Raw genomic sequence first — 109,841 nt, 5'->3', positions numbered from 1 at the left:
TCGAATTATGGCGAATCCAAGTTTTTTTAATTTCGTAATATTGCGCAATTTGATGTATTATTGTAGCTGATTAGAAATTATAATGGACAAGATCTAAATAGCTCAGTTAGTAAAGAGTTAGACAGATAATTACAAGGTTTTGAGTTCGATTCCTATCGCCGCCTTTTTTTATTGAGAATGCAGTTGTTCTTAAATCTGAACTGGTGAGATCTCGAGTGGCCATAGAGATTGAGGACCCACGAAGATTGACGGGCAACTGAGTGCTGCCAAATATTCTCAAAACATTTCTCGGTTTTAGGACTCTTCCATCTATTCATGACTTACAGTAATATCGAACAACAATGACCTGTCTGTCCTGTTGATTCGCCAAAGGCTCATGAGTCGAAGACGAATTCAGGATTGATGGTCGTGCCGATGATTCTCCTCGATAGACACATACCTATAAACGGTATAAGCTGTCGTGAAAGAGGAGATGCTGTAAGAATAGATCGGATTGTAGTCGGAATGAAAACGGGGAATGTTTTGCACATATTTTTATTAATTCTGTAAATATTCTGAATCCAAGAATTATGAAGGCATAGTCGAATATTGGGGTGTTGAAAACAAATATTTCCATGCCATGACAACGTTTACGTTCACGTCTTTGTTAAAATTACCAACGCTTGATCAACGTTAAACGTTGTCGTATACGTGTGATATTTTTTGATAATTAAGACACAAACCGAACATGTTTACGATAACATTAAAGTTTTAATAGCGATCTCAGATATTTTAGTAGACTTCGAACAATTAGGTGTATCTTTTTTATGTGCGTATAATAGTTGAATACAGTTGGGGTATGCAAAATGTATTTGCTAATAATTTTTAAGACCTTTGCCATGCGCCAATTGGCTTGGTCCAGAAATGAAAAGCTATTTTGAGGTGTGTGAAATCTAGAGATTTGACAATGGTTTTAGAGCAGTTTTGAGGTAATTTTAATTGATTTTTGCATGCGCCAATTGGCTTGGTCCAGAAATGAAGAGCTATTTTTGGGATGTCTAAAATTAAGGCATTTTCTAAGTTTTTTAGATCTTTTTCGGATGGTTACTTTTGGGAAAACACTAAATTTGTAGGATTCTACCCTGTTTTTCGTGTGCCCAATTTTTGGTGGTCTACAGATATTTGGGAACTTTTGGGGTGGATAAAAATTAATGACTTTTGAGAGGTTTTAGGCCCTATTTGGTTGTTTGCTTTTGGACAAACAGCTAAATTTGTAACATTCTATACTCTACTGTAATTAGGAGTTGCGCAATTTTAGGGGGCCCCGCCCAAATTGCCGGCGTCCAAGCCTCCCTTATCCGCAATAACAGTGACGGGACGTTCAGTTTGGACGAACTCAGAGACAGAATCCGGAAAAATCCGGACTGTCATGAGCCCTACACCACTCTAGTCATTATTGAAAACACCCACAACATGTGTGGCGGAAAAGTAAAGTTAATCATAATAAAAAACCCACCGTTAGATTGGATCGAAAAAGTGAAAAACATTTCAAAAGAGTACAACATTCCGGTCCATATGGACGGGGCTCGCGTCATAAACGCCGCCGTCTACCTCAAAGTACCTGTCGAACGCGTCGTCCGGGACGTGGACACCGTTTGCTTCTGCCTGAGTAAGGGGCTAGGCGCCCCCATTGGGTCGATTCTCGCCGGCAGCAAGACTTTTGTCGACAAGTAAAACCAGCGATGTCTAACGCGGAGGACGAGGAAGGTCCTGGGGGGCGGCTGGCGGCAGGCTGGGATTATCGCAGCCGCGGGGCTCGTGGCCCTTGACAAGATGATCGACCGGTTGCAGGAGGACCACGACCACATCTTACAAATTGCCAGAGGTAAATAGTTTGGTTTTTATGGCAGGCGGAAATTGAGCGTTGTTACAGCTATCGATAGCTTGAGATCGGACATCTTCAAAGTTGACTTGCCCTCAATTCACACAAATATTTTGATCGGAGCAAAGTGGCCGTCAAAGAAGTCATCTATCGGTTGGCCAAAGTGAAAGTTAGTGTTAGGGCTTCCTCCATTCGGCCCGATTGTGTCAGGTTTGTGACGTACTGGCAGATCACCGATGATGATATCAGAGATACGATCGACAGAGTTACGTTTGTTTTGAAAGGATTCGATGACCAATTCAAGTCGATCAAAGCTTAAATAGGTATTAAGTGTTTATTATTATGATGATTATATTTTTTGATTGTTTTTACACGCTTTTGGAATTTACACGATATGACCTGAATACAAATAAGATAATATTTAAGCGAGAACGCATTTATAACTAATAAATATATTTTTATGGTGTATGGCTTTCCTTTGATCACAACTCTCCCGTTTACTCTCATTCCCAAGGGGTTATACATGTATTACAGTTACACAAACAAACAAATAAAAAAATAAAAAGATGAAGATTTAAATCTCCTGGTGTACGTAACACATTTTTTTTTCTCAAAATGACAGAGCTACTGTTTGTAAAATAATTGAGTTGTAAAAAATGAACGCAGTATTCAGTCAAAAAATCGCTGTACAAGGTGAGTCTGCTGAAAGTATTTTTTACTACATCTCAAAAACTAAATGTCGCACGCAGAAATGAGCGTTTGCTATTAAAGAAAAATACTTTGTATTAAAAAAATTAAAAATATGATGATGAATTTTTAATTTTTGCAAATTATTTACCTGCACACGTCACAGCTGCAGTAAAAAAACTACAGCTCATGATTAGAGAAATTGACAACAGACATAATTAAATCGTATTGCATAAGCCGTAACGTGAAGTATTCCTTAATTGAAGTATTATATTGTTCGTAACAATAAACGAAATTACTTTTTGTGGCTATTTATTTGAATTTGAAAACCCCGCTTTCGAAACAACCCAGTGAAGTGTGCATGAACAGAAATCCCGTAAGGGTGAAGTGAATTTTGCTAAGATTCGTTCATTAATCAATATTTATTACTTAAATAATAATCTCATCATATGCTGCAACGAAAAAATAGAACCTTATTGATAAATAAAATTGATCAGACAGACGTCAAGTTTAGGTTATGTTTACTCTTCCCTGATGTCAGAGATTTGTGTATAAATAATGCCTAAAACATTATTCTAAGAAGGAATAATCTATTCGAAATGACGAGTATGTTTAAACGATAGATGCAACTCCGGTTACGAGTGAGGAACAAGTTTTGTTTTGCCACTTGTGAAACCACAAGAAACCTACTGGCGGGAACACTGCACAATTCTAGGGCAATTGAAAATGAAACTACAAAGCACAGTGATTTTGGCCCAAGTTCAAGTCAGTCGCGAGAATTGGACAGACTAGGGGAGAGGAGACGAAGTCCAGAGAGGCAGTATTCACGTCACAAAAGTCGAAATTGGAACACACCCAGCTTTTGTCACACACGTCGCTATTAATTTCTTTATTGTTGTGAAAGAATTATTTTTTATTTTTATTGAATCCGAAATAATGTTTGTTTTTGCGAATATTTCAATTAGTAAATAAACTCGCATTTTGAACCTGCCGCCTTCATCATTGTCGAAAAGTTTAGCACCGTCAACCTGTGGTCACAAACAAATCCCCTAAACGGAGGACCAAAAACTGTCCAATTTGTTGATAAATCACACTATTATTAGGTGATAAGTCTTCAGCTCTTACAAATATTCAATCAAGTAACGATTACTACAGACTGATGTAATTTAAAGTGAATTATAATTAAACGAATGCGAGTTTCGCCATTTTATTGTTTTCATGTTGGCAGAGCTTAGTCTAATTTTTGCGGCGTCATAAGTTTGTGATTAGAATTAACTTCCCTCGCTTACATAAGCACGAAATAACAATGGAAAAAGAAGAATCCCAACAAGCTGAAGTCCAGACTGCTGTTCTAACACTTTTCTAGGCCAGGATTCGTGTGAAAGCCACCCCTACAAGCACCTTCTCAATTTTGAGCCCACCGTTGAGCAGTTGTCTCGCGTTGAGAACATAGAGGCCCCCAAAACGCTCAAGGAAACCCCTCTGTGTGACATCGACACGAAAACCAGTCTCGAGAAATTAATAACCGATTTGAAAGCCTGGAAGGAGTTAGGGGTTGACGTTGAATACTCGGATCATGGCTACAAAGCTTTGACTTGTCTCGTCCAGATATCGACCCCTGACAAAGACTACATCATCGATGCGATTGCCTTAAAAGACGAGTTGCACGCCTTGAATGAAGTTTTCACCAAGAAATGACCTGAAGTGTTTGTCGTCAACTTGTTTGACACTCAAATCGCGATGAAAGCGCTGGGGTACAAAAAGTTGGGACTGGACGCACTTTTGCAGGACTATCACGTCGCAAAGGATAAGACAATGCAACGTCAGGATTTTCGCAGAAGGCCCCTGCCTCCCAAATTTAAAGACTACGCCCGTGTGGACTCCCATTACTTAATCGGGTTTTACCACAAACTCAAAAATGAGTTGATTGAAGCGAACCTTTTGCGGGCTGTGCTCGATGATTGTAATAACTGTTGCAAGATTCTCTATCCTAAAGTTGAAGATGAAGCGTATTTGTCGGTTCGTAGAAATGTCGAAGAAATACACAAACGCCAGTTGTTAGTTTTGGAAAAACTGAACAGCTGGAGGCACCAAATTGCCCAATATTTGGACAAAAACGTGGGCTGTGTCTTATCTAAGAGTAATAAATTAGTAAAATAAATAGTAAATTTTTTATTGTTGAATTGGTGGTCAAAAGGGCATTGTGTGACAAAACCGATTTCGGGGTGAAATGGAGCGAAAACTGCAATAGTGCATTTGCGGAGCTATAAATATTGAAATTAGGTGAAAAAGTGGGAAAAATTAAGAAGCAATTTGTGGTAAATAATTGAGTTTTTCGCTATTAGCAAAGTGACTTTCTTAAAATGTCATTTTTAAGAGGGTGTTTAGTGTTTTTTCGGATTTTTATTTTATTAAACGGTTTCAAAGCTGACAACCAAACATACATCTACGCAAATTGAAACGTATTTTGCTAGTGTGAAACTGGCTTCATGTTCGGGTTTCTTCGGAATTTCGAGGAGCTGGTTTGGGGAGCTGTCTTCACACAAATCAAACCCAAGCATGTCAACAACAAAGTGAATTTAAACCAAATATAAACAATACGATAATATGGTTTCAACTCGAGGTATCAAATTAAAGTTCTGTGAAAACGAGCGCGTGTTGTGTTATGAGCCTGACCCGACCAAAGCCAAAGTCTTGTACGACTCCAAAGTGAGAACCTAACCTCAAAATCGTTTTAATCGATACAAATTTGTGATTTTTCCAGGTGTTGGACGTAGTAGTGGCCAAGGACCAACGTGGACGCAAAACCGTCGAGTACCTCATTCATTTTCAGGTGATTGTGGCTTTGTTTCGACCTCAGTTGATTAAAATGTTCCAGGGCTGGAATTCCTCATGGGACAGATACGTCAGTGAGGAGTACGTTTTGAAAGACACTCCCGAAAACAGGCAATTGCAGAAAGACTTGGCCGAAAAATCCCAACTGCAATTGTAAGACTTCCGGTTTTTTGTGTTTTCATTTTTTAATTTGGGCTTCCAGGGGGGCGTATTTGTACAGACGGGACCGGAAAAAGAGTCGCAAGACTAGCACAACAGCCCCCTCTTCTGATGACTGCAGTTCCGGGAGCCCCACGAGGATGGACACGGATGATGGGCAAGGCGTGACAAGCAGTTCTGAAGATGATTCTTCAATTGAGGAAGAAACGGTGCCGATTGAGCTAACGCCCGAATTACGGGCGTGTCTCGAGCAGGACTATTGTCTTATCAATACGAAAAATAAATTAGTTAAATTACCGGCCGAACCAAATGTTGTAACAATTTTGGAAAATTATTGGAGGCATTATGCCAATGGCCAGATTAGTGATTTGAACGAAAAGACCAGTCAGAGGCACAGGTATCCGTTCAATAACACGCAAAGGAGGCGGCCTGAAGATGTACAAAGAAAGTAAGAAACGTGGCGTTTTTTTTCTGTTTTTTTTAACACTAGGGTATTTTTTGCAGTTTAAATATTTGTAGCGAGGTTCTGGACGGCATCCGTCTGTATTTTGATTACACGGTCAATGATTTGTTGCTGTATAAGTGTGAACAGGGGCAAATTGAGACGAAGCAGGCTGTGTATACTTCTATCCATTTGGACAAAGAAGTCTCGAGGTCAGTCTATTATATTCCTAGGAAACAACACCAAATTTATCGCTAAGAATGGTTTAAATCAGTTTTTTCATTCAATTTTCGTTTCAAATTTCGTCAAAAAAATAACTGAAAGTGTTATTTCGTTTTTTTTTTGAGAAGTTTCGCTATATAACGTTTTTATAGTTCAAAAAATGAGGTTAGTTATATGGATTACATAACGTATCCAAACAATCATGATGATTACCAAAATGGCAATAGGCAAGCCATGCAAAGGAAGCGAAGTCTGAGATCAAACAAAAGCACTGACGCTGTTTCCAATGGTAATAGTCAGGATAGCGCTAAAGCAAAAGCTAGTTCAAGGTGAGAAAAACTAATCGAAAAACTATATATGTTAAGCACTCGCTTCGCTCGTAGCGTTGATAATAACGACAGTTGTGGCTCACGCCCACTTTCGCTCCGCCTGTTACCTGAACATGTGTACAATCAACAACCCCCTCCCCCATGTCTTGTGTACGGTGCCATTCATTTGACGCGACTTTTTGTCAAATTGCCCGAATTGTTGAACGCAGCCACCATTGATGAGAAAAAATGGACAACTTTATTGAACCACACGGACACTTTTATTGAGTAATTTCACGGAATTTGGCGATTTGTCGTGATTTGTTTTCGTTTTAGTTACTTAAACGAGCATCGGGAGTGGTTTGGGGAAAAGTTCTACATCGACAGGCAATAAAACAAGGCGTTTTTAATAGAAGATGTATTACCTACAAGTAAATATTTGGTAACAAATAAATATGTCATTATTAGTGATTAGTTCATTAAGTATCATAATCATAAAAAAATATATAATAAATTATCGCTACCAAGCTCTCAAGTGGTCGGTACCTAAAAGGTGAGTTAGGTTAGTCTTTTATTTTATGATTGTCGTAATACTGTATGAAGAAATGAGACTGTCAAAGTTTGTAGGAATAAAAGATTTAGTTCGTAATAATAATCCTTGACTAGTGAAAAAATGAGTGATTACTTCGTTCTAAAGGCCCCGTTCTTGGGCACTGTGTGCACTTTAGTGGCGCTAGAAGTCGTAGGTTTCATGAAAGACATGGCCAGGGGTCGTGGGGGTCTCGTCCCGGCGGTGCCCCCAGTCGAGGGCGTTCTCTTGACCGGTTTAGGGGGCGGGGCTTTGCCAACACCCGCCTTAACCGGCATTTTCTTAACCGTGCAAGCGGACGCCGAACTATTGAGCGAACTTTTCGAACTGACAATACTATTTCTCGAACTCGACCTTTGCACATTCGTCGAGATGTCAGTCTTGCGCAGACCTCCCCGACCTGCGCGGAATCACGCTCTTTTTGGGCGTGTCCTGCACCGTGCGCCTGACTCCGCCCCGCTCCAGGCCCCGCCCCTTGGCCGGCTTCTCCACCGGCGGCTCGCTCTTCATCGGTTTGGCGTACACGACTAGGGCGGAGTCCTCCGGCTCGTAGTTGCCGCCAGAGGACGCCCCCTGACTCGGCGACTCCGACATCAAACTCTGGCTCTCCTCGAAGCCTTCGTCTTCGTTTTTCTTGTCAGTTTTAGTCAAGGCTAACTTGACGTCGTCTTGGTTGATTCCGGTTTGGTGGCGGTGGCGCCTACCGGGGTTCTGTAGCTTGTCTTGCCACGCCTTGAGGCGGGTCTCGGGCTCGTCTTTGGGTTCGTCGGGGTCGGTGTCGGTGCGTTTGTACCGTCGTGTGCGCCTTGCGGCGGAAAACCGGTCGAATTGGCCGTCGCCGAGCGTCGGGTTGGGTTCGGGCTCGTCCGTGTCGCGTGGGCGGCCCATGAGGCGGCGACAGGGGCTGGGCTGCGTCGGCTCGCGCTTCTCGGTGGGCGTGGGGATGAAGATTTTGCGCGTGGCTGGGGGCGTTTCTATGTTGTCTTGGTCGATTTCGACCTTGTTGCTGATGGGTGGGTCGTCCAGGCTGGGGGGCGAGGCTTGATAATGTAGAGAGTGAGTTTATCGGTGGGGGAGCGCTCCCCGAGAGAGCTAATCAGGGTTTTGCGGTCGTTCTCCACCACTGGTAGGCGGTTAAGACGCATTGAATCGTCTTTGGTTTCTTCCGTGCTGTTGGCCACGTTCAGGGTGGATTTGCGCCACGCCGACTTGTCCTTGATTTGGGGCTGCACTTCCTCGACGGCTTCCATGGCGCTGACCACGTCCGTGTTGTCGATCGTCTTCGAGGGCTCCCAGGCCGGGTAGGCCTTGCGGTAGGTGGATTGGCTGCCGCTGTAGACTTGCTTGCCTTCGGGCAGCGTGTCCAGAGTGCTGCTGCGTTCACTCTCCGAGTCCATTTCGAAGGAGCGCCGGTTCGTGATGCGGCGAGTCTGCCGTCGGGTTTCCTCGGTTTGGTCGCTTTCGCTGGCCTGCAGCCAGGATTCGATTTTTTGTCTCAGTTCTTTCGGTTTGTTGGTTTCTTCTTCGGGGGTTGAAACGATCGGTTTGGACTCGCTCAGAGGTGAGGGCGAGGAGGGGCGTTCTCGGTCCGAGGTGAAGTCAGCGCCTAATAAAGCCGGGCGTTTTCGCTGGCTCCCACCTCTAGCTTTGCGGGCCCATGACCGGTCCAGACTCCCCCAAGAGCGGCGCTCGCGGTTGTTGTCCGAAGCCCGGAGGAAGTCCATCAAGTTGCCTTCGTCCTCCTCCGACAAGACTCGGCTTCGCCGCCGCCGCAGGCTCCCATTAGGGGTGATGTCGGGGGATTTCTCCGGGTCGCCGTTAAATGAGCCCAGCCGGCGCCGGGAGAGAGAGGGGGAGCCGGTGACTGAGGAAAGCTCGTCTTCGGATGTCCCGTTGGTGGTTTTCCATCCCTTTATTCGGAAATAAAATTAACTAGACGCCCTCTGGTGATGACTTTTGAACTATGTCGAAAACAGTAACGAAATTTTCGTAATTGACATTTTTTATTTTTATATTTATTGACACTTTAAAAGTACGTGGTGGTAAATACTAGCGTTCACTTTGGTTCTGTGGTTTTTCGGGGTATAAAGTGTTTATTGTTGGAATTTGAAAGTGGATAAAAAGTGAAAAAGATTTAAATTTTCATTACAAAGTGTTATCAAACAGTTGTATAATTAAAGACTATAAGTAATGAATCACAGCGAACATAAAGTTGGGCTCAAGGAACCAATAAATTAGTGAAGTTTATGAATTTTAGGTTAGAATTTTTCCACTGATAAAATCATGAAATACTTCGATAAATCAACAAAACTACAATTAAGATTAACAACTGCTAATACACTTAAACGTAAATTATGCCAAAAGGTAGGCTTTTCAATGTCTTTGTAATAATTTTCCAATAAAGAAAGTGAACCAAACAGTCAAAAATTTTCCCGCCATTTATGGTTACTGTTTTCGACCTAGCTCAGTGGCGCCCCCAACGGTAACTTTACTTCCGAATTACAATTGTACTAAAAATTTTCCTAAAACTTTAAAAACTGACCTTTTTCATCGGAAAACCATGCCTGCTGTCGTAGATTTGCAAGTCGATGAACGGCACGTCCGAATCGGGGGTTCCCCCCAAGTTCTCCACTGAAACAACACTGCCAGAAATTGCCTAAAAGTGGAAACCCTTACTTTGCCGCCTCTTGGAAGCGAGCAACTCCTCGCGTTGCCGGCGCCGCGCATTCGCCTGCTCCTCCTGGATCCTCCTGCGCTCGTTATCGCCAACTGCTTGCTTGAACTTGCAGTAAAACCCGTGGAAAATCCGGAAGCACTCCTCAAGTTTGAACGAATTCGTGTCCTCGCAGAAAAATTCAGCCAGTTGCACACGCACCTTCTCCAACTCCTCCATGTTCTGTTGCAAGTTGGAGACTTCACGTTCGGCCATCTGGAAGCAAGGATTAGTTGGGTGTTGGCGATGGGTCCTGGAGTTACCAACTTGCAAAAATTCGGTCATTTGCTCTTTGATTTCGGGCTCGGTGGTTGCCAGTTCGATTTGTTTCTTGATTTTTTTTATCCGGACGTCGAGCACGTTGATCTCGTTCTGGAGCTGCTCCACTGTCGTCCTTAAAAATCAATTAAAACGTGGAATAGTAGGGGAAAGTGCTTACTTGGCTGCGTCCTCCAGCACGCTTATGTTGTCGGTGAAGGTCAGCAGTTTGGGGTTTTTCTTCTCAGCTTGCTGGGAAAAATAGTCAATAGAAAAGACTTAAAATAGAGATCTACTTACCAACGCCACAAAATGTATTAAATTCATATTTGGTTTATTCGCTCTAATGTCTGTGATTTTTTGCAACGAACTCAATTTAACACCGGCCGCGTTCCCGGCATAACCACCCTAAAAAAAACGCCAAAAAATAAAGATAAAAAAATCGTAAAAATCGTACCGCATTTAGGAAATTGCCAGCGACCAAAATCATATACAAGACTTCTTGAAGCGGTTTGTTCGTCATCAAGTCTAAAAATTGGACAAAAAGCCAGTCAGTGCGACAAAATCATTGTTACCAACCTTGAGCTGCCATAATCATTGATTTAATGCTAGGCTCCAAGTAGCTCATATTTGAGGCAAACTCTTCTTTCAGAAGCATGCTTTCTATTCGTAGTTTATAACTGAAAAAAAATGAAATAATTACGAAAAAACTGGCGGTTGGACTAACTTGGATAAGTTGGTCAGTTGTATTAAAAATTTTTCGGCGTTTCCTAATTTAGTGAAATCGCCATCAAACGACTTGAGCATGTCTAGTTCATCAACTTCTGGTAGTATTTTAAGGAGTCCTTTGAGTTTTTCTGCCCCGATATCGTCATGTTCCCCTTCCCGGATCAAGTGTATGATGTCCTCATTAGAGCTCCGAAACTGTTTTAAAAAAATATTAACATTGAGACTCCTTTTCCCGTCCAGAAGCGTAATCTCGCAATTTTCCTTGCGTATCCTCCTATCCAAAGTCTCTGAATTCGTATTTTCGCGCCTGAAACTCGCCGCCGCATTGGCTGGGGGCGCTTGTTGGCAGAACAGCCCCTCCATCTCCAGCCAATCCAAATCAGCCATCGGCGAATGCTGGTGACTGTACGCCACTTGCGTCCAAATATTATTCTTCCCAATCACCTTATTATTCGGTATTTTGTTCCAATTGAAAGTCTTCATTTTAATCTTCGGCGCCGGGATCTCCTGCTGGGGTAACTTCTCTATCACAGAATCGCATTCGGGGGGCGGGAGCGGCGCGGCGGGCTTGAGGGGCGGCGCGGGGACGGGGGGCGGGACGGCGGGGATGTTGGGGGGCGGGGGCGGCGGCGGCGGCAGCGCGGGCGTGGGGCTCTGGGGCGTGTTGAGGGAGGGGCGGCGGGTGGGACTAGACTCGGAGCGGAGGTGACAGTGGCAGAAGAACTTTGATTGGGCGCTGGGGGCGCGCAGCAGGCGGGCGGCGTCTTCGCGGTTCTCCAGGAGGGTGGCGCGGTGCACGAGACGCTCGGCCGTGTCCCAGATGATGTCGCTGACGGCGTCTTTGGCGTCGATGCGCAGCAGGTGCTGCAGGATGCTCAGGAAGGGGATTTCCTGCGGCGTTTCCGCAACTTGCTTGAGGATGGCGTAGAAGACGTCCAAGGGCGAGTTGAGGTCCACGCCGTGGGGGCCCTGCAGGCTCTGGGAGTCGTCGCTGTCGCGCTGCTCGTCGAACACGTCGAGCTGGACGGCGAGCTCGGGCTCCGCCTCGGCGCATTTTCTAAAAATTGATATTAAAAATATTAACACGTTTTTCAAAAATGCGTTCGAGTTCGTTGTGCCTGTTAAACATCCACATACCTTAAGTTGTTGAGCACCGGAAGCAGATGACATCCTGGAAAAAACATACACTTGAATACAAATATTTGACGAAAGTCACTTACTATGCATCGAATTTCCAAGAACTACGTTACAATAGTGACGCAAATTAAAATCGTGTATTTTATTTGATTTAAGTGTCTTGCGGGCACATTTGCATAAAAATTAAATAGATTATCTGAATCAGGCAAGCCTGTGCCGACAGATTGTATCTCAAAAGTCGTCCAAGCCTATCCTGGAAATCTCACATTACAAATTTGAAATGAATATTAATGGAGCGCGATTATTAAATTAATATGCTAACAGTGTTATTAGCTAATGTTTTTGTGTGAAATTAATCACGCTGTGTTCAATGATATTTCAGAGATTAATTTTTCTTCTCCGGCGGCCACAGATTGGAATCGTATTAGGAAATTTAGACTGTTTTATTGGCGCTCATATTTCTAATTCGGTGACACGTGGAAGTTGAACAATTTTTATTACACAAGAAAAAGATTGGCGGAAAGTTCAAAGGCATTATAAATCAAACCACCTCTCAAAGTGTTACTTTTAACGACTTGAAACATCATGAAAATATTTCAGAATGACTGAAAATACTTCTTCCTATTTGAAATGCGTAATTTGAGCAAAAACAACAAATTTGGATGAAGTTTGTTACGATTATTTAATGCCGTGACCTAAGCGTAGGTTGCTGTGCATATTTATTTCGTTTTGAAATTTGAAACAAAAGTTGTAACCTTGTTTCCAAAAATATGTATTCAAATTTTATTAGAGACACCTGTGATTCAGCCGTTTTTTTAATGTATCTCTAGCTCGTGCCATTTCTGCCCACTTTTGTGATCTTACACAATGTTTTTCTGAATGAAATAGTCGAGCTTTTTTTTAATTATTTTTTTTTATTATTTTAATTTTAATTTTTTTATTTAATTTGAGATTTTAATTTTTAAAATCTTATACCGTTTAAAAAACCTATGCGAACGTAGTGAGTGCGAAAATTTTATATTTGGATTACTTTATTTTCTCAAAATATGTTGATATTTCTATGTAACCATTTTCTTAATTTTGTAGAAAAAAGAGCTTTTGAAAAGAGCCTTCAATTTTAAAAAAATGATGAACCGTCACTTCTTATTTTTTTTTCTTCTTCAAATACATACCTTCTAATGTCTTGACCACACAATTTAATTTACTGTTTTTATTTTAATAACAAAGTAAAAATTTGTAAGATTGCATTATTTGCACTGAATCTAGAGTTGTTTTTCAACTAAAATTGCAAAAATACGATCTCGAAATGCGTTAGAAATTTAGTGATTTTCTCTCAAATAAAATAGAAAGTTCCAAAATTCTATTCAAAATGCTTTAATTTCTGTGGATGTGGAAAAATTTTGACTTATGTTTTTGGAAATGTCACAAAATTTCTAAATAATTTACAAAAACTTTTTTTTGGAAAAATATTAAAAAATTCATATCTTCCTTATTATAAAAGATACACATTTGAAACAAAGACATTATACAGGCACTTTTTTACAGAGAATTCAATAATATTATCAACCTTTTTTTTTGAATCATTCGTTTAGCTGTAATAACATAAAGATTTATTTTTTTTTAATGAAAATCATAGTTGGCTATGACATTTTCGAAAAGCTTATTTTTTTCTGAACTCAAAACAATATAAATATAGTTTGATATTTTTATGTATTTTTGGTAAAAAATATTTTTAAAACATTTGAAAGTAGTTGGCCATGGAAAAATTATTTCACATAAAAGGTGTGAATAATCTAGAAATTTTGTGAACGGTTATTAAAGTAAAAAATGTGAAATTATAAAAATAAGTTAAAGTTATTTTCAATTGAACAAATATACGAGCGTCGCAGATTTTAATTACATAAAAAATGTGCAGAAAATTGCAAACGATGTGTCACTACCACTTGATGCCACTTTTTTATGATTTAGTGCAATGGAGGTGACGTTGATAATGTTGTGTATTTTTTTACCGCAGATGGAATTTGATTTTGGTGTTTGGATTGACATTTTTTTGTAAAATAAAATTTTATTGATACGCAATCATACAATTAATAAGATTTTTCTTCTTCCGGCATTTCATGTTTAAAATTGGAAAATAGAATGACAACTTGAGCTTGCCATTTTAAATATAAAAACAAATAATTTTTATTAATTGCAAAAATTTGATCTTATAAAAATTTATTATGCTGTTTTTGAATTAATTAGGGTTTAAAAAATCATTAAATTATAAATACTTGTTGGGTAATACAATTTTCATAGTTTTAATTAAAAATCCAAAATTTTTTCATGGCCTACTATAAAGAAAAAGCGAAATGTTTTGTTTTTTCTTAAATATTTAAAATTAACGTATTACACAAATAGACATATTGTTAGGGTTCGTGGAACGATGGAAGATATATAAAGTGATTTAAGCAAAAACGGATTTATTCAACTTAAAACTACTTGCTTCTTGTACACGCCATTTTCTTACTTACATTATTACCAACTTAACAAAAAGTCACTAACTCTAACCGTATAATTGGTTGTATAGCGTGCTGAATTGTATCTTAACACTCCCCTTCAATTCAAGCACACTTTACGGTAATAAAACAATATCAGTGAAACAAGAAAATTCTAATTTACATTAACATTTGTCAAACCTAGTTTCAATGACAACTTATTAAACTGAGATTTATCAAGAGACTTGGTCAAAATATCTGCAATTTGTTCAGTTGTACATACATATTCAATTTTAATAGTTTTATTTTGAACAAGTTCTCGTATGAAGTTATATTTAACATCAATATGTTTCAGTCTTTTGTGTTCTGAATGATCTGCAAGTCTAATACATGACTGATTATCTTCAAAAATTTTGAAAGCGGTATCATCAAAACCAAAATCTTTTATCAGGTGTAGCAACCAAAGTCCTTCACGAGCTGCCTCAGCAAGAGCTATATATTCCGCTTCAGTAGAAGAAATTGCTACAACGGACTGTTTTCTGGTACACCAGGACACTGTTGCACCACACACTTTGAATAGAAAACCTGTTGTAGATTTTCTGTCATCAATGCCGCCCGCCCAATCCGCATCAGCATAGCCCACAAGTTGCTCGCATTCTTGCTTTGGATAAAACAGTTCATAGTCTATCGTGCCTTTGATGTATCTTAAAATACGTTTTAGGGCTTGCCACAGCTCTTCTGTCGGTGTACTTTGATAACGACTACACATGTTAACGGAGACACTTAAATCTGGTCTGCTTGCCAACATGACATACATTAGACACCCAACTAATTCTCGTATAGGTTTATTTTTCAAATTTTCTTCATCAATTTTGTCCTTTGTTAATAGTGATCCCTTTTTCATTGGAGTCCCTGTACCTTTACAGTTTTCCATCCCAAAACGTTTTAGCAATCCTTGTAAGTAATTTTTTTGACTCAGATACATTCCTTCCTTTTCAGATCGGATTTTTATACCTAGAAAATAGTGCAAAGACCCTAAATCTTGCATTTCGAACACATTTATTAGCTTCTCCTTGAGGTTCCGAATTTCTTCCAAGTTGTTACTAGCAATAATAATATCATCGACGTAAATTAATAAGTATAATTCCGTTTCATCAGTTTTTTTGCAGTACAAACAAAGATCGTTCTTTGATCTTATCAAATTATTTTCTTCTGCAAAGTCATTAAACCTATTATTCCAACAAAATGAAGCTTGTTTAAGACCATAAAGTGCTTTGTTCAATTTACACACAACATTGTCTTCTGCTTCTAGACCTTCAGGAACTGACATGAAGATATCTTCCTTAACTTTTCCGTGTAAAAATGCTGATTTTACATCCATTTGTTGTGCATGCAGATTTTTGTGGTTTATTATCGATATCAAAGTTCTGACAGTAGTGAGCTTAGCCACAGGAGCATAAGTTTCTTCATAGTCGAATCCTTCCCTCTGCATAAAGCCCTTAGCAACAAGTCTAGCTTTGTGTCTAACAATATCTCCATTCTGATTCCTTTTTAATCTAAAAACCCATTTATTTCCTATTAGTTTAGCATTTTTTGGTTTCTCAACCAAAGTCCATGTTCCGTTACGATTAAGTGCATTTAATTCTTCAGCAATAGCCTTCTCCCAATCATGATAATCAGTTCTGGATCTTGCTTCTTCATAACTTTCAGGAACTTCATCAATAAATGATTCTACACTTAATGCAAAGTGTTCCAGTTCGTAGTCAGAAAAATGAGCCGGACGTTTTTTCTTTCTGTTACTTTTTCTTAGTCCTTCGGTTTGAGTTTCGTCTGGTTCCTTGTCTTCGTCACTTTCTTCATCTTCATTAATTTTGTGTTCTTCATCTTCTGCAATTGCTTTATTTTCTTCAACATTTCCTTCACTTTCGTTTTGAAGTTCTGTGTACGTCATAATCTCTTTATCTGTCTCTGAAACATGGCGTTCATTTTTGCTGTTTACAGAAGTAATTGTTTTATTCTCATCAAAAATGACGTTCCTGGCACAAATAACTTTTCTAGTTTCCGGTATCCATAATCTGTATCCATTATGTGTATACCCAATCATTATGCAGACATCACATTTTCTATCAAATTTGCCTTTCATTTTCTGTTTCGGTATGTGACTGTATGCCACGGATCCGAATACTCTTAAATTATTCAAATTTGGTTTCCTTCCATAGAACATTTCAGACGGAGTAACGTTTTCCAAACAAGATGTGGGACACCTATTTGTTACATAAGCAGCACATAATATGGCTTCACCCCATAAGTCCTTCGAGAGTTCAGATTCCAGTATCATAGCTCTAGCTTTTTCAAGCAATGTTCTATTTAATCTTTCGGCTTTCCCGTTTTGCTCTGGCGTATATGGTATTGTGGTCTTAATTATGATACCCTTTCCTTTGCAAAAACTTACCAGATCATTCGGAAGATATTCCCTACCATTATCACATTTCAAAGTAGCTATTTTTGTACCGAACATGGCTGAAACCATTGATTCAAAACATTTAAAATATTCAAAAACTTCACTTTTACTTTTTAATAGATACACAACACAAAAATGAGTATAATCATCAAGAAAGGTTAGAAAATAACGTTTACCATCATGTGTTTCTGGAGTTATAGGTCCGCACAAGTCTGAATGAATTAATTCCAAAACACGTGTCGTTTTGTTGTCAGACCTTTTACCAAAGGGCAATTTCGTAATTTTACTTTTAACACAAACTTCACAAATTTGACTTTCATTACAATTACTGTTTCTTATATTTAAGCCAGAAACCATGTTGTTTTTACTTAAGGTTACGAGATTTTTATTACTTAAATGACCTAACCTTCTATGCCATAACTTTAAAGAGGCACTAACTTCACATACATTTGAGCAAACCACCTTACATTTATTTTCAACCTCAAAACAAATTTCGTACAAGTTATCTATTCTTTTACCTTCTGCAAGTACTTTCGAATTCCTTTTAATTACAACCTTTCCATGTTCAAATGACACGTTCAAACTTGCTAACTCTATCTTTTGGACAGACAGTAAATTGTGCTTTAAATTTTTAACATACAAAACATTTTTAATAGTAGCCCTAGTCACCGTATTATTCACACGTAAGACCGCATTAACATCACCAATTTCAGTAGCCAAAAGTTTTACATTGTCTTTTGCCACACAAATTTTTACTGGACTTTCTAACTTACGCACGTTCGTCAGATGTTCCTTGCTGTTTACCATGTGATCAGTCGCTCCAGAGTCCACGTACCACTTCATTTTTTTACACACGGTTTCGTCTTGTGCATTTCCTGAATACGAAACGAAGGCGACATGTTCCGACGAGGTTTGATTTGCTTGCTTTAATAAATGGCAGTCAGCTCTTTTATGGCCTTTCTTCCCACAATTGTGACACGTAAACGGAAACACTTTTTTGTTCCAAACAGACTGTTGCTTGTTGAACTTCCTGCTGTTGAATGCAGATGAACTTGGCACTTCAATTTCACTACACTGATTTTTCCGTTTTAACTCACAATCCAGCAATTTTCCTTTGACAAAGTCTAGTGTCAATTTAGAAGGCTCCATTGTTTCCAGCGCTGTTACAAGAGGGTCAAAACTCTTGGGTAAGGTCAGTAATAGATGACACACCACATCCATTTCTTCCAATTTTGCACCAACCGACTTGAGTTCCCTAATCGTTTCTTCGAATTTTAAGAAATGCTTCTCCATGGTGTCATTTGACGATAATTTCATTGTCAGCAACTTCTTTCGTAGAAATAGTTGGCTCGTGATGCCCTTTCGTTGAAACCCAGCCTCCAGACTTATCCACATTTGGTAGGCCGTTGTCTTATCTTTTACATACTGCAGATGCGAATTTGCAATACATTGGATTATTAACGATTTACACTTCTTGTCCATCTTTAGGAAGGCGTCATCAGGAGTTGCGTTTTCTTCTTCAATACACCGTTTCACATCATGATGATCAAGAATAATTTCCATCCTGAATTTCCAGTGATCGTAATCCTTTCCATTGAACTGGGTGATTCCTAACTTTTCGATTGTTGTATTTTCCATTGTTCTTCCGTTTGTCGTTACACGTGCACCGAACGTTTTTAGTAACACTTTTTAACAAACCGAACAATACGACCAAATTCCTTTATATACACATTCCAGCATAACCTGGGCCCATAACCTGTTAGGGTTCGTGGAACGATGGAAGATATATAAAGTGATTTAAGCAAAAACGGATTTATTCAACTTAAAACTACTTGCTTCTTGTACACGCCATTTTCTTACTTACATTATTACCAACTTAACAAAAAGTCACTAACTCTAACCGTATAATTGGTTGTATAGCGTGCTGAATTGTATCTTAACACATATCAAATCAGAAAAAAGTAAGCTTTTCGAAAATGTCATAGCCAACTATGACTCCTATTTGGTTGAGAAAAATCGCTGATAACATTATTAGATTCTCTGAAAAAAAGTGTCATTTCATGTTTAATTTTTTTATAATTCATCCATGTCGCGTTATTTGTCGCAGCTGCAAAACTGGCATCTTATTAATAAAAATTTCAAATTAATCTTGTCATAAATATGTAATGTGTCGGTTTAGTATAAGGAAACAACATGGTTAAAGTTTAATGGAAGTGACAAGAACCGGTCGAAATCTATTAAAATCGGTAACTCGGCCTCTTAACGAATTAATTAGATGAAAAACTCTCCGTCTTTGATGAAATTTAAAAGGCGCCTGACAGATGCAGTTCTTACGTAATCCCAACGTTTGTTCTCTAGAAGGAAGTAATCTGTGCCTATTTATGGTAAAGAGCGTCACTGTAAATAATATTTAACTATGTTTACCCGCTCTAATCACGAATGTCTTTTCGCTCCGAGCGCAAAAATTCTTGAATTTAGAGGAGAAACTCACCAATGAATTCGTTGCGTCTCCTGATCCTGTCGGTGAGCCTGGGCGTGGAGATGATCAGACAGTTGATAAAGGCCACAAGGGCCGTCTGGTAGTCCACAGCCGTGGCCCTGCTCAGCTCCTGGACGATCACATTCAGTCTATATCTCTCACCTTTCAATTTCTGGAAAAAAAATGGGATTTTGAGGCAGATGTTGGGGCAATTATCGTGAGTCATTTGTAAACCTTGTAGTGCTCCAAAGTGTCAAGGGCGCGCGCGTGACCCTCTTCGTTGTGCACACACAACGCGGACAGAAGCTCAAAGACTTGCTTATAATAACTGCATTTCTGTCTGTAAAACGTGCCAAAACAATAAAAAAAACGCAAAAACAATGTACCTACTAGTATGGACAAAAGTATTTTTTTATATTATTATTATTATGTTATAGCAAAATCTCGCAAAAACACTGTAATAATAGTTCAAAAACGTGCTAAAAACGCTCAAAAAAAAATAAAAAAAACATAACTTTGTATTTTCGGCTTATTCTTGACGCAAATTGGCTCAGAACAAGCCAAATTGAACAAAATAGTCATAATTTAGCCCAAATTTTGCGGTTTAAGTAATTTTTCAGCTAATTTTAAAAAAATTTCAAAAAAAACATAATTTTGTGTCTATTACAGCAATTTCCAAAAAAATACTCAAAAAAAATTTAAACTATACTATTTTCGAGCAAATTTTGTGTTTTTTGTCTGTTTTTTGGCAAAAGTTTATTCAAAAACAAGCTAAATCAAGCTCAAATTTAGTCTAATTTGGTATTTTTTCAGCCTAGCTGTTTAAAGAAAGGTTTAAAAAAAACACCAAAATTTTTTACACAATTTAGTGCATTTCCAAGTTGTTTTTACCAAAATTTTGCATTTCTGTTTGTAAAACGTGCCAAAACAATCGAAAAAACACAAAAATAATGCCATTTTCAATCTAATCTAGTATTTCCAGCCAGTGAAAAACAAGTTACTAACACTCCGCCATTAAAGTAGTACCGGACCAAAATTTAGTTTTTCGGGTAAAACGGTTTAGTTAATTAATTAATTATAATTAATTAAAAATTTGTTTGAATTTCCCAATTAGGAGTATGATTAGGGCTTAAGGGTTGATCAATTTGTTTTATTTGAGAACCAATCCGTGATTATCGATCCCTGTAAATTCAAAATCGAAAAATAGCCGCGCAAACTCTTGCCTGCGATTGGCCCACCCCTGTGTCTCACCTGTCGCCACCTGTGAGCCGCGCCCTAAACTCCCCAGCTCATCGGCGGGCGGTCCGGAGTCAACCCAGCACGCACCCGCAGCCATTACGATTGCGCCGTTGCATTCCTGCCCGGTCTGTCAAGTGTCACTCCGAAGTACACATTCCAAGTGCTGGGTCGCCTCCTCCGGACACTGTGCCGTGGTGAGTCGCCGTTAAGTGAGTACTTTTCCCGCAATTTTCCTCCCACAAAACCCACCATCGCCGATAGAAAAACCCAAAACCATAGAATATAGTAGTTATAGAAAATCAAGTAACACGTAATTCACTCGTCGTCAAAATTTCGATAATAGCGCCATATCTTGGTAGTATGAGGAACTAAAATTGGCGGCAAATTTAAATATTTTATTATTTACACAATTAATTTAATTTTTTTATTTTTTTACAATTTAAACACACATAACCGATTTTATTGAAAATCGGTTAAATGTGTTTAATTGCAAAATTTTGTTAGTATTATAAATATAAAGAAAAAATAAATACAATGAATGAAAATAATTTATTAATGAATTAACGTTTCACAAATTATGAAAACATCAATTATAAGAAATAAATGTCGTGTTTGGCTTCCACATATTAATTTGGCGACTTCCTCAACCTCAAAAACCGGTTATTTAACATTATTTTGAAACTTGGGAAAAAATTAAAGAACTAAATAAGTAAATACGGACTCTAATAAGGTACCATTGGAGTTTTAGGCATGTGCCCAATTCAATTTTCACAGAAAAGTAGTGCTTTTAATAGTTTGTTCAAACATTTCTTGTATGTTTTTGTGTTGGTTGTAAACTCACGTAGATGACTTTACAACAAATTTACTTATATGAACTTATTATGAGTAAGAGGTAAGGACTCCACTTTGGTGGATTCACCAGTCTTGAAACTTAACGGTAAAAAGGAGGGAGTTCAAGATACGTTTTTGTGGCTTTTGTACAAATGAATGAATGAACGTGTGTATTAAATAAAAGACACTATGTGCAAGGTAGAAGTCTTAAACGTTGTCCATCATAGATGTCCACTCAAAAAAAGAAATTTGGTTTAAATTCTCGAAGTTATTTTTGGTGCCCAAGTCGATTTGTTTCTGGATAGCTCGCACAAGTAAAGAGATGCACTGTTTCCAGAATCATGTGTTTCAGCCAGCCAGAAGTTGTTTAATAAACGTTGTAGGTTGCCTTTTAAGTGTATAATAGGTCCACAACAGAGCTGGAGATATGTATTACATAGTATTTTTGGTGGCAAAAAAATCCCGACTTACCAAATTTTAGCCTTCGAAAGTTCAAAACTTAAATGTTTTTGAGATTACTTTAGGAGTAGATAACACCAACAAACGGATTCAAATAAGAATAAAAAGAGAAAACCACGAACACAACACGTAGCAGAATAATTCAAATTGGAAATTGAAACATTTAAAATTGAAGAAACTATTTGACACCGTTGAATGTAGTGACATTGCGCGCCAAAGCTTGCTTAATATTTTGGATTTTTGGATAAATTCGTGGATTTAATTTGAAATCACACTACCAAAAGATGGCATAAGTAGTTTCTATTAACTACCGTGCCACGTACCCCAAATTTACAGAAATCTGCATAGATAACGCACGTGGCGCCGCATGTCGATAGTATGATTTAATAAACCGTTTCTCCTATGCCGCTTGACTAACCCTGCCCAAAACCCAACTCAAGCCCCTTCACTGCACCGCTTGCTGTGACTATTTTGCTCTTTTGTTTCGTACTTGCCGGGCAACGGCGACTTGATCGCCCCTAATACCGACATCTTGCGCCATTATTGCCTCCAAGTGTCACTTCAGCCCGGATTTTCATTATTGTTCCGGGATTTTCGGTGCACGAGCGGGATTCTGGGGCGGACGAGCAAATCGAGGCCGCTGGTCATACGTTTCTCATATGATTTGCGCGAATTCGGCCCGAGTTGCTGTTACGTAACCCGTGCACCTAGGCTGGGGCTACCTGTGATTTGCTCACAACTAACGGACTTGCCCTTGTTTCAGGTTGTTAAGTGTATTCCAACCGACTAAATTTAATTAAATAAAATGTTCGCCTGCGCTATATTGATCGCCCCCGCCGCCAGGAGCGCCGTAAGTACCACCCTTTTTATTTCTACTAACAATTTGCAAATTTTTCCCAAAACTAGCTGGGATTTGTTCTAATCTGCACCAACGTCACGCATTTTTATTCCAATTTTTTAAACTTTGTGTATCAAGTCCAGTAAACTTTGAACAACATATTTTTAACCGAGTTTCATCATTTGATCGATGCTTTACTGGTTCATGGAAATTTTTATCGCATTTCGTTCATACAGTGTGTCCCAAAATCATTCTATAACCTTTAACCCAAAATGCACACAAGTGTGTTACATAACACCTGACATTTCAAATGCCCAGCCAACTAATTTTGACCACTCGTGTTTTTAATTATTTTTTACAGTGTTATCAGTTGAGGATTTCAGCAGCAGTTTAATTGCTCAATTGTTTTACACATTGCTATGGCAACCACTTTTGGGGTGTTTAAATTTCAGCTTTAGTTACATTTTTTAATTTGTGACATAATAGATTAGATAAATTAAAATCAAAGGGCACACTGGGTGTGTCACCATCACTATGAAATAGTGATAATATTGTGTGCGATTTTTCCTAAATAATGTTAGCTGTTAGGTGACCTTGTCACTTGTCATTTTTGTCCATGGCAATGTTGATTTTTCAATTGGCGATAAAAAAATTGGGACACTTGATTGTTTTATTTCAAATTCTGCAATTATCGTGTTTTGTTTATGATAATAAATTATTAATTTCATCTGTAAAAATAGTTGGCCGTGACATTAGCATCTAATGTAATAATAATTGATAATATTGTTTAAAAACTGTCACCATTTATCACGAAATAATCCAAATTTTTTTGATAAGTGGGTATGTACAGTCATAAGCACAAGTAGTGTTCACTGCGGTGTTGAAATACGACGTGACTGTAACTCTGTGGGTCACTGTACCTTAACTATTTGTTCATCTTGTATTGACAATTTCGTAATTTATCTTCAGGGAAAACGAAAACGACGAAAAAGAAGTTAGTCATTGAAGACTAACATAAATACATAATTGAAAATTAATAATTTTTTATACAAATTCGTAGATATACCGGGTGATTTAAAAATTGAAGCAAAATAATTTTTTGGCAACCTGGATTAAAAATAAACCGAAAAATTTTTGAATTTTCTTGTAAATGTTGCCTTTTTTCGTTTTTTTTTTTTATTAAAAATGGATTTCTTCACGTTCTTGAGCCGAAAACTCAGCTCGAGCTTGAAATTTTGTTGAAACTGTACTGAAAAATCGTAGATTAATAAATTCTCCGTTTATTTAACTATCAGAAATGACCTAATTTTAGTTATTTAGGTAAAAAAAGCAAAAGTTTATTTTTAGCGAAATATTAAATTATAGCTCTTCTGGCTGTTGGATGTACTAAAAGGTTCAAAAAAGAAAAAAAATACGTATTTTTTTAGCATAATGTGGTCATTTTTCAGTTTCTTTTAGTCAAAATGCCACAAAATACCAAAAATTTAGTTGAAAAATAAGCTTAAAACTTTGAAAAACGTGAAATAACATAACTTTTGATTAAATTCTTTTTAAAAACTAGTTAAATCGAGTGAAACAATCAATTTTAGCAAATTTTTTCGAAAAAAAAAATGTAGATTTTACTTCTGAGTCTGACTAACCGTATACTTACAAGACATTTAAATTTAACGTTTTAAACACATTTTTAAATAAAATTTTGAAAAATTATTGCGTTTTTGAAATAAACCGTTGTTTTTTTATTTTTTTTTAACGGATTTCTTTACGTTCTTGGGCTGAAAACTCAGCTCGAACTTGAAATTTTGTTGAAACTTCACTGAAAAATCGTAGATTAAGTCGAATTTTTTTTTAGCACTTTAAGTAAAGTGTTAAGCTATAAGTTAAGTTTTTTCGTGAAATTTCACTAAACTGGGTCAGTAATTGAATCGGAAATGGCTTTATTTTGCCTCAAGATAAAAAAAATTTTTTTGGGCTTCTGGTAATAAATTTTTAGATACTTTTAATGTGTACTGTTGGAAACTTTAAATAAAATGTTAAAGTATACAAAGTGATTTCGGCTTTTTCTCTGCTAAATCTATAAGAATTTTTTATTTTATTTTTTTTCTCATTTTACGATTATTTCTTTCTAAAGATTGAACTTTCTTCCTTGAATTTGTGAAAGTCCTGCTGATAGTTTTTTGTATTCAATTTTAAAAAAGGGCATGTCTTCAATAAAGTAAACAGAAGTTTATAAAAAATAATTTATTTTCATAATTATTACACCACATTTGTGTATATTTTAAGTTAAAAAAAGGAGTGTTTATTTAATATTTAATATGATGATAATATACGTTCACTGACCACCGTGACGAACGTAACTTCCTTGGATGTCTGAAGTGGCCAAGGCTTGTGATTAACGTTTGATTGGTGCGTTAATTTTCAGCTTATTTCAAACTCTAAAGTATACTTAAGGCCATTGAGCACCGCCCTCAGCCAAAACCCATCATTAGTCCAGAGTCCTGTCGTTCAGCAACACAAACAAGCCACACTTCTCCCAGCAGTGAGGAGTTTCCAGACCACCCCAGTGTCCAGGGACATCGATTCAGCTGCTAAATTTATTGGTGCAGGCGCTGCCACAGTAGGAGTAGCTGGATCAGGTTTGTTGCGATTGTTTTTCTTTTAAGATTGTTTGGTGTTTTGTGGCACTAATAGATTCCGAGCGGTTTGTTTTGTGTTATGTTTGATGAAAATCATTTTTTTTCCACTCTGTAGAATATCATTAATATATTCAAGGAATCAAATTTATTATATCCTCTTGGAGAAACATCCGTTTTTATAAGCAGACTCGTATAATTTCTTTGATTTTAAGAATCTTCAGAATCACTCATATCAAAATGGTTGCTTTTCGTGACTGATTCGTAAAAAATACTAGTATGCAATACGTTGCAAAATGCCTTTGTTTTTTGCAGTTTATTGCATAAAGAGCTTAGAGCTATTACAAATTCTATTTTGAATTTTGTCATTAATCCATTGACTTACAATGTCCGTAAAAGGTGCATATTGTACATACTCAAACTTACGTAATTATTGCATAAATTATAAGTTAAAGGGTTAATTCAAAATTCAACGTTTGTTAAACTCACTCAAGGTTTGTCTATCATGCTTCCCATTTCTTTGTAGTATTTTTCGATTTATTGTGCAAACATTAATTCGTGGTTTTCATTCATTGTTACAGACAGTTTAACATTTTCCCTTTCACCGGTTTTTGAAAAAGTCTTGAAATCCGATACTTTTGTTGATAAAAGTGGGTTGATGTTAGCAGTTTTTGAAACGGACGATCAACCTATGGTATTGTGTACCGCACCGCGCCGATTTGGCAAAACTGTAAACTTATCTATGATGCAACGATTCTTGGAGTTGGAAGTTGATGAAAATGGAGAGGAGAAAACAACGGTTTTGGAAGAAAAAGACAATTACAAACTGTTCAGTTCAGCAAAGTTCAAGTTAAAAGTGATGGAGAATAAGAAGTTTGTAGAAACTCATTTCGGACAATATCCGATAATCAATATAAATTTTTTCTGTTCTGCTAACGTGAAAAGCAAATCTGATGCAGTGAATGTGTGTAGAACAGCTATATCGCGGGCTTTTAGGCAACACAGTTACCTTTACAAATCCAAATTGTCACCGTTGGAAGACTATGAAAAAAAGGATTGCGAACAATGGTGTGACAAATTTGCCTGCAAAGGAATTCCAGATGACGAAGTAATCGTGGGGTTGGGATGCTTGGCAGTTTATCTGAACAAGTTTCATAAAAGAAAGGTTTTTCTACTCGTTGACGAGTACGACTCGATCACTTCAAAAGCGTTGTATAAAGTGAAGAACGCTGATCCAGAGACTGAGCTTGAAGAGCTAGAGGAAGCTGCCTCATTCCCAATTGAAGTAATTGGAGATGCTCTAAAAACATTTCCTGAGATCATTAAAGGAGCGTTTATTACCGGAATTTTGGATGTGGGTGGTGTATCGATTTCCACCCAATTGGGTAATGTATTGCGACTGCAATTCGGAAGCAAAGATATGTACCAAGATTTCTGTGGATTCACTGAAGATGAAGTTTCTACTCTATTTAATCGGTTTGCAGTAAAGGCGGAATTGGGAAAAAAAGCGAAGGATAACTATAATGGGTATTTCAATGGCTCGAAACAATGCCTATATAATCCTCAATCGATTGTGCAGTTTTTGAGAAATTCATCTCTGGGAGAAGGTGCTTTAAAAAATTATTGGCAACAATCTGGTTACATTCACAATATGTCTAAACTATTTGAAGAGGGTAGCGTGAGAAGGTTGTTGTATGAACTTCTACAAGGTGTTAAAGAAGATTTTCAATTCACGTTAGAACCGTTACAATTAAGTGATCTGAAATCTTTGCATAACATATTAGTTAATCAAAATTTGACTTGTGACGAAGAAATAGTTGTTCGATTTCTTGTATCTCTAGGATACTTAACATATTCATCTGAGGATCACAAACTCCAAATACCTAACGCTGAGCTAATTGATGAAATTATGAAGCGGCTACGAGCTTATTTTTTTGAAAGATTTGGTATTAACAGAGAATTGGCTGAAGATTGTTCAGCATCATTTTCTCAGCTAACCAAACTCTGTGATGAAGGTGAATCATTAGCACAGTTCAAAGAAGAATTAGCAAATTTTCAAAATAGTATAACCTGTCTACTTCAACGTTCAACACTTACCGATCCATTGAAGGAGGCAACTTTACAGAGTATAATTACATTGACATGTAGTCGAGCAGGATTTCTCTTCGGAAACGAAATAATAATTCCAACTCATAGAACCAAAGTTGATTTAGTACTGTTTAATGATAAATCTGGGATAATAATGGAATTAAAATGTGGTTCAAATACTGTACAAGACGCATTTAAACAAATCTTTCAAAATCGGTACTACAATGTTTTCACAAATAAGAAGTATTTTGATGAACGTAAGAAATCTCCTTCTCTTTCTTTTATTATGGCAATGCATGTGGATTCTGACAAGAAAGCATCTGTGATGTGCCTGCGACGCGAGGATGTTATTCACGTTCTGGATGATCTGCAACTTGACGCTAGAAAGTCATCGCTAGAAGATCGCATTGAGATAGCTGTTAATTCTATGGGTGAACGTTTCATTAACAGTTGTCGCGAAAAAGCAATTTTTGTCTCTTAACATACCAGAGAAACCGGTTCAGTTTTTGTTTGAATTTAAAGTAGCTATTTTTAAGTTCAACGCGGCATGTTAATTTCAGTTTCGATCAACTAAATCTGTTCCATTTCATATTTCACATTTATATGTAGTTATAATAAAACATGAATTACAAAGTTTATATTGTTTTAGTAGAAATGCAAAGACTTCTTTTTGATATTGGACTTTAATAATTGGAAGCCGGTCTGATGGGTTTTAACGGTTCAGTTACCCAAACCAGCTTGATCAGGAAATGAAATCCACAATATTTCGGGGTATTCAGGATTGATGGTCGTGCCGATGATTCTCCTCGAAGCTGTCGTGAAAGAGGAGATGCTGTAAGAATAGATCGGATTGTAGTCGGGGAATGTTTTTCGTACGACTGTCCGATTGTTTCTAGAGTGACAGTGTCGGGGTAGTCTTTAGCCAGTTGGGCCAAATAAGCATTAATCTTTAAAACAATAACTAAAAACGGGAGTTATTTTTTCCAAGTGTTACCTCAGCGTGGCGTAAATATTGGTCAAAAGTAATTTTTCCCAAACCTAAAGCTTGTCTCGATTTGTGGTAGTGTTTTTCAGCCTGAATGGCGGTTCCAACATTTTCGATTTCAATGCTAAACTCAAGATTGTTGAGCCCTCGTATTTGGCACTAGACAAGCCCACGAGGGCTAGTACTATCAGTACTGGCACTTTCATTGCGATATCTACTGAGGTATCGAGAGCAGAATCTCTTTTATAAACGTGGTGGATAAACAACAGTCTAATCTGCTGATTCTTCGATAAAATTGAATTGAATTTGTCCTAATTCTCTTTTAATCCAGTGTTTTAACGGATTACGTCTTCAAATATTTGTTTAGTGGTTAAAAATCCAGCTTCAATAGTTTAATCCCGTGATATTTCATCCTTGAGTGATACAAGACTTTTGTCTATTATTATTAGTTGTGACAAAAGTGAAAACGAATAAAAAATTAATCCTCGATAAAAATTAGTTTCATCAATAATTTTTTTAGAAATGTGTAAAAAGTGCCATAAATTGCGACTTCATAATTAATTACCCGATTTTAACAAATTACTGAATAAAAAATTTCTCAATTATTTTATATCGTACATATTTTTGAATTAATGGTCCGACTAATGCCATTCAAATACTTTCGTGTTAATTATTATTTATTACTTCTTGTTAGTGTGATTATTTAATATAACGTTTGGGGCCCGTTTATAAAATGGTTTGTTAAAATTTAATTCGTTGTTAAAAGTTAACAACGCAAATCAAATCAAATTTGCTAATTTGTTAGTTGCAAATTAACTTAATATATATATTTCTGGGTCCATTAGTTATAACTATAACTTACTATAACTATAAAGTCTACTTTTGTGCCCTATTTCAATAAAAAAAATGCAAATCCGCTGTTGCTATTTTCATTAAAAAGGTAGATCTTTAAATTTAAACAGTCAGTATACAGCGTGCTCAAAAACTGGCGCACCAACTCATTGGTGTGTGGTAGAGAACTGGTTACATATAAAGGTAAAAATAGTAAAAAAATTCTTTGAATTAAAGTTATTGATAAATAACTAATTTTAGATAAATGATATGTGGCAACGTTGTCTAACAGTCATGATCGCAATAGAATTTGATCAACAATAAAAATAAATTATTTTTGAAACGGTTTCCTAGGAAATAATTCCCAGTGTTGGCACATCTACACATTGTGATTTTTTGGATGAATTTTAATTTTTTTTAATTAAAAAAACTGCTAAAATCTGATAGTAAATTTAAAAATAATTATTCATCGTTTTGTTACGGAACGATTACCTGGTATGAAACATAGAAATATAAAAAAATAATGATAACTAAAGAAGTTAACAAAATAAGTTTGTAGCTCCAGATTTTTTAAAATATGACTTTAGGAATTTTTTTAACATTTTTCCCGTGATCTACACGTGCTTCTCAACAACGTACCACTGGTTGGTGCGCCAGTTTTTGAGCAGCCTGTAGATAAATCTAGATAATTCTTTTGTTCTACACACATTCACTGAAACTTGGTTAGATAATAACTTGATAATATAATTACATACAAGTATATTATTCTCTAATTAAATTCAAAGTACCTAAATATAACAGAATCGATGATAATAATAAGTATGGATATTATGGAGTTATTTTAACAATTATTTTACTTATTTTTGGTAACAGTTCAGGTGGCAAAGACAACATTTCGAAAGCTAACAAAATTTTATTAGTTCGATAATTATAAGTGTTAAATCATAAAAGGCTTTTTTTAATATTAAATTTGACCCTTTTTGCCATTAAAAAAAATCATGTTAGCCTTGTTTTTCCAAAACAAATGAAGACAGAAATTTGATAAACGTCTGAGACGATAGAATTTAAATCATTTAACGCATATACCAAATTCCAATACGTTTTGATGAATAGTTTTTATAATATTTAACTGAATTCATATTTTTTAGTACATACTTATTCTCAAATAAAATAATGCTGACTCACACAAATTTGGAAAAGGAAATCACCAATTATCCAAGTAAATAATTTTACTTAATTTAACAATTTCCCACTGAAATAGGTTGTTAATTGTCTGTGTCCAATCAATTAACTCAAGTTGCAGTGGCAGTTATTTGAAATATTTAAACCATTGTAATTGTATAACAGCAAGTGAAAGCTCACTTTTCAACATTGTAATTAAGAATAAAATTAATTTACTACCTAAGAAATTTTACTGTCAGTTATCATAAATAACACGAGATTTCTATTTTCAGATAACATTTTTATCACTTTTATCCGACTTTTATCGAGACTAACTACAAAAGAATTTGAACTCAAGGCATTTTATTTCATTTACAAAGGATAGGGTTTAATAATTGCAATTTTACTCGTTTATTATTAAAATAGATAGATAGATAGATTTTTTTGTATCAATACGTTGCAGGGGAGACCCGGACAAAGCCGACCTCTTCGGCAACACGGTCCTGCACTTGGCCGCGGCGCAGGGCCACAAACACATCGTCACATTCCTCGACTGATATCGACGGCCGCACCGCCCAAGAACTCGCCGGAATGAACAACCGCGACGACATCCTGCGGTTCTTGGACGGCGTCCACGCCAAACTGGAGGCCGGCGACAAAAAGAAAGCCAAAGCACGGCCCCGTCGTTTCACTTTCAACAAACGCCAAGTCAAAAAAGAGCAAGTTCAAGAGAAGCTGGAGAAACGGATGAACAAAGGTCACCACAGGCCGTCGATGATAGAGACGCTCAAAACCAGAATTAAAAGTGGGTCCATCTGGGGCCGGCCCCTCCGAGGTTCAGCACCATCGTGGGATGCGGAATTTGGGGTCGGTGCAGAGGCGGGTGCTCGACGACGACTTCAAGGTGCTCCCGAGAGTAAATAAGCATTTATTGAAGACGGCAAACGCTCAGTCAGATCACTGAGGTACTTTACACGGGGACCATCGACGGCAGGAGAGGCCGTCTGGAATCACCACCGTCCAGCAACGGCCTCACAAGGTCCATCTCCCAGCCTGACTTCATGCACGAATTGGAAACAAACGGCGACACTAAACTCCAACAAGAGCCAGCGAGTATTTTCGTGCGCCCAGGAATTGGAAGCATAGCGTTTTTTATTTAGAAAGAGCATAACCAACACATTCCAAGGCTTCTACTCCAGCGAAGGCCCCAACGAGGAGAGTTCAATCGGCCCCAGAACCAACACTCAATCGAAGACGAGCTATCAGACCCCGAGTCCAGCGACGACGATAACCCGAACGCCCCCCTGGGGGCTAGGAGAGTACCTTCCCCGCTTCGAGGAGCAGAAAATCGACCTGGAAACGCTGGAGAATCCCGGCGAAGTCACAGACAGCATGTTGTAAATATAGAGTCAAAATGTGTTATTTATTCATTGTCGTGGACATGATAACGGTATTACTTGTATTTTATGGGCACTTTTTGTACAGACAGATGTGTGCCAGGCATAATATTTACAAATTCGTATTTAAATTTATTATAAATAAATGTGTGTTATGCAAATGCGAGCTTATTAAACCCACTCCTTATCAATGTTCTCTTTGCTTCAAAGAGAAATCTGATGTCATTGTCCATACGCAATAATAGGGGACGTAAAATATACTACGAAAAAGTGGAGTTACGTGTAGAAGAATTTGAATTTAATACAAATTTTTGCGCTGTTGCGTTCTTTGTGATGGCAATGAGTTTTTATGCAAAATAAAGTTAGTGAGACACCAAAATAGAAAAAAATAATGCCTTATTGCCATTAGAGCTTATTTTCTTGCTGTTTTTCCAAGTTAAATATTAGTTATTAACAATGCAATAAATCAATTAGGTTGTAATGGAAAAATTTTAATTTAAAATTAATTGGAGACCCAAGAGTGAAGGATTTTTAACAGGATTCCATTATTATTTAGCATCGCCAACTTACATCAAATGTCGCTGCGGATCAGGGTGACAATTTTTTTCTGAAAAAAAGTGTAGAAAAGGTAAGTGAAACAACACGTAAACAAAAATTAGAGAATTAAATTGAAAAAAAAGTGGATGAAAATGTTTTCTCAAGCGCAGCGACATTTGATGTAAATTGGCCATGTTATTTTGATTTCAAAAGCGCCGAATTTCAAAAACTGTCGATTGTCAGAATCTGCGCGCGCACATTTCTTTTTGCCAAGTGTTGTGCACAACTCGCGGTTTCTGCTTCAACATATTGAATTGAACACTTCTTAACTTCTGAAAGCAAGTCAAATGACTATGACCGATGGGCAATCAACGGGTGAGGTCCCCAAATTCGTGGCCCCCGTAATCCAGGACAACCCGACTGGATGGGGGCCCTGCGAGCTGCCCGACCAGTTCAAAGACATCAGCGACTGGACGGGGGCCGCCTTCCAAGACAAGAAATATGCCAGTTAGTCTGACATTGACACATGTCAAATTTGAGGTTAAGTGACTTATTTTTCGCAATTTTAGACAAGTATGCGTCCCAGTTCGGTTCTGGCAGTCAATACGCGTATTATCATGACGAAGACGAGAGCACTTTTCATTTGGTGGACACAACACGCGTCCAGAAGCCCCCCTATCAACGGGGGCGCTTGCGCGGCCGTGGCGGCCGTGCTGGGGTGCAAGGCAGCGGCATGCAGTCCCTCGGCAAGGGGGTTAAAGCCAGGGACACGTATAAGAGGAGCCAGGTTAAGAAATGGGGACAAGGACGGGTAAGATCTCGCTTGAGTTTTACCGCAATATAGTTGGCGGTTTTAGCCCCAGATTAAGATCAGGGACGCTTCGGTTACGGTCAAACCGGATTGGGTCACCATTGAGGAAATGGATTTCCCTCGGTTGGGAAAATTGTCGCTCCCTAACGTCAAAGACGGTTGGTTTAATTAAGCAATGCGAATTTTTCTATTTTGGTTTTTAGGCGAGGATATTACTTGTTGTGGCGAGTTGGAGTACTATGACAAGTCGTACGATCATGTCAACGTGAAGAATGAGAAGCCGCTGCAAAGCGTCAATCGTATCTTCCATACAGTGGGTTATTTTTAATATCATTGATGGCAAAAAATTAAAATTAATTATCCTCAGGTTACAACAACTGATGATCCGATTATCCGTAAGTTGAGTAAAACGGAGGGCAATGTGTACGCCACTGATGCGATCCTTGCGACCATCATGTGCTGCACTCGCTCGAATTGAAAAAATTGGTACTGTGCCCTTACAAGTGTAACAAAACTCAAACAAAATTTTTCAGGCGATAAACTCTGACAATACGGAGTTTGATCTTTTAACCGTCAACGAAACGTCCGTGGAGCCCCCACAAGACTCCCCTCGAAACCTGGCCTTGGAAGCCACTTTCATTAACCACAATTTCAGTCAACAGGTATTAAGAACAGGTCCCGGGGAGCCCCGCTTCAAGTTCGACAACCCAAACCCTTTTATCTCCGAGGAGGAGGAAGGGGAGGTCGCCAGTGTGGCCTACAGATACCGCAAATATGACCTAGGGAGCGGAATAGTAATTTTTTCGTTTTGTTTCTGTCCACGTTTAATTTGTGTAGTTTTTGGTTGTCCGTTGCGAACACGATGCCGTGGTCCAGTCCCCGAACGGCGAGCTCCAATTCCTGTCAATCAAGGCCTTGAACGAATGGGATTCCAAATTGGCCAATGGGGTGAAGTGGCGCCAGAAACTGGACACCCAGAGAGGCGCCGTTTTGGCCAATGAGCTGCGTAATAACGCCTGCAAGCTGGCCAAATGGACCGTTCAGGCGTTGCTGGCTGGCAGCGACCAAATTAAATTCGGTTATGTATAACAGCAAACATGTTATTCTGGGTACACAGCAGTCAGTATAAGCCGCACGAGTTTGCCACTCAGATTAATCTGAATATGGATAATGCGTGGGGGATTCTGCGGTGTATTATTGACATTGTTATGAAACAGAAGGATGGGAAGTATTTGATTATGAAAGATCCGAGTAAGCCGATGATCCGGTTGTACGATATTCCGGATAATACGTTCGAATCGGACGGGGAGTCGGAGTGGGAGGATGAGGTGCCCCCTGATTCCGTGACTTTCCAGACCCTAGATTTTGTATTTTTATCATATATTAGCGAAAGGCCGAAATAAAATGATCAATAAATAATAATTTGCAGTTAATTCTCGTGCATAGTATTAACCAACAAGTGAAAAAAATAAATAAAACGGACTCTTGTCGTGTAGCAGCAGCAAGGTGCATTTGCTCACGCATTTTTTAATTTTTTTCAACAAACAAAGTAAAGCTGTCGTATTCACAACAAAAGAAAAATAAAGGTAAGTGCATTATTCTATTTTGTTGCGGATTTACTTTATTAGGTTTAGGATTTACTTATTCAAGATTATCAGCACATTTTTATGACGTAAGATGTCATATTATCGTATGATTCATTCTTTTTTTCTTCATTCTTTGTTAATACGTTCCAACATTCAATAACTAAATCAAATTAACAGTTTTATTTTTACTCGAACTCGCACAATTTGAGATGTTGAAAAGTGATAATCGTTTGAGTGCAACATTTTACAACAGATTAACTACTTTATAAGATTTTCAAACAAATTTGATGACATATTGAGTTTATGATGCCGTAAAGTGTATTTTTTTCAATTGCTCATCTCCAAGTGGGATTGAATATGTGATACAATTAACATATTGTAAGTGAAATGTGGAATGGTAGGTATAATAATGACATAATATTAACTTGGTTTTTATTTATTTGTAATACCTTATTGCTACATATTGTAGCGGAAGTAGATGCCATGAAGATAAGTGCACTTTAATAATTTTTTTCATTTTACAAAACATCAGCTTTTTAAACTATTTTTCCCTCGAAACTAATTTGTTATTCTTCCACGAATGAAATAATGGAGGGGGGAAAGGTTTGTTACTTTATTTTTTTTTTGAATGAACTATATAATTTATTAAGTTTATTGCCGCACTTATACAATATGTTTGTTATTGTCTTTTCCAATATCTTAAATGTTTTAGTAGTTTTGTTTTTATCAACCTCAGGAGCCCTATACCCACAGTAGTTTTCGAAATATTTCACTTATGAATTCACATTGTGGAGTTAAGCGAAATATCTTTCTAATTTTTTCAAACACATTAAGCTGTATTTTGTGAAGCAGCGTTTCCATAAAGACGCATTTGTACCCAAATGAAAAAAATAAAAGTGGTCCAAACCACTCATAAAAAACATAATTAACTGAATAAAATTGAAACTTACCAAAAAGAATTAATCCAAAAAAAAAATTTTGTGGTCTAGTTATACTTGTGAAAACGTTTGGCCGCTTGCTTGTTCCAGAAGGGCTTCCTGTCCCTTTGGGGCAAAGTGTTCCTCAAGTCAAACATGTTTTGCACATTTTTGCCAATTTGATTATTCCATTTTTTCTTATTACTTCCAGACGGTTCATTTCTACCAAACCCAGTTTGGTTAAATTTACGTTTATTTCTAGAAAATTCATTAAACCGGACGGGATTTCCCTCCGACAATATTTGCATAATTTCGTCCAAATGTTCCTTCACGTGTGATGACTGCGAAATTTGCAAAACCAAGGTCTCCATATTACTCTTAGATAAGACACAGCCCACGTTTTTGTCCAAATATTGGGCAATTTGGTGCCTCCAGCTGTTCAGTTTTTCCAAAACTAACAACTGGCGTTTGTGTATTTCTTCGACATTTCTACGAACCGACAAATACGCTTCATCTTCAACTTTAGGATAGAGAATCTTGCAACAGTTATTACATATCCATATCCATATCCATATCCAGGGGATTTTGATGCAGGTCGGTAACAGTTAGCCAACGGGGATCAGGAAATACGGAGCGGGTTCAGCATTGAAAGTAACGGGGGAGAAGCTAAAATTATTTTTGTCAAATAACCGTCGATTAGTTTAATAGGAGAATTTCGGGTAGTAAATTAGATGTAGGTCCGAAAATCATTTATTTTAGGCAGTTAGAAACGCGATCAACTGTGAGTGTCAAACTCGACGTGAGCTGGTTTGCTTCATTAAATCACGTGTTGATTACCAGGACTTATCGCGGGCAACTTGCTTGTTTAATCACTATCTTTCCGTCTCCCTCTGGAACTTACCATCACACTAGGGAAAAAGACCTCGGCAGTCCCAGTGAGTGCAATGGCCCAACTACAAAACATGCCAAATTAAAAAAGAGAGCCTAGCTTTTACCTCGAGGCTTGGGGAGAGATGTATACCCAAGGTTAGGGAATGGAGAGCACGCGGTGGTCGGAACCTCTGGGAGTCCCTCTTGCAACCGTCTTTTTAAATTTCCCGGGGCGGGTCCGCGTAATCAATTTGTTTAAATTCTCACACCCCAGCTTACATCCGTTTGATGCCGGGGATAGATAGTAGAGATACCTATGCGTAGTACGGGTCCTCTACTCACTTGACTGTTAAATGAGTTGCCTACCTGCAGATGATGTGTGTAGTATGTTGAATAAATAATTCTCATGAAGTCCGTAGAGTTCATAGAGTTTCTTTTCCCCAGACACACTGTACTTGAAATAACGAATTTTGAACTACAAAGTAGTGTCCCCCAAACAATCTCTAGACGATCACCTCAAAACTAAATATTTTGACAAGGCCAGACCCCCGAATGGCTACAGAACGAATCTTAGCAAAATTCACTTCACCCTTACGGGATTTCGGTTTATGCACACTTCACTGGGTTGTTTCGAAAGCGGGGTTTTCAAATTCAAATAAATAGCCACAAAAAGTAATTTCGTTTATTGTTACGAACAATAAAATACTTCAATTAAGGAATACTTCACGTTACGGCTTATGGTCAAAAGGGCATTGTGTGACAAAACCGATTTCGGGGTGAAATGGGGCGAAAACTGCAATACTGCATTTGCGGAGCTATAAATATTGAAATTAAGTGAAAAAGTGGGAAAAATTAAGAAGCAATTTGTGGTAAATAATTGAGTTTTTCGCTATTAGCAAAGTGACTTTCTTAAAATGTCATTTTTAAGAGGGTGTTTAGTGTTTTTTTGGATTTTTATTTTATTAAACGGTTTCAAAGCTGACAACCAAACATACATCTACGCAAATTGAAACGTATTTTGCTAGTGTGAAACTGGCTTCATGTTCGGGTTTCTTCGGAATTTCGAGGAGCTGGTTTGGGGAGCTGTCTTCACACAAATCACCACCTAACCTTAAACTAACTGTCACACAAGAATGGCCAGTTTTCTCAAAAGTATCAACATTTTCCACAATATTCAGCGTTTCTATACCAGAACGCGGCGCTACAATTGGGCCGAAGAAGGGGTTCAGTACCCAGGCTTTAAATACTACCCCAGGTGAGTTTGGAGAAATTGAGGTTATGTGGTGATTGTCTTGTCAGGTACCCCGACTTTAAGGACCCCTCGTACGAGCCATCGAAAGTGTTCCGGGTCCAGCGCATCAAAGCGCTCAAAGGTGTGCCCCACTACGAGAAAAAAATCCTGGCCGAGTTTCACTTAACGGGGAAACAGAGCGACGTTGTCATTGTTAAAAATATCCCCGAAAACAACCAGAGACTATGGAAGGTTAAGCACTTGGTGCAGATTAAACCAGTCACGTTCCCGGACGGCTTCCCCTCCAGCCCTAAGGGGGCTGTCCTGAAAGAAAACGGCGAATTGCGAGTCATGAAGACCTTGGAGCCGTCAGAAGAGCGCTTACAACTGGCGGAGAATTTCAAGACAAAGGCTGAGCGCATGGATGGGGACACCCTCCGTAGAGACTCCCGGAGGAAATGGTTAGATGCCTGGGACACGACTTTGTAAATCCTACCATTTATTATTAATAGCTAAGTCATACAACTTTAACTTGAGTTAAAAACAAATATTTGAAACTTATTTAGCCATGTGTTTGGTCATCTTCGACGAAATCCCTGGCCACTTCCCTCGTCACGCACTCCACATGACTCACTTTATTCCTGAACTTAACCCCGTAAAACTTGTGGGCATGTTCCAACAATTCGGGCCTGAACGTTGTAGTGATAAACTGGGCTTCGCTCGACAATTCGTGGATCATATTCGCCACAGCTTTCCTATGCTGGGCGTCTAAAGCTTGATCAATTTCGTCAAATAGGTAGAACGGGGCAGGGTCACACTTTTGGATGGCGAAGATCAGGCCTAGGGCCACTAGCGACTTTTGCCCCCCTGACAACTGGTTCATTTCCTTCATCTCGGCGTCGGATTCCGTAAACGAGACCTTAATCCCGATCCCACTGAACTGATCCGAGTTTGTGTCTTCCGGGCCCACATCCTTGCCCTCCTCATTATCGACTGTCTTCAGCACCAGCTTAGCCTTACCGGCAGGCACCAGTTTTTTGAAAACTTCCGAAAAGTACTTCGAGACTTGCTTGAAAGTGAACTGGATGGCCTCTAATTTGCGCTGTTCCAACATTGCGATCAGTTCTTTGATTTTTTCGCCACTAAAACATGTATAATTCGGAAATAAAATTAACTAGACGCCCTCTGGTGATGACTTTTGAACTATGTCGAAAACAGTAAAAAAAATTTCGTAATGCCATATTTAACTGACATTTAATGAATTGTTCAACAATTTTGCGTGTATAGTGTTAATTACTTACAATGGAAAGAATTACTTTTAAAGTACGTGGTGGTAAATACTAGCGTTGACTAAATTCTAACAATTATAAACATTTCATTATTTTCCAAAATCATTTAAAGTCCATCGCTTTTTTTCAAAATGTTAATTTTAAAGATTCTGCTAAAAAACTGCTAACAAATATGAAGCTTAATTGGGTTTTGGTTAATTTATTCGTTTTTTACTCGGTTTTAATTAATGCTTATTTTTTATTTATTTCTATTACCTGTTTCAAAACTATAAAAACGCCAATTAATTAATAATATTTGAAAATCACGTAAAAATTACTGAAATAAAAAGAGTTGAAATCTCCTCTTTTCGTCAGGTTCGAAAATTTTAAAACAGTTATTTTTTGTAGGTTTTTAAGATATTTTATTTACTTATTTTTCAGTTTTAAATTTTATAGATTTGCATTATTTGCAAATTTCTTTTGAAGTTAAAAAAAACGAAATTAAAACGAAAATATCAAATTTAATTTTGGGGTTTTAAAAAAAATCAATTCATAATTAATTTTTCTCTATACGAGTGAATTTTTTTCAGAATGTTTCTACACTTTCTCATAATAATATAGTGTTCTAAGCAACGAGTATTTAAGGCAAGAATATAAAAATTACGAGTATCTTGAGAGCAATTGAATGCGAACTACATACACTATTTTTTCTACGATCGAATTGTTCATAATAAAATTATTATAAATATTTTCAAAATGTTAGACAACTGTTATAGGCTAATAATTACTGTCTTGTTGCGTTTCCATTGGTCACAAGTTGTCCCGTGGTTAAATGATACTGCATTCTGATTGGTTACAAAATTAATATTCATCAGGACACAGACATTTAACGAATCAGTAGAATAAGAGTAGAAAAAGTTAAATAATATTAAGTCACAGCAAAAAATATTATTTCTTATGTCACTCTGAAACGATGTTTAAATAATAATAATAATAAATGGCCTTTATTAAATAATAATTAAAAAACAAACAGATGAGAAGGCCATTAATAAATAAATTATAGTTAATTATGAAAAATATAATTTTTTTTTCTATTTGAACTACTGAAATGATTCTCTACAATTCTCTGAACAAGGAAGTCGCCAATTTTGAGACAATAAAAATATTTAAGCTGGTTATTTAACAACAAAAAAACATTGTCAGTGTTTTAAAAACAAAAAAATTTAAAAGGAAAAAAAATCTTTTGCATTCAATTTAATTAAACAAAGCATAACCTTATTTTTTTAATGTTTTCAAATGTTTTAATGTTTTTAGACCTTATTCAACACGTATTTAGTCATAATACTATCAAAAGAGCACAGTTTGTATTTTTTATTAATTTTTAAAACTAAAGGTATAAAAGTGATTATTTTTTTGTTTTTATTATTTTCCTAATAATAGCATGCCGTTAAAAAAATGTTATTACCTATGACATATTTTTTGGGATACTCTGTATAATTAAAAATAAAGTATAAATAAAATCTCCAAAAAAAACATCACGAATGAAATTATTAATTTTTTCAATTTTTATAAAAAAGCGTCGGCCAATAAGTTAAATAACATGTTAATCGAAAATAAATAATTTCTAGTGTTATTTTTAAACAACTATGCTTGAATGATTTTTTCGGGCAAAAAAAATCGAAATAAATAATTATTTTAATTTGGGGGCTAGCGACTTGTTAACGAATTTTTATCACAAAACCACACTTAAGCATCGCTTAACAATTAATTAATTTCAATTATAAGGAGTTGTAGAAAAATTCTGAAAAAAATACAGGATTGCTTTTACAATATCGCTAGTTTTACCTTGCTTAACTTTAAATTGCCAAAGTTGTTGCACTAGAGGGCGCAATTCGATTTAGTTTCAAGTGCACCTTTTCATGACCCAGCTTTCACTGATAATTCGTTTACGATTGCAAGCGCCTGTGTCACCGATAACTCAATAAAGAATTGTTTCAGAACTACATGAAACAATTATGCGAAGGCCTTTCCTATTTACACACCCAGCGCATCCTTCACCGTGATATCAAGCCCCAAAACTTGCTAGTCGATAAAGAAGGCCACATCAAAATCGCCGACTTTGGCCTCTCTCGCTGTTTTTCCATACCAACAAAACCGTACACCCACGAAGTGGTGACAATGTGGTACAGAGCGCCTGAACTGCTCCTAGGTTCCAAGCTGTACACCAATGGGATCGACGTGTGGAGTCTTGGGTGTGTTATGGTAGAAATGGTACAAACGCATTTGTTATAAGTGTTGTGAATTTATAGACAGTGTTTCAGTTGTTAAAACGTGCCCTTTTCCCCGGTGACTCAGAAATCGACCAAATGTTCAAAATTTTCAAAACTCTGGGAACGCCAAATGAGGAAATGTGGCCGGGGGTGTCGTCACTGCCGGCCTATGAGGTCTGGTTCCCGCAGTGGAAGCCATGCGAGCTTAACACTCAAATTAAATTCAACGATTCGGAGGAAGAAGAGTTTCTTAAATTGTTGTTGGTTTATGATCCGTTTGTGCGAAAGTCGGCCAAAGATTTGCTAAGTCTGCCCTATATCAAGAGAGCCAAGCTCACGACGCCTGATATGAAGCCGTTTCCTGACGAAGAGGAGGACTCTGAACGTACAAATTAAATTGTTGCAATTTATGCAATGTTCCCATAATGTGACATTATTTTTTTTTATTAAAATTGTTCGGTTACGTTTGAGTTTTTATACAAAATCACACTCGACACCGGCTCGTGACACTAACTTTTAATCATACGCACTGTTGGGTACAGTCCCCAAAATCTTCGAAAAAACGTAAATTGGTAAGTAATAGAAACTTCTATGTTTCCACAATAATGTTTTTTTTTCTTGACTAATAAATTATGACAATTATAAACATTTCATCATTTTCCAATTTCATTTAAAGTCTATCGTTTTTTTTTCAAAATTCCAATACAGCGTCATTTTTTATTTGTTGACTGTAATAAATTATAACAATTGTTTTATAAAACTTCTACATTTTTCACATTTATTTAGAGTCTATTCTGTTCTTTCTCAAAATTCCACTATAGCGTCATTTTTTATTTTGTTGACTGTAATAAATTATAACAATTATAAACATTTCATTATTTTCCAAAATCATTTAAAGTCTATCGTTTTTTTTCAAAATTCCAATACAGCATCATTTTTTATTTTATTGACTGTAATGAATTATAACAATTATTTTATAAAACTTCTACATTTTTCACATTTATTTAAAGTCTATTCTGTTCTTTTTCAAAATTCCACCATAGCGTCATTTTTTATTTTGTTGACTGTTCATTATTTTCCAAAATCATTTAAAGTCTATAGTTTTTTTTTCAAAATTCCAATACAGCATCATTTTTTATTTTATTGACTGTAATGAATTATAATAATTATTTTATAAAACTTCTACATTTTTCACATTTATTTAAAGTCTATTCTGTTCTTTTTCAAAATTCCACTATAGCGTCATTTTTTATTTTGTTGACTGTAATAAATTATAACAATTATAAACTTTTCATTATTTTCCAAAATCATTTAAAGTCTATCGTTTTTTTTTTCAAAATTCCAATACAGCATCATTTTTTATTTTATTGGCTGTAATGAATTATAACAATTATTTTATAAAACTTCTACATTTTTCACATTTATTTAAAGTCTATTCTGTTCTTTTTCAAAATTCCACTATAGCGTCATTTTTTGTTTTGTTGACTGTAATAAATTATAACAATTATAAACATTTCATTATTTTTCAAAATCATTTAAAGTCTATCGTTTTTTTTTTCAAAACTCCAATACAGCATCATTTTTTATTTTATTGACTGTAATGAATTATAACAATTATTTTATAAAACTTCTACATTTTTCACATTTATTTAAAGTCTATTCTGTTCTTTTTCAAAATTCCACTATAGCGTCATTTTTTATTTTGTTGACTGTTCATTATTTTCCAAAATCATTTAAAGTCTATAGTTTTTTTTTCAAAATACGTAAAGGCGCTAAATTGTAAACGTAAGAGCACATACAAATAAAGGGAAAATACATTTTGTTTTGAGAGAAAAAGAGATGAACGTAAAGGTGAAACATAACTTCAAACTTTAGCGTTGAATCCTTAGATGACTTACTTCTTAAATTAAAAAAAAATTAAACGATTATATTTAATTTATCTCAAAAATTTTTTAGTTAACTGAGTGTGTCTAGTAAAGTCTCGAAAAACATTGTTAATAAAAATCATGGCCACTGCGAATCCAGTAAGATTTGTGTACGTCCACTATTTTTGACTAGAAAATACACAAATTTGGTGATTTTTAGAGAAATTATGTCCATTTTCGGTCAAAAACGTGCTGAAAGTCACAAAATAGGTAAAAACAATTTTAAAATTGTAGAATCAACTTATACGCCCGGTATCTTTTGATGAAATCTGGTGAAAAATTAGAGAATTAAATTGAAAAAAAGTGGAAGAAAATGTTTTCTTAAGCTAGTTCGTCAACTTTTGAACTGAAAGTATTTTCGTTTTAGGTGAATTATTGCAATTATATAGTTTGTAATGTTGATTTATTTAAAAAGTTTGTGTTAAAATATCTGCAAACTCTACACAACTTGATTGCGCCACTACATAATGGGTTGCATACCCAATATGTCAATATTTTGACAGTTTTAAAATGTGAGGTTCTATCAACAAGTCAAAGTGTTTTTGGTGTTTTGCCTTCAATGGAATGTTTTATTAGCTCCAAAAACGTGGTCAAGTTGTGCCGTATTTGCCTCACATCTTCAAACAACCTACTATCATTGGACTCTCCAGTCACTGGAAACAACAACGATTTCGCAAACTCCATACACCACCTCATTGAAACCGTAACTTTGGAAAAAGTACGTAAGAAAAAGGCACTTTTACACTCTTTCATTATATGTTCAGGTCATAGATGACACACTACTACCATCGAAAATTTGCCCAATATGTCTCAGCTACTTGAAAATAGCGTTCGAATTTCAAACACAGTTCAAAAAGTCGCAGGAAATTTTGCACAAAACGCTAAAAATTGAGGTACCACCTAGAAATAACAACACGTCGGTGGTGCAACAACCTGTGTCCACACCCACTGTTGAATTAATCTGTGGTGAGAGTAAATTCGATTTGAACGATATTATCATAATTGAGGAGAATCAAGCCGACCGGACGTCTTTCCAAGGCTTTTTGAGTAACTTAGGTACGGAAATATCGGCCTCATTCCTTGGCGAAAGCCACAAAAATGTTCAAATTCCCGAACCAGTTGAAAACGACGTAGTTATATTACCAATAAAACACGAACAAAAAATAGCAGACGTGGAACAAGATGTGCTTGATATCAGTCGCTTGAGCGTAACAAAAGTGGCCGAAGAGAGCAAAGTTATAATAAAAAACAATAACAAAGTCGTAAAAACACTGTACGAGTGTCAGACGTGTAAAAAAATTCTTCCAAATCGGCAACAATTAAACTTTCACTTTTCAACCCATGCAAAGCGAACGTGTTACGTTTGTGACAAATGTGGACACATTGCCAAGACACGGTCTGCCTTCCGCCACCATTTAGCCAAACACAGTGGGGTTGTGTTCAAGTGCGAGTATTGCGGGAAGTGCTTTGACGGTAAATCGCACTTTAAAATCCACGTGGAAGCGCACAAAAACAACCGGCCGTTTTTGTGCAACGTCTGTGGGAAAACCTTCAATTACAACACGTCGCTCATCTACCACATGAGGATCCACACAGGGGAGAAGAAGTACGTTTGCAGCTTCTGTGGCTTGAGATACCGTATGGGGACGACGTTGAAAAGGCATGTGAGGACGCATACGAAAGAGCGACCGTTTGGGTGTCAATACTGTGTTAAGAGGTTTTCCTCGAAGAATGAATTAGTTAATCATGAGATGGTGCATCTTGGGATACGACCGTATCAGTGTAAATATTGTGAGAGGTGTTTTACTAAATCGGTTAATTTGGATACGCATTATTTGACACATTCGGGGCCGCATGAGTGTCAGTATTGTGTTAAGACGTTTCTTGAAATTCGGTTTTTGAAGATGCATCTGAAGAGGGTGCATAAGGAGTTGGAAGTTATGACTGACGAAGTGGAAAATTAAGTCTTGTACGCATAAAATGTTTTTTTAATTTTTCCGTTGTTTATTTTAATCCCTTCCTATGGAAAATGATCCGGGGAATCGATTGGCGTCGAGAAAATCGCCAAATTCCCAATAGTTTTTTAGTTACGAATTTTTTTAAATTTTACCAATTTTTGCATTTATCTGCAATTTGCTCAAAAACTATTAGTCGGAGAACAATAATTTTTTTTGGAAAAAATAGATAATTCAAAGAGCTTTCCAACGATAATAAACTTCATGGGGTTATCTCTGATAGTTCCGGAGCTATTGCTCAACAAATGTTCCGGGTACCCAAAATCGACAAAAATTGCGACGAAAATTGAAAAAATCAAACATCAAAAAATCGAACATATGGACTTTTTTTGGACTTTTAACAACTCTAGAGAGTTGTAAAGGCATATATAAATACGAAAAAGTATGATAAAACGAATTTAAAAAATTTTTTTATTTTTTTATTTTCTGAAGGTATGTGTATTACTCAGGAAATTTTAGCAAAAAAAAATAAATTTTTTAAATCTCATGAAAAGTTCGTATAATACGGAAAATGAGCCGCTGAATTCAATGGAACAAACCGCATTGCTCTACGACTTTTAGTTTTTGAGTTATGAATTTTTTTGTTGGATAAAATTTTCCACTATAACAAATGGCTACCCTAAATTTAGGCAAAAAAATTTAAATTTTTAATTCTTGTGAAAAATCGATATAATACGTAAAATGAGCCGTAGAATTCAATCGAACAAACCGCAATGCTCTACGACTTTTAGTTTTTTTTTTATGATTTTTTTTTGTGTAAAACTTTGATCGCCTCTGTAGCCGGAACCGTTGCCCGGAGCGGCTCCGGGTTTGGACGAAAAAATAGAGAAAAATAAGCGCTATCAGATGGTTTTTTGTTCGTTGCTCTAAGTCTTACAGTTTCCGAGAAAAACGCAAAAAAAGGTTTCCATTTTCACTTTTTTTCAATTTTCGATCGCCAATTACGGCGAAACTATTAAAGATATCGAGCAACGGAAAAATGGAGGATAACCGGAATAAAAAACTCTACAAAATGGCATAAGACTCAAGGCGATATCTCGCAAAAAATTTTCAATTTTCAAACGCCGATTACGGCCAAACTAAAAGAGCTAGGAGAAAACGCTTTTTTAGATCGGAAAGAGCACATCAAAATCTATAAGATAGTATTGGTTTTATTTGATTTTGAGACACTTTAAAAATTGAACGATTTCAAAGGGGGGGTGTTAACTTTTTTATTTTTTTTTTATTTTCTCATTTACGGCTAAACGATTCTAAAAATTGGAACTATTTTGATTCACACCAATGCAAAATGATCCGGGGAATCGATTGGCATCAAGAAAATTGCCAAATTCCCAATAGTTTTTTAGTTATGAATTTTTTAAAATTTTATCAATTTTTGCATTTATCAGCAATTTGCTCGAAAACTATTAGCCGGAGAACAATAATTTTTTTTGAAAACAATAGATAATTTAAAGAGATTTCCAACGATAATACACTTCGTGGGGTTATCTCTAACAGTTCCGGAGCTATTGCTCGATAAATGTTCGGCGTGCCCGAAATCGACCAAAATCGCGACAAAAATTGACAAAATCAAACATCAAAAAATCGGACATATGGACTTTTTGTGGACTTTTAACAACTTTAGTGGGTTGTTAAGGCATATAGAAGTCCATAAAAATATATTAAAATGCGTTTAAAAAAAATAATAAAAAAAATTGCTTAATGAAAACTTCGTTGAAATATGTTTCAACTTGAAAATTTCTTCTTGAGTTTTAATTTTCGAGCTGTTTTATTTATTTTAACTTTTATAACTCATAATTGAAATTTTCTTGAAAAACGTGATTTTTGTTCAAGTTCTAATTAAAGAAAACATTTTTTTTAGATTTTTTGTACTGTTTAATTTGTTTTAACTCCAATCAAAGTTCAATCTGTGTGTGTGAATCTCTGGCCAAGCCCGTATTTCTTAAGAGTATTGTCAATGTGTAAAGAAATTGCTTGAATTTTTGCTTTGGTTGTTTCACGTAATGGAAGATTAGGAATTGGTGTCCACACCCTATTTTCGTTGAGTAAAACTGGTTGAGAGACGCAAATACCTCTAGGGAATCCAAAAGTGCCTAGAATTTTCTGCGTTAAATATTTTTTTTATATAGGTATTTTTACCTTTGGAATAGATCCCCAACGAAATTATATCATCATTTATCTCTTTGGCGTACCATCTTTTCAACAAACTCCCCAGAGCTCTAACTTTCGGCAAAATCGGTTCTCTCCCAAGCAACTTTTTTTCCTTTTCCTTCCTATTTTCAATCTCTTCGTAAAGATCATCTTCAGTCTTGATCAAATGTTCCAAAAACCTAATCTCAGGTTGTATTACACCTTTAGGTAATTTGGAAGTAGCTTTAGCTTTGAGTGCCCTTTTGAACGGTCTATAAACGTTAGTTTTGATACATGTAGCTTGTATGGGAATGTAGGACATGAGTCCACAAAAACCCCAAACTGGTGGACACCAGAAATTCTCCACATATTCATTTACTTTTTCAGCCATTTGGCTAATAATACTAATAGCTTCATCCGTTGTTACTGCAACAATGTTTGTTAGTCTTATGGTAGTGCAATATTCCATAAGAACTGAAGCGTTAAAGCAAACAGGACCGTGGTGATTTAGGACGATTCTCAGGCTACGTTTCGCGAAATGGTTCACATCGTCAGCGAGCAGGACCATGCTTTTGCGGCAGCGGTCCAGCCACAAGTCTATATCTTCTCCAGACTTTCTACAAACATTTAGATAGGTAATAGCTAAGAGAAAAAAGAGAAGAGCTAAAGAAGAAAATAGCTAGAGAAGAGAAGAATTAGTTAAAAAATGGGGAGCTAGAGAAAATAAGAGGTGGAGGAAAGAGGAGCTAGAGAAGAGAAAAGCTAGAAAAAGAGGAGCTCGTGAAGTGTAGAGCTTGAGAAGAGAAGAATTAGAAAAAGAAAATATCTACAGAACAGCTGTAGAAGAGAAAGCTATAAAAAAAGAGAAGCACTAGGAAAGAGAAGGTAAGAGCTAGAGAAGAAAATAGAGTAAAAGGAGTAAAATTAAAGAAAAAAAAAGAGTTAGAGAAAACTTCTGACAGAGAAGAGCCAGAAAAAGAAAAGAACTAGAGAAGAGTTAAAGAAAGATAAGAGTTGAGCTAGATAATAGCTTGAGAAAGAGAAGAGAAGAAAAAAGCTAGAGAAGATAAGAAAAGAGCTAGGAAAGAGGAGAGAAGAGCTATAGAAATAGAAGAGAAGAACCGGAGAATGATAAAAGCTACAAAAAAAGAAGAGCTTTTGGAAGAGCTATAGAAGAGAAGAAAAAATCTGTAGAACAAAAAATCTAGAGAAGAAGATAAAGAAGAGAATCTTATTAAGAAAATTTCTGATTTTTTCGATTTCTTTGCAACAAAATTTTTCTGAGTTATATTTTTTCAATTTTTCACGTATTTTTCTAACCTGCTGTAATCTTGTACAATGATAAGCAAATCGCAGTTGCTGATGGCTTCCTCTTGGCTCAGAACAATGTGTAAGTTTTGAGGAACGCATTTAAGTGTATCTCTAATTTCGTCAATCACCTCCAACATTACATCTTCCTCATCCGGATCGTCCAATCGCTGATCGTACAGTTTTATTTCAAGTAAAGTCTCTTGACCTTCATCGAAACATTGTTGTAACTCGTAGATATGTGGTTGCAGAACTGAACTGTTACTACAACCAATAATGCTAATAGTATGAACTTGACATTCTTGTTTCAACGATGCCTAAATTTACAGTAACGTTAAATCATAATTTTAAGCGAAATGTTACAATAAGTAAATTATCAGCCATGATTTTCTTCAAATCGTCTTTACTCATCCGTGACTGGAATCCGTAATAGTCGTACAAGTACTCCCAAAATTCTCCAAGTCCTCCAATGAGGTACTTTTTCCCTCCCATTCTACTGATTTCCTTCCAAATGACGGGGCTTTTTGTCTGGTGCCAGTTGTTTTCACTGTTTAGTTGGTCCAAGTAGATCTGCAAAGGCATGGTTGAGGTTTTTGGGTTTGGGTTTTCATTTTGAGACCATCCATTCGTTTTCTGTTTTTATCACAGAGTGGTACACAAAATGGGGGAGATTTCGGGTCAAGTAATCAGCTACGTGGAGGGCGTGGGTGGTATTAGGGCAGTCGTTTTTGCCCGTGATGACAAAGTACGACATTTTGACAATCTTGGGACAGCTTTCAAAATTTTCAGCTGAAAGCTCGGCCAAAATATATTTTTCGATATTTTTCTCAGAGTCACCCTGTATAAAAAACGGCCAACGAAAGGTTTATTTTGACTTTTTTTTTCAAAATTTAATTGGGAGAGGGAAGAATAAATTAAAAAAAAAACAAGACTTTGTTCTTTTATTATTTAATATATTACAATTTACACCTAATCTAATAATAATTCGGTACTGCATTCCAGAAAACATTGAAAATTGTACGTAAATCTGTAAATCCAATAAAGTCGAGTTCAAGATTTTTTAAGTGATGGGAAAGAAATTTTTTGTTAGATTTACCGACTTTGACAATGTTCACTATTTTCAATGGACCACAAAACCCATAAAACTTTTGTGTTTTAATTAAAACTACAACAGCAACAGAAATCTATTTACAAAAACATTTTTTAAATGAATCACATTAATTACGTTTGCATTGCTGGTAAATTGTCAATTTACTTGGTTCAATTTTTTGTTCATTTAAAATAAAATATACGTATATATCAACACAGTTCTGCACAGCCTAATAAATTAAAACGTCAACCCTTGAATGAAATTAATATGTACAAAAAAAAATTCATTAACCGCCCGGTATTTTAATACTTTAGTATCACACTGTAGTTTCATTTCTCCATCTCAAAAGCTGGATTATTAAGGCCAGCTTTCCTGATACCGTTCAGGACCGGACTTCCGATTTGTGCCTCTTTGGGGGCCGTCGACGAGATGACATCCTGCAGAATGGAGTCCACAGGCCCGGATTCGGCCGAATTGGCCCGTTTGGCGTCCTTTTTGTGCTGGACGTACATCCAACTAGGGGAAATAAATAATTTTTTAATTGTCAGACAATTGTGGGATTGTAGAAAAAATAGCGTATGTAACACGAGTACAAAATATTTACCCGAAAATAAGTACTGCAGGTACTGTAAGTATGCCGCCAAGTATGAAAAATGCCCCCGGCATTACATTGATGGTGGCGGCGTATGTGGCACTGTACATTGGGCCGTAGACCAGGGGCATTAAAGCCTCGCAAGCTCCAAACAAGGAATTGACTTTTCCTGAAACGAATCAAGTTATTGTGGACTTATTTGCACTTTATTTAGTTACCAAGTTCATCAGGTGGTACTAATTTGGACGCGATCGACCTCATGGCAATAAAAGACGTTCCATTGAGTATTTCGACAATTGCGCCTGCAACAAATATTAATTGGATGTTAAGTGACCTTTACTAAATGAACAGGAAGCACCAGGAGTCATTAATAGCACCTATCAGTGGTGTAATTGACGTTTGAAGGTTTTTCAGCAATTATTTACTTACCCAAATAGAAAACCAAGGATGTTTTCGCAAAACCGTAAACGAAGCTTGATAAGATTTTGCTCATTGAGGAGTAAATGCCAATGATGGCATCGTCGATTTTTAGAACGTGGCTGAAAACGCCCACGGAAATTGAAGTTCCTGGAGGAACACAGGGATTATTCTTGGGGAAAAATGGGTTAAAAAAATTTTTACCAATTAAGTTCGTCACCATGCTGTAGGTTGAGAAAATGCTAAAGTCCACTTCGTCCCAATTGAAGCGGTATCTTGTGAATAGATAGGTCACGTTCATCTCACCTGGAAGATATTGTTGATGATATTTATTTCTTAAGGTCATTGTTTACGGAAATGAACCAACGAACGTGTTAATAACTGCACTTTACTGTTAGATTGTTCAAACATTTTGTAATTTTCTAAAAAAAACACGACAAAAGTGTGTTTTTTTCTGAACCAGAAGTACCCAACACACAAAACCCATATTTTTGTAATACATATATTTTTTTAAATCCTGAAACAGGTTGATTTTATTTTTTTAAATGCTACATTTTGACGTCATAGTTACATTTATATTGTCATTCGTTTTTTGGTTGTGACGTCATTCTTATTTTTTATGACAATCGACATTTCTTCCTTGATTTTCCTAGTTAAATAACTACGTATTATTATTATTTTTATTATTATTTATTTATCTATATATTATTATTATTATTTTTATTATTATTGTTATCTTTGGCTTTCTGGTATATGAAAAAAAATTAAATATAAATTACAAAGTCAAAAAATATTGGCAATTAAACGCAAGCTATGAATTAGCGTTACTTTTGGATCAGTCTCTACAATATTGCAACTTTTGAATGGAAGTCCGTGACCCGTTTAGAGGAACACTGCAAAGTTACATAAATTCGATTATTGCCATTTTCATTTTCTCTAATAGAATTACAAATGAGTGTCCGATTAATGATATGTTACGTAACGATCCGACATATCTGACAAGAATTAATCGTTAATCATAATCACACCGTAGCAATTTGCATACTTTTACATTAATTTACGGTTCAACTAAGAATTTTAAATATGCTAATGAACTTACGGTTTCGGCAATTAACAATGCAATAAGGAACGAAACTACATAAAAAACATACACTGAAATAATCATTATGGAATTTTGCAACTGCATATAACAGGAAATTTTTTCTCAATATCAGCAAGATTCAATTTTTTTGCATAATTTTCGTAATTTATTTTCCTTTTTTTTTCTAATAATAAATATATGTTATTTTGAAAAGTGAAGGTTGCGTTTGGCACGATAGATTATTATTGCAGAAACGGTTTCCTTGAGCCTCATATCAAGCTTCTTGTTTCAGTGAAGGCTTCCTGCCCAGCCTTTCTTTCTTTCTCAGTACTTTAAAGCAGTTTAAAAACTAAACTTTGGCTGGGAACAAGCTGTAGTTTACACAGTTTATTTTTCAGTCCAAAAACACCGTTTAGGGAATCCCCGGTTTTTTTTCATAAAAACATTATTTGGCAATTTTGCGATTTTCAAGGTTCAGGGTTTTGACATTTTATTTATAGTTACATTATTATTTATCATCAAATATTGCTTACACATGCAAATAAAATTTTCTCTGTTCTTCTGTTTAGTTTTGATTTACCTTGTACCTACTTTTTATTTATAAATAAATAAAAAATGAAACATCCTCAGATTACTAGTTGTTAGTAAATACCTACAATTGGGTTAAAAATTATAATTTTATTTACAAAAATGTCACAGCGTTGGTTTAAATTTGAGTGAACATCGATGTCAATGTTACGTGTCAACGTAATTAAATCTTTGCAAAGAAAAAAGAAATGAATGCGAAGGTTAATGAAACAAAAAGTGGGTACTTATTTACATTAAAACCCACAAAACAACACATTTTTAACCAATTGTTAGCGAATGTGGAAAATTGCGGTGATTTAACCTTTGTAACAAATCCGCATTGATGCTAAATAAAAATACAGTGTGTTGCAATATCTTTTTCATCATTTGCGTTTTGAATTTTTTCACATAAACAACGATTAATGAGACACTCGGTATCAGTGAATTTTTGTTTAATTCACCCTGTACTGTTTTGGCCCTATTTCCTAATTTATTTAACTCAAGTCATAATGGTTCAGGAAGTTAATTAGTTTTTTGAAAAAAAAAATTTAATTAATTAATATTTTAATATATTTAATTAATTACTAAAGGAAATTTCAGAAAATTTTTGGGAAAGTTTACTTAGAAAAAAAAACATAATATTTATTAATTGCTCATTTTTCTATGGTTATTATTTTTTGAGATACAGTAAAAAATCCCGGCATTTAAGGAGACTTAAAATAAGATGAATGACTTAAATTTAAAATTAAAAAAAATTTTTGAACATTTTGTAGAAAAAATTCGTATTGAACTCGTTTCAATTGTGTAGTTGCTCATTTTTCTATGGTTATTATTTTTTGAGATACAGTAAAAAATCCCGACATTTAAGGAGACTTAAAATAAGATGAATGACTTAAATTTAAAATTAAAAAAAATTTTTGAACATTTTGTAGAAAAAATTCGTATTGAACTCGTTTCAATTGTGTAGTTGCTCATTTTTCTATGGTTATTATTTTTTGAGATACAGTAAAAAATCCCGGCATTTAAGGAGACTTAAAATAAGATGAATGACTTAAATTTAAAATTAAAAAAAAATTTTGAACATTTTGTAGAAAAAATTCGTATTGAACTCGTTTCAATTGTGTAGTTGCTCATTTTTCTATGGTTATTATTTTTTGAGATACAGTAAAAAATCCCGGCATTTAAGGAGACTTAAAATAAAATGAATGACCTAAATTTAAAAATAAAAAAATTTTTTGAACATTTTGTAGAAAAAATTCGTATTGAACTCGTTTCAATTGTGTAGTTGTTCATTTTTCTATGGTCATTATTTTTTGAGATACAGTAAAAAATCCCGGCATTTAAGGAGACTTAAAATAAGATGAATGACTTAAATTTAAAATAAAAAAAAATTTTTGAACATTTTGTAGAAAAAATTCGTATTGAACTCGTTTCAATTGTGTAGTTGCTCATTTTTCTATGGTTATTATTTTTTGAGATACAGTAAAAAATCCTGGCATTTAAGGAGACTTAAAATAAGATGAATGACTTAAATTTAAAATTAAAAAAAATTTTTGAACATTTTGTAGAAAAAATTCGTATTGAACTCGTTTCAATTGTGTAGTTGCTCATTTTTCTATGGTTATTATTTTTTGAGATTCAGTAAAAAATCCCGGCATTTAAGGAGACTTAAAATAAGATGAATGACTTAAATTTAAAATTAAAAAAAAAATTTTGAACATTTTGTAGAAAAAATTCGTATTGAACTCGTTTCAATTGTGTAGTTGCTCATTTTTCTATGGTTATTATTTTTTGAGATACAGTAAAAAATCCCGGCATTTAAGGAGACTTAAAATAAGATGAATGACTTAAATTTAAAATAAAAAAAAATTTTTGAACATTTTGTAGAAAAAATTCGTATTGAACTCGTTTCAATTGTGTAGTTGCTCATTTTTCTATGGTTATTATTTTTTGAGATACAGTAAAAAATCCCGGCATTTAAGGAGACTTAAAATAAGATGAATGACTTAAATTTAAAATTAAAAAAAAAATTTGAACATTTTGTAGAAAAAATTCGTATTGAACTCGTTTCAATTGTGTAGTTGCTCATTTTTCTATGGTTATTATTTTTTGAGATACAGTAAAAAATCCCGGCATTTAAGGAGACTTAAAATAAGATGAATGACTTAAATTTAAAATAAAAAAAAATTTTTGAACATTTTGTAGAAAAAATTCGTATTGAACTCGTTTCAATTGTGTAGTTGCTCATTTTTCTATGGTTATTATTTTTTGAGATACAGTAAAAAATCCCGGCATTTAAGGAGACTTAAAATAAGATGAATGACTTAAATTTAAAATTAAAAAAAAAATTTGAACATTTTGTAGAAAAAATTCGTATTGAACTCGTTTCAATTGTGTAGTTGCTCATTTTTCTATGGTTATTATTTTTTGAGATACAGTAAAAAATCCCGGCATTTAAGGAGACTTAAAATAAGATGAATGACTTAAATTTAAAATAAAAAAAAATTTTTGAACATTTTGTAGAAAAAATTCGTATTGAACTCGTTTCAATTGTGTAGTTGCTCATTTTTCTATGGTTATTATTTTTTGAGATACAGTAAAAAATCCAGGCATTTAAGGAGGCTTAAAATAAGATGAATGACTTAAATTTAAAATTAAAAATTTTTTTGAACATTTTGTAGAAAAAATTCGTATTGAACTCGTTTCAATTGTGTAGTTGCTTATTTTTCTATGGTTATTATTTTTTGAGATACAGTAAAAAATCCCGGCATTTAAGGAGACTTAAAATAAGATGAATGACTTAAATTTAAAATTAAAAAAAAATTTGAACATTTTGTAGAAAAAATTCGTATTGAACTCGTTTCAATTGTGTAGTTGCTCATTTTTCTATGGTTATTATTTTTTGAGATACAGTAAAAAATCCCGGCATTTAAGGAGACTTAAAATAAGATGAATGACTTAAATTTAAAATAAAAAAAAATTTTTGAACATTTTGTAGAAAAAATTCGTATTGAACTCGTTTCAATTGTGTAGTTGCTCATTTTTCTATGGTTATTATTTTTTGAGATACAGTAAAAAATCCAGGCATTTAAGGAGGCTTAAAATAAGATGAATGACTTAAATTTAAAATTAAAAAATTTTTTGAACATTTTGTAGAAAAAATTCGTATTGAACTCGTTTCAATTGTGTAGTTGCTTATTTTTCTATGGTTATTATTTTTTGAGATACAGTAAAAAATCCCGGCATTTAAAGAGACTTAAAATAAGATGAATGACTTAAATTTAAAATTAAAAAATTTTTTTGAACATTTTGTAGAAAAAATTCGTGTTGAACTCGTTTCAATTGTGTAGTTGCTCATTTTTCTATGGTGATTATTTTTTGAGATACAGTTAAAAAGCCCGGCATTTAAGGAGACTTAAAATAAGATGAATGACTTAAATTTAAAATTAAAAAAAAATTTTGAACATTTTGTAGAAAAAATTCGTATTGAACCTATTTCATTTGTAACTTACCATGCAAGGGCCCAATGACCACCATAACCACCAGCATCAGCAGCATGACTTTCTTCCTGCGATTATTCTCTCCTTCTTTAAACGCTACTCTGAACGTCTCCCACAAATGCCTCACATCAAAGAAATCCCTCAGAAAGGCACACGGTTTACTTTCCAGCGTCGGCACATCGACTTTTTTCGCCTCTTTAAACCTCGTAATCCCATAATACAACGCCATCACATACATCACAGCCGAAACCGAAAAAACCCCATAAAACCCAATCTTCTTATACAAAACCCCGCTCAGCGCCAGCCCAATGGGCACTCCCAGCGAGCAGAAAACGTTCACAATCCCGATCCTCAACGTGCGCATTTCCAGCGTTGTAACATCAGCAATGTAACTAAAAACACCCATGAACATTGTAAACCAGCCCCCGGTGAGTGCCGGAAAGAGACCTTCGATGAACCCGGCGACTTCCATGGGCAGTTCGTAGAAGAAAAACGTGCATACCATCAGACCCAGCACGGTACACAGCTCCCCAACGATGGGCAAAAGCATGCAGGGCTTGCGCTGGCCCCAGCGGTCGCTCCACGAGCCCACGAACATGATGAGGAAGGCCGGGAGCGCGCTCTGGAGCATGGTCTTCCACACACCCATGGAGGCGACCAGCTGCTGGACGGCTTGCTCTTCACTGGTGTAGTTTGCGGTGTTGCGGACGCTCAAAGCGTCGCAAACTTCGGGAGAATAAGCTAAATTTACGCGACAGGCTTTTTCTAAGTTTAAGTTCTGGGTGGCTAAGCTTGCGAATACACTGGGGATTATGTAGCAAGCTAGCATGGGTTCGACTGTGATGTTTTCAGTGAGGAAGATGTAGCGTTCTTTCCAGCTCATGTCGCTTATTTTGAGTTCTTTTACTTCGGGTTTTGATGGCTTTTCGGAGGCGGGTTTTTTGGCCGGGGTCGGTTTACTAGCTTTTGCCATTTTGCTGTGCTGGAGGATCTGGAAAAAATGTTTTTTTACCAAAAACTTCTTAAACACGTAATTGTTTGATAAAATTTTTAATTAATTTAATGAGTTTAATGAAAGATTTCGATTCTATTTTTTAGTAGTAGAGAACTTCGAATAAATTACTCAAAATTTTCAAAAATAACTTTAGTGTATACATTTTTGGAGCGAAAAGCTTATTTTAACATTGTATCTAATTTGTTACTTTATTTTAAACATAAGGTAGTAATATCAATTCTCTGATAGATAAAAAAACAACAAACAATTAAAATTTGTATTAATTAAAGAAGGAACTATGTTTTCCAAATGGTAAATATACATATTTTTTACAGTTCTTCCTATACTTGCTATAGATAATGTTATTGGTCATTTTTTTTTAAATGTTATATTTTTACATTTGTGACGACTTTCGTTTTTGAGTTGTTACGTTAGTTTTAATTTTTTAAATGACAACCGACTTTCTTGTTCACTATTTTGGATAAAAGGCACAAGTCTTTAACATTCTCTGGTAATAAAAAAATAATTAGAAAAATGAAACTAAAAATAAAAAAAAATATTTAACAAAATAAGAAAACATTGACAGATATAAAAGGTTGTATCTTTTTGATTTTGTCTTATTTTGTACGAAAAAAAAAATATTACCCCAGTTTGGGGTACAAATTACATTGACTAAGTTTAAAAGAAGGAAATATGAGCTTTGGTTGCTTAAAATTATTCAGAGTCGAATATTAAAAAAAAAATAAAGAAGCTTCTTAAAAATCAAAATTTTTAAGTGGCATGAAAGATTTTTTTTAATGTCTTTTTTAAAACATACCTAAGATTTAACATTTAGGTGTCAATTAATTCTAAAGCGTGAAAAAAAAATCTGATATTTATTTAAAACGTTTACACCTCATAATACCTACCAAAAAATCAGAAACCGCATACGTTTTGTATAAAATGTGGTCTAGATTCTCTGTTAGATTTGTGTAAAAAAATATTTGTAAACATTTTAAGTCAAATATTAATTTTATAAGCAAAAACATGTACATGACCAAAGTCTTACTTATTTATTCAAGGACCCACATTGCCATCGCAAGAAATTAATTTTTTTGTTTGTTTACAGTAAGTACGACATAATAATGGGGTTATTATGAGCATTACACATAGAAATATTACATTTATTGTTATAAGAACAAAAAAACTGATCTAAGTAAAATCGAAAAATAAAAATAAACTAAATAAATAAAATAAAATAAAATAAAACAACTATATCAATCTTTTTGTGGCACTTTGTATATACAGGGTAACTCAAAACAAAAATTTTAAGAGATGAAACTAGAAGTAAAACAAGAAAAATTACTTATTGTGTCTGAATTTTAGTAAATAGGTATTTTAAAATATGAGGGATTTTATTCGCTTGATAAATTCAAATTTGGTCGATGACCTCGAACTTGACCACAAAAAATTGTAAACAAATATCGCTGAGATTATCTCATAAACATTTTTTAGAAAATGCAAAATGTAAGCAAAAATAGGCACAAAACTATTGATTTTTGAACAATCGAGTTACATTTATTGGAATCACCCTGTATTATTTTTGCTTCGATAAAAGGGTGGGAATATAGTTTTTTTATTTTTTTTATTATTATTTATCAATTATTACAGTCTATTAATTTTTATTATTTTTATTTATTTATCTTTTATTATTAGTTTTTTACTGTTTTTTTTCTAATGTTCCAATATATTTAAGGAATCAAGGCAGGGGAACTACATGGTAATAACAATGAAAATGCAAATCGCACCTAGCGAAGCGAATATCGCAGCAAAATACCTTAAAATTTTCCTACTTCTAACACAATAGGCTTAATTGTCTTACATAAGAAATAAGAAAATGTTTACCAAGTCCTGCTGAATTTATTGACCTTGAGTAACATGGGTTAGCATGTTTTCAGGTTTTGTCTGAAGAGTAGGTACAGTTAATAATTTCATTCTAACAAGGAAATAAATTAGCACTGCTCACATAAAATTCAACCTTCTTGTGGTTAAAATTATGCATTTTATTGCAGATAAAAAATCGCTGAAGTAATTTAATTTCACAGATTTTTGGACCCTAACAGGATCTCATTATGTAACAGCATTCAATTAAATTCGCCTAAATTTGGATGTTACGCTTATTAGGTTTAATTCCCACAACAAAGTCCTGATTGTCACATTTTGTCAAATTCAAGGATTTGTTGGCAATTCCGAAACAATGCTCCTAATTTTGTTAAAAACGTAAAACCCAAGCTTATCTTTACGGTTGCTTACAAAATGATTGAATAATTTTCTATGGCATTGGATGGGAAGAATCTCTATAATAAAGTTGCAATTATTCAAAATTATACAATTAACCTTCGCCAATATTTAATTACTCGGATCACGGAATAATTTTGATTTTATGTTGAGTGAAAGTGTTTTGAATTATTTTCCGTGCGGGGATTTCTCTTTACTGTGTTATTTTGTACTTTAAACTACTTGCTATTTTATCGCGATGATAAATGGACGAGTTGTTTTCGAAATGTTGAATAAAAATGCAAAAAGTTGGGATTCCATTTCAGTCAGCTGCAAAACCGGGGCAATATACAGTAAATTGTGGAAATGAATTAAAGAAACCAGTTTTGATCCTAGAAGAGAAGCTTGAACTAATTGGCACTGACCTTAAATTTTTTACACAAAAATCACAAAAAAAATTGGCACCGAAAGTTTTAAAGTTCCATCACTGTGTTACACTTTCGCTGGCCGGAAAGAACTGACCGGAGTTATCAATGATTGACAAATTCAAATGGATTTCTAAATCCGGGGGCTACTATGTTGTTAAACAGTCCCACTATCGCAGGACTGCGTCAGGTGCCCCACCACAAAATCATGCAGGTGTTATTCAATCAAAATGCCATAACATTCACCAAGGAAGAAATGCACCCAAATTATCAGCGGTTTTAATTAAACGACATTTTCCTGCTTCTTGGTCAATTAGATTTAACAATTTCATTCGTATTTTTTTTTTCTTCAAATAGCAGAAAAAATGCAAGTATTTAATAAAAATACATATATTTTTGTAAATTTACATATCTATTTAGTGAAGTTGAAGTTGCTTGATTACGTTAACCGTTTCGTATTTTCTGCAAGTGTACAGACTGAGAGTTTATTCAATTATAGTAATTTTCCTAATAAATTAAATTAAACGGTAAACAGTTTCGCTAATAAACAGAGAAAGTAAAGTGTGGCAGAGGCACCAGTAAAATAAACAAAACGGTTGATTTTGGTTTTATTTATACATTTTTTAATTATGCTTCTTTGTATTAATTATTTTGTACTTGGTAGAAAGTGGAAATTTAAATTCTAATCTAAATAATAAAGTACATGAGAACCCAACAAAAAATACTATTTTATTTTCTGTTGTACCATTAAAAAAAATCGAAAAAAAAATTGTGTAGTTAATCACTTTCAAAATATCGATTTCAAGAAATAGCGACAAAAAACTTATGTAGGTTACCTACGTCAAAAACTCAACTCTCATTCAAAATGTAGTCAGATTAACCTTTGAAATCGGTAAATTAAAACCAGTTTCTTTCGAAACTAACACTAAAGAATATCAGTACTTTATTATCAGAATAATTCAACCAATTAATATTCAGCTGTGACTAAATTTTTATTTCAGTTATTTACTTCAGTATTTTCGTATGAAAAACGCACAAAAGGGAAATATACAGACTAAAGCAAAAATAACGCACAAAATTTATGAGTCATTTTTCAAAAAAATTCTCGAACTGGTGGTTTTTATTTTTTTAATGCGAATGTACACTTTTGATTACTATTTTAGATAGTATATAATTATAATTAAAAAAAATTCAAACCAATTGCTATATCGATATCAAAAGTAAACCATTAAGTACGAGCTGTATACACTATTTTTTCTACGATTCGACTGGAAATAAAAGTTATTTAAAAAAAAAAAAATTTGAACAATGTGACATTGGGACACTTATTTTGCGACTTTTGACTTAAAATATACGTATTGTCCTTTTAATTTTGCTAATTTTTTCATTATTGCTCCAAATTTTGTGAAAAAAAGTGTGTCTTCCTTGTGCGTAAACGGACCTATCATATTTATCACACTTCATGGAAATGTAACTGAAAGAAAATTTTTCGAGAATTACATTCACGAAGAAAGTAGGTTGTTACTCAGACGGGTTCTTTGTAGTTGCGGTACTACTGTCATAAAAATAGAAAAAAATTGAGAACGGTGATACTGGTTTTCCATTAACAATTAAAAAATTCTACTAATAACGGTTTTCGATTACACATTGTTCGCAAATACGCTATTTGATAAAAATATTGTTTAAAATACAAAATTATGTCCACAATGTATTGTATTTGGGTTTACCTAACATTTTCTACAAATTTGCTACAACAGATTAAATTTTTTCAATACTGACATTGATAAATTAACAATTTTTATCCAAGGTTGTATGAGTTGCAAACTCACTTTAAAAAATTATGACACAATAAGCAAAAACAAACCAGCGTTTGTATTAAATTTTTCCATTTTTATTTGGCGGAAAAAATACAGGGTGGCCCATCCCAGCCTAGTTATTTTGCAAACATTATTTAGGGCACATTTTAGGAAAATATTTTTGATTATACAAAGTGTTCCAAAAAACACAAACTCAAGTTCCAGGGCTGTCTTATGCAACGAGCGTATGCGAGTGTTATTCAAAATATTTTTTGTTGGAACATTTTAATTTAAAACACGTTGCTATCGGAGAATAGTGTTTATAACAAAAAAAAGTTTTTTTGAAATTAAATTTTTTCTACAAAAAAATCTTACCTCGTACGTCATTTCGCGCGTTTTTTCGAACAATTTCAAAATCACCAATAAATTTGCCACTTAATCTAATCCATTGAGTTACTGGCAGCAATGTGAACTGGCTTGGAATTACCGTGTATGTGTTATATTTGCAGCAGTGCAGAATACAGAGATGAAGACATTTAATTAAGTTTCATGGTCCCGTAGATTAGCTCTCTTCCGATGATGTTTACTCTTATTTCTCTCGAGTTTTAATGAGAGGAAGCGATTATCTCGCATTCTCCAAATTTCCATATTTTAGACTCACTTAAGCCCAACCGGCCAAATTAAAACATGAAGACAATAAACGTATCAATTTACTCCAAGTTGCTAAATAGTAAAATAAGCTGGCCTTCGTTGCCATTACTTCGCTTAACGGAGGCACACAAGTCTGGAAGTCAGTTCAATATTGTTATTTAACTCGAAGGCTAAAGAGGTGCTTGACCCACATTACTGCAAAATCGTTCTGCTTCAAAAGATTAAACCCCAACCTTCGATTAGATTTAGCGTGACACACATAGCAGGCTGTGATTTTTTGACAAAATGCCGCCAAAAAAGCACCGTCATCTCACCGCCGAAGAGAAGAGGGAGCTGAGAAAACAGAAGAAGCTTGAGAAGAAACAGCGCTTGGCTGAGAAGAAGAAGCAGCTCAAGAGGGACCATCTGGCCCGTGAAGTGAATTATGGACAACTCACTATCAAGAAATACGAGAAAAATTGGAGGGAAATGCTCATTAAAGTCGCTCTTCCGCGAATGCGGCAAGAGTTGGAGTTTGCGTGGCATAATTTTGAGCGAGTTGTTGACTGCAAGGACTTTACCATCTCCTTGCTGATGGACGAGTTGAGGGACTCGGAGGAGCAGTATATGCTCAATTTTCGGGCGCATTCCGAAAATATGGAAAAGCTGATGTGGCTGTTTCACGACAGGTTGGAGGAGCTTCAAGCCGATTTTGAATCGGAAGTAAGTCAAAATAGCCGAGTCAGCATTATTTAAATCAAAAAAATCAAAGCTTATTCCCAATTATTTCAATAGTGCAAATTGATGCAAGAACGGTGCGAAAACGAGTTTCAAGACGCTAGAGAGCTGTACAACGAGAATTTTGATTATCTGAAAACGATGCTTCACCAGCTCGAGCTGGAACGCCGGGAACACAACCGGCTGAAAAAAGGGGAATATTTCTCCAGACTGGACGAAGTTGAAGTGAAAAACCAGCTACTTTTGCAAAGGTTGCGAGCCACACTTGAGCGCAAATACCAGAACATGTTCGAAGACATGAAACGCTTTATCAAAAACTACAACAAGCAGATTAGAGAGCGCAAAAAGGAGCACAATTTGCTGAAGGATCAAGACGATTCAATCCAGGAACTAATCGCCCAACAATTCAACAACATTAAGAAATGTTACGATCGGATTCGCCAACTCCGCCAAAAGTACACCGACATGAAGCAGATTGATGGTAGCAGATTGTCCGATTTGCAGGCTGAAAGAAACTATTTTTCTAACAGTTTTATGACGCTTAAAACGAAATTGGAAAATGACAAGAAGGACGATTTCGGCAAACTTGCCCTTTTGAGCGAAAACGCAGCCAAAGCCTTCGATTGTTTAGAGCATTTGAATAAGAGGGGAGAAATGATTCTTACTTTGGCTGCAGTTTGCCGGAAACTTGAGACACAGAAGGAGAAAATTCTGCCGTTTCCGCGCACCACAACAAATCTTCCGGAAATTGCAGATATTATTGATAGGGATGATGCGGAGGAGATTGAAGGGGTTAGGCCTGAGATGGAGCTGTTTTGGCAAAGGCTGGGGCAGGCTTTTGGTGTTCATTATACTTTGATGAGGGAGAAAAACTGTCTAAGTGACGAAAATCAGTTGTTGGCAGATACGCATAATGAATATTGTGAGAGATTGATGTATCCGCCCATTCATAGTTACATGGGAAGGGTGACAATTCCCAAAACTGATACTAAGTTGGAAATGGCAAAGTATGATAAGTTTAGAGGGCACACGCATAAGCCGTTTGTGCATGTCACACACCGACAACAGAAATAAAATTTGCACTGTGTTTATTTTATTTTTTTTAAGTGAAAAAAAAATACTATGCTAATTTAATCTAGTAGGTGTAGCATTGGCAAGGTCTCAAAAATTAGGAGTAATTGTTTTTGAAAAACAGTTTTTTTGAAACACTAGTAATTAGCAGTGTCTATCTTAATTTTTCTAGAAATAAAAAAAAGACGGGAAATTACGACAAATTAACACATTTTTTATTTCGAATTTTTCTCTTTTAAAAACTTATACAACGGTTCAAAGTACTCCAAAACAGCCGAAGCATCCAACTTTCTACTCCCAGTCATAACTTCCAAAACCTCACTCCAGTGTTTGCTAGAACCGAGCGACAAACCTTCCCTAAAACAAAAAATTACCAAACTTTAAAAGCACTAGACCCCACAACCTTAATTTATCTCCTGCTGCTTTAGATTCGTAAAAATCGCAATTATGTAACGGCACATTCTTATCATCTGGATTATATTCCCCAGCTTCCACACACAAACTTTTGTAAAATTGAAACTGCAAAGTATGGGCCACAAAATAACTAAAAAAACAAATTTGTTTAATTGCACAATTTTTTGGGACAATTTTTACGCTATATATTCCGAGTCTCCAGCCACGTGGAACTTAGCACCGGGATCAAAATCCTCCTCACTCCTTGCTACCGGCGGTTTGATTTTCTGGTACTTTTTCCTGTACTCCCACCAGTGTGCGTTCCACTGTTCTGGTTTCACAGCTCCGCTGAAAACATCCCATCTCCACTTATCAATCAGTAGTCCAAAGGGCAAAAAGGCGATTTTTTGCAACGCCATGTCCATAAGTGTATTGATCGAGGACTCATAACTGTTGTTATAGTTTTTCAAAAGATTGATTTTTTCCAAATGTTTTGGCGTGGAAACCGACAAGGCGATGGTATCGCCTATGGCTTCATGGAAGCCTGGATTGGCCCCCTCACGGAACGTGATGGGTTGTTTGGCATACTGGAGGAAATACTGTATGTGACCCATTTCGTGGTGGATTGTAATAAAGTCTTCGAAATTCACTTCAGTGCACATTTTAATCCTGTAGTTTTTCCCATCGCAGAAATCCCAAGCACTGGCATGACATAGCACTTCTCTACCATCGGTTGGTTTCTCAATCATTGCGCCAGCACTAGTATTGTAGCAAATATCGCTAGGTATGAGCCCTAAAGATTTGTAAAAGTTATCAGAGGTTTGAAACAAGTCCAAAATTGTGTATTTCTGTTCAATTAAAGCCTTGTCTACGTCGATTTTACTCGCATTGGGGAATGGTTTCACCAGCTGGGCTATGTTATTCCATTCTTGGGCCCACATATTACCGAATAAATGGGCGGGGAGAAGACCATCACTATCATCAAGTTTGTCACCGAAACGTTCCTTCAATTTACTGCCCACATATTTATGTAACTCAAGATAGAGTGGCTCAACTTGATTCCAAAGCTCGTCAATGTCTTGGATGAAGGTTTTGGACTCGTAACCGTACCTCCATACCTCCCCTTTGTCCTTAAAATCTAAAAAAAAACTATGTTATAGCAGTTTTTTAATAGCCATTATGAAAAAATCATACTAGCCTTGAATTTTGACATTTGACAGTTTTGATAACCATGGTTAGGTAACCGAGGTGTAACCATTCAATAACATAATCGCACGTTTCCAATGTCACGCTTTTTAAAGCTAGCTATGCGTGGTTATATTGCGGTTATAACCTTTACTGTATACGCAAGATAACCGATATTATATAACGAATTTAGCAAATTATATACCATACTGCATCATAAACATAGCAAATATATAACCGTTATATAATCTTTACTGTAGAAGCTAGATATAACCATGGTTAGGTAACCGTTATATAACGGTTATATAACTAACCTTTACTGTATAAGCTAGGAATAACCATGGTTAGGTAACCGTTATATAACGGTTATATAACTTTATAAAACCCTGTAAAACTAGTTCAGTTGTTACGTACTGTTTGCAACGGCGGCTTCGTTGGACAAATCGACATAAATCCGGTACAAGTTCCTCATTTTGGCACCTGAAGCATCTCTCCAAGCCTTCCAAACGTACAACAGCTCGTCATAATCCGTAGATTTGGCAATAACTGCTTCAATTCCTGGCTCTAAAGACAGTCCAGATTTGGCTAAATCGCATTGTTGGTCCTTATAAGGGCAAATTTTCGCCGTACTGTAAATATTAGTCATTGCATTGACCGTTTTAGTTAACTGAAAACAAGTCACTAAATTGTTAAATATTGTTTAATAGTTTATTTATACTTCTGCCAATTTTTTCTCATCAAGTGCACTATCACCTAAAAGTTTCAGGTCTTTGACCTGTCTTTTGATTTCCGGATCTTGGAAGTCTTCAGGTTTTAGGTCTTTGAAATATTTATTCCAGTATTTTTTGTGGAATGCTGCCGATTGTAGCGTCGCGTTTAACTATAGTAAAATTTGAATAACCAGTTTTGCGAATTTTTAATTTACTTACCACGATTTGTTCCTTTTCGTGATTATTTATATCAGTTTCGTAATTCCATTCGGCTTCGTTCACCTTTGTGCAAATTGCTGAGGCGGTTCTTTCGTATTCATTAGCCAACAAATTTTTGAGTTCTTGTTCGTTTAGAACACATTTTGTCGGAGTGATGGCAAGTAAAAGTGGCAGAATATTTGCCACCTGAAAAATAGTCAATTTAAAATTCCAAATTTGTTAGTGATTTATAGTTGTTATCATCAAATGACTTAAAAATTACAGCAATTTGAGACAAACTGAAGGTTTCACATAATTTAAATACATTGTAGGACAAAAATTTTGCTTTGATAAATCAACAATCCAATGGTTTAATTTAAACAAATCTTTTTCCACTTTTTTGCAATTATGTAATAATAAAACAATTACGTCCACTGGACCAAGAACTGAAAAACTGTGACGCAAAAGATTTAATAAAACCTTCAAGGTTCACAAACGCGTTCTGTCACAACATTCAGGCCCCATTTTTCAAATCTGAAGGAGGAATAGTTTAATTATCACGTTTGATAGGAAACGGGCTTCAAAACTGGTATTTTACCGAAACAAACTCGAGACCTAGCTGATTTGTATTCAAAAAACTTTGAGGTCATTGCTTTGTTTTCTTGAGGACAGCACATTTTATTAATATTAAATTAATTGAATTGAGGTAATGGGTAAAAAGTACTCACAAAAACGATGTTTAAATTTTTCATTTTAAAACTACATGAAATCACAACACTGTTTCTGCTCTCTTCGATCGACTAGTTCTGAGTGGTCACCGTTCTAACATGCAGGTTGTTTTAAGTAAGAAACTTTGTCAGGAGCTCTTATAAAGCCAGCAGGAAGCAGGTATTGATAACCACAAGAAAATACATTACAATTTTGACGCGACAGTGCGTGACAGTTTAACTAATAGTCAATTAAATTTAAAAAAATCACTCAAAACTATATTTTTGATGATTACAGATTTTGACATACTTTTTGCTTATTTTTTTTAATTTTGAGGATTTTTTATTATTTTTTTATGTTATTACTTGAGGTTCCTAATTTTATTATGTAACAGGGAAACATAAATCTAATTGGATTTTGAAATAAAATAATATGACAATAAAATGTTTTTGTCGTTAAAACTCAATAGTGCAATTATTCATTTTAACATTAATAACTTTAACCATAGATTATCATAAGAAAACAATAGAAAATACAACTTTTTTTTTCAAGTTTATTAGTAAATTTTGAATTCGATATTTTCTTCTGCTTGCTTACGTCGTGTCCATATTTTTTTACATTGACAATTTTTTGTTTTTTTGGGTTTTGTTATATTTTTTCTTCTTCGTTTCCTTTGTCTTTTCTCCTCATTTTCATTTTCAAAAAAAGTCATAATGTCTTGAAGGCTTGTCAAAATGTCAAGCTAATTAATCAAACTTTGATTTGTGGTCGTTGGTATAAATGCGTCCTACAAATGCTAAATGAAGCAGAAGAGGAACTGGAACTCGAGCTCCCTAAAAAAAAGCCATGGCGGGCTTTAATTTCCTTCTGGATTTTTGGACTGTGTAACAATTACGGATACGTGGTCATGTTAACAGCTGCAGCTGATATAATATTCACAAGTGGGGTAACTTCCGCATTTTCCTAAATTTTGATTCCTTTCATGTATTTCAAAGGGAAAAAGGAGCAAGGAAAGGGAATGCACTTATGTATCCACAGGGACGATATTACTAGCCGATATAATTCCGGGAATTTTTGCAAAATTGGTAACGCCCTTTGTCCCTTTTTGCGTGAGGTAGGTGAGTGTCAATCCCAAGACACAAGGAATAAAAAACATTCACAGAGTACGAATTGTGATTTGTGTGTTGTTGTCAGCTTCTGGATTTCTTTTTGTGGGTTGTGGACGAATTTTGACATTGTCTATTATTGGAGTTGTTGCAACGTCCTTTTCTTCAGGACTTGGTGAAGTGACTTTTCTTCAATATAGTTCGTATTACGACAGGTGAAGGTGATGTTTAATAATCTCGAGGGAAAAATTTATTGCTTTATAGTAATGTGCTCTCCACTTGGAGTTCAGGCACTGGAGGGGCTGGAGTTATAGGCGCCCTTTCGTACGCGCTTTTGCAAAACATTGGCTTTACGTTAACTTTGATGATAATGCTCCTGATTCCGTCAACAATGGCTTTGACGTAAGTCTTCTATAAGACCAAGGTTTTAACCTTCCTAATTTAAAATAAGTTTTTTCATGCTTTTGCCGAAACCGCAGCCAACTGAGACTGCGGTAATCCAGCAAGACGTTAATGCCGAAGAGATCAAAAAACCCAAAGAGACACTAATTAAGAAAATCATGCACATTCCCTCTCTCTGCAAGTACATGATACCGTTCGGTTTGGTTTATTTTCTGGAATATTTTATAAATCAAGGAACTGTGAGTTCAACTAATCCCAACTTATTTAATAATAATTCAAGTGGTTGGTTTAGTTCGAGTTGATTCATTTTAAAAATACGCGTTTAAGTCCCGATGATCAGTACAGATGGCTTCAAGTTATCTACCAAGTCGGTGTTTTTATTTCACGATCTTCGGCCAATTTATTTTATATAAAACAAATTTGGATAATGTCGGTGTTACAAGTACGTTAGTTTGCGTAAGCAATGAACTGTTTTCAATTTTCATTTAAGGCTGTTAATGTAGCAATTTTTACAACTGAAGTCATTTATTTTTATTTGCCGAATTTTTGGATTGTTGTTGCTTTAACTCTGTGGGAAGGTCTCTTAGGTGGGGCCGCTTATGTTAATACATATTATCGAATTCGTAATGAGGTAATTTTTTTCATAGCGTTGGAAATATATTTTTCCAAGTCATTTTCAGGTCAAAGAGGAAATGCATCAATTTTCAATGGCAATTACGAGTTTTTCCGATAGCATTGGAATTTCTCTAGCTGGAATTGTGGCAGTGTATGCACATAATGCCATTTGCGACCTCCCAATGCCAAAACATAGTTATTAATAAAAAATATAAAAGTTGAAGCAAAAATCTTGTTTTTCTTAGAATGTTTTTTCCCTGGACTATTTTTTTGCAGTTAATTTTTGTCATGTCAATGTTTTAATTTGTTGGAAAATTATAATAATTGTTATCAGTGCCCACAAATGGAATTATCAATCGTTTTACTCATCATTTCCTCTCCGTTGGCAAGGTTTAACTTTATTAATTGTGAAGAGCACTGAAAATGTTGTCTATAATCACTCTTGTTAATATTTTATTGTTAGTTTGTCCAAATGTTAACTGTGAAGGTATTTGTACACGAAAAAAAGAGTAAGTACATAATATAACTATTGAAATAAATTCATTTAAACCTTGATTTGAAAGGGTCCTTAAGACAAAATTAAATCATCATTATGTAACGTATCAACGCACCGAATTTTACAAATGTGGATTTCTTTATTTAAAAAAATGTAGGAGATATAAAACCGAATGCTGCCATGACAACACATACATCACAGTAAGTGAAAATTAAAACAACTTTTTTTAACTTGTTTTATACAGCATTTCACTGACTATGAAACTGAGAAATATTGCTGCGATGGTTATGCGAGAAATTGGTCATTTTCAACCATAACATGCACACCAGTTTGTAGAAAAGCTTGCATACAGAGCACCTGTACAGCACCTGACACTTGTACTTGTCTCATTGGCTATAAGAAAAATATAACTCATTCAAACCAATGCGATCCGGCGTGTTCTACAAATTGTACTAACGGTAAATGCACAGCTCCTGAAACGTGTTCTTGCAATAAAGGCTACAAACTGAACAGTCAAAATATTTGTGCACCAGTTTGTTCAGAACCGTGTTCTAATGGAACATGTGTCGCTCCGGAAACGTGTTCTTGTGACGATGGGTTTGAAAATAGTGAACAAAATTCATACTTTTGCGAACCAGTTTGTTCAGAACAGTGTTCTAATGGAACATGTGTCGCTCCTGAAACGTGTTCTTGCGACGATGGATTTAAAAATAATGAACAAGACCCATATTTGTGTGAACCAGTTTGTTCAGAACCATGTTCTAATGGAACATGTGTCGCTCCTGAAACGTGTTCTTGTGACGATGGGTTTGAAAATAGTGAACAAAATTCATACTTTTGCGAACCAGTTTGTTCAGAACCGTGTTCCAATGGAACATGTGTTGCTCCTGAAACGTGTTCTTGTGACAACGGGTTTGAAAATAACGAAGAAGACCCATATTTGTGTGAACCAGTTTGTTCAGAACCATGTTCCAATGGAACATGTGTCGCTCCTGAAACGTGTTCCTGCGACGATGGTTTTAATAATGAACATGATCCTTATTTTTGTGAACCCGTTTGTTCCAATATGTGTCTAAATGGAAACTGTACATCTCCAGAAACTTGTACATGTTTTGAAAATTACGAACTTCTGGGAAATGGAACTTGTGGAGCAATTTGTTTGAAAGATTGCGAAAATGGAAATTGTTCTCAAGGTTGCGATGTTCGCACTTTTGTGCAAATGTTACAAGCAAATGTTGTGTGAGTTTATTTTTATTTTTTTGAGTTATTTGCAAAAGACAATTTCAGGTATGTGTTTACGACAATTATTATTATTCTTGTGATAGTTTTTCTATTTCTTCAAATCAGAAAATGTAGGAAGAAAAACTGTGATGTTGTAGATGAAAGTTTGGGTAGGTGATGTTCCAAATAAACTATTTAATCTTTGTTTTTGATTTTAGAATTAACAAGTAATCACAGGATTAGTAATCTCGACAAAATCAATGTAAACCATGTACAAAAAAATTAAAAAAATATATTTTTTAACGATTTACCAAAGTTGTTATTTATTGTTCTTTTATGACCCAATTAAATGGACCAAGCATTTTATTTTTAATCAAGAATTTGAATTTTTTGAACGATTTTCAAGCTTATCTAACTCGAAACTAATAGATAAACAATGATAAATAGTCGAGGGTGTGTTTTACAATCTTCTTGAACTATAATCAGTACGATAACATCTTAATATATAAGTGTTGGTATTAGCTTGCATCTTATAAAGATAAATTCGTAATTTGACATTAGTGAATAGAAAAAATGACTCCTAAAAATTCGGAAACCGAAGTAAGTAAACAACTTTAAAAAATCACACATCATCGATATTTTCAGTTCTCTAAAATAGAACTTGAGGAATTTGACGAACCACCAAATGTTTCCAAACTAGCCGAAGATCTTTTAATCGCAGTCCAAAAAAACGCCATTCCCGAAATTAAACACCTAGTTTCGCAAAATCGGAGTATCCTATCATACGAATACCCATTTTACGAGCACCAAACCATCCTACTACTGGCCTGTAACGACTCACACAACATGTGCTCAGTGACACGCGAAGTCATCGAAACTTTAATCGAACTCGGAGCGAATTGTAACGAACCCAGCAGAAACGACCACTGGGAACCCCTCCATTACACCGCCCTTAACGCCAACAAAACCAAAATGCAAACAATTCTCCCACACAGCCAAATCAACTCGCTGGTCTACTGCTCCAAACAAACCACCAAAAAGTACGACTTTTGCCCCACCATCAAGGACTCGTACTCAAACAATGCCCTGAACGTTCTCCTGAAATGCGGCAACCGCCAGAAACAATTCGTCCAATGCTGCCAACTTCTGATTGAAAACGGGATCAACGTAAACCAGACCGATAGCAACGGCGTGTCCCCGTCTGATTTAATCTGGAAAATGGACAACAGCGAACTTAAACAACTACTCAGAGATAAGACAAGCCCGAAAATCGTTGATAACACCTTCGGGAACATAAAACTGAGCAAAATCCAGCGCTTCCTCTCCTTGGACTTGTCACACGAAGACGTGGACAGAGTAGACGGTGCCGATTGTCCAACTTCCAGCTGCACAATCCTGCAGTTGTGCTGCGCCAAAGGACTGACTTCGTGTGTCGTCCACCTTTTGGAAAAAGGCGCAAACCCGAATAAAACCATCCCGAAGAACCCCAACTTGCCGGTCATGATCGCCGTCAATTCCGACCACAAGGAAATCGTCGAAATACTCCTCCAGAAGAACGCGGATTTGCCCAACAATGTGTTACTCCACTTGCAGCAATTGCACCGAGATGACGACACTCTGGTCCTGGCTGATAGATACTTAAAAATAATTTTGAGACACTTGGCTCGGTTTGAAGCCACAACTGTCCAGAAATATTTAAGTTGTAAGGACGAACAGGGTCGGAGTGCTTTACACTACGCCATTTCCTACGACTGTCGTGAGAATATTTTAGCGCTCCTGGCACTTGGAGCCTCCTTGGTGGAGAAAGACGACTTCGGGAACAAATTACTTGAGTCAATTGAGCCCAAAACTTTGGAGACTTTTTTCGAGAATAATTGCAAAGTAGCGCAAAGTCGCACAAATGGGGAGAGTAAGTTTACAGTGACCATTGATTACAAGTCTCTGGTTGCGGAAACAAGCCCTGATAGTGATTTTCTCCACACTATGACGAAAATTCCCGAGTTGAACTACTTGACCAATCACCCCGTGGTGGCGCTTTATTTGGCCATGAAATGGACCAAATGTCAGTGGTTTGTTTACTTCAACTTGCTGCTCTATTTCTGTGCCTATGTTTCGTTGCTGGTTTATGGTTTCACGTTCCGGGGAATTACCGAAAGTTACAGCTCGTTTCTCATGTTTGCCTTTTTTCTCCTATTGTTTGGAGAGGTGTTACAGATTGTAACCTTCCGATTTTATTATTTCAGACGCTTGGATAATTACATTGATTTATTCCTACTGTGTGGGCTCTTGTATATTATAGCCTCCGGTTGGTTTAACACTTTGAATAACAGGAACTTATCAGTGGCGTTTTCCCTAGTTTTCCTCACTTCCACCCTTGGCATTTTCATGCAGTTGGGCAATTTCTCGTTTTTCACAGTCAAGGTTATCATTTTGCAAGAAATCACGATCACGTTTTTCAAATATATAGCGTTTTATAGTTTTCCCTTGGTGGCGTTTTTTTTCTGCTTTTACATGCTGAACGATGACAAAGACTATTTGTTTTTCCCAATGCTTTACGAAACTGTGACCATGTTCACTGGGGATTTTGACGCCGATTATCCAATGCACTTCAAACGAAACCCAATTTTCGGGCACTTGATTTACGTGGTTTTCGTCATCTTGATTGGGATTATTTTGCACAACTTGCTGATTGGTCTAGCGGTCAATGATTTGCAAGCGATTTGTTACGAAGCGAAGTTTATCGATAAGAGGGAACGCTCGAAATATATAACAAATGTTGAAAATGTTCTCTTTACCAAGTTGCAAAAGTCCTATTATTTTAGACCGATGTTTGAAAACGTGCTGAATTTTTGTCGCGTGTTCGATAATTTTGACTACACCCTAACGGTTTATTCAGACTCGAAGACGTTTTATTTGGAGAAAATGGGGAAAAAAATTGTGATTCGTGATCAAAATATAATCACGTTTTTGCAAAATGGGATTAAGGATGGCTCTCTTAAAAATAAAAGTACTGAAGATTCGTACTCGTTGAAGAGCTTGCATAAGAAAATTGAAGAGTTGGAAAAACTAATCAAAAATTTAAATTTTTCCGAAACAAAATCATAACAATTTTTACCGCAATTTCGACAAACCCTTTACTTTTTTTCTAAATATAATAATAAATTGATATTTTGAACCTTAATGATATGTTATTATGTCACTTCCCTAAATCACCCTCCGATAAGTGAATAAATAAATAAACGTAGCTTTAGTTAAAAATGATCCTAAATGAAATTGTTGCTAGCACCCAAATTACGTTCAAATCCAAAAAAAAATATTATTTTTTAAATATTTCGTGAACTGTTAAATTTAGTTATAGGGACAGCTTATGAAAACTGTTTTAAAATAACTCTAGTATCCAAAAACGCATTAAAAAATATATATTTTTTTATATAACTGTTATAGATAAATTGGTCGAAAAGTTTACAAGCTTATAACAGTTATTACAGCATAAATGGCACATATTAGTTTTTCGTGTATAAATAAATAAAAGAGTAAACACCATAAAGTGTAAGTTTATTTTTTATTGGAACTTTACAGCTTATTTACATCTGGCAAGAAATCATTTGGAAAAATTTTTTATGTGGTTGACACAAAAAAACACTTAACAAAATTTTAAGTTTATCTTAATCTAATGTTGCTCTTAGCACTTACTGATTTTGCATTACGATGATTTTCATTCAATTAATTAAAAAAACAAATTACACACAAATACAATTATTCTAAGGCTGTGTAAAAGCCTGACAACCTAAAACTAGTTTACAAACTACAAAGTCTTGAAAGGTACACAACTATTTACATAAAAATAATAATTTAAAAACAAACTTATATTCACAGTCACTGTTCATTTTTTGGTGCCTACCACCTTCGTCATTATCCTCAACATGGACACAACAGGTGCTTCAAACGCCAAAGAAACGAAAAACGAAAGAACATACGATGCCACAACTTGGCCCAGAAAAATTATAATCATGACTAAACTCCCCAAATGGAGGGGACTATCCATACTCATTGTCATCACTCGAATAACCACTGGATGTAGCAAATAGGCACAGTATGTAATCCGACTGAAGGGATACAAAATGGTCGATGATAAAACCGAATTGGCAAAACCTCCATATCCAGTAGAACATGCCACAACAATCCATGCTAAACCGAGAGCCCAAGCCGAGTGACTTAATGCACTGTAAGCAGCGCCAGCTAGCGGCGATAAATTGGCCTCGTATAAACCGTAAACAAGGGATAAAAGACACGCTATTGCGGCCGTCCAGCCGGACACCACGGCCAACTGGAAAAAAACACAAGTTTTTTAAAATTTATATAACCGCAATACATGAATCTAACGGTTTGTATAACGGTTACCTTAGTTTGACTGAGTTATATTGCGGTTTTATAACGTTATATAACGGCAATACACAAACCTAATGGTTTATATAACGGTCACCTTAGTTTAACTGAGTTATATTGCGGTTATATAACGGTTACCTGACCATAGATGACGGTTATATAACCGTTATGTTTCTATTTTAATATGGCGTATGCTGGATTTACTGTATACATCGGTTAACTAATGATGGTTCTATCTCGCAAAAGTTATATGACGGTTATATAACTGCTATATTAAAAAATATTTTTTCAATAATTTTCTCATGGTTGAGCTCGAAAAACCGGCAGCCTGTGTAACCGCAATATAACCACGCATAGATAACGGTTAGATAAGGTGGTTAAATAACAGTTAGTTTAAAAGTTAAATCATTTACCAACCTTTGACATTGTAAGTTGGCAGTTTTTCTTGAAAAGGAACCACCCAACGCACATGCCGATCAAATAAGGGCCTAGTCGGGTCCAAGGTTTGTCGTAAATTTTGTCAAAAAGGGCAAGAGGGTCATCCGAGCCTGGCATATGACTGTTGCTGTAAGCTATATAACCGGTCGTAATCCACGAACTAACCATGAAAATCAACAAGAGACAAGCGCCACTCTTGAAATGACTAAAATTGTTTAGTTAGCTATAAATTTATGTTTAACAATTGCAAACCTGGCTGCTAGAATCAACATCACTGCACCAACGATGTAAAATTGGGTGTCGTCTGATAAATACCAGCTCCATAACATACACTAGAAAAAAATTTAGGAAAAAAATAAATGAGTGGTTTATTGTTACCATTTCTTCAACTGGGAATAATGTGTTAATGTACAGAACGTTCCTCCACCAGTAGTTGGGACAGTTGACATGGTCCATGGTCGGAGGTTCGAAAATTGAGTTGTAGTTGAACCATTTCATGATTACTTCAACTACGCCCAAAGTGAACAGATAAGGCGCAGTCAATCTGAAAGAAAGAAACTCTTCAGTTTTTGTGAAATTTTGCTTGATTTTTATTACCGTGCAAATCTGTACAAGATGAGGCCAAAAAAGTGGGTTATTCCCGAAATGAAACCATTATGACCAATTGTAATGGGAGCTAGTTTTCCCTTGGCGTTTGTTCTGAAGTACAAAAATGAGACTAGAAGACCGCTAGTAAAGAAAAATGTATCTACGCTGAACGCTCCGTTTGAGATGGTTTGGAAGAAAAATTCTCTTTGGACCACTTTCCTGTACTCCATGTTGTCTGCAAAATAAATTACATTAACATAATTGTATTTGACGGCTGCCTTTTACGTCGTTTTACGTCTGAAAATTATTTTTCCATTAAATTTCAAGCACAATATCTTTTATAATATATAAATTATCCCTAACAAAAAAATTGCAAAAATGGTGGATGCGCCGGGTCGAAATTTTGGTCACTAACTTAAATAGTTGTTGCAGTAACTTTAGGAATAAAACTTGAAAAACTACGTTAAAAAGTTTGTAATTATCAGACATTAAAGCATTATAAAGCTTATACATGGATATTATTTTGCAAAATAAAATAAAAAATAATTTAGGAAATAGATAGAAATAAAACATTATAATCTGATTACTTTTCAGAACTAATGCTTTCTAACTTTGCCGGTGACTGTATTCAAATTTATTTAAAAACATTTTCGGATAACAGAAAAAAAAATCACTTAACTTATTTAGGCAAAAATTAAGTTGATAGTTTAGTCTTAGTTTTTTTTGTTTTTTTTTTTTCAACGAATTCTAGGCAATTTAGCTCGTTTTTAAGTTAAAATCGACTGAATAATTTAATTAACCAACCTGAATATTTGAATGCAATAATGCAAGTGTGTCCCAAAATAACCCAAGCCATGCTGATGGATTTAAGCCCATGGATGACCGGAATCGTGTCACTGCTAACAGACTGGTCACAAATCGTCCTAATATTCGCCCTTAGTGAAAATGCAAGTACAGTTTCCTTTACTATTAGTTTAACAATATCCCTCAAAGTCCTCGGTTTCGCTTCAGTTTTAAGCCCAGCTTCAGTCTCCTCGTTGTTGTTATTGACAGTATAAACACCGTTTTTCGTTTTAGTGTCCGGCATACTCATATCAAGCTTTAGGTGCGTCTGACTGATAGACATGAGCTTTTTGCGTTTTTCCTCGTGTTCCAAATAGAAATCGTACGAAGTTCCAATGATCAAACAAACGACAACGAACGACGTTACGCCACTGGAAATTTTTCTTGAATAATTTAAGTCACAGTTATGTTTTTTTTACCATAAAATGATAAACGTTCGGTCTTGCCAAATGTTGAATCGGTTGTGGTGCGACCTCACAGCTTCGACTTTCACCGTGACTTTGGTTGAAGCTTTGGATGTTTCTTCCATAATTACTTTAATATCAGAGTCAGTGCAAACGTAAGGCATGCAGAGACCAATGTGGAGGATGCGTTCCTAAACACGTAGAAAATTAAATCTGGGTGAATTTTTTACCCCACTTCTTACTTCCGTGGTGAAGCTTGAATTAACATCAATTCGCAGCATAAAGAACGATATGGGGAAGGGTGGCAGAGAGGAGAATTTCAAAGGACCGGTGACGTAACCGACTGACTGACTTGGGCTTGAAGGCCTTCGAGGTACTTCAGCTTCTCTCGAAGTTCGTGTCCGATTCTGCAATGTTTGATAACAGAAATTGTTAAGGTGTTTTTTTTGCATTTTTCGCCGATTTGTTGACACACCTGACGTTCGTTTGCTCACATTACAAGGATAAATTCAAAACAGCGTTAAACTTAAATAAAGTAAGGTGGGTCTGTGTTGACACTGTCCAAAAACTGAACGAAATGGTCATATAGGTACAGGTGTTAGGTTTCGCTTTCTAGAACTGCAAAACCATATTTTGGTTGACGTAAGAAGTGTAATCGACCATTAAAAATTATGCATGTTTAATTTAGCGTTAACTATTTCATTTATTTCGCAAAGAATTCAACGTTTTTTATTAGAGAACGCAATTAAACAATTACCTCCGGATTCACTACGATGGATTTGCTTCTTGGGACAATATTTTCGCATAAACTTTGCGAGCCGGTCCAGTATTGGTTGCCCCAGAACCACCCTGTAGAGTACCGGCCACTGGCATCGTCCACTGCAAAAAATTTTATTTTACGAAACGAACCATAATTTTCTAGTATTTATTTAATCTCGAAAACTAAATGGGTTTCATTGTGAACTTTTTAAAAACTTACCGTTATTTGGATGAGCTTAGATTTATTTTATGTTTCTACTAGTTTTGTTGCTTTTTAATTTCATTTTTTTATTCCGACTTATGATATTAAGATTTTTTGTAGTTAAAAAAGTAGATACGAACTTTTTTGTAGGAACTTAACAAACCTATATTTCCACCTCCCATTAGCGGACACCTCTCAACAACGGACAATTAAAGGTTCCCCATTGGTGTCCGTTGTTGAGAGGCACATACGTCAGGATATGTTTAGATTTTGCTTTCCTGTTTTACGTTTATGTTTCTATTTTGAGCTTTTGGTAACATTTTAATATTAATATTTGTAGATATCTTTGGCAGAATTACAATTTTTAGTATAACAGTTTAAATTTTTGAAGATATTTCTCCTTCAAAGACTATTTATAATATAAACAATTACATTATTCTTTTTTATCAATCAACTTATGAAATTTTATACGAATAACTTATATAACCGAGATGTAACCTTCTAATATAACCGCCAGCTCCCAAATGTGACGCTTTTATAAGGTAACTGTTAGTTAACCATCTTATCTAACCGTTATATATGTTGCGGTTATATAACTCGTTATCTAACCTTTATCTACGCGTAGTTATATTGTATTGTTCACTGTTTTCTTTATTGTTTTCTCAGCTCTGGACAAATTCTCCAAAGCCACCTTATATTGTAGGATTAATAGATCGGCAGATAGAAAGTGAGAAAGCATTTATTTTTAGATCACTTGTTTTTGTAATTATTTTTATAAAATGCCGGCGAATATTAAATGTAACTGTAACATAACCATGCTTAGATCACCAATATATAAACAGAATCTAGCATACGCTAAACTACATCACAAACATAACAGTTATATAACCGTCACATAACCTTTACTTATACTTATACGCTAGATATAACTATGGTTAAATAACCGATATATTTCCTGAATCTAGCTTGGCCCATATTATAACGGTTATATAACCGTAATATAACCATGGTTAGGTAACCGTTCTAAAAGCTGGGTCTAACATAACCAATTGTTAGTTTTGTGTTTTGCGGTTATGTAACGTTATATAACCGAGAGATAACTCAGTAAAATGGTGCTACTAGGGCCTGTATTACGATCAAAAGCTTATTTTTTAAGTTTCTGAACAGAAATACACATTTTAGTAAATTTAAATGTAATTTAAAGCTGAAAATGTTCGAAGTGAGATGAAAGCTTTCCGGTCATTGTTGCCGAAGGTTAGACATTCTCACAACACCTTTTACTCTATATTCCATCAAATAACAATATTGTTAGGTGCGAGTATTAGCAATGAAATGTGAAATTTCAAGGCTAGTACCATGTGTACTATTTTAGTACCATATTTTATGTAAATCATCGCTGTATTATTCTGTCCACGCAAAATTATACGAAAAGTGTGTCAAAACCGTATTTAGAAAACAGGAGCTAGATAAGTAGTTCTAATAATTTTTGAAAAACCCAATTTAAATTTGTTAGTTTTTTAATTGTGCAAGCGTGCGATTGGCCAATGTGACTCCAAAATCGAAGCCTATTTCGTTTCAAGTCACACCAAAGTCTAGTTAAATTGCAAAATAATTCCACCTTGAGTCCAACCATACCATCGAATTGATGCAACAAAAATAATTTGCAATAATTAACAATAAAAATTAAATTACAAAATTCAGCTATTGTACATTAAAATGTCCAACGTGTCGCGTCGTAAAACAGCGATGCATATAAAAAACAGCACAATCCAATCATTGACTTACCGGTCAGATGATTGCAATGGTTTTGTAGGAAAACGATTTCGCTATTAAAATAAATCCAAGTTTTAGGTCAGCAAAATTTGCAACATCAAACAAATGTAATGTTTCCACAAGTAGTGGATTGGCTTTTAAACGTGAGAAGAAGCATTAATAAGAAAATTTACTGTTTCTGGAGTAAATAAATAAATAAACGAAAGTTTTTTAGTTTGTCAATCTGTATCTAGAGAATTTTAAACTTACTTTTTTTTTTAATTTTTTTGTATTGTATTGCCGGTCTCTGCTAATAAGTAGTAATAACCGCTTGCAATAAATTACAAGAATTGTCGGTTTTTATGCCTTATGCAATGTCAAGTCGTTGTAATAGTATCTTTGTCGCAAAAAGGAAATGGCACAGATCGGCCGAAGACTTGTAGCTAGTGTTTACTACAAGTAACCGTGACTGAGGACAGTGAAAGTAATTTTTTTGGCTGTAGGTGGTACCGTTCATGAGGAAAGTTTGATGAGTTTGAAAAAATGTGTGCAGGAAGTAATGACTAATGCGCACTGTCGTGCTTCCAATAAAATTTATTAAAACAAACAATTAACTAATTAATTCAACAAAAAAGCCAAGTTTTATGTCTATTGATTCTCGTAATCGCAGTTTAATTTTAATTAACACTATTTGCAGATACTTTAAATGAAATAATTAGTTTTCAAACCTGCTAACTTAACCTTCATTGAAATTTATTATTCTGCGAAAGTTTATACGCAAAATGCATATTGCATGCAAATATTAGCTTAATTCGATTTTTGTAAAAGTGAAAAATGGTTGTGGTGAACGGTAAAAATGTTTACACGGTCGTTGGCATCAAAAGTACCATCCATTTTCCACACACGAAATTAACGAAAATTTTAATTACTTTTCTAGCGATAAAAATTCACAGTTGAGAAACATTGAAAGCCTTCAATCAATGTTTCAGTTTTTTTTAATAAATAGATAAACGCATTGTATTTTTTCTTTGTTTGTCATTTAATTTTTTTTTCTTTTTTTTTTAATTAATTTTTTGTATTAGTGAATTAGGTCTTGAAATTCTCGGTTATTTCTCAAACATTTCTGTATTTTTTCAAGTCTTGTAACCAATGACGTGCACCTCTTGTAAAAGAAAGTTACAAAGAACGGTTATATCATCTCTACGCGTTCTCCAGTCAACGGCACTTGCTTTAAAATGAAAGTGAACACTTCTTGTACTAGTCTTCCATTGGACTTTGTTGTCATTTCATGACCCAAATAAGTAAAAATTGTCTTTTACCATTTGATATATTGCTTCGTAATTACAGTCAAGTCAAAATTACCATACAATTTGTTTTCTTCGATTATCATATCACTGTCTCACCCGGAAATGTTCATCTTGTGTGTTCTTTACATAACAATGTAATTTACTTTGCTATTGCGTAAGCTGTCGCCTATTTAATCAAGTCATCATCGTGTTTAAAGAGAAATAATAAGTATAGAAAGCAACAATAATGATAAAAGAAATTTCAAACGCATTGAAAAAGCAATAACCTCATTCAAAAAAAAATTCGCGAACAAATTTGTTCATTAATCCACAAATTTTTTTGAAAAAAATAAACTTGCGAAAACACTTTTATTACCATTTTTTGGTGTAATTATTGTCAATTTGGGGCAAGTTGGTTAATCCGACTGCCATACACGAAAACTTCTAATAAATAATGTGAAGAAATACCAAAATAATCATTAAAAAGTTGAAATAATTGTACAGGAGTGTATACAGTTTATTCATTCATTTATTAGTTACCGAAAATTTTGTGAAAAAAAATTATTAAAGTATTAAATAAGCAATTACAGTAAAAGTTCGCACAAATACTAATTTACTTTCTGTACCTAAATTTTTAAAACAAACAATTTCTACTAGAAGTAAACATTTTTGTGTTTGTTGTTACATTTTTATGCATATTTATGCTGTTAGGAAGATATGCATTCTTGAAACAATTTACATTTAATTAGTATAATTAAAAAGAAAGTAATTACGTGCGTATGATAAATATTAAATTAATTCTAAACGCTCTCTTAGTTTGAATAAAAACTAGACGTGCTGAAGAAGGTGCAAATTATTATTGTCTTCAGTTTTAAAAAAAATTAAACAAATCTTTGGTAAGAACTGTCGATCAGCTCCGAAGAAAGTGATACTTGGACAGTTTCATTTTTAGCAAAGTTCGAGTGAAAGTGTTATTAAAGCGTTGATAAAAACTATTGTAAAAATATTAAGTAATATCGCAATGAAGTGAAGACCGGAACTGGTCGTAAATATCTCCATGTAATAATTGCATTAATGGTAATGAAAGTGTGTGTCTCGAAGTGGTGAAAAATCGAAGCTTTTTAACAATAAATTATTCCTGTTCCACTTTCTTTGCTCATCACTAATTGCTTTTGTTATCGTAGAGTTATATAAAGTCCAGTCATTCATAAATGTTTCTTGCAAAACAAATAGGATAAGAAAGCATTTCCTTTGGTGAAATGGACTTTATAAGAAATTGAATTTCACACAAAATATTACGAAATTATAAACAATGACTTCTGTAAATAAATACTTTCGTTTTCGGGTAATTGGCCCGTGGTTATTCAAGTCGAAATTGTGACTCACGAATGAAGATGTAGGATGTGTTAACAACAATGTACAGGACTTGTGACAAGGGAAATTTGAAGGAAAGTGAGTGATAAACATGCAAAATGAGAAAGTACGAAACTAAAACTAAAACTTGATTAAATAATACAGCAGTTTAATGATCTTGAATATTTGGCTAAGTCAAGGTTAATAACGCAAGGAGAGCATTTAGACTTGTTATTAAATTAAAATTATCCTTGATGAGGGCACAAAAATAGGTCACTAGGCATTGGTACAAAAATTTTTCGTCATCAAATCATATGTAGGAAAATAATTCCGAAAACCATCCTTTTGTACTTTGGAACATATTGAGTCAGACTTGTTTAACAAACTCTGTAAGTCATTGTTTACTGCTTTGTAATAAATTGACACTATTTAATAGACAAATGCGAAGTTTTTATATTATTAATTGTGATAAAATATGATTACTGCTGAATTTTTAATAACAACCATTGCAGCACACTGTAAACAAAAATTAAATAAATGCACAATTGCCATCAATAAAATGATAAAGTAGTCCAAAAAATCGGGAAATTGAAGTATTTTGTAACCGTATTAAAAATTGTTTAAAAATAAAATGCAAAATTGTCAATAAATAAAAATTTTTGTGAAGTATAAAAAACGTGACTAAATAACAGCTTTTGATTAAAAGGGTTACTTATGACAAAATGCCGTGTGCTAAGGAAGGTCATATTTAAATGCTTCTATTATCTATTTATCATTATTTATTTATCTTACGACTATACTAACATTTTTGTAAAAAAAAACGAAATTTTACTAAAGCTTGATTTCACCAATGAAAGTTAAATTTTGTAGGAAAATAAATTCACCGGAAATGTAACTGAAATCTAGACAAAAACAGTGTAAATGCTGCGTTTTTCAAATTTTTAAACACATATCAGAGAAAAAACAAAATTTAATATATTTAGAAAAATTTCGCTTAAAGTAAAAAGAATAAATGCTTAGAAAATGTAAATTTTGGTTATTTTTCGTTCTTGTTTAATAAAAACAGGAAGAAAAATTTAATTTTTGGTCTAAAAACTTGTTTCAATCTTCAGAAATTTCAAAAATGTCATTTTTGGTATAATTCTGCTTATTTGAAAAAATAATTGCGGAATAATTAAGTTTCTGCTGAATAAACACTTAGAAATGGTAAATTTTGGTCGTTTGTATACTAATATAATAAAACACCTAATTGTAAATCTAAAAACGCGTTTAGTCAGAACTTGCAAAAACAATGTTTTTTTATTCAATAATTTATTGACTTTTTTTAAGTTTTTGCTGAATAAGCTCTTAGAAAAGGTAAACTTTTGGTCATTTTCGACCAAATTGGAACAATAATTTTTGATGCGCCTTTTTTGAGCATTAAAGCACGTTTTAGAGCTAAAATATTTGCTTTGTTTTCAATATTCTGCTAAAAGAGACCAAAAAATTTTGAGTCAGCTACAAACTAAGTTTTTTTTTAATTTGCTTAAAACTGGATGAAAATTCACAGAATTAGATCGAATTAAATCGAAAAAACTTTTCAAAAACACCTAAAAATCACAAATTAATGGAGACTGATATGTTAGTTTGTCAAAATAAAGTAAAATACTACATTTTAAATTAAAATTTTATACGTTAAACTGAAACAAACTGTAAAAATTAGCAAGTTAAGTCGAAAATTAAATAATTGTCATTGTTTGGATTTTTAGCAAGTTGTTCAGAGGAAGACGGAAATATTCGCAAAATATTATGCAAACCAAACCGAAGAAATCAAATTAGTCTGAAATAAATTGTAATTTTTGCTTTTTTCTCGAAAAGTTTCATTAAAACAGATTGAAAAAATCACCAAATTAAAGCCGATTTTGTATATTTTTAAAAATCATAAGTTCAAAAACTGATAAACCTTAACACTGAGACTGAAATTCAGAAAAACTTAGCGACTGAAAATCTGAAAAAACTATCGAAGTGGAAAAGAAAAATACTAATAAATTGAAACGTTAATATAATGAATAAAAACCAATACAATACAAAAATGAATAACTAAAAATCTTAAAAACAGGAATTTCAAATACACAGTAAGTTCAAAACTCTGTAGACTTAAAATGAATAATATGAAATACTATGGGGAAATTAAGAAAATTAAGAAATGAAAAAAATCTTTAGAAGTAGAATATTATAAATTATTTCGCAGAAGTAAGCCAAAAAATTAAAAAAAAAATAATTTCCAGTTTTGTTTTTGGAAATATTAATTTTATTACTGACACCTTTCGACAAATTAAAAAATATTTTTGGTTACAGTTGAATTTAAATTTACTTCTCTCAATTATTACAAACTAATGTCAATTTTAATTATTAGGCTTTATGTAAGCTCTAGAAATGAGAAGGTTACATTTATCACCACAATTCAATGTCATTCCCTTTACCTTTCACAAGTGGTTCATGCATTAGGTCATTTTACTCAACTCGCATGCAGTTATTGAATTCCTTAAAAAATAACGCAATTTGCGAAATTTATTGCACCATCACAAAAACACAACGAATCAATCAATTCGTTACACCAAAGTCGAAATTGAAAATAATAATTTTTTGTAACAATACAACAAATTAAATAATAGTAAGCAGTTTCCTCTTGAGGTGTCAGAGAAAGTCACTTACGCATTAAATCATAATTTCTTCTTCAAACACTCCATTTCCGCAACACGAACAAACTTACTTTTCAACGCCCAGTTCTCGGTCTTCCTGAGTCCTTCGAGATACAGCTCCACATCCTTCCGGCAGCTTAACGAGACGAGCTTTTTCGTCGTTTCCCAATTGGCCGCCAAAATTTCCGAATTAAAAAAATTCAAAACTCTGGCTAAACTCGCCGGCACCACTGTATGATTACCGTCACTCGCACTCAGGTTCACTTGGGGCAGGGAGTATTTCGGGTCCACTTTGGTCCCTTCCTTGTACTCCATTTCGAGGAGTTTGGTCGCAGTGGCGTAGGCCAGCAGGAATAGGAAGATGGTTTTGTTCATTTTCTTGTATTATTTTATGACGAACGCGCGCTTCGGACAAGTTCAAGAATATGGTGTTGAATGCACATTGCCATGTGCTCGCGGAGGTTTAGTCCCGCTAACTTTCTCTCTCTTTGAGTGTTTAACAATTGTTGTCCATGGGACACCCCACCCGCTTGGGATCGAAACTTCGAGACGATTTGCAAAAAATACGATTTTGAAATACACAGTTAATAGTGTACTGTTATAATTCAATTATTGCATTATTTGTAGTCCAAACTTCTGGTATAAAACCGGAAAACTTATGTAAACTGAAATTGGCGTAAAATTGAACCGTTATATAAAAAAAATAACTAAGGATTATTTTACAAAATTATTCCGTTATTATGGTTAAGTAGCAATTAATTAGGTACTCCAATATTTAGTTATGAAAACTATACATTAGCGTGTGCTTAATGTTCCTGCCTTAAAAAATCCTACGACGAGTAGGAGTGTTTTTTTGGAAATTAAATATTTTTGGGTCGCTTCAAAAAATGTACAGTCAAGCAAAATGCAAATGACGCTTCAATAAACCAGTGCTGGAGATGCATCAAGTAGACAGGGGCCAATTTATTGAAAGCGAAATTAGAATTAAATTCATTTATTTTGCAATTACGTTCGTAAATAATTTATTAATTGTTATTACGTCATATGAAGGTTTTAAAATATAAAATGTAAAATATAAATATATAATTGCATGCGATAAAAAAATGAAAGAAATAAATGTATGTTTTTAAGTATTTATCAAAATTATTCGGTCGTGACAACGCACAGGGTATTCTAGAAACGTGGAAAACTTTTTTATGTGATCAATAAACTAATTTACATAAATTTCATAATAAAATTATTTCTTAAAAAACACAATTTTCTATCTTGGTTAATTAATTTTTTATTAAAACACATATGAGAAATTTACGTAAATCAAGTGACTTTTGATTTTTAATGATAAGTTTTACAGTTTTACATATTATACTGTTAGGTACAGTTACCCAAAATGAAAATGACGTGTCTATAACGCGTCGTCTAAATCAAGTTTGGAGTGAAGTTCGACATTTTGTTTATCATCATTTGAAATAATTGAGGATTTTTAATAATAAAGGTTTTTATTAGAAAAAAAAATGTGAAAAGGCAAAGTCTATAGCTTATGCGGTTGAAGCAAAATATAAACTTTAAAAGAATCAAAAAGAAGTGAAAAATGTTTTTTCTTGAGTTTCAGTTTGTGTTTTTAAGATTGTTTTTTTACGTAAACATGCCTAATAAGATTGAAAAAAATATAAGAATAACTTTTTTTTTGAGCAAATTGTGACACTTTTCAGACTAATCTTGACGAAATTTTTGTCGAAACACCACCACTTTTGACTGATTTTATCGATTTTAGACGTTTTTCGATCAAATCCTGTAAAATAAATAAGTTTTTGATTCAAAAATGCACGGTACGCGTTTGTTTATGGACGCGTCATTTTTATTTTGGGTGACTGTACAAGTTTAGTATTCATTTTTTTAGGGATAAAATAAATTATAACAATTATTACGCCAAGTCTGTACGAGTGATAGCAACATAACAAAAACATATACAACCAACAAAACGTAATATTTTAAACAGCTTCAGGTAGAAGTCAATAGATATTTATTAGCCACATAAAATTTAATATTTAGTAATTGCACTGTTGATCGTAACTGTTATTATTTTACCTGACAAAATAAAGATTTGTTTAAATCACACCTAAAACGCTAAATAAATTTTATTTCTATCGTTTTAAAGGTTTTCTACATTTATCTGACGTATATAAGGGCGTAATTTATTTTGAGTTCATTTTTTGTTCGTCTCTGATTGGGTTGCCTTGTTTGGCAAAAATGGTGGATGCGCCGGGATATTTCTTTAAATAGATTTTTTGTGAGACATTTCGATATTTAGTGAGACATTATTTCTATCTTATTAAATGTTTTCTACATTTATCTGAGGTATATGAGGGCGTAATATACGTATTTATTTTTAATTCATTCTTTGTTCGTTTCTGATAGGGTTGACTTGTTCGGCAAAAATGGTGGATGCGCCGGGATATTTTCTCAAATAGATATTTAGTGAGACATTATTTTTATCTTATTAAATGTTTTCTACATTTATCTGAGGTATATGAGGGCGTAATATACGTATTTATTTTTAGTTCATTTTTTGTTCGCCTCTGATAGGGTTAACTTGTTCTGCAAAAATGGTGGATGCGCCGGGATATTTCCTCAAATAGATATTTCGTGAGACATTTAGATATTTAGTGAGACATTATTTTTATTTTATTAAATGTTTTCTATATTTATCTGAGGTATATAAGGGCGTAATATACGTATTTATTTTTAGTTCATTCTTTGTTCGTCTCTGATAGGGTTGACTTCTTCGGCAAAAATGGTGGATGCGCCGGGATATTTCCAGCAAATAAATATTTAATGAGATATTTAGATATTTAGTGAGAAATTATTTCTATTCTATTAAAGGTTTTCTACATTTATCTTAAGTATATAAGGGCGTAATATAGGTATTTATTTTTAATTTATTTTTTGTTCGTTTCTGATTGACTCGTTTGGAAAAAATGGTGAATGCGCCGGGATATTTCCAGCAAATAAACATTTTAAAAGTAATAGACAGTTTTTGTAGAACATCTTTATTGCTTATAAGTGCACATTTATTTGTGATAACAAAATTTTCCCGTGCGTGTGCAAAAAAGTCGTTTTATGCCTCACTTAATTGTTCCTAATATCGTGCATATTTTTCAACGCCGTGAAGAAACTCCAAGCTTTCTGCATTATCTAAACAAAGTAATGAATTACCAAATTTTCCGTAAGTTGGTACTCACTTTCTTGAACGTATCCAAATCAAGCGAAAATATATTAGCGACATAAAACACGATCGGTTTTTCCAACTGTCCCATAAAAATAAAAACCTCGTTTTGAATTTGTTTAGAGGCGTCGTACCAGTGCATTTCATAAATTGCAAAATACAAATCTTCCGTCTAGAACTTGTAGTTTCATTAAATTGATCACGAAATTTTCAACCACTAAACTTTTTCGAGAACTCTGTGACCAAAATAGCAATACATAAAAATTTCGCTAATGACTCCCAACTTGAAAACGAAATATTTGATAAAATCCTGGCTTCCAGGGTCGGCCTGAAAACAACTTAACTATCACGGTTTTTTAAAATTTTGTTTTACCAGAGATAACTTGTACATTGTCAAACACAGGGCGACCAAGGAGCAAAAAAACTGAACGACTAGAATTCCCTGGTACGTGTCAGACACTATTTTTGTGTACCTATAATAACACTAACAAATTTGCTCAACTGGTTATAACTTGCCTTAAAATAACATTGTATTGTTCGATGCATTCGATAAAAATTTTCCTGGACTCTGCCACATTTCTAAAGCCGTTGGTGACAATCTTATCCAAATTTCTAAGAGTGTCGCTCACAATTTCGCACTGAGTTTCAATCTGAATTAGGCAAGTGTAGAAAAACGCGTCGGTGGAAACATTAGTATAAGCGATAGAAATGCAAGCAAACGCCAAAATAAAATAAACCAAGTCAAAAACCACCGGCTGTTTGTAATCGAACGGAAACCACACAATCAGCGGCATTTCCCGCCTATCCTGAAAATAGGGCACTATGAACATGGCAACACACGTCGGAATGATCAAAATCGCGAAATTTTTCATAACTTTACGCTCGAAAATAACCGACTCATCGAATATTTTTTTCTGGTTTTCGGTCCGAATTTTCGCGTATTGTGTCTCCAACAAGTGGGTCAGATTCACGATGTTTGTGAAATTTTTCTGGAAAATTGCGTATTTTAAAGGCCCTGTTGACATTGCCGGGAGGTAATAGAAATTTTCACTGATTTCACTGACATTGTAATTGACGAGGGCACAAATCCAGGCACTGAAAAATGTGACTGCGAACGAAAAAACGACAAAAATTTTGTAGAGGCGGTAAGTGGGGTTTTCCACGTGCCAGACTGTGAGTGCTTTGAGGAAAAATGTGTTGAGTTTGAAGGCTTCAAGGGGGTTCGAGTGCGACATGATTTAAACACATTTGCAATGTGACGAGTTGTTTTATAACAATAATAAAATAATTTATTATTTATTGAACGTTTCGTTCTGTTGAGAGAAGATAATTATAAGCCGCGCTTTTTTACCTTGTTATTAAATGCGAGTACTTTGTGTTTAAAACATGATTTTTACTTCTTTGTGATTAAATTTTTTTTTAAATATTAAAATTAATATTTTTTAAGGTTTTGTAGGTACTTGTTTTTTTTAATGAATTATTTTGGACAGGAAAATATTTTTGTAAAATAAACAATGTATTGTTTGACAAAGTTATAATTCCAAAATTACAGCAAAAAAACAAGAAAAATAAATATGAAAAAATTGCAAAAAATGCACGAGAGTTTTGTTGGTTGCCTAAAAGAGGCTTTTTGATTCAACAAAAACAAGCCGCCTGCGCGTGATGTGTCAAAATAAATAACAACCAGAGCTAGGTTATGTAAAAGTCATGTTTGTTGATAGCTATTTAATTATTCCTCTGTTCTAAATAGTGATAATGTGAATAGTGCTTATCACACCTCATTACGTGTGCAATAGCAGGATGTCAGTGTTAAGTCCGTTTGTTTTTTGGGCCCAAAACGAAAAAACTGTCTTCTTAAAAGTAGACCTAAAGGACGTAAAAGTAACTATCACGACATAAAATCGATAAATTATAACTCGTTGTACTTTAGGATCCCAACATAACTCTAGAATGCCATAAATTACAATTTCAGTCCAAAGGGGTTGGAGCCCGGGGGCTGAACGAGTATGCCTTTGCAATTGACTTCTATTCAAACATAGATGCTGAGGTAATAACACCTCGTCGTTTTGTTCCATTGCAATAATAACACGGAGAAATTGCAGAAAAGTGTGCACAAAATCACTGATAATCGGGTAGATTTTACCATAATTAAGACAGAAAAGGGCTGGTGGCCTAGGTTGATGACCCAGACCCAGAAACCCATATGGTTGAAAATCGACCATGACCGCTTCCAGGCGGAAGACATGGACGAGGAGGTGGCCGACGTGATGCAAGATTATCCAAATTTGTACGATAAACTACAGAGGGAGGAATTTGGGTATAAAAAAGGTCAGTCAAAAGACGGACAATTTAGTAATAAAATTTTTATTTATTTCTGGAACATACTGTAATTTGAAAATAATTTTTAGCTATGCAGGCGGTTAGTAACAATAATATTAATCCATTTTTCAATTATTTAAGGTTTAAGTGGGACTTTTTTATAGTTTTGAAACAGCTAATAGCTTTAAAACTGAAGCGAACTTGCTTTTAAATTGTGTTCACATTTTACGTTAAATAACTTGATAAAGCTTCAAGCAATAAATTTTTTATTTGAAATTTTACGCTAGTGCGTTAATGAAAAAGTGTAGTATTACATTACATTATGCTAAGTACTAAATTGAAAACCTTTGTTAGTTTTGTATATTTAAAAAAAATATGAAATGTGTTTTTGTCAGGTAATGCAAGATTGAAGTTAGATAACTTGAAACTAGAAATAATATGCTTTTATTTGATTTATTTTCTTTTGAGGGGAGAAAGGTAGTAATTACAAAATAACCCCATTAGACATGAGATGGTCAGGTCAGGTCATCAGTAATTGGGTGGGTGAAGCTCACAAACCCATGCTGATGGGCTCTGCTATGCGAGAGCGATGTGAATTTGTTTTTATGAAAGATATAAACCTGTAAGGTACCAAAGTGTTTGCAAAATGTAGATTCACGCGCCCTCTCTTGAAAGCCAAAAGTATACAGGCTGATTCTTTCAGGCCCTACTTCTAATATAGCTAGAACTTTAAGATTTTGTATGCAATCTAAATCGACCATTTGGAGTTCAACTAAATTATTTTTAAAATGGCTGAACTTCCAGAAATTTGAAATTTTAAATAGTAACCACCTATTTTTATACCATTGTTGAATTCGCTTCTTGAAACTGAGTAAAATGTATCTCGGTTATTAGTACTTATCTGTTATAGTTTTTGACGTATGCTAATTTTTTTATACAAATTTTTATTTGTAGGGGTTTATTTAAAATATCACAGCTTGTGAACCCTTCAAAACAAGTGAATAGTTCTTTTTGCATTTGATAGCCAAAGGTTCAAAGGGTCTTCTCAAGTCTTTAGGATTGTCAGCTGTCAAATTGCAAGGCTACTATGATTTTTTGAAAATAATGATTAAAAAATGATTATAAAACGTTTTTTTCAATGGCAATCAAAAGAACATCAATTTTTATGCAGACTTTTATTAACACATTCTATACTATCTCTTACAGTTTTTGAAATAATCGCAAAAAACAGAATTTTAGCTCATTATTTTCATTTTTAATCAAGCAAACTTTGGAAAAATACGATAAAATTGTGCTATTAATTAAAAGAAATGTTCGACTTGTTTACCATTTTCATTCAAGAAGTTTAAAATTCGATGCCAGACTGACTGAATTACTTTACATAATTTACTAAGTTATAATAAACTATAATTAAATATTATTATTTTGCTGCTTATTTGATAATAAACCAGCTAAAAACTAAACAAAATATGGAAGTTTGTCAATGGTTGACCATTATGCAAGGTCTACTTGATTAACTATGAATATTACGAAATAAAATCTGTTTTTTTGTGATTTTTTTCAAAAACTGTATGAGATAGGATGCATTTATAAAAGTCAGCATAAATATCGACATTCTTTCGATTGCCGTTAAGAAAATGGGGTCATTCCATTTGAAAAAACTGAGTTATAGCAGTTTATTGAAAACCATTTTGAAAAAATCATATTAGCTATGAATTTTGACTACTGACATTTTCGAAAATTCTAGAAAACTCTTCAAATCTTCGGTTATCGAATGCAAGAAAAATTATTCACTTATCGCAAAGGGTTCAAGGGCTGCGACAACTTAGATAAACCCTTGCAAATGAAAATTTTAACAAAAAAATTGACATATGTCAAAAAGTATGACAGATAAGTACCAACAACAGAATGGATCGTATACAAAATTAGAAATTAGAAGTTAAAAATTTTCAAATGTAGACCCTAAAAGAATCACCCTGTATTAACGTATCATTGTTTTGTTTCAGAGGACTTCAAAAAAGTCTACTTGACGCTTTACAATTTATTTATGTACGTTGGCTTCATGTACGTAGTGTGCGTATTATCAGTCAGGTACATCAAAGACGGCTCCGATTCCTTCCCTGGAACTTATGCAGCTGTAGGTTCCGCTATGTGCTTTTTACAATTAATCCAAATTTTGGAAGTTATGCATCCGTTGTTTGGCTATGTTAGAGGCGGGGCTTTCATACCAGCGCTTCAAGTAGGCGGGCGAATTTTCGTCTTAATACTAATGCTAGAACTGGAACCGCGGCTACAAACCATGCCGGTGGTTTTTTACTTGTTTATGACATGGGCGGCCATAGAAATAATTAGGTGTGTAACCAACACCACAAAATTCATAATCTTGTGATTGTTTTCCAGATATCCCTACTACATGTCGCAATTGTTAAAAAAAGAAAACGGTTTATTGACTTGGTTAAGATACACCGCTTGGATAGTGCTTTACCCGATTGGATTTGTCTGTGAAGGTGTTATTATTTTCCGAAATTTGATTTTTATGGAACAGGATAATACGTGGTCGGTAACTATTTCTAGTCCGTTTGAATTTACATTGAAATTTGCGACGGTTTTGCGCCTCTATTTATTAATCGGGATGATTCCAGGGTTGTACACCCTGATGTCACACATGTACAAAGCGCGGAAACTTAAAATCGGGCCTGTGACCGTCAAAAAAAATAAAATCAAAAAAGCGCAATGAGCTAAGTAGTCAATTTTATCGCACAGTTTTTGCATTGTTAACAAAGTGGCAGTTACAGTTATTGAAATAAAACACTAAATGCGAAGCGGTCTCTTGATAATCCCTTCTAACGATTGATTTTTACGCTTTTCGTAGACGAATTTTTATTATTGTATTGTTGGTTGCCTACTAAACCAATGATAATAATTTAAAAAACCACTTAAAAAAGACAACTTTATTATGCTTTTCGCACAAATACAGATTAAATAAAATAAGGCTTAAGCTATCATGTACCTACTAATACTTTTCATCATCGAGTTAAAAAATAATACGAGTACAATACTTTGTAAAGTATTCAAAAATACTAAACTAACGCCTGATAATAAAAACCGCCGACATTCGGTGAGTATTTTCAATACAAGTGAGATTGTTCGCTACAATAAAATTAAGAGTAAAAAGTAAGGACGGACGTTTGATTCCCCCTAACCAGCAGCATCGGGGGCATGTCTCTAGTTAGGGCTTCCAACCAGGCCAAATACAGAGGTGCCGACACTATGCCTTTCCTCGGAATGGGCAAAGTCATCACAATCATTTGCGACTCGGACGAATGCTCGTACAGGAGCTCTCGGAGTCGCAAATGCCGATTAGTTTTGTCCTTGACTGCCATCAGCTCCGAGTCAGTTATTTGCACCGAACTTGGATCATTTTCGTCTTCCGGTTTCCGGAAATCGGCGATCAGTTGGTCGAAAAATTGCAATGTCATGTCTGTTGGTTTATTCGTAATGTCGGAGACTACTTGTAAATCGGAATAGTCGATTCGGAACTTGGCCAAAAGACTAGCCATGTTTCGGTGCTCTAGTTCGAGCTCGTCGCGCTTGTTGGCCAAAGCGAACACGCGCAGCTTGCAAGTGCTCCAGTTCCTTCGGGTGCTTATTATGTACGGAAGGAGCAAAGTCAAGCCTGAAAAAACAAAAAAAAATTCATGTTCATTGCATAACAAGACATTCGGGAACTTTTTTTATTAGTTAACTTTTTATCACTTAGAAATACTTATTTTGGGGCCTTACCTCCATCGTCATAAAGCCACCACACGTCAATAACCCCCCGCTTCTGTTTCTTCTGGAACAGAAACATCTGACTCATCCTCTCCCTGTCGATATAATCGTCAACGACGATTTCGCTCAAAGAGCCCCCGACCGATTTCGGCTTTTTTGCCGAATCCTCAGCACTGGGACAAACATTAACCACTTCCCGGTTCCTCGAGATGGGAGTGTTAGGCACCGAAATATCACTATTACTACTGGCTTGCGACATGTGACTGTATGACTGATTTCGTGGTAAAGATTCAGTGCTGTTTTTAATTTTCGGATCATCGGCGTAATGATGACTAAAATCGAAGCCTTCCTGCAGCCGCAAAATCCCAACACTCAAATGCAAATCTAACGCTTTGTGTAAAACACAGAAATATTGCTCGAGATCGTCCTTGGAACACGTCTGCCAGTCAGACTTGTGTCCCATTAGTAAAATATTAGGCCGCAATTTTCCGATACCGCAAGCCTTAAGTAACGAAGTACAACCGTCTTCAAAGTTTTGACCATCGACTTGCATGTAGAAAGCGCGCAATTTGTGGGCCCTTAGCCAACAGTTGGCTTTGTAGTTGAGGACGTTTCGGACCCGCTGGTGCAATCGGCTCTAAAAAGATAACAGTTAAGTTAGTCTAACCTCGGTTACACCTAACCCTTGGTTATGACGGTTATATAACTTATAGATAAAGGTTATATAACGGTTATATAACATATATAAAGGTTATATAACTTATATATAAAGGTTATATAACGGTTATATAACTTATAAATAAAGGTTATATAACGGTTATATAACTTATAAATAAAGGTTATATAACGGTTATATAAGAGTGCTATTAGGTTAATTAAATTAAAGATTTATTATTCTTACCGTATTAATGTGTCCACACACTAGCAAAGACTGATTTTTGGTGATTAAATATGCAAAGTCGACTAAAGCTGGCCGCGCACTTGGCATTCCTGATAAAACCAAAATCTGTGGTCTGTAATTTTTGACGTGTTCTTCAACGGCGTTCAATTGCTGGACGGCTTGAAGGGCGTTTTTGTAAATTTGGGCTTGTGTGGTTGAGCCCCAGTTTACGTCAGGTTTTCGAACGGAAACTATCAAATAAAGGGCTAGGACTGCGGCAAAAGTGACCAAAGCTGTCCACCAGGAAATCAAAAACATGACCAAGACGCACAGAATGGAACCGGCGAGGCTAAGCCACATGTTGTAGTACTTTAATAAAAAAATAATTGATTCAAAGTACGAAGAACTATAAGTTAGGAGACGAAACGAGATACAAAATCGCACCCAAAGTTGTAGTACGGCAGTGTAAAAATGAGGGCGCTTCGAGCGTTATACCGTCTCGGTCTCAAATCGTTTTAAATTAATTTAAATTCAACCAAGTTACTAATTACTTGGAAAAAAATGCAGAAATGTTGAGCTTTGCATTCTCAACAGACTGTGAAAAACTGAAAACTAAAATTTTCATGAGAAACATGAGAAAAAAATTATTTAAAGTTTAAAATTTGTGCTTCGTCCCGTATTTTTCAAAACGCTGCGAATACGGTTAAAGATACAAGAAAAATGTTCAGAAGAAAGTTGTAGAGAATTAAATTTCCTTTAAAAAAGTCAGCGAGACCATATCTTTATCTTCAACGGTTTAGGCTTTGAAGACGTTCAAAGATGCTCAAGCGACGGATTTCCACCATTTTGCCGGTGGTCAAGTATGGGAAAGTGAATTTATACCCAAACCGTTGAAGATGGAAATATGGTGTCGCGGACTTTTTTGTAGCAAATTTAATTCTTTACAACGTCGTTCCTTACAATTTTTTGTATCTTGAACCGTATTCGCAGCGTTTTGATAAATAGGCGACGGTGCCCAAAAAATTATCACTTAGAATTATTGCGTTCTTTTAGCAAACGCAGCGAATACGGTTGAAGATACAAAAAAGTGAAAGGAACGAGGTTGTAGAGAATTAAATTTTCTACAAAAAAGTCTGCGACACGATATGTCAATCTTCAACGGTTTAGGTATAAATTAATTTTCCAATACTTGACCACCGGCAAAATGAAGGAAATCCATCGCTTGAGCGTCTTTGAATGACTTTGGAGCCTAAATGGTTAAAGATAGGGATATGGTGTCGCAGACTTTTTTAAAGGAAATTTAATTCTCTACAACTTTCCTCTGAACATTTTTCTTGTATCTGTAACCGTATTCGCAGCGTTCTGCAAAATATGGAATAGAGTGCAAACTGGTCAAACTTTGAAATTTTTTTAAATATACTTTAAGATATAATTTTTGCACTATTTTTATTTCCTATCATTGAGAATTTGATGCTCTATCTGCCTGTATTTTTTTATTCGCCTTGTGCTAACCGTTATTTAGTTACAACTATTTTTAAAAATTGATTGCTCTGAAAACAGACGGTAATGGAACAAGTGCGCCTCTGGCGACATTAACGAAACTATCAACGACGGGGACGTTTTATTTGTACGTCGTTGCATATCCTTAGTTATGTACGCGTCATGTTAATTTTGTGTGACTGTACCTTAAATGTGGGTCTCCAGCCGACTGGTTTGGCCAAAGATGCATGAAACGTCGAGAAATTGATCAAAGTGTAGGCAGCTAAGAAGAAATTTGATATAAGCGGAGCAATCACGTTCAATTCTCCGATTAAAATAAACCCAACGGCTATAATAAAAGTAAGGACATATCCTCTCATCGGTTCGTTGTTTTTCCCATAACCTTTAGCAAACCATTCGATTCCTGGATAGAGTTTGTCTTTGCACAAAGCCTGAAACACTTTAGGTGCCGAAACGAGCGAAGCGAGTGCCGAAGATAAAGTTGCAGCAAAACAACCAGCATAGATAATTGGACCGAACCAAGCAACCAATTCGACCACTTGAAAATCATTGTGTAGACCATATTTAAATGGTCCCGTTGGCGGAATTGTAACATTTATTGTTGTTACATTTGTCAAAGTTTCATTGGTTAAGTTAAGTGTTACACTTGTGGTGGTTAGAGGACCGGTGGCGTCTCTAAGCACAGTAAAACCACAAATAAATGCCATTAAAATATAAGACAGGGTGGTTATCAGAATTGCCAGCAGGGTCCCTTTAGGGATACTCTTCTGAGGGTCCTACAAAAAAAAACAGTTAATAACAGTCCAAGCGCAATTAAAAACGCACACTTGAAAAAATTGCTTCTGAATTTTTTTTTTCAAAAAAAAAAAGAAAAGTTTCATTTAATTTATTTTGCTATTTTTAGTTTAGTTTATCGTTAAGATAATATGATTCTGCGAAGCATTTTTCCAAGTGTTGTGTTTTTAATTGCCCTTGGTTTAAAAACCACCTTAAGGTCCCCTGAGATGTTGGCGCCAGCTAAAATCCCGGTAGCCGCCGGGAAGAAAACCGCAAAAACCGTGAAAAAATTATGATTCACGCCTTGAGATTTCCTATAATCTGGATAAAAATTCTCGCGTAAAACAGTTACTGAAAGCAAACAAGTTTGATTTTTGAACGTCTTCCATTACCGTTGCGTTACAATTAAAGCCGACAAATCCCTTGTCGATCGATTCTTGTTTCGTCGGACCGATAAAACTACCAACGAAAAAATCAAAAATTGCAGCTAGGAGGATCACAAGAAGGCCGATTTGTGCCTAAAAAATTGTTCAAAAAAAAAATACAAAACTTTTTTTTAACAACCTTAGCCTCCCACTCCATTCCAATGACAACAATTAGCGTCAGGACGACAATTGTGAGCGTGCCGATAATCCGCACGTCTTGAACACTTCCATCAATGATGAAAAGCTGGTGTGTTGTTAGTAAAGCATTGAGAGATTCGCAAAAACCAACAACGTACATAGCACAAGCCACTGCATTAGCTAAGGCGAAAATCAGACCGATTGAACCGCCAAATTCGGGGCCCAAACTGCGCGAGATCATATAATAGGTCCCTCCTATTTTTTAAAAAGTTAAAAAACTGGCAAAAAATAATGACCAAGACCAACCTCCTTTGATAACACCGTTGGTGCTGATGGCAGACATGGACAAGGCTGTGATGGACGTTACCACAGTTGTGGTCAAAATAAGAAGAATTGCTTCGCCTAAAAATTAAACGATAGTTTTTAATTTATTTTAAATGAAATAAAATTAAACTTGCCTACTCCAGCCTGAGCCACAACCCAGGACAGTCGCAGGAACAGCATAACGCCCCATATGTTGAGCAGACATCGCATTAAAACTCCCTGAATCCATCCGAATTTTATTTGGCCGTCGATATCGCCGGTTTTGTCATTTAAATTTGTTACGGACGTTCCCTGCAGAAATATATCGTGTTTTTTTAACTAAACTATCTACAGGAATTTAATCAATAATGAAATAAATCGCTGAAATTTCTTTGAAAATTTTTTCCCAGCCTTAAAATGTGATTTTCTAGCTTGTTTTGACCAAATCTCGAAGCGAAAAAAAAATTATTTGAGCGTAGGAGTCCTGATATGCGCGAGGTTAGTTCATTTAGGGAAAGCACAGTTTGGGACAATGAGGTGAAATAATCATTAATTAAGGAATCGGTGAAATTATAATTATATTTTTATTTAATTATAATTGTTTTTTCTACAAATTTCCCCAAATTTCGAAATTAATTTTTTTGGCACAAAAAGTGCAAAGTAGAAAAAATACTCTATTATGGCACTCCTCGCTGCGTTCGTCGTGCCCTAAAATTCGTGCGTGCGACAAAATGCGTCTAATAAAACTCGTATCATAGTATATAATGTATAACAAAGAAATAATGAAATAAATCGCTGAAATTTCTTTGAAAATTTTTTCCCAGCCTTAAAATGTGATTTTCTGGCTTGTTTTGACCAAATCTCGAAGCGAAAAAAAATTTATTTGAGCGTAGGACTCCTGATATGCGCGAGGTTAGTTCATTCAGGGAAAGCACAGTTTGGGACAATGAGGTGAAATAATCATTAATTAAGGAATCGGTGAAATTATAATTATATTTTTATTTAATTATAATTGTTTTTTCTACAAATTTCCCCAAATTTCGATATTAATTTTTTTGGCACAAAAATGCAAAGTAGAAAAAATACTCTATTATGGCACTCCTCGCTGCGCTCGTCGTGCCCTAAAATTCGTGCGTGCGACAAAATGCGTCTAATAAAACTCGTATCATAATATATAATGTATAACAAAGAAATAATGAAATAAATCGCTGAAATTTCTTTGAAAATTTTTTCCCAGCCTTAAAATGTGATTTTCTGGCTTGTTTTGACCAAATCTCGAAGCGAAAAAAAATTTATTTGAGCGTAGGACTCCTGATATGCGCGAGGTTAGTTCATTCAGGGAAAGCACAGTTTGGGACAATGAGGTGAAATAATCATTAATTAAGGAATCGGTGAAATTATAATTATATTTTTATTTAATTATAATTGTTTTTTCTACAAATTTCCCCAAATTTCGAAATTAATTTTTTTGGCACAAAAATGCAAAGTAGAAAAAATATTATATTATGGCACTCCTCGCTGCGCTCGTCGTGCCCTAAAATTCGTGCGTGCGACAAAATGCGTCTAATAAAACTCGTATCATAATATATAATGTATAACAAAGAAATAATGAAATAAATCGCTGAAATTTCTTTGAAAATTTTTTCCCAGCCTTAAAATGTGATTTTCTGGCTTGTTTTGACCAAATCTCGAAGCGAAAAAAAATTTATTTGAGCGTAGGACTCCTGATATGCGCGAGGTTAGTTCATTCAGGCAAAGCACAGTTTGGGACAATGAGGTGAAATAATCATTAATTAAGGAATCGGTGAAATTATAATTATATTTTTATTTAATTATAATTGTTTTTTCTACAAATTTCCCTAAATTTCGAAATTAATTTTTTTGGCACAAAAATGCAAAGTAGAAAAAATACTCTATTATGGCACTCCTCGCGACGCTCGTCGTGCCCTAAAATTCGTGCGTGCGACAAAATACGTCTAATAAAACTCGTATCATAATATATAATGTATAACAAAGAAATAATGAAATAAATCGCTGAAATTTCTTTGAAAATTTTTTCCCAGCCTTAAAATGTGATTTTCTGGCTTGTTTTGACCAAATCTCGAAGCGAAAAAAAATTTATTTGAGCGTAGGACTCCTGATATGCGCGAGGTTAGTTCATTTAGGGAAAGCACAGTTTGGGACAATGAGGTGAAATAATCATTAATTAAGGAATCGGTGAAATTATAATTATATTTTTATTTAATTATAATTGTTTTTTCTACAAATTTCCCCAAATTTCGAAATTAATTTTTTTGGCACAAAAATGCAAAGTAGAAAAAATACTCTATTATGGCACTCCTCGCTGCGCTCGTCGTGCCCTAAAATTCGTGCATGCGACAAAATGCGTCTAATAAAACTCGTATCATCATATATAATGTATAACAAAAAAAAGGTGTTTTTCTATAACAAAAAATAACGTTCAAAAGTCATGTTACATCATTGTGTAAATGTGCAAACACCCGCACATTTGTACAATCGGTACGTTGCCAATTAGTAGTTCAGGTGTGTGGGAAGTTTTTGCACGAAATAGGACATAAAACAATGACCATTTACACATTATTTCGCAATTAAACAGAGGAGACTTGAATTTTGAATGTTTGCTACGTGTTACAAAAATTTATTTAAATAAGTGTTCGGTTACAGTTATTTGCTGTATTGACAATCTTTATTTTTAAATTTGTAGTAAATTTTTATTTAATTATTAATATTTACTGGAAATTGTGAAACCATGCCTTTGGAATTCCTGAAACTAATCCACAAACAATCGATAGATGACACTCATTAAATTAACAAGAAAAAAGCTAACGCTGAAAATAGACTTAATTAAAAAATTTTTGCTCGTACGTTACAAAATTCATGAAATACAAAAAACTTGTAAAATAAAATTAATGATTCATTCTCTTGGACCCAAAAGATAATTAACATTCTAGGTGTATTAACACCAATTACGTGCTACGTTCCTTAAATTAAATATTGGATTAATTGTAAAATGGTTTAAGTATGACTAACCAACAGGTCAATTAATTTATTGGATTTTATAGAGGTTAACAGCTATTAATCCCTCAATTGTCAAATATTTGGGGCAAAAGCAGAACGGTGATCATTTTTAGTTAATAGGATAAATCAAAATTTTAAATCTTTTTTATCAAATTACTTATCATCACATGATTACGATTAGTTGTCATCAATCATTTTTTTTTTTGATAAAAATCAAATCTGTCGAGTGTAAAATTAGAATTTACAATTGAAGTTCAAGGCTTCAATAAAACGAAAGACAAGTCCTAGGTATCTATTGTATTCGGATAAAAATAGTTTCGGTTCTAATTTTAGACCACAGAATTAAATTAAAAGACACACCGTGCGTTTAATGAAATTTTAATCAAAGTAGTCGTTACCAACTTAATTTCAGAGCAGTAAAATTTACGAAAAAAGAAAATGAAATTATGTGTAAAAACGTTGTCAAAAATAAAATTTCTTTGATAATTGATAATTGCACTCGTATCAAAAACAATTGCTAAATTGATGCCATATATCTTTATTACTGGCCAAGTTTTAAGTAAGTCACTATACTCTCCTTTCGGGACCTACTACAACTATAATTGGATATTGGTTGTCGGTAATTTATATACTTATCGTATTATCCGGCACAAGGACGGACCACATCTCATTTTATCGCTCACGCTTTACACGATTTAATTATAAGGTGCAAGTACTGTAAGTAGTACAGGGTGACTTTGACCAAAACGATATTTCAATAACGAATGAATTAAAGACAATGAAAAAGGTGTGACGAATTATTTTACTTTGGCTTTAAATGACTCACTCCGTATATATTTTATAGAGGCGTAAGTAATTGTTCAAGATAATAATAACGTCAAAGACTACATTGTTAAAATCAACATTTCTGCTGAAAGGATAGCCGCACATAAATATTTAGTTAGTACTTTACACATGTGCTGTAAATTAGACATTACAAGTGCAAATAATTAAATTCAACAATTGACAATAAAACCGTTCGAGACACACGTGGCTAACCATTACGATTTTTCACTTTTTAAAATTTTAGTAAATAGTTGCAAACTATACAAAAAAATTAAAAATTTTCAAAAAAAACATTGCTGACGTCTAGCCAGGAATTTTCACTTTTTCAATTATTCTTAATAAATTGTCAAAAAATCATCATTTAGTTAAGATGTAAAAAAATAGACCAAGTGGTAATTAAATAAAAAAGTGCTTGCGTCTGGAATCCTCCGCTCATTAAACCATTGTAAAACCCATTACCGTATGCAACGACTGAATGGCTATTGTTTCGGAATAATTTCGCATCAGCGATTTTGAATTGATAATTGACAATGGGTGGTTACGAAATTGTTGTAAATAATTAATCAGTTGTAGCATGACTGGGTCTGTGCCATTTACGTTCGAAATTTTTTGAAAATTTTTACGTAAAAAAATGCCTTACCTTATTGGGAAGAGTGGCATTGTGGAGTTCATCAAGTGTTGGTCTATTGGCAGCCTGTAGGGACATTATGTTCCTGTAGTTGTCCAGTCGTGGCAAAGCCTCTCGTGTCAAGTGTCTAAAGAAATTTTTCGCTAAAGTGTGCTTTGTTCTACTCAAAATAGTAGGAAGCTAACTTAACTTTTTCCCTCAGAAAGCCAGTAAATAAACAACCTACCACAACATCCGTCATTACGAGACAATTATCTCATTATCGATAATTTTATAACTAGGAAAATATTTTTAATTAAAGTAATTACACAGCAGATTTTTTCGTTTAAAATTGAATCGTTTATTTATTCGCTCTACTGTAATAAGAATAACAAAGTGTCGGCATGAAAAACGTGGCAAATTTCTCATATTACATAAGAATGCTATAATTAGGTTTTGATTGGAAATTATCTACACAGCATGCAATATAAACGTACTTCAAAGTAAAAATTGAAAATATTTGCAATAGATACTTGGGAAAAATGTGTTTAATGTTTCATAATTTTCCATTTGACCTTTATCTTTCGACTTAATGAATGTGCTATAATTAATACGATGTTTTAAAAATAAATTAAAAATTCATGTAATCTGCATGTTTGCTATCACTGTGTTATTTACAAGTAGGTAAATTGTTTCCGAAGTGATGATTTTTTGAGCAATTTTATTTTGAACATAATCATATTAATGATATTTTTTATATTTCGATGTGTAAGTGAAAAAATTAGACGAGCTATTAAATTACGAGTTTATCACTTTTAATAATTAATAAGTCAAGTTAAAAGTCAAGGTAAAATAATGTAAACTTGTAGAATCGCTAATTATCTATTTTAATTAATTCATTGCAAGTTAGTTAGTTCTTAAATGTAAAATCATTAGTTTTGTGTTAAGTATAAAAGTGTATCATTATGAGATACAGTTCGGAACAAAAAAAACTTTCCTATTCTCTAAGGTCAGTAAACTTAGCCAACTTGAGGTCATTACATAAAAAGCACGTCGTAGAATCTTGATTTACTTCTCATTAATGAAAACTTGATCGTACGAAAATGAAAATTCCGTTACTTAATTGGTTGATAATTTTTTTTGGACTAGGAAACTTTATTAGGAGTAGGTAGTTGTTTTGTATTTAGTAACGTGTTTCTATTTTTCTGTCTGTTTTAACAGTCAGATTTCTTCTTCTTTTGAAGAGTTATTGCGTCTTTGATTATTCATTTCAAGTTCAAATTATATGCAAAACGTGGTAAAGTTGTCAAATATGACTAACGTAATAACGCAAACTAAAAAGTTTTTTGTTTTTTTTTTGTTTTTTCTTAAGCCACTTAACATGAGAAAAATATTATTTAAAATTTGCGCTTTTTTTCGTATTTTTCAAAACGCTGCGAATACGGTTAAAGATACAAGAAAAATGTTCAGAAGAAAGTTGTAGAGAATTAAATTTCCTTTAAAATAGTCCGCGAGACCATATCCCTATCTTCAACGGTTTAGGCTTTGAAGACGTTCAAAGATGCTCAAGCGACGGATTTCCACCATTTTGCCGGTGGTCAAGTATGGGAAAGTGAATTTATACCCAAACCGTTGAAGATAGAAATATGGTGTCGCGGACTTTTTTGTAGCAAATTTAATTCTCTACAACGTCGTTCCTTACACTTTTTTGTATCTTGAACCGTATTCGCAGCGTTTTAATAAATAGACGACGGTGCCCAAAAAATTATCGCTTAGAATTATTGCGTTCTTTTTGCAAACGCAGCGAATACGGTTGAAGATACAAAAAAGTGGAAAGAACGAGGTTGTAGAGAATTAAATTTTCTACAAAAAAGTCCGCGACACGATATGTCTATCTTGAACGGTTTAGGTATAAATTCATTTTCCAATACTTGATCACCGGCAAAATGGAGGAAATCCATCGCTTGAGCGTCTTTGAATGACTTTGGGGTCTAAATGGTTGAAGATAGAGATATGGTCTCGCGGACTTTTTTAAAGGAAATTCAATTCTCTACAACTTTCCTCTAAAAACTTTTCTTGTATCTGTAACCGTATTCGCAGCGTTTTGAAAAATATGGGGCAGAGTGCAAATTGGTAAAACTTTGAAATTTTTTTAAATATAGTTTAAGATATAATTTTTGCACTATTTTTATCTCCTATTATTGAGAATTTGATGCTCTATCTGCCTGTATTTTTTTATTCGCCTTGTGCTAACCGTTATTTAGTTACAACAATTTTTATAAATTTATTGCTCTGAAAACTTGACGGTAATGGAACAAGTGCGCCTCTGGTGAGATTATCGGAACTATCGAAGTCGGGGACGTTTTATTTGTACGTCGTTTCACATCCTTAGTTTTAGATATCCGTAGTTGATACATTTTTCTTTTATAATGAAACTTTATTTTTTAAATATCTTTTAAAAAAATGGACTCTATATCTGCCGGTACTTTTGAGAGTTTAGACACACTTTTTTATGCCAGGTTGTTAGCATTTCCAGTAAAACTCACCGGAAACTCTTCACATACTCCGAGTTGAGTCGTGTCCTATCTGTGACCGAGTGCAAATCGTCATCGTCAGTGTTCTCATCCTCTGTGAGAACACCGACAGAATCCTTCCCATCTTTATCCGTGTTGTGGCTTTCACTTCGTACTCTATTCACTTGAAACCGTGTCCTTTTGTCATTATCGGTTGTCAAGTTCCTCAATTCGACGTCATCAGTGTCACTTCGTGGCACTGTGGCACCCCCGTTTCTTTCAGACATGGCAATCACTGAAACAAGTCACCAAAATTACAACTATCACATTGATCTTATCTTGCACTTCGAACGCAAACAGACAAAAAATAGTTTTGAGACTCATTGAGTGAAGTTTTATCAAATATCAAGGAAAAAATTTGGAAGTTATAGTACAATTTTCTGTCATGTGACAGTTATAATTGGAAAATCACAATCCTCTCATATAAACCATTGTAGCCGATTAACCTGTCACAATGATGGATTAAAAGTGTGGGTAATTACTTAGCTGTGAGTAGAAAACAAGCATTTGGACAGAAATAGCAAATTTGTGTAAATATTTAACTTCCACTGAATTGAAGGGAAAATAAAGACGGTTTCATTTGGATTTATCGCTATGTTAGTAAAAAAAATTAAATTTTGAACTCTGTTCAATGATCGAATATAGCGGGAATTTGTTCTTGCAAATGTGAATCACCTGTTTGCTGAACTTATTATTATCAGACGGTATGAGTACTTCACGCTTCCAAGCAAATAAATTTGGCTTTTCCCTATTATTGTTCTAGAAAATTAAACTCGTAAACATTGGTTTTTATGTCAGTTATCCACCACAATTAGAAACAATGAAAGAATGCTATAAATTATCATCTATTGACAATTTATTATTAAATATTGTGTCGAGTTGTCCACCTACAGGGTGGACACAATTTAAATTAATCCTGGAATGGTACCACTTTATTCCTGATACAGATAATTGACATTTTCGAACACTTTCTCTTACAGTTCAATTGACATTGATTTCTCTCTTTTGCATAAAATTATAAATTATAATACAGTGTGATCACTTGATTTAGGTGAGAGTATATTTAGCGAAGACACCCTGTATGTGGCATTCCAGTTTTCAACTACTATTACAAATTATCATAATAGCACACAAATATGGAAATACTCGTAATTCGAGATAAGCTATATTACCTATGAGTCCTATGACTTTGGAAGTGTATAGATAACAGTAAAATTGAAAAAGAACTTTTTTGATTGATTCACTTAATAAAAGTCAGAAGTCAAATTTAAATCTGACAATTAACGATAAGATATATTGAAGAATATGACACTAAACAAAAAAATGTTTAGTACTGTTTTAAACCGAATAATACTGTGTTATCAGTACTAAAACATATTGCTTTTTTTAACAGTTTTTCGCGAAAATATTTACGTATTTGCAGGGTACAGCGTAATTCTTCAACGAAAAACAACGCAGTCTCGTCATATCATTGAAAAAGTTTGAAATAAATAAATAAATAAATAAAAAGTAGATATACATAATTATTTGTAATTAGCATGGAGTATTAAAAACTGGTCTACATGTTGGTTTTATATCATGTTTTGACGAAAATTTGAATAAGAGGTCATAAAGTAATCCATGGATTTTTTTAAATTTATTTCAGTTGAGATAATGGGTGGCTCTGGAAATTTTATATAAAAATTCAATTTGTCCTACATTTATTTTATCCATTTTGAACAAAGAATTTATTGTAAAAAATGCGTTTTTTTTTGAAAAAAGAAAAAATTATAAAATATTTTTGGATATAAAGGGTTATTTTTTATTAATTTTTCCCAAAAATACCTATTTTTCTTATAATCTCATAATCATATAATAATAATCAGATAAGTAGATATTTCATAAATTGGCTTTAATGGCTTACATCGTAATTTTTTTTTTAAATCGGCACTTTAATTAAAAAATAGGGAATTAATATTTTTAAAAATGTTATCTTGATTGAATTTAATATTTTAATAAAACAACATACAAGATAACAAAATAAATGAAAAAAATACACCGTTCAATTGTTCAGAATAATGGAATAACACTGGGTATAGAACTTAAAAGAGGATCGTTTTTATACTTATTGATAAATTGCCCTTCAATCGTGTAAATAACTACAAAATAATTCTTCACTTAAAAAAATAATCGAAAAATTGCAAACAGCATTAGGTCATTGGTTGGTTACCTTATAGGTACAGAGATAATCCAAAAAGTCGTTAAAAAAGACAAAAAACAGCACACTGTTAAAACCGAAACAAAATCACATTTTGCACAAGCCACTCATTTTTTTCTAATCGTTGATATTTTTTAAAACACGTGCATTTGAGACGCGAAACACGAGGCGTACAGTACGACTTCGAAACAGACAATGCGAGGTTGTAAACTTGTACATTTCCATCCAGTGCAATATACGGCATCACTGCCTTGTCCTACCCTACCCTAGTCAAATAACTTGTGCGGTGTAAAGCGCCAGATGGTAACTGTATTGACAATCAAGGATAAAAAGAAGTTTTTGACTGTTGTGAACTCCAGCTGCTTTGTTTTGAAAATTTTGTTGCTATGGGTCGTTTACACCGCTTCCGGTGTTGGTTGCAGCTCAGGTGGCCGTGGTACTATCGCTAGCTCCTATTATATACTCTATAGTACCCACAGATTAGAAAGTGCAAAAATAATTTGTAATTTTTTCTATTTGCTTCATTTCTTGTTTTATTTTTTGTGAAGAAACGAACGTTTTTTAAACAGAAATGTATGGTATTATCTGCTCGTATCCTGGAAATGTGGTATTCAGTGATAAAAATGTATGATAAATGCATTTTTCTGAGAAGTTTTTTTTTTTCAAATTCTTATTACGCATGGAAGGAGAATTTGTGTGATTTCCAAGCTTGTACATGACTAAGTATTAAGATTTATGAATGAGACAATATTTTTTGCAAATTCTCCTAAAAATGGTGAATTCTTGCTTTTTTCAAATGTTTGGGGACATTTTTGAGCTTTAAACTAGCTTTTTTAGGATCAATTTAACTTGTTAAAATCTCGATAGAAGTATTGGTACTACTTGTGGTAAATTTTTTATTTAGAAAAACAGTACAGAAACAATTTTTTTAATACATGATTATCCTAATACTAGCTTAATGACTATAGTAAGTATGTTTAAAAATATCAACGGAACTGAAACAAAAACCATTAAATTAGCTGATAATGACGAAAAAACCATACTTCTTGCTACAGTCCTAATTGAATGAACCAAATTCAAAATTTGGGACTTTGCTGATGGGTTTTCCCCAAAGCCGTGAACATTGGGACTCTTTGAACTCCAACCAACTGAAACGAAACGAAACTTTGAAAAAAGTCCTAAACTTGTGTAAAATTTTAAAATTATTACTCAAAACAGTAAGGAGTAAAGTAGGGTTATGTAACACGTCACCTTACTCACTTTTAGCTAAAAAACGCTCCTCGTGCAAAATGCAAATTGCATTCAAACAGAGAATCGATGCTTCGAACAAATTCCATAACGTAAATGCCATTTTTTATTGTTTAAATTGTTTTTTTTTGGCTATAAAAATATTGACATAATTTGACAATACAATCGGCGGTGTAGACAACTCACAATACACCGGTGTGCCGCGATTGTCAAACCTCACCCATTGAGCGAAAAATCCAATAAAGGATGGATCATATTTTATTAAATTAAACTTGTTTGGGACCACGTCCCACTCTTTTGTGTGTGAAACATTAAATTTGGCCCAAATTTTGCTGTTTATTAATTAATGAAACGATTCCTAAAACTTGGGTGCGAAATGGTGGATGCGCCGGGTTGATTATTTTTATTTTTCCTAACGATTAAAATCTTGGAACTAAGTAATAACTGTG

General features: G+C 34.6%; 19 protein-coding genes, 2 long non-coding RNA genes and 2 pseudogenes across 26 annotated transcripts; 12 read left to right on the top strand and 11 right to left on the bottom strand.

Moving 5' to 3' along the window:
* The first annotated feature begins 1,257 nt into the window (after nucleotides 1-1,257).
* LOC657355 (uncharacterized) lies at nucleotides 1,258-4,716 on the top strand (annotated as a pseudogene).
* Nucleotides 4,717-4,859: 143 nt separating this feature from the next.
* LOC658875 (male-specific lethal 3 homolog) lies at nucleotides 4,860-6,981 on the top strand. Its single transcript, XM_965226.5, has 8 exons — nucleotides 4,860-5,257; nucleotides 5,313-5,381; nucleotides 5,427-5,536; nucleotides 5,586-5,990; nucleotides 6,047-6,196; nucleotides 6,359-6,535; nucleotides 6,590-6,802; nucleotides 6,851-6,981. Exons 1-8 carry the CDS (start codon nucleotides 5,156-5,158, stop codon nucleotides 6,906-6,908), a joined length of 1,284 nt encoding a protein of 427 aa, XP_970319.1. The 5' UTR covers nucleotides 4,860-5,155; the 3' UTR covers nucleotides 6,909-6,981.
* LOC658801 (inverted formin-2-like) lies at nucleotides 6,906-20,693 on the bottom strand. The gene is given in 16 exon segments (XM_064357985.1): nucleotides 6,906-7,494; nucleotides 7,559-8,147; nucleotides 8,150-9,013; nucleotides 9,646-9,734; nucleotides 9,780-10,032; nucleotides 10,084-10,210; nucleotides 10,256-10,326; nucleotides 10,375-10,482; nucleotides 10,532-10,602; nucleotides 10,654-10,754; nucleotides 10,802-11,860; nucleotides 11,941-11,974; nucleotides 19,370-19,529; nucleotides 19,592-19,697; nucleotides 20,609-20,645; nucleotides 20,684-20,693. Coding segments are annotated over 16 exon segments (3,978 nt in total). The 3' UTR covers nucleotides 6,906-7,195.
* On the top strand, nucleotides 20,638-31,977 carry LOC100141552 (uncharacterized). Of its 3 annotated transcripts, none has more exons than XM_064357942.1 (4): nucleotides 20,638-20,790; nucleotides 22,650-22,736; nucleotides 25,144-25,357; nucleotides 25,936-28,078. In XM_064357942.1, the coding sequence occupies exons 2-4, from the start codon at nucleotides 22,692-22,694 to the stop codon at nucleotides 27,921-27,923; spliced, it is 2,247 nt and encodes a 748-aa protein (XP_064214012.1). In that variant the 5' UTR covers nucleotides 20,638-20,790; nucleotides 22,650-22,691; the 3' UTR covers nucleotides 27,924-28,078. The 3 variants fall into 3 exon arrangements, with proteins under 3 accessions (XP_064214012.1, XP_008194584.2, XP_064214013.1); XM_008196362.3 differs by lacking the exon at nucleotides 25,936-28,078 and adding an exon at nucleotides 30,883-31,977 and having other exon boundaries at nucleotides 20,641-20,790; XM_064357943.1 differs by having other exon boundaries at nucleotides 20,661-20,805.
* LOC135266719 (uncharacterized) lies at nucleotides 27,281-29,087 on the bottom strand. The gene is made up of 2 exons (XR_010334873.1): nucleotides 28,437-29,087; nucleotides 27,281-28,389 (listed from the first exon to the last, which is right to left on the bottom strand). It is a non-coding gene; the product is annotated as an uncharacterized LOC135266719 (long non-coding RNA).
* A 596-nt stretch (nucleotides 31,978-32,573) lies between the features above and the next one.
* LOC658586 (eukaryotic translation initiation factor 3 subunit D-like) lies at nucleotides 32,574-34,586 on the top strand (annotated as a pseudogene).
* A 579-nt stretch (nucleotides 34,587-35,165) lies between these two features.
* On the bottom strand, nucleotides 35,166-37,399 carry LOC135266688 (uncharacterized). 2 transcript variants are annotated; one of them, XR_010334830.1, is made up of 3 exons: nucleotides 36,904-37,399; nucleotides 36,569-36,851; nucleotides 35,166-36,333 (listed from the first exon to the last, which is right to left on the bottom strand). It is a non-coding gene; the product is annotated as an uncharacterized LOC135266688 (long non-coding RNA). The 2 variants fall into 2 exon arrangements; XR_010334829.1 differs by lacking the exon at nucleotides 35,166-36,333 and having other exon boundaries at nucleotides 36,395-36,620; nucleotides 36,689-36,851; nucleotides 36,904-37,381.
* A 117-nt stretch (nucleotides 37,400-37,516) lies between these two features.
* LOC658505 (large ribosomal subunit protein uL30m) lies at nucleotides 37,517-38,329 on the top strand. Its single transcript, XM_964888.4, has 2 exons — nucleotides 37,517-37,792; nucleotides 37,837-38,329. The coding sequence occupies exons 1-2, from the start codon at nucleotides 37,671-37,673 to the stop codon at nucleotides 38,255-38,257; spliced, it is 543 nt and encodes a 180-aa protein (XP_969981.1). The 5' UTR covers nucleotides 37,517-37,670; the 3' UTR covers nucleotides 38,258-38,329.
* On the top strand, nucleotides 38,093-41,769 carry LOC103313355 (cyclin-dependent kinase 2-like). Its single transcript, XM_008196390.3, has 3 exons — nucleotides 38,093-38,229; nucleotides 41,035-41,307; nucleotides 41,358-41,769. Exons 1-3 carry the CDS (start codon nucleotides 38,227-38,229, stop codon nucleotides 41,700-41,702), a joined length of 621 nt encoding a protein of 206 aa, XP_008194612.3. The 5' UTR covers nucleotides 38,093-38,226; the 3' UTR covers nucleotides 41,703-41,769.
* On the bottom strand, nucleotides 38,331-38,910 carry LOC107398478 (structural maintenance of chromosomes protein 3). Its single transcript, XM_015982653.2, has one exon. The coding sequence runs from the start codon at nucleotides 38,880-38,882 to the stop codon at nucleotides 38,331-38,333; it is 552 nt and encodes a 183-aa protein (XP_015838139.1). The 5' UTR covers nucleotides 38,883-38,910.
* A 1,928-nt stretch (nucleotides 41,770-43,697) lies between the features above and the next one.
* Nucleotides 43,698-45,226, top strand: LOC658361 (Cdc2 kinase-like protein). The gene is made up of 2 exons (XM_008196360.2): nucleotides 43,698-43,949; nucleotides 43,996-45,226. The coding sequence occupies exons 1-2, from the start codon at nucleotides 43,791-43,793 to the stop codon at nucleotides 45,193-45,195; spliced, it is 1,359 nt and encodes a 452-aa protein (XP_008194582.2). The 5' UTR covers nucleotides 43,698-43,790; the 3' UTR covers nucleotides 45,196-45,226.
* A 1,871-nt stretch (nucleotides 45,227-47,097) lies between these two features.
* LOC100142113 (putative malate dehydrogenase 1B) lies at nucleotides 47,098-49,490 on the bottom strand. The gene is made up of 5 exons (XM_008196389.3): nucleotides 49,304-49,490; nucleotides 49,048-49,254; nucleotides 48,697-49,001; nucleotides 47,386-47,993; nucleotides 47,098-47,339 (listed from the first exon to the last, which is right to left on the bottom strand). The coding sequence occupies exons 1-5, from the start codon at nucleotides 49,436-49,438 to the stop codon at nucleotides 47,149-47,151; spliced, it is 1,446 nt and encodes a 481-aa protein (XP_008194611.1). The 5' UTR covers nucleotides 49,439-49,490; the 3' UTR covers nucleotides 47,098-47,148.
* Nucleotides 49,491-49,611: 121 nt separating this feature from the next.
* LOC658211 (uncharacterized protein) lies at nucleotides 49,612-61,913 on the bottom strand. 2 transcript variants are annotated; one of them, XM_015982644.2, is made up of 7 exons: nucleotides 61,778-61,913; nucleotides 55,944-56,922; nucleotides 50,988-51,089; nucleotides 50,796-50,933; nucleotides 50,585-50,668; nucleotides 50,379-50,535; nucleotides 49,612-50,290 (listed from the first exon to the last, which is right to left on the bottom strand). In XM_015982644.2, exons 1-7 carry the CDS (start codon nucleotides 61,787-61,789, stop codon nucleotides 50,104-50,106), a joined length of 1,659 nt encoding a protein of 552 aa, XP_015838130.1. In that variant the 5' UTR covers nucleotides 61,790-61,913; the 3' UTR covers nucleotides 49,612-50,103. The 2 variants fall into 2 exon arrangements, with proteins under 2 accessions (XP_015838130.1, XP_008194580.1); XM_008196358.3 differs by lacking the exon at nucleotides 61,778-61,913 and adding an exon at nucleotides 59,607-59,761.
* A 396-nt stretch (nucleotides 61,914-62,309) lies between these two features.
* Nucleotides 62,310-63,857, top strand: LOC658129 (dynein regulatory complex subunit 2). Its single transcript, XM_964539.4, has 2 exons — nucleotides 62,310-62,755; nucleotides 62,828-63,857. The coding sequence occupies exons 1-2, from the start codon at nucleotides 62,339-62,341 to the stop codon at nucleotides 63,842-63,844; spliced, it is 1,434 nt and encodes a 477-aa protein (XP_969632.1). The 5' UTR covers nucleotides 62,310-62,338; the 3' UTR covers nucleotides 63,845-63,857.
* Nucleotides 63,858-64,034: 177 nt separating this feature from the next.
* Nucleotides 64,035-67,270, bottom strand: LOC658047 (angiotensin-converting enzyme). Its single transcript, XM_008196357.3, has 7 exons — nucleotides 67,056-67,270; nucleotides 66,349-66,534; nucleotides 66,138-66,299; nucleotides 65,834-66,086; nucleotides 64,436-65,372; nucleotides 64,245-64,385; nucleotides 64,035-64,198 (listed from the first exon to the last, which is right to left on the bottom strand). The coding sequence occupies exons 1-7, from the start codon at nucleotides 67,077-67,079 to the stop codon at nucleotides 64,057-64,059; spliced, it is 1,845 nt and encodes a 614-aa protein (XP_008194579.1). The 5' UTR covers nucleotides 67,080-67,270; the 3' UTR covers nucleotides 64,035-64,056.
* A 420-nt stretch (nucleotides 67,271-67,690) lies between these two features.
* On the top strand, nucleotides 67,691-69,461 carry LOC657968 (battenin-like). Its single transcript, XM_964387.3, has 8 exons — nucleotides 67,691-67,981; nucleotides 68,031-68,149; nucleotides 68,198-68,356; nucleotides 68,406-68,543; nucleotides 68,593-68,782; nucleotides 68,836-68,985; nucleotides 69,034-69,174; nucleotides 69,224-69,461. Exons 1-8 carry the CDS (start codon nucleotides 67,829-67,831, stop codon nucleotides 69,359-69,361), a joined length of 1,188 nt encoding a protein of 395 aa, XP_969480.1. The 5' UTR covers nucleotides 67,691-67,828; the 3' UTR covers nucleotides 69,362-69,461.
* Nucleotides 69,462-69,510: 49 nt separating this feature from the next.
* LOC103313354 (epidermal growth factor-like protein) lies at nucleotides 69,511-71,208 on the top strand. Its single transcript, XM_008196388.3, has 5 exons — nucleotides 69,511-69,667; nucleotides 69,722-69,854; nucleotides 69,899-70,893; nucleotides 70,942-71,045; nucleotides 71,094-71,208. Exons 1-5 carry the CDS (start codon nucleotides 69,582-69,584, stop codon nucleotides 71,159-71,161), a joined length of 1,386 nt encoding a protein of 461 aa, XP_008194610.1. The 5' UTR covers nucleotides 69,511-69,581; the 3' UTR covers nucleotides 71,162-71,208.
* Nucleotides 71,209-71,344: 136 nt separating this feature from the next.
* Nucleotides 71,345-74,056, top strand: LOC100142244 (uncharacterized). 2 transcript variants are annotated; one of them, XM_015982642.2, is made up of 2 exons: nucleotides 71,345-71,475; nucleotides 71,521-74,056. In XM_015982642.2, the coding sequence occupies exons 1-2, from the start codon at nucleotides 71,449-71,451 to the stop codon at nucleotides 73,978-73,980; spliced, it is 2,487 nt and encodes an 828-aa protein (XP_015838128.1). In that variant the 5' UTR covers nucleotides 71,345-71,448; the 3' UTR covers nucleotides 73,981-74,056. The 2 variants fall into 2 exon arrangements, with proteins under 2 accessions (XP_015838128.1, XP_064214203.1); XM_064358133.1 differs by having other exon boundaries at nucleotides 71,351-71,475; nucleotides 71,534-74,056.
* Nucleotides 74,057-74,413: 357 nt separating this feature from the next.
* LOC657729 (uncharacterized protein) lies at nucleotides 74,414-86,235 on the bottom strand. Its single transcript, XM_015982643.2, has 10 exons — nucleotides 85,639-86,235; nucleotides 78,292-78,413; nucleotides 77,777-77,941; nucleotides 77,550-77,725; nucleotides 77,092-77,501; nucleotides 76,297-76,522; nucleotides 76,078-76,243; nucleotides 75,952-76,031; nucleotides 75,679-75,904; nucleotides 74,414-75,202 (listed from the first exon to the last, which is right to left on the bottom strand). Exons 1-10 carry the CDS (start codon nucleotides 85,940-85,942, stop codon nucleotides 74,759-74,761), a joined length of 2,319 nt encoding a protein of 772 aa, XP_015838129.1. The 5' UTR covers nucleotides 85,943-86,235; the 3' UTR covers nucleotides 74,414-74,758.
* Nucleotides 86,236-88,598: 2,363 nt separating this feature from the next.
* On the bottom strand, nucleotides 88,599-90,025 carry LOC657655 (gustatory receptor candidate 27). The gene is made up of 5 exons (XM_015982649.2): nucleotides 89,307-90,025; nucleotides 89,164-89,263; nucleotides 89,014-89,118; nucleotides 88,807-88,962; nucleotides 88,599-88,759 (listed from the first exon to the last, which is right to left on the bottom strand). The coding sequence occupies exons 1-5, from the start codon at nucleotides 90,023-90,025 to the stop codon at nucleotides 88,694-88,696; spliced, it is 1,146 nt and encodes a 381-aa protein (XP_015838135.1). The 3' UTR covers nucleotides 88,599-88,693.
* A 417-nt stretch (nucleotides 90,026-90,442) lies between these two features.
* On the top strand, nucleotides 90,443-93,931 carry Hacd2 (3-hydroxyacyl-CoA dehydratase 2). The gene is made up of 5 exons (XM_008196356.3): nucleotides 90,443-90,671; nucleotides 90,721-90,837; nucleotides 90,893-91,118; nucleotides 93,116-93,461; nucleotides 93,510-93,931. Exons 1-5 carry the CDS (start codon nucleotides 90,591-90,593, stop codon nucleotides 93,844-93,846), a joined length of 1,107 nt encoding a protein of 368 aa, XP_008194578.1. The 5' UTR covers nucleotides 90,443-90,590; the 3' UTR covers nucleotides 93,847-93,931.
* A 114-nt stretch (nucleotides 93,932-94,045) lies between these two features.
* Nucleotides 94,046-108,375, bottom strand: Ncc69 (sodium chloride cotransporter 69). The gene is made up of 12 exons (XM_963954.5): nucleotides 108,157-108,375; nucleotides 105,921-106,182; nucleotides 103,408-103,522; nucleotides 99,059-99,215; nucleotides 98,907-99,002; nucleotides 98,602-98,855; nucleotides 98,441-98,555; nucleotides 98,249-98,388; nucleotides 97,446-98,036; nucleotides 95,782-96,129; nucleotides 94,893-95,517; nucleotides 94,046-94,785 (listed from the first exon to the last, which is right to left on the bottom strand). The coding sequence occupies exons 2-12, from the start codon at nucleotides 106,172-106,174 to the stop codon at nucleotides 94,271-94,273; spliced, it is 3,210 nt and encodes a 1,069-aa protein (XP_969047.2). The 5' UTR covers nucleotides 106,175-106,182; nucleotides 108,157-108,375; the 3' UTR covers nucleotides 94,046-94,270.
* Nucleotides 108,376-109,026: 651 nt separating this feature from the next.
* Nucleotides 109,027-109,586, bottom strand: LOC103313340 (uncharacterized protein). The gene is made up of 3 exons (XM_008196355.3): nucleotides 109,405-109,586; nucleotides 109,188-109,292; nucleotides 109,027-109,139 (listed from the first exon to the last, which is right to left on the bottom strand). Exons 1-3 carry the CDS (start codon nucleotides 109,493-109,495, stop codon nucleotides 109,084-109,086), a joined length of 252 nt encoding a protein of 83 aa, XP_008194577.1. The 5' UTR covers nucleotides 109,496-109,586; the 3' UTR covers nucleotides 109,027-109,083.
* Nucleotides 109,587-109,841: the final 255 nt, after the last annotated feature.

The sequence above is a fragment of the Tribolium castaneum genome, chromosome 7 (genome assembly GCF_031307605.1).
Source record: "Tribolium castaneum strain GA2 chromosome 7, icTriCast1.1, whole genome shotgun sequence".
Taxonomy (NCBI): domain Eukaryota; kingdom Metazoa; phylum Arthropoda; class Insecta; order Coleoptera; family Tenebrionidae; genus Tribolium; species Tribolium castaneum.
This window is presented reverse-complemented; position numbering and strand designations above follow the sequence as displayed.

Coding starts and splice junctions, on each gene's coding strand:
- LOC658875 (XM_965226.5), top strand. CDS start 5,156: ATGGTTTCAACTCGAGGTATCAAATTAAAGTTCTGTGAAAACGAGCGC. Junction 5,382..5,426: donor AGTACCTCATTCATTTTCAG/GTGATTGTGGCT, acceptor AAAATGTTCCAG/GGCTGGAATTCCTCATGGGA. Junction 5,991..6,046: donor CCTGAAGATGTACAAAGAAA/GTAAGAAACGTG, acceptor TATTTTTTGCAG/TTTAAATATTTGTAGCGAGG.
- LOC100141552 (XM_064357942.1), top strand. CDS start 22,692: ATGTTCGCCTGCGCTATATTGATCGCCCCCGCCGCCAGGAGCGCC. Junction 22,737..25,143: donor CCCCCGCCGCCAGGAGCGCC/GTAAGTACCACC, acceptor GTTAATTTTCAG/CTTATTTCAAACTCTAAAGT. Junction 25,358..25,935: donor AGTAGGAGTAGCTGGATCAG/GTTTGTTGCGAT, acceptor TCATTGTTACAG/ACAGTTTAACATTTTCCCTT.
- LOC658505 (XM_964888.4), top strand. CDS start 37,671: ATGGCCAGTTTTCTCAAAAGTATCAACATTTTCCACAATATTCAGCGT. Junction 37,793..37,836: donor GGCTTTAAATACTACCCCAG/GTGAGTTTGGAG, acceptor TTGTCTTGTCAG/GTACCCCGACTTTAAGGACC.
- LOC103313355 (XM_008196390.3), top strand. Junction 41,308..41,357: donor GGTGTGTTATGGTAGAAATG/GTACAAACGCAT, acceptor ACAGTGTTTCAG/TTGTTAAAACGTGCCCTTTT.
- LOC107398478 (XM_015982653.2), bottom strand. CDS start 38,882: ATGTTGGAACAGCGCAAATTAGAGGCCATCCAGTTCACTTTCAAGCAA.
- LOC658361 (XM_008196360.2), top strand. CDS start 43,791: ATGGAATGTTTTATTAGCTCCAAAAACGTGGTCAAGTTGTGCCGTATT. Junction 43,950..43,995: donor AAACCGTAACTTTGGAAAAA/GTACGTAAGAAA, acceptor TTATATGTTCAG/GTCATAGATGACACACTACT.
- LOC100142113 (XM_008196389.3), bottom strand. CDS start 49,438: ATGTCGTACTTTGTCATCACGGGCAAAAACGACTGCCCTAATACCACC. Junction 49,002..49,047: donor TGGCTGATAATTTACTTATT/GTAACATTTCGC, acceptor CTGTAAATTTAG/GCATCGTTGAAACAAGAATG. Junction 47,994..48,696: donor ATTGTACAAGATTACAGCAG/GTTAGAAAAATA, acceptor AAATGTTTGTAG/AAAGTCTGGAGAAGATATAG.
- LOC658211 (XM_015982644.2), bottom strand. Junction 50,669..50,795: donor ATCCTTGGTTTTCTATTTGG/GTAAGTAAATAA, acceptor TATTTGTTGCAG/GCGCAATTGTCGAAATACTC. Junction 50,291..50,378: donor CCTGCAGTACTTATTTTCGG/GTAAATATTTTG, acceptor TATTTCCCCTAG/TTGGATGTACGTCCAGCACA.
- LOC658129 (XM_964539.4), top strand. CDS start 62,339: ATGCCGCCAAAAAAGCACCGTCATCTCACCGCCGAAGAGAAGAGGGAG. Junction 62,756..62,827: donor AAGCCGATTTTGAATCGGAA/GTAAGTCAAAAT, acceptor TTATTTCAATAG/TGCAAATTGATGCAAGAACG.
- LOC658047 (XM_008196357.3), bottom strand. CDS start 67,079: ATGAAAAATTTAAACATCGTTTTT. Junction 65,373..65,833: donor CGAAGCCGCCGTTGCAAACA/GTACGTAACAAC, acceptor GTTTTTTTTTAG/ATTTTAAGGACAAAGGGGAG. Junction 64,386..64,435: donor GGAGACTCGGAATATATAGC/GTAAAAATTGTC, acceptor TTGTTTTTTTAG/TTATTTTGTGGCCCATACTT.
- LOC657968 (XM_964387.3), top strand. CDS start 67,829: ATGCTAAATGAAGCAGAAGAGGAACTGGAACTCGAGCTCCCTAAAAAA. Junction 68,357..68,405: donor TATAGTTCGTATTACGACAG/GTGAAGGTGATG, acceptor ATTGCTTTATAG/TAATGTGCTCTCCACTTGGA. Junction 68,783..68,835: donor ATTTTATAAATCAAGGAACT/GTGAGTTCAACT, acceptor TGGTTGGTTTAG/TTCGAGTTGATTCATTTTAA.
- LOC103313354 (XM_008196388.3), top strand. CDS start 69,582: ATGTTGTCTATAATCACTCTTGTTAATATTTTATTGTTAGTTTGTCCA. Junction 69,668..69,721: donor ATTTGTACACGAAAAAAAGA/GTAAGTACATAA, acceptor TTGATTTGAAAG/GGTCCTTAAGACAAAATTAA. Junction 70,894..70,941: donor ATGTTACAAGCAAATGTTGT/GTGAGTTTATTT, acceptor AGACAATTTCAG/GTATGTGTTTACGACAATTA.
- LOC100142244 (XM_015982642.2), top strand. CDS start 71,449: ATGACTCCTAAAAATTCGGAAACCGAA. Junction 71,476..71,520: donor CTAAAAATTCGGAAACCGAA/GTAAGTAAACAA, acceptor CGATATTTTCAG/TTCTCTAAAATAGAACTTGA.
- LOC657729 (XM_015982643.2), bottom strand. CDS start 85,942: ATGAACAAAACCATCTTCCTATTCCTGCTGGCCTACGCCACTGCGACC. Junction 77,502..77,549: donor CGAACGTTTATCATTTTATG/GTAAAAAAAACA, acceptor AAAAATTTCCAG/TGGCGTAACGTCGTTCGTTG. Junction 76,032..76,077: donor TATTCCCAGTTGAAGAAATG/GTAACAATAAAC, acceptor ATTTTTTTCTAG/TGTATGTTATGGAGCTGGTA.
- LOC657655 (XM_015982649.2), bottom strand. CDS start 90,025: ATGTCGCACTCGAACCCCCTTGAAGCCTTCAAACTCAACACATTTTTC. Junction 89,119..89,163: donor CAATGTACAAGTTATCTCTG/GTAAAACAAAAT, acceptor AGTTGTTTTCAG/GCCGACCCTGGAAGCCAGGA. Junction 88,760..88,806: donor ATTTGGATACGTTCAAGAAA/GTGAGTACCAAC, acceptor TACTTTGTTTAG/ATAATGCAGAAAGCTTGGAG.
- Hacd2 (XM_008196356.3), top strand. CDS start 90,591: ATGTCAGTGTTAAGTCCGTTTGTTTTTTGGGCCCAAAACGAAAAAACT. Junction 90,672..90,720: donor TAGACCTAAAGGACGTAAAA/GTAACTATCACG, acceptor GTTGTACTTTAG/GATCCCAACATAACTCTAGA. Junction 91,119..93,115: donor GGAATTTGGGTATAAAAAAG/GTCAGTCAAAAG, acceptor GTTTTGTTTCAG/AGGACTTCAAAAAAGTCTAC.
- Ncc69 (XM_963954.5), bottom strand. CDS start 106,174: ATGTCTGAAAGAAACGGGGGTGCCACAGTGCCACGAAGTGACACTGAT. Junction 99,003..99,058: donor TGTGGCTCAGGCTGGAGTAG/GCAAGTTTAATT, acceptor TTTAATTTTTAG/GCGAAGCAATTCTTCTTATT. Junction 98,389..98,440: donor GGGATTTGTCGGCTTTAATT/GTAACGCAACGG, acceptor GTTTGCTTTCAG/TAACTGTTTTACGCGAGAAT.
- LOC103313340 (XM_008196355.3), bottom strand. CDS start 109,495: ATGGCATTTACGTTATGGAATTTGTTCGAAGCATCGATTCTCTGTTTG. Junction 109,293..109,404: donor GGAGCGTTTTTTAGCTAAAA/GTGAGTAAGGTG, acceptor GTTTCGTTTCAG/TTGGTTGGAGTTCAAAGAGT. Junction 109,140..109,187: donor AATTAGGACTGTAGCAAGAA/GTATGGTTTTTT, acceptor TTTTTGTTTCAG/TTCCGTTGATATTTTTAAAC.